General features: G+C 44.8%; 1 protein-coding gene across 2 annotated transcripts; it reads right to left on the reverse strand.

Moving 5' to 3' along the window:
- Positions 1 to 30,049: 30,049 nt before the first annotated feature.
- On the reverse strand, positions 30,050 to 97,929 carry PRKCQ (protein kinase C theta). 2 transcript variants are annotated; one of them, XM_076348815.1, is made up of 20 exons: positions 97,650 to 97,929; positions 77,018 to 77,172; positions 76,770 to 76,924; positions 75,496 to 75,621; positions 69,972 to 70,171; positions 68,071 to 68,131; positions 66,185 to 66,347; positions 65,563 to 65,594; positions 65,382 to 65,467; positions 64,179 to 64,308; positions 63,385 to 63,494; positions 61,572 to 61,695; positions 59,357 to 59,532; positions 56,727 to 56,900; positions 47,333 to 47,424; positions 44,910 to 44,972; positions 41,128 to 41,266; positions 36,327 to 36,515; positions 33,351 to 33,479; positions 30,050 to 32,041 (listed from the first exon to the last, which is right to left on the reverse strand). In XM_076348815.1, exons 4-20 carry the CDS (start codon positions 75,611 to 75,613, stop codon positions 31,886 to 31,888), a joined length of 2,142 nt encoding a protein of 713 aa, XP_076204930.1. In that variant the 5' UTR covers positions 75,614 to 75,621; positions 76,770 to 76,924; positions 77,018 to 77,172; positions 97,650 to 97,929; the 3' UTR covers positions 30,050 to 31,885. The 2 variants fall into 2 exon arrangements, with proteins under 2 accessions (XP_076204930.1, XP_076205007.1); XM_076348892.1 differs by lacking the exons at positions 76,770 to 76,924; positions 77,018 to 77,172; positions 97,650 to 97,929 and having other exon boundaries at positions 75,496 to 76,155.
- Positions 97,930 to 144,179: the final 46,250 nt, after the last annotated feature.

A 144,179-nucleotide genomic window follows, 5' to 3' on the forward strand; every position in this document is an offset into this window, starting at 1 on the left:
TTTTTATGCAGAAGACATCTATGGGTGGTTGGTTTGATGAGTTCCATCACAGTGAGAAGGGTGACAACTCAGCCTCTATAGAGCAAGCAGTCTCTACTGCATGACTTTGACAAATGTACAGAAGGACAGATGACAGACAGATAGATGCTTGTCCCACTCTTCAGATTATGATAGCAAGAGGTTCATCTTCATTCTGAGTCATTCCCCGCCAGCCCAATGTTTCTATGTGTTACTTAGATAATAAGCGATAAATATCTCCAGTTTTCTCACCTTCCTCCAAATCCAGGAAAAAAATGGGTTTTGAACATCCCCAGGGAATATTTTCAAGAGATGAAGTGAGTTTGAGCAGGGAAGTCTTCACTGCCAGTGTTGTCATTTTCAGGGAGTTTTATGAATTCTTGTAGTTTGTGTTTATTTCCAGAGGAAGATATTAAGGCACTGACCTGTTCCAACATGAGTAAGACCCAGGTCCTGTAGACACAGGGGACACTGTGCAGTACCCTTCATGATTTGCCCTGAAGCCCTGGTCACCACCAACACACCTTTGCTGCCTGCTGGGACATGGGGCTTCCAGGCAGCTTCAGTGTGATACCGAGAGCACGAGACCATGGCCTGGACAACTGGAGGACCAGGACTGTGGAGCACACAGCCCATCCCTACAGCATCAACACAGCCAGGGATCCTTCCCAGACCTTCTCATGACCATCTTAAACGACCCACAGTCCTTCCCAGCCAGAGGGAGCTTTGTGGGCACAAGCTGGATAGTTGGGGAAACCCAAAAGGGAGAATGACTGCTTGGAAGGAAACACCTTGCTGGCCCACCAGCCACATTTTTGGCTCTTGTGTTTACAAGCTTAAAACTGAAGGCAAGCCAGCAGCATGAACCCTACAGAAACCCCTCCTAACAGGGAGTGCATTGGTGAAGAACACCTAAGGGCAGGAGAAAGCCTCAGCTACAGACAGGAGTGCCAATAAGGGTTCATGTGGGACAAGCCCTTGTCAATCATTTTCCATCAACCTTTTCTGCACTGGAAGCATTTTAGACTGAAGGTTTCATTAATTGCAGTGTACTCTGTGTTCGGAGCTGAACGCGGGAATTCATTTTGCTTTGGGGCCACGGCTCAGCTTGAGAATAAATTGCTTTTGGGTAGACACAGGAAGGGAGCAGGGTACATCGTGTCCTTCTGAGTTACCCCTCGGCTTCTAGGTCAGTCTCAGGCAAGAACAATAAACAAGACCAAGCCCCGGTGCCCCTCCTGCCTGAATTCCCATGGCACGTGATGCTCTCACGCAGCTCCTACCTGAGACCAGAGAGCTTCGGAGTCAGTTACAATAGCTTTAGTCAGTGCCTCCCTTCTGTCCTGCGCTGCTTGATCTTATCTGACTGCAAGAACGACGACGGAAAATGTTTTCTTGAAAAGGGGAAAACATCAGAGATGTTATGAAATGTGTTCCCGGCGCTTCCCCTGCCCTCCGCGGTGGGTGGAATGATTTAAAAACACAAGCGCTTTCCCTCTCTTACCTGGCTCCTCTCTTCACAAGGATCCTAAGCCTCGCTGGAGGGGATTGAAAAGTCTCCGAGCTGGAAATGCCTGAGTGTCTTGCAGACTCGTGGCTCCTTCGAAATTGTCTCCGTGCTTGGGCCCTGTCCCTACTCATCTGTCAACAGGGCAAAACACGTCTGCCAGCTTTTCCCATGAGCGCAGTGAAGCTCGCTTCCCTCTGCCTGGCTCCAACATGTTTCAGGTCATATTAAAAGCTACATAAGCCTCATGTTGCCTTTTTAATGCATAGATGTGGGCTGATTACCAGGGAGCAATTACTTTGCCTCTGCTTTCTTGGCAGGGGATAAGGAAAGAGAGGGAGGAATACACTGGAGAGGGGCAATCAGCTCTGCAAGCATCTCTCTATCCACAAATTAGGAGCATCTCAGATAGGCAGGGTGAATGAGAGACTGAGGCAAGAGTTGCAATTAATGTCACAGGAAATCTAACTTTTTCTTGGACTTTGTGAGGCCAGTGACACTGACACATTCATGGGAACAGCCTCATTTTTGAAGCATGCCAAAATCCCAGGTTTTGCCAGCTCCATCCCTAGTTTCTGGCTGTCAGGATGCTGGATAGCTGAGGTGAGTCCTTCCACCCCAATAGCTTTGGGATGCTGCAGACTGTTTAAACTGAACTTGGCAGGGAGGTAAAGGCTGCAAAAGTACTAATTCCAAGGAGTTTAATAAAAATAGGTAGTCAGAACGAAGACAGAGAACATAGTAATGTCCCCACTGAGGGAAGGACTCTGCTGTGAACTCAGTCCTTACAAAGCACTAAAGAATTTAAATTAAAAACTGAAGTAGAGAAAAAGCCCCACTGGAGCTCACAGACACTGAAAGTGCAACCATCAGCTTCAAATCAACAAATCCAGGCAGGTTCTGTCATCCAGGAACAGCTTGTTTAGCCCTGATTAGAATAAAATGGATTTAGAAATAATAAATAAACTTTCCCTTCTACCACACCCATCTTAGGATCTGCTAGAGGCTGAGATGGTCTTACATTTTCATAGATGCCCTTCACAATGATCTAAAGAATTTGGGCTGCAGCTGCTCAGTCTTGAGGAAACGTTGCTCTTGCATTTGTGATGGTAAACACGGTATTATTAAAATGGCTTTCTGTGATTTGCCTACCCATAAATAATAAGGTGGTGTGCTTACACAAGGATTCATTTTTAGACCACTTCAAGGAAGTAATATTCAAAATTATGGCTTCTGCAAGTGGGGGGAGATGAAGAAGTCTCTCTCTGTTCTCCTTTTGGAGAGAATGCAGGAAAACTTGCTAGTAGCAGGTCTGGAAGAGTATGCTGAAGGAATTTATGGAGTCCTGAAGATGAAGCGAGATCATATTCCAGAGGAGGTTTTAGCCCATATAATTAAAAAAAATCTCCAGGATTTCACCAGTTGCATGGGAAAGGAGAAGAAGCAAAACAGCTCAGGGACCATGGCAGGAGAAAGGACGGTCTTCCAGATCTGGACACCGAAGCTGCAGGCTAGTACAGTCATTTAACAGGCAATTATACAAGGAATCCCTGGAATTTAATGAAGAACCTCAGCTATCCCATTGAAAAGGAGAGAGTAAAACAACTCTTGGAGAAGACTGGTGGTCTCAGAGCTTGATGCAGCCATGCTATGGAGAGGTGCAAACATCCATATGTTCAGCCGTGAGTCCCCATGTTACATCATATGGTGTGAAAGGGGATTACAGCTCCCTTAGTAAATGTCGGGTAAATAAAGTCTTTGGAGAAGTGGACAATGCTCCCAGTCCTGGCATTTATTTCATTCTTTCCACCCTTGCTTATTCATCTCCTTTGTCCACTTAGTCCCCTTCTGGATGAGGCTACTGTGAGAAGAAGCACAACCATCAAACGCTTCTCTGGGCTTGCCTGCCTGGAAGGGGACATTGCTGAGGATGTAGCTCCATCTACTGCCATAAAGGGAAATGTCAGTCCTCCACTATCGTCTGTCTTGAGCCCTTTTGCTGATGCATTAAACAAATTGAATTCGGCATAGAAATGACTCTTAAAAGAAAAAAAAAAAAAGAAACAAAAATAATAAGGAGCCAATTATGTTTTCTGGACATTCAAAATTCCAGTGAAAAAATTTCTAGGAAAGTAGAAAATAATACACAAACTTTTTTTGGTGCCCAGATCTCCAACTCACTCTAGAAAAGCCATTTTACCTGCCATAATTATCCAAAATTGAAGAAAGTTCTGGAAAATCTGTCCCAAAGCACTGTAGCTTAACCTTACAGAAGAAATAAGATACGTGGTTTGGTCATGGTCAGTGGGATGGGTTAGATTTCAGTGGGTTAGTTGTCACCTGGGTTCCGTCACTGAAAAGGTAAGGACTTAGTGTAAAATACTGCTTTGGTTCTCCTTGTAGCCAATATGGAGGAGAAGACAACTCCAGAGGGCAATTCGTCCTCCTGCTCTTGGATGCCTGGCTCAGAGTTTCATGGCTGTCCCTCTCTCCAAAGAGACACAGTGGGTGGAAGCAGGAGGAGGAGATATCTAGGGATGGAAACAAGACCTTTTCTTTTTAACTGTGATAGTGGAAACAACTCACATGGGACAGTGCCATTGGAAAGGAAATATGGATTGGGTCTCTTCCCCTTAAATACGCAGTCTTTTGGACCTGAGTATAAGGAAAGAGCTCTTGGCTGAGCCAAGTAGAGCTATGCGGGTCTGGAGAAGGGCAAAAGCCACAGGCAGCAGGTCATGAGCAATGGGGCAGTGCTGGTGGGCAGAGCATGCTGGATATAGATTGTCACAGCATCAATCTTGCCAAGAAAGCCAGCTCCATCTCTGAAGGCCCCAAATCCCCTGTGACAAGTCCCTGGTACCATGATACTGCCCTATATCTTGGTGCAAGTTCTCCATCACTTGAAGTCCTCCAGGAAAGGATCAGCAGACATAGACCAGTTGCAAGACTTGCAGGGTGAAGTTCTTTGGCCTTGGTTTTTGTTTTTGTTTTTTTTCCCCCAAATCTGAGAATCATTCTGATCTTTATCAAGGACTAATTAATATCAGTGATGTTATTAATGACTCAAAGACAGTGAGAGCAGAGGAGTTTCCAACAGTCCAGGAGAAAAATCTTGCTCAAAGATGTAACCCAGGGGATTTTGCTTTTAATGCTAAAACAGGTTCTTGGCTGGTTTAAAACAACTAGCTGATATTTGTTTGCCTGGCCCTTCATTTCCCAGCTCTTTTTTGCACTAGAAAAGGTGTTGCTATACCCCAACAGTGTTTTCACATCACACCAGGAGCAACTCCAGGACATACAAGGCAAGCTTTCAAAAAGGGTTATGCAGGGGTAGGACAAGGAGTATATGATCCAGGTGTGGTTGTAAGAAGTCCTTCTTCTGAGAGTAAAAGGCACCTACAAAATATTAAAGACCTTGCTGGAAATCTAAGCCTTTATCCTGCATCTTCTCAAATACGTGGAAAAAGGTGACCACAGATTTCAGCATCACTGGGACTCCTGAGGGACACATGTTATGGTCCCATTTGGATTCAGCAGTGGTCACTGGTAATACTTGTATTGATTACAACAAAAGCAGAAGCCTGTCTAATATTGCAGAATCCAGGGACAGTGCATTGGTCACCAGAGACAATGACAGCCTTTCTATTGACTTTACTGGGCTCGGGGTACAGCTATGAAAGCTGGTCTTGTGTTGCACAGAAAGGGAAGGGCTTTGGGACTGCATAGCTCCAGGGATTAGTAATAAACAAAGAGCCTTTAACTTCTAGGTCAATGCTCCGAACCCCTGCCAAGCTTCTGGTGAGTGAATGCTATTACCATTTGTACAGAGGCAGCTGATGAATGAGTTTGACAGTTATCGGCATGGTCCTGGACAGAAAATGTCCGTATCATTGCAAAGTCAGTCTTTTGTGCCTTCCTTTAAGAATCAAGGGGGATTTGTGAGATAGATCATTTTGCTGCTGGCAGTATTCCCAGATGTACGGTACCTGCTGGCAGGGAGCACAGCAGTGCTTGACCTTTGAGGAAAGATGCCTCAACTCCTTTGGCTGGCCATTGATGTGGCCGGGACAACATATTCCTGCTTAGCATCTGGCCCAAAGGCTTCAAGTGGTGATAAATCAGACTAAATGAGCAGCTGTAAGGACCTGAATTTCTGACCAATCCATGTTGACAGCTGTGTCTCCTCCTGGACAATCCTTATTGCTGTCTGTCTCTACCCCAACAAGTTTTGTTCAACCTGAGCTGTGCGTACATCCTTGCGGGGCTAGGTGAGTCCTGGCTCCCTAGGAGGCTAGGGAGCAGGCCAGCTCTGCAGCTGATGATCTTTGAGCTGGTATTCGTTTTTCCTTGCTCAGAGACATTGTGAACTTCCATGTTTTAGCCCTATTTCATAGGATCATCGGATAATTCCTTCGGGCTTATAGCCCGATCATTGGATAATTCGGGCTTGTAGCCCACTCATCCTTTTCACTGGGAAGGGTTGGACATAGTGATAGGACACGAAGTGCAAGCATGGTATCAAGAGGATTCACAGCCAGGCGATTAGCCTCCTAGTGAATTGCTTTTTGGCAACCGAAAGTTCAAATGAGTACTTTTGCCACCTCTTTTCCACTGGTTTCAATCCCATCCAGGATTTGCCGTTGCTGGTATCATCTGATCTGTGGCACTAATAAGTGAACGAGATGGGGCATGCATAGAAAGAGGCATGACTATGACAGCTTGGGACTCAAACATGCAGTGCCTTATCTGCATCACTATATAGCTTGAGGGTCTTAGCCTTCAGCATCAGCTTTCCTGTTAATTCCAGGACCTGACCCAAAATGCCATGATATGAGAGATTTCCAAAGCATATTTTGATTCCTTCCATCTGTCCCTGACAAGCTAAAGTTGTACCAGTAGGTAACCCAGAAAAGCAGATGCTTTCTCAGCCATCAGAAGTTCTCAGACTTTGTGTGATTTGTACCCCAGCAGCTTTCCTTGGTCTACCTTTTCCTTTCTAAAAGCTGGTCACCTGCTTAACAATCTTTAAAAAAACCCAGAGTTTAGGACTAGCAAGCTGTGTGGGTCTGCCTGTGAAGGACTTTTCTTACCGCATCCCCACGCATGCTATATTTATTTTAAAAGTATAGGATGTCACAGAAATAGGGACAGAAAGGAGGATGCTTGTGTGACAGTGGAAAAGTATCAGGTAATTGCAAGCAGCCTTTTCAGGAGGGGCAGGTCTCTCCAAACAAGCGACCATGAAGACAAACCAGTACAAAGAAGTAGGTTGGCTATTACCAAAAGTCAAGGTAATTGCAAGGAAGAGGTAGCTAAGTAGACATCTAAAGAAGGATGGGGATTTGACCATAGTATTCAAGGTCCACCCACTGAACTGGTGCACATCTGAGCCATACTGCAATTTTCTACAACTTGTATTTTTCAGTTCCAACCACTCAGATATTAACTTGGCACGCCGACACCTACCTGGACTGCAATTCAGATGCTACCAGCATGGCAACATGAGGCACCTTCACTGATCCACTGGCATGGCTGTGTGAGGGGGCAAACATTCAGGTTTTGATGGGAAAAAAAACACCTGAGAAAATGTCAGTCACATCTCTGCAAGCCACAGCCCCCTGTCCTGCCACAGCAAAGCCCCCATGAGGGTGGGAAAGACACAAATGATCTACTCTGCACTTGGAAGCCAAGAAATTAGGAGTGGGAAAGGGCTAATGCAGTGCTAGTCACTGTGAGCCTCAGAGTCCAAAAACACAGAGCAGCCCTCTCCCTCCTCGTGAAAAGGGCATCTGCATTATGCCTTTTAAGCTTGCCTCCCCAACGAGGAGAGAAATCTCCCTTTAGCCCCATTTCCTTCGGAAAGAGGCTTACGCAATGCTGCGTGTCGCACCAAGAACCATTGAACCAGTTGGCTGGTTTTAATCGTGCTCAGCAGAGCAGGGGACGTCTCCCAGGAACTTGCATTCCCATGGATTTTGCAAGCAAGTGGCTGGGTAGAAAGAAGAGTCTCTAAGGGCTTGTACGAGCCCCTAATGAGGAGAAGGCAAAGTCACTGGGCACAAAGAAACCCCATGCAAGAGACACAGTTGTGGGGTTCATAAATGTCTCAGTCACCTGCCCACAGGGTTCAGCCACGGAAGTCGGGTGAAGGAAGTTTTGGAGTCTGGGGGGAATTGGATTCCTGTATTCTCATTAAAGTTTATTAGTCTGGCACATCTTTTTCCTAGTGAGTCTCACATAATCACAAGACTCTGGGAGCAGTGAACTGCCGTCTGCTCCATCTCTCTGGTGGGTCACATCTCTTTACCCTGTGCTCTTTTGTTGGCTCAGCTTTGTCCAGTGGCTCAAGTCTCATATACATCAGTCATTAGCTTTTCCTTAGAAAGGGGCAAAGAGCTGGCCTGGGAATTTGCATTGCATCTGCAGTGGATTGAGAAGTCTTTCCCAAACGCTGACTGCGGTGGGAACACTGCAGACACAGCAGATCTGAATTTGGTTACAGTATAATCCTGGACAGTGCATTTTTTGTTGCTAGTTTTTGCTCAGCTTGTATTGCATTTGCCATCTGGCACTTTCTGCCTGGACTAATGAGGATTTTGCTGGGCATCGTGGCATTAACGCAGCTCATCTAGGCAAGAGATGGTAGGTATCATCTCCTACAGAGACTCCTGCGGTCTCATCACAAGAAATAACTGTGGTGGTTATTGTCCCTTGGGGAATTTTCTCTCCTGGATGAGAGTTAAGATGAGTCCTTGAGAAATATATCACGGCATCTTTACTTGCAGCTCTCGTGCAATATGGGTTTAACCCTGCTCGTTTGAGCCAGGCTGCCAGAGAGAGGTTTTAGCTTGTCCTTCTCAGTATCCCAGAGACTTCTTGGCAAGCTTCATCAACAGAGGATCCAAAGGGGGTTTGTTTTAAACACCCTGAGAAGCAGAAACAGTGTAAAGCTACATGTAAGGCTGGCTGTCAGTGGATGGCAGCACCATCTTGTGTTCACTTCTGGAGAGGGGACGGAGACTGTTTTCATCACTGAACAGGCTACAGATTCTCAATCTCTTTGGCAGCTCTCCTGAGAAAAATAATAACTATTGGCAAATGCTGGATCAACACAAGGCAGAGGCATAAAGTCTAGGCCAGGCTCCAAGCCTCCGTCACACCCAGGGTCTCCAGCCAGTACTTTTCTTTTGTTTGCACATCAGAATTGATTAAAGGTATGGGCCAGTCGTATCCCAGGAGGTGCTTCAGTTTCGTGGTCATTCCTACCACATATGCCCCAGCAAGTCACTAGATCCACCCTTTAATATCAGGCATCGGAGAATTTTTCCCACTCTGTAAATTTTCAATGCATAGAAACTTTGCATTATCTAGTCTGATGGGCTATATCTGGACTTGATTATCACGTTATTAAATCCAACCAGCAATTCCCTCCCAGAAACAGCTCTTGGAACAATTAAAGACAGTTTTGCCCTGTTTTAAAAGAGCCTTTGTACACAAAAGCTTTTACCCCAGGCCATTGATATGGTACAATGAGGTTAATTAATGACTCCTTATTATTTCACATTTGCATATTTGAATAGATCTCCCATCTCTCTTCCCCCAAGTTTGTAACCTCAGTGTATCTCTTGCCTCCAGGTTCCGCATAGGTAGGATCAAGTCTCAATCATTTATAGAGCAGCACCAAGACGCATCAGTTTTGATGCACCAGATCATGTTATAGGCATCTCGATATGATGATGGACGGGTGCAGAGAAAGGGAGGGACTGAGATGCTGCAAGTGTGCAGGAAAACAGGGGAACACAAGGAGGGAGCAAAGAGAGCAAGTACCTCCTTGGGTTGTGAGATTTCACCTATCTGGTCAAGAGGTTCGCAACATCACCTAAGTGTTTTGATCACCAGGCTGTCAGAGAAAAGGAATTAGGGAAAATGGTGGTAGGACAGATGGACTCACCTTCAACACGGGAAAAAAGTGCATAATTTTCTGGGTGCCCAGAAAAAATCTGCAAGAGAGCAGATGTGCAAAGCGCTTTTAGGTCCGGCCACCTAAGTATGTACCAGCAGGCCAGAAAAGTGGGGCACTTGCCCAGTGAACCCATATGTATGAAAAAGGTGCTCCTAGCAAATTTTGTACATATCATTCTACATAATTTCTACCATGCTGTCACCTAGATGCCCAGTTTTGGACCTAGACCTGTACTAGATATTTGCAAGAGAAACCAGGTGACATTTGGCCAGATTTGAAGCAATGACAGATTTGCTGCTGGTTACAAAATATGTATGTCAGAACTGTTGTTTGTGAAAACCGTGAAATTAGAGACCAAGATTTTGAAACCGCGATAAGATTGACCATATACTATTACTGTGTTTGTCATGTCATCTGTTTTGAGGCGTAACTAAGCATTCCCACTGTGGACCAGGTCCCCGTGGACATACCTACAACAGGATAGATACACACTCCATGTACAGCTATGTAGATAAAAACTGGTCAAGTGTGCTGGGAACATTGTTGGCCACTGTCCATGTTTGTGAAATGTCAGAACATTCCCTTGCGCAAATTTGGCCTATTTCTACTAAGAGTTACCCCCAAACCATTCCCACATTTGGCAATTAGTCCAGTCCGGGGACCATTCCCAGCCGGCAGCTGGCTCACAGCCTTGCTTTGGTGGCTGGCAGGTCAGTAGCACAGAGCCAAGCCACGACATGCAAGGTGGTCCCAGTACATCCCCTGGCGTACTTAGATTATTAGCATGGACGATTTTCACTCCAGGGCGTTGGAAAGATGGGAAGTTTTGTAATCCAGATAGAAGAAGGAGAGGAGAGGTTGATACAGCAACAGGGAAAATGCAAAAAGTAGCAGCCCTGTTTTGGGAAAGGCCTTGTATCCATCCTCCTTTCTTCTTTGCATTTGCAGAGATAATTTCAGGCTCTCTAACCTGTCTCATTCTTATCCTATGGGAAACCTGTGATAAAACTGATTGTCATGGTTTAATCTCAGTCGGCAACTGAGCACCACGCAGCCGCTCGCTCACTCCCCCCCGATGGGATGGGGAAGAGAATCGGAAGGGTAAAAGTGAGAAAACTCATGGGTTGAGATAAAGACAGTTTAACAGGTAAAGCAAAAGCCACGCGCGCAAGCAAAGCAAAACAAGGAATTCATTCACTCCTTCCCATGGGCAGGCAGGTGTTCAGCCATCTCCAGGACAGCAGGGCTCCATCACGCGTAACGGTGACTTGGGAAGACAAACGCCATCACTCCAAATGTCCCCCCCTTCCTTCTTCTTCCCCCAGCTTTATATACTGAGCATGACGTCCCATGGTATGGAATGTCCCTGTGGCCAGTTGGGGTCAGCTGTCCTGGCTGTGCCCCCTCCCAGCTCCTTGTGCCCCTCCAGCCTTCTCAGTCGGTAGAGCATGGGGAGCTGAAAAGTCCTTGACTAGTGTAAGCACTGCTCAGCAACAACTAAAACATGGGTGTGTTATCAACATTGTTCTCACCCTAAATCCAAAACACAGCACTGTACCAGCTACTAGGAAGGAAAATAACTCTATCCCTGCCGAAACCAGGACACTGATCCATTTTCCTAATCAACCTTTTTTGGTGCAAACTGGTTTCACCACTGCATCTGCAGGCAGCTTTGCTCATTGCAACCAGGCAGAGTTTTGCCCTGCCTGCAGGCACCTTATGCTGCAGGATAGCGCTGGGAAACCCTGCTCGCTTCTGCAGAGCACGCCCAGCAAGCAGCGAGGCAAAAATCCCCTCTGATGAGCGGGAAGGAGGTTTTGCACTGATGTTACCAGCCCTGTCGCCCACCAGGCCATGCCAGTGTGGGGGGAAGATAAGGCAGCTGGAGAGCATTTGTAAAAGCCTCCCCTTTCGTTCCCAGGCACACAGTTTGGGCACTGCATTGGAATGACCCTCAATTATTTCTAACCTAAGGACAGAGCAGATTGCAATTACACCTCTTTAAAAGGAAATAAATCTCTCCGATGGTTTTGCTTCAGATGAGATTTTTCCAACCAGCATTGCTGAAGAGCTGCCACCAAATTCCCGGGACAGAATTAGTAACAACTGTTACTGGATGGGTTTGGGCTTAATGAGGGAATTCAGGGGTGGAGGCTGGGGCTGAACAGATATATCCGTGAGGACAATCTATCAATCTGTGGCAAGGAGACAATTTCCATCAATGAAGGCATTTGATGCCACAGGGGCCTCAAGGAGAGGGATAAAGGGGTCTGGAAAGACTTTGAGGGTAAGGCTGTGAGAATTGGGGATGAGCAGAAAGGGTACTGGCTGCTGGAAGACAAGGGTGCATCCAACCACCTAATGCTGATAGGGGCTGGGACCCCTCTTAGGGCAGGATAGCAAAACTTGAAGGTTTTGCTTCCAACCTGCCCAGTGTCCCTCATTTATCGTGAGTCTTACCACTGACTTCTGCTGAAGCCAGGCTTTCCTAGTCATTTTAAGCCTGCAGGACAGAGATGACAGCCTTTTCCCGTGCTGTGACCCCTGGTGTCATGCTCACCTGTGATATTAGCAACTAGGGAAAAGGAGGAAGAGACAGTGTTTTATGGTCCAGGAGCGTGTGGTGTTATTAGATAGGGTTGTAATATACATAAATTATAGTATTCCCCAGCCATGCAGCTCTTGCACAGGCAGCACAGAGGAGGCCCAGGGGGGGAAAATAGTCAATTGTGGCCTTCCTGTATTAGAGTGCATCATCATGTAATAGTTCAGAGGGGTGTGAGCACCCTGTTGTCCTGCTCTGAGCAGGGGTGGCAGCTCTTGCTCCCCCTGAGCTCAGAGAGGACCTGGGAGGATGCGTGATTTCCACGCTATGGGACTGAGGTGTGATCACCCTCACTCATCCAGCTTCAGGCTTCTCTGCAGGGAATGATGTCAGGGTTGGCAATTATCGGTATGGCCTCTCAGCAGCAGGAAATTAGCTATGATTGCCAGATCATTTTATTTAAATAAAAAAATGGGTGTCAGATGGAAATGACTTTCTTTCATGCCCAACCTCAGCTGGATTCAGCATCTGTACAAGTGAAGTGGATGTATATAGCAGACTCAGACACCTTCAGTACTCAGGAATCATGGTTCTAGGCATAAAAATACCCCAGATTTAATACTTCATGGCAATTACTGTCAAATAAGTACGGTGGATATTAATTCTAATTTCAAGACGCACTCACAATTGATATTCTTTTGCATTTACCTTCCATGTTTATTTTAGCAAATAAGTTTGCTGGCAGAAAATTCCACTCAAATAGCTAATTAAAGCAACTCATTAGGAAAGCAGGTTTCAAATCTGCAAGCACAAAATACATCATGCTGGAAGTATGCTCTAAGTGCAACAGTCACCCAGGTGGGCGCAATAAAAAATGCTGTGACCTACCTCAATTGGACTCACAGTCTCAGAAGGATGGCCAGCCAGCAATCACAAATCAGCAGGCTTGGTCACCCGGAATAACAAAATATCCCCTTAACGTCCTCGTTTTCTCAGCAAAAAACTTTGCTGAAAAGCTTTATTGGAATATCATTAAGTTAACGGTATTTCCAACCAAATGGCATCAGATCACAATTCACGTGATCTACACCTACAGTCAGCCCGAGTTTGTGACAGTCGGAAAGCGTTGCTTGTGGAAGAACTACAAATGATTCAAGGGAATTAGGCAATAACTGAGCACCGGCTTGGATTCCAGTTTGAAGAAAAATCCCCATCTGCTGATCCCAAGAACACAGAAAAACAGGGAAAGAAGCCACCTGAGAAGATTACTGGTCACATGTTCTCTGCGTAGCTAGTGCTGCCCTCCACATTAGAGCAATTTGGTAAGGAACAGCTTCTTTCAGAAAAGCTCTCATCTTCCCTCTTCAGTATTCTGTGAACCTTTGAGGCTCTCATTGGCCAAAAGCAGAGATATGGAGTAATCTGGCAACACAAATATGCTTACTGACTTCCCAGCCCATATTTTCTAACCGTCCAGTTGGTTGCTGCAAAGCAAAACGTGCAATACCTGAGCTCTTACTGCCTTTGTCATGAGTGGGCACATTTCGTCATGTCTGTGTGGCTGTGTCCACACTAAGAAATTAAACAGCAAAAGACCTTCCTGGGCACTGGACTGCAATGGTTCAGTTACTAGAATGTTTATTTTTTTATTATTATTTTTATTTTTTAAGCCCTTGCTGCCTGGCATTCTTCCAGACATCTTTCATCATCCAAAAATTAGCGTGGGTCAATGGGAAATTCAAAAGTCAGTTTTGATGGGACCTTTCTTGAGGGTCGAGCTTGATGGAGATGGGCAAATTGTTGCATGGGACCTCAGGACCATAGGAAGGGCCCTGACCGTTGTGACTTTCCTTATAGGCACTCTCTTCCTTCCGTCTATTAATTTTGTTTTAAATAGGCCCAGAAGTTGAATGGAGCACAAAGAAAGAGTTAAGGAGAGAAGAAATCAGGGAACAGGATTGTAAACCTTATTTAGCTAGAAAAGGAGGAGGAAAATGAAGACTGAAACCCTTCCTTTGCTCAAATTGGTTTCAATATGGTATCTGGGGTGCTAATTTTATGGGCACATTCCATTTCATGAAGTCTGCTGAACATTTCTGCAAAACCATCCTGTTGAATCTGAGGAGTCCTTAAGTCTGGGCTACATCCTGACTTCAGCTCAGGTGCCTGAACCTTAATCACTATTTTTCTCTTGTCTGTACAGGATGGCAGAGTCTGTCAGACTTGTGTTTTAGGTGGCCTTCATCACTTATCAGTGCTTTCACACTGACAGTATAGTAGTCAAGTTGATAGAGTTAGATCACAGTGTTTGACTTTAGGAGATTTGTAATTAACCAAGTGACTGAAGTTAAGCTTGGGATCAGGGTGCTGTGCTGAACTGGAGTCATAGTCCCTGCAAGTCATCATGGCTTTAAGTCACATGTCTAGCTGGGATTTTTCCTGTTTCTCTCTGCCTTGCATGGGAGCTGCTATGGGTTGTGCTAGAAGGAGGGAGTAAAAACAATAACTTGTCAAAGCATCGTCTTGCAGTTTTATTCTGATAAAGAAGAAAAATAATTCTTGAAATAAACTGAAAACAGCAAAAAAAAAAAAAAAGACTCCCTCCCCCTTGTGAGTCAGAGAGCAACAGCCTTGAGGGAAAGGGCATGAAATGTTTCCCGGGGGAGGTGTGACAGGAGCGCAAAGTAAAAGGTGACAAATTGAGTCAAGACGTGCTCTTTTTCTGTGGGTGAACCGCCAGGATCTGCTGGACTTGGCCTGTCTCCTCACATCCTTTTAAGCACATGTATTGCCTTCTCATCAAAGGACTCTATGTGGACATCCCAACCTTATGTGTTAGTTGTAACCACACCAATGACCAAGGAGCTCCTTCTTCCTGAAATAGATGGTTTTGTCAAACCCTCTGGGATTGGAGAGGTGCGATCACAATGGTGTTATACTGGAATTAGTCTAATTTGACATCATGGGCAAAGATCACCCACCACCCCTGTCCTGGCCGCTATCTGTTGGCCCCTTCTTTCCTTAGTCAGGAGGGCACTGACACAGCAGTGTTTTGAGGAGAAGAAGACGACAGTAGATGGGTATTGCTGAATCTGTCCTTTTCTATGCAAAGAGGTTAAGGAGGGAGTAATTTAGAGCCCGTACAGTAGCACCAAATATGGTTGAGATTAGATTAGTGTCCTTGAAGGCTTTCTCTGAAATTGTGCTGGAAATGGATTGATTATGAGTCAACTCGGTCTTGGAGAGCCTTCTTTCATGCCATTGTTTGGTTTTGAACTTGTCTGTTGTTCTTTTTGAATCTGACTCAGCTACACACAAGAGTGATTGACTTGCAATGCGTTTTGTGTTTTTCTGTTTCAGAGAAAAAGTATCTCTGTACTATAAAAAAAAAAAAGGCTGGTACCGTTGCCAGGTGAATAAGTAGTTGTAGTTACAAGGAAGAGGAGTTCTGAGAAGAGAGGACATTTCTGTGGCACACAAGAACTAGAAAGTTCATAAGAAGTTATCCGCAAGACCAGACTTCAAAGCTGCAGGAACCTTCCCCTGTTTACAAGGTCAGACTGACAATGAGAAAATCTCTGCAGTCTTAGCTTGTTTAATACTTCTTTTGGTTTCATTCTGTTCTCAAGAATGAGAACAACTTCAGGAGAGACAAAATCCATAGACAAAAGTACACCTGTACCAAGTCTCAAACCACCGTCCGCCAGAATACTATGGGGAGGCTTAGAGTGGACATGAATCTCGGATTTAGGTTTACCTCTGTGCTCAGGCAAGGCTGTAAATGAAACCATTTTTAATAGCCAAACACTGGGAATTCATTATATGACGATATAGTACATACTTATTCCTGTAAATAGAGTGTCCCCTTTAACCAGAAGAGTTGTTAGTTCAAGTTGTTGGCCAAATAAGGATGCTTAGAAGCGAAGTGTGTTACGGACCCAGAACCAGTGGATGAAGGGAAGATTTACAGTGAGCCCATCACCCAACCAGGTGAATAAAGTGCGAATGAAGATAGCTGTTGCAAAAGATTAGGCTACAAAGATAAACGATGAGACGGCTGCACAAAGCACTCCTCAAATAACTGTGACTGACAAATGAGTTGGTGACAATTAAAAGTCTGTGCACAAACAATTCTTGAACTGAAGATGCTGTGGTTTTTTTCCCCTCCCCAGTATTTTGACTTTTTAGCTGGCTCCAGAGCTCCAACAACCAGATGCTGGACATGCAGCTTTGGAGCTTCTGTCCTTGCATATATTAGTTACCATGTGGGGAAAAGTGAAAAGCATTATTTCTTAAGCTCCAATTATGTCTAGGGAGTCCATCCAAGACTCTTGAGTTTTGCTAGATGTACAGATATAGGGAGACTAGATCTGTGCCAGAGAGCTTAGGGTAATCACATTTTGCCATATCATCTAAGGTGTCTTCGTGTTTCCAGCTTCCACTTAAAGGAAGTTAAGCATCTCAATACCCCAAAAAAACAAGGCACTGACTTACAGTCTGATGCCAGAATTCTACTTAATTCCATGAAACTAGTCTTTCTGACCGGATAGCATCTCTGAAGGCTTTGAAACACCACTGGGAAACACTAGACACATGGGCTGAGGAGGACTTTAAGCTAATTCTGGCTTGAGTGACTTCGATCCTGTTTTTACCTGGGGGCCTGGGTATCTAGAGGATTCAGTGATGGGTTTTGTGGGTCACAGGCTCTCCCATTGTCTAAGCACTGCTGGAAACACAACTGCAACAAGCCAGCCATGCACGGGGAAGGCAAGAGACACATGAGAAGGGACGTGGTTCACAAGAAGTCAGATGGCATTTTGAGCCCTCATGTATGTTTCCTTGGTTGGGTTAAAATCTGGCTGTGCTCTTTTGTGCATCCATAAGGTGTCTGTCCTGTTGCTTTTCCATCACTGCACATGCTTTTTGCTAGTCTTTGATTTTCTCTGCATCTTCAGAATTTGTTTACAGACATCCACATTTAATGAGATTAAAAGAAAATACTGAATAATTCATTTGAACGAATAATTGAACTGCAGTGACCTTTATGTTAATAAAAGTGCCCCTTTCCTCTGTGCAAACACTTTAGCCTTTGCAAAGCAGGGAATTCACTGCATCTGTTGAATTCACAAGTGGCTTTTTTTGTTTCTGTTTGTTTTGTTTTAAATAACTGCCTAATAGCTGGAACCGGCATTGTGTTCCTCCTGCTGACTCACTGGTTTCCAAAAGCTCTGCAATGAGTGTGACATCTTTAAACACCACAGAATATACTGTTTCCTTTCAACTGGACATAATCTGCAATGATTCAACTCACGTAAAAGAACCATGTGGGTAGAAGTATCGCAACTGACTACGTCAGCCTCCATACCTCCAGCCTCTGTGCCTCGCACCTGATGTGCTATGCCATTCAAATACTATTTACTATGGCAATCCATAAAAAGACTTTGCCTTTGTTTCAAAAATCACGTAATGAACGTGGAATTTGGCAGAGGCAAAGTAGTCCATGCTCATTAAAGTGAGCAATTCCAATTCTTGCCTCTACCAGGTTATGAAGTGTATTGACACTAACTATGAAGTAATTATATAGGGTACCCTGTATAGGGTAGCACGTTGCTTGGAGTTATGGAAGAGTATAAGGCCAAAAATCCATACACTAAAAAATCCCTAAATCACTGCCTGGTAAAAAGTATCTAGATCTGAACGTCGTGCAAGGATGGGAATTCAGAGAGAGTGGAGGTTAATTCTGTGATACTGCCATTTGCTATGTAATCTAGGGCAAGCCTCTCCATTGTGGTCAACATCAGTTCCTCGTCTGTAAAATGAGGACAGTATCATGTCACTTTTTTGTGCACTTCGACCAAGCTCTTCAGTAATTTTTCATCTGTGCATCTAAAGAGTCGAACACAAGAGGGCTTTTCTTCTGGGTGAGATTTCTAGAGAGTGCTGCAAAATAAATAATCTGTGAGCGTTCTTGTCTTTACGTGCAAAACCTTTTTATTTGCTTTTTTGAGACTGTTTGAGTGTTTACTTGTAAGAATGTCTGCAGAAAGTTAAGTTGTCAGAAGAACCGGGGAGAATAAATATTCATGAGAATACTCTCGCTGCAAATGCTTTTGTGGCCATCTGTAAAAGCTTTTTTATTATTCAAACAATGCTGAGCTTTTTGCAGATAATTTGCCAACAAAAAAAAAAGGAAAGGTTTTTTTTTTCCCCTCTTTTTTCTTAAGAGAGAGCTGATGCTGTACTGGCAGTCGTCATCACTGGTGTGTGATTTAATATCCAACATGTGGCACAAATAGCCAGGAAGGAGTAAGGAGAACACTACTGCCCTGCTATCAGAGAGACAAAAATATGTTTACACCAACTATTTTCAATAAAGAACAAATTAGTAAAACTACCACCTGTTTGTGAATAATTAAGGCAAAGAAACAAAAGGTTCTCAGTTTATCAAATAACTTGTTTATAGCAGCAATTCCCTTTAATGTTGGTGTGATGCCTCAGTGTTGTTACACAGCATCCTTCTGCTCAAAAGGAAAATTCTTCATTGTGGGGATTTCCCTCTTTTTTGATGTGAATCAGGATTAATGTGACTTAACTTTTCCTTTATTGGTCTGTTCATCTAGACGTCTGTGTTTTTCATCACTGTATTAGCAGAGCATGTCCAAAGAGTTATGGCTCTATACTTACACCACCTCCTTTTTAAAGAAGACTTGTCATCTCTGTTTTATAGGAAGGGAAATAAGGTGCAGAGATAATATTTGCCCTTTGTTAACATCACCCCAGAAATCTCTGGCAAATCTGGAAAAGAGAATTTTACCCAAATCCCTCCTGAATTGCCATCGTCACAAAACCATCTTTTCTATTGATCATTCTATTCCTTTTTTACTTTATGCTTTGGAGATGAAAGGGAGGAAAAATTGGGAGGTTCTTAGTTTTTGGACTTTTTCCCTGTGCAAGGACTTCTCACCATGGTTGGAGAGATGTTTGTGCACCACGAGGGCTATAGATCTGACCCAGCTATGAGTTGTCTCATTATTTTTTTTCCTATTCCACAAGTGTTTCACCAAAAATGAGTAAAACATTCAGTGTGATGTTAAACTCCTTACTTCAGCAGCAAGTTCCACAAGTCAGTTATCCATTGCATGCAAAGTTATTTCAAATTTTTAATTGATTTTTTTTTTTCCTCATGAGAGTGTGTAGGAATTTTTGCTTCACTGCACTGATCTGTATTCCAGCCTGTCCATATCTCAGATTCCTAGGTTGTGGCTTCTACTTAAAGTCCTGGGGCCAGATATTTACCTCTGCATTGAAAGGATAAATCTGCTCGAAAAGGCAGTCTTTGGGATCTCTTTTACTTTTTCTTTAGATGGGGATTTTTCCAAAATACCTTGAATCATTAAGAAATTTCTTAATGATTGAAAATGTCTTGACAGAATCTGTTTATGGTGTTTCAGCTTCTCTGAAACCAGCCGTTGAAAGCTTTCAAAATGTCATCGGGGCAAAGGAGAGAGTTTCCTCCTAGCTCCTTGCATCAGGGTGGGAAGAAACAGGGGGCTTCTTCACGGTGCCCAACCCCACATCGTAGATGAAAAGCAGGGCTCAGGACAAATGGCTCAGATCGCTCAGCAATTAGGGGAGCCCCGTATGCTTTGAATCCCTGCTCTGTTCAGGCAGTTGTCTCTGGGGAGATGGAGGCAGTATGATCCCAGCGTATCTCCTTCTGCAGCAGCAGCGATGAACACTTGAGGGAAGCAATGTCCTTCTGGAGAATGCATCTCCAGCATTACAGGGGAAAGGGCCAGCCCTGCCATCCGTGTGGGTGCACGGGTGCATCTGCACGGGTGCGTGTCCTTGTGCGCCTGCTTGAGCGTCTGTGAACGTGGCTGTGCTGCTGAACCGACTCTTGGTTATTGGTTGAGCTGGAGCTAAAATAGGTCAATGTGAAAACAACAGGGAATCCGTCCCCAGGAAAATTCTGTCTTCTCCCAGATGAATAGTTTGCAAGACCCCTTTTTTGTAAAAATATCCTGTTCCCCAGCTTGAGCCATTTTTATCATTTTGAACAGTCCTCATGCACTGGCTCAGTCTCTGCGGCAGACTTTGTCCTGCTTCTGACTGATCGGCGTAGGCATAAATCAGGAAAGCATTTTACACCACTGGTAATAGCAGCCCAAGCTCAAAATCATTTTTCTTTCTCCAAATCTCCTCTTTGTTGCCTAACCTTAAAATTTTAATCTATCTTTCTACCTAACACGACCAGTCGGACTCATGACCATTCGGAGTAGCCGGGTACTGTGCAGTTTAGCGGATGGAGGGACAGATGGATTTTGAGCATGGACTTCACAATGCTCTCAGTTCAGAAGGACTTTATACATATCAGACATGAACCAAAATCAATAAGGATACATTTCATGCATGGCTTTATACCACGACCTGCCTTAGACCCCAATTTGAATGTCACACACAACAGAGTGAGTTTGGGCCCAGACTCTGAATTTATGATGAAAAATAAATTTCCCTCTCTTCTCTGAACAAAACTGGCTTGCACTCTGCAGCTTCTGTCCTCCTGCTCTCTCTCCCTCATCAGTTCCCTTTTCCCTTTCACACATCAGCTGCAAACATCTCATTTGGCTGGGATGTTGAAGGCAGGCTCATCTCTAGCAGTTCCAGACTGTTAATTCAATCAGCTCTTACATCAGCACTAACATAAGTAAGTGAAAAAGGCTCTTGAATTTCATCACCTTGTTAAAAACTCGGATAGATTTCTGGAAGGATTATTTGATTTGCTTCACTGGGTTTTATAAAGGTTTGTACACAGCATTTAAACTATTATTATTTACTTTTAACAAGCTATTTATGTCCTACTCTCAACTGCATAATCAATACAGCTCTCCCATCTGTTCAGAGATCCTGACATAAGCAAATTTCATTTCTCTGCTGACTGAGTAAAAAGGAAGGAATAATTTAAACACAGTGAGTGAATGAGAGAAAAAGAGCCCAAAAGAGACTGATATGAACTAAATCTCCATGTCCAAAGACAGCCAGACATTCAGGAATTGTGGATCCAAGTCCTGAACTTGCTGAGGACATCGCTGAGAGCATTGAAGGAAGATGCTATGCCTGGGAGTAGATTAAAGTGACTTCTGTCTCTGACAAGAGGAATATTTTGATAGCCATTAAAGCTGCTTGAATGACTATTATTAAAAATTAATTTATTGAGACTTCTGGAGGTTTTTTGACTTTGCCCTGGAGCAGACCAAGGGGCCTCACCTGGGCATTTCCATCCCCTCCGCTGCATGGCTGGTGCAGGTTAACTTCTGAAACCGTTTTGGCTAGATGAAATCACCCCTCTGTATGGTGAAAGGTGAGAGGAGGATGAACGTCTGCATGTGCAGAGGGATGCAGAAGCGCAGATGGTCGATACAAAGGGAAGAGGTCCCAGTCCACTGTTGCCTTGCCATTGTCAAGGCCTCAGGAGATACCTGAAATGATGGGGGCCAAAGGATTCTGGTTTAATTTACAGTGCCGTAAGTCTGGAACAACAGCACTGAAGTTTTTGGATGAGGTCACTTCAGGATGGGCTGATTTCTCCTTATTCAGAGATTGCAGGCCTAGGAAGTGACGGATTGGGGTGTTATCTTCAGCCTGTTGGCATTATCACCAGAAACTTAGCCAAAGATAGCACAGAGATCACAGCAGCTGGGTTTACTTCGCAGCATTTTTGGTGGTTGCTATCTAGCTAATAAATAATTAGCACTCTAGGGGGAGGCTTAGTCAGTCTACATGGACTGTAAAGTCCATACAACCACTCTGCTGCCTCTGCAGCTTACAGTTTAATTAGTGCAGGTTGTGATCTTCTTGTTCTGATCTCACCTGGAAGGGGATTCATCTCTCCTAGCTCGAAGTGACTTGGCTTTAGGCACGCGCCTACATGGGAGACAGCTCTCCTGGTCCTGTGATAGTCAATGGAGACATCGTCAAAACAGCTGGTGAAGTTTAGGGTAAAAATTATGTGGGTATCTACTTAAAGATGAATTGACTTGTGTTATAAGTTTCTCTGACAGTAATAATTAGTCCCTACAGAGGGAGCTGAGGTTGTACTTGTTCAGGTACAAACATCTATACTATATACTCTTGTACATATATAAATCACAGATCTGATTTCTATGGCACTTCTTTTCATGTTACCTCGACTGCAAGTGTGTCACAGACACAGACAGTCTTGCCTAACTTTTGGTGTTTGAAAGGCTTCTAGGACCTGTTAGTCTAACAGGCATCTGGAGAGTCTTTCATTCAACTTGTTTGTTGAGCCCCCATTTGGGATGGGATAAACCTCCCTCTACGTGTGCCTCCACTGACCACGTGGGGAACCTACCTGACTTGCTAGACTAGACCCTAACATCCCGATAGCTAAAGTCAGATGAGAGAAATATGGCTTGTGCTATCATGGAAAATGGATTCTAAGGACCTAACATTAAACTCAGGTCCGCAGACCCTTAAGAAAAGGGATTATCACCATATTAAGCAAGATTTTCATTGCCTGCAGAGCCATACTCAAATAAAAACACTTTCCAGACTGCTCTTCCACCATTCTGTTTTAGTGTCTGGCCAAGGTCATTCTGTAGCAGTAGTCTCAACTAAAGAAGCACTAGGTTAATCCAAAACCTCTAATCAAAGGAATAGGCAGATGTTTGGGTCCGATTCCCTGGTATAAATTGGGCATCATACTAGGGACACTAAGAGTTATAGCCATGGTAAGACATGGTAGAAAGCTGCCTCCATGTGAATGCTTAGTGATTTCTTCCAAGACTGAAGAGCTTGATACTAGCTTCACCACAAGCCTTCTGTGTCAGGGTCAGTGTTTTACTGAGCACTGACAGCAAGGAAGAAATGTGTATTTCAGAGAGCTACACCATAGGGATCAGAGTTTGTTATTTCTCCATACCAAGAACAAATGCATCTTTCCTCTTGCAGTGGTCCTCTGCAGCCCCAGCCTGTACCTTGAACTTTTCTAGTCACCTTCTCAGCTATGTCTGGACTCAAAATTTTGGCAGACTTTGCGTGCAGGAGATCTTATTCTCCCGTATGCTCCTGTGCTGACAGAGGCAGTTCCCAAGAGGTCCACTGAAGACCGTCCATTTGGAAAATGAGAGCTGCTTCAAAGTGGTTGCTGCTGCTAAAAATAGTGGCTTGAGCTGATACAGCTCTCTCCCTTTAGTGGTTAGTCCACATAAGTGCGTGAAAGTGTTGCTGCTTTTCAACCAAGGCATTTAATTGAAATCTTAAGGCAATGGCTTATATTAGCAGGTTCAAGCCCTCCTTTTGGCACAAAGATGGCTGTTTTTCAGCCAAGTCTTTTGTGGAAACTTTCTATTTATTCCTTTATTTTTTGTCCACCCAAAGAAAGAGAAGCAAATGTATGATTTGATGTGGAGACAGCCCAGCACAAAGAAACAGCTAATGTTCCTCTTCCCATCTGAATTCCAGTGTCACCAGATCTCCTGAAGAACTAAAATTCATTATTAAGTTTTAACATCATCCTTTTCAAGAAAGGTCACTTTGTGTCACTGCTGACTCCTACCTCACGATCTCAAAAATGCCACTGTGGTCTGGGATTTATTATCCTTATGATAACAGCATTCTCTGTTTTCCCCATTTTGTCAGTTTTTTTACCCTTTTCATTATGCCTAGTATAACCAAAATGGAGTTCATTTGCTGCGTGGATTATTGTTTCTTTTGAATGAGGGTTGCTATTTTGTCCCCTTTTCTCCACTACTTTGGCCCCATGACATTTTGGGGGGGAAGGAGGGAGGCAACGAGAGGTTATATCTTGACGAATTTCACCCTGGTGGAAAATACCAATGATTTAAAATAAATATACTCTCTGAGATATCACATTTCCCTGCCGAGCTCATGTACAGCAGAGATAAAATGGCTTTTTTAGAACTGATTTTTCTGTCCCCACCAGCTGAATGGAATATCAAAGTACACAATTTAAAGTAACTGTTAGAAAAAAGGTTATACACAATGCTATCAACAGAAAGGAGCTGAAAATTAAATGGAAATGATTACCGGAGAACTCATTTCCTTTGCTACTGGGAGGCTAACAACAATAATAAAAAAGAATTTAGAAGTGAAAGCTGAGATTCTCCCTTTGATGTCTGAATATTTTCTGTTTATGTTCCTTTAAAATAAAGGGCCACATCATAAATTAAATATAATGCTTAATTTTTATTTTCTCTCCACTCAAACAGCATGTTTTCCTCTAGGCGATTATTAAAATAATGGTTCACCTCTCCAGCTGCTGTATACTGGCAGGTTTTTGTTTAGGCAGCGGAGCAGCCCAGGTTGAGTGATAGCTGGGTCCCAGACAGATAGATCCCAGTTGCCTCTTGGAACAGAGATTAAGGGGGTTTTTATTTAACATGTGAAAATGTAGAATGAGAAAGAGCTTGTGCCCTCAAGCATTCCTCTAGGTTCTTCTTAACTGAGCATCTTCTGTGATACTCAAATTATTTAACCAAGCTTTCAACCCGCTTGAGCTTTAGAGGCAACATCATTGCTTGAGAAATCTCAGGCGAAGTGATTGACCGTACACCAGGGTGCTACATATCAGTTACACTAGGGTCCTGGATGGCTTCAAAGACCAGCGCACCACTCACTACCCACAGTCACCCTTGGGTGGAGTTGCAGGTTGAGCTGCACTGAAGCTGGAGAGCCCAAGCACACCCACCGTGTTAGCACGGACCCAGGCTCTGTTCAGGCAAGGCACAATGTGGGCAGCGTCCTGCTAGATCCCAACCTACCAGTGGCTGTCCCAGGACCTTACCAAGTACTCCTAAAAGGGCTTCAGCTTCTTTACGGGAATGGACTGTGGGAAATTTCTGTGGCTTAGTAGCTGGGGCTTTCTAAGCTAAGCTGCAGACAGGCTACTACTGGGCTATATCCAGCCATACAGACAGACATGCAGGAGCTGTTTGTTTTGATGTGATTAAGCCCTATAATGTGACCCTGCTCTTCAACTGGAGTGCAGAGTAGAAGAAAGCAAATGTCACTCCTATCTTCAGGAAGGGCAAGAAGGAGGCTAAGGGGTCTACAGGCTGGTTAGCCTCACCTCCATCCCTGAGAAGCTAATGGAGAAAATCCTCTGGGAAGCAATTTCCAACTTAAGGACAAGAAGGTGATTAGGAGGGCCACGAAAATGATCAGGGGGATGGAACACCTCTCCTATGAAGAAAGGCTGAGGGAGTTGGGGCTGTTCAGCCTAGGGAAGAGAAGGCTTCGGGGAGACCTTGCAGCCTATCAGTACTTAAAGGGGGCTTATAAAAAAGATGGCGGCAAACTTTTTAGCAGGGCCTGTTGCGACAGGAGAAGGGGGAATGGCTTTAAACTAAAGGGGGGTAGATTTAGACTAGAGATAAGGAAGACATTTTTTACGCTGAGGGTGGTGAGACACTGGCCCAGGTTGCCCAGAGAGGTGGTGGATGCCCCATCCCTGGAAACATTCCAGGTCAGGCTGGACGGGGCTCTGAGCAACCTGATTTAGTTGAAGATGTCCCTGCCCACGGCAGGGGGGTTGGACTAGGTGACCTTTAGAGGTCCCTTCCAACCCAAACTATTCTATGATTCTATGAGTAGTTAGTATGGATGAAGGAGTAATCACATCTGACCAGCCTGCATAAAAGCCTTCAACAATGAAATAATAAGATTGGTGAAAGAGGGGAGAGCAGTTGATGCTGTTTATCTTGAGTTTAGCAAGGCTTTCAACACAGTCTTACAGACAAACTGATGAAGTCTAGACTACCTAGGTGGATGGTGAGGTGGACCAGCTCCTAGTTCTAGTCACCAAACCAGGGTGTCACAACAGAGACCTGGGTACCATGACACTCCCAGCATATTCATTCAGCACCAGTCTTGGGAGAACCAAGCCTCATTCACAGCCAGGTGAGGCATTTTTATATTCTCCGCATTTACTCAATGGCACTACTATATCTGCCTGAGAGTAAGGCCCCACTGAACCCCAAAGTGATGCACAAGGTGATGCACAGGTACACACAGGGTAGGACTTGCCTGCTTTTCTAGAAAGTTAAGGGAGAGAAAGTTCAGTGGACTCTCGTTAGTTGAGCTTGAATCCCATTCCAAGAGCCTCTGCTCTGAACAACTTAGAGCAACAGAGTGTGAACTATGTCCATACAGAGGAAGAAAAGTCAAAGCCTAGCAAGATAGCTTGCACCAGGTCACAGGAGATACATATAGCAGAACTTGGAAATAAATCTAGGTCTACAAAGACTCAGTAGCACCTTAACCACAGGATTATCTTTCCCCTATGTCTCTTTGCAAAGTTGTGTTGAATATTGTTAGTTCAGTTTTGCTCCAACTTAACCCTACTGAACGATCAGCTAGGCCTTGTTGACCTTTTGAGGAAATCTCAAAAAGCGTTAAGGGTTTGCAATGCACTTCTGCACGATTTTAATGGAGGTAGGCAAAGATTTCTGGCAGAGCTTAACTTTGAATTTTTGACTCACCACATCCTCAGATTCAAAATGAAACTGAGTGTCCTTGTGGAGATTGACAGCAAAGACAGTTCTCAAAAGCCCATAAACACTGAGCTTTGTGCCTCTCTGGTTGTCACTGCTTTAGTGTGGGAGGAGGGAAGATGCTTGTCCATGGGAATAGGAATGCAGTGTCCTCTGGTCCCCCTTAATAAGGATGTACCAGGAGGATCTAGAATTTCCTTCATGAAATTTCTTTAGCAACTACAGAGAACATGTGGATGACTAATTTTTGACGTCTCTTCTTGCAAGGCTCTTCATTGACAGGGTTAAAACATGATGACCAGCCTCTAGGTCAGGCTGTTTCAGTAGCTCAGTGCCAGAAAATGTCCCACAAGCAGCTACTGCACGCATGTAGACCCAGTCTGCCTCCCACGGGGCTCACACTGCTGCCAGCCGCTGCAGATTTCCTCTGGCTGGGAGGCTGGTGAGCACCATGGCAAAGCCATATTTGTTTCAGGACATGAGTCAAGGAGATGGTATTTTTGCAACCCGGTGGCAAAAGCAAAAAAAAAAAAACCCACCCCAAAACAATCATATGTGTTGAGCTGTGACTTGCTGTCCCCGCCACAAGGAGTGACTCGGCTGGTTGAGTGCAGGTGCCTGCTGTAGGGTGAACTCAATCACCGGGCTTGATTCAGCTGCTTACGCAGCGGTGTCCACTGCTATTGGGGGTGCTCTGGGGCAATAGGGCTGTGGGATATGCCACAGGTCGTAGGAGAGACCCGTGTTCAGCGGAAGTCCTCTGGGATACCCCAGGGTGTCTCAGTGATGCTAGATGACTAAAGGTGAGCAGTTAAACTGCATTCCTATGCCACAGACAGCTGAATGCAATTATTTGAATTGGGACCTGAATCCAGATTCAGGACAGAAGTGCTTGGATTTCTGGGGGAGGTGCCAGGGTAGGAGTGGCTGCTCTGTGTTACCCGGGCGGCCAGATTAGAGCCATTCATCTGTTCTTGTCTCAGGCTGTCCCATCCTCTGAAATCTCTGAAAATCCTGTGCTTCAGCTACAAAAGCAGCTCTGGGATGGTACTGGTGGCTTTGAAGAAAAACAGCAGAGTTGTAATTGAAACCATTGAATGAAGGGAAGTGTTGCATAAGATTATACCAACCTGTATCCCTCCTTTCTTCCCTACTTTCCTTTTCTATGCTTGTTTCATCTTCGACAACTCAATGATGTTTTTCCTTTGTTTCACTTTCTTTTTATTTTTCAATTATTTCACATCCTTGTGTATATCAACATTAAGGTAATATAGAGGATAAAGGACTCCATCGCGCCCGTTACCGAACAGTAGAATGGACCCCACCATGTCAGGTACAGTCACTGAGCTGTACCAGGACCACTGGCTTGCAACCAGTCCCAGTTACAGAAGAGCCAGAAATACATTAATTCCTGTATTTTACCAGCTCTGCATGCGCTGTCTTGGCTGCTGTGATACAGCAAAGATAAAACTTCTTTGTAAGCAGGGAAGGTAGAAAAGCTTCCTGTGGTCTGCACTGAGACCTCCGCTGGCTTCACAGCGCCGCAAGGCATGCTTTGGGCCACGTATTGATTATGATCTTAGCTGCTGTAGGTGATATGCTAGCTGAGATGGCATGTCTTGGAGTGAGAGAGCAGTTTAGGTCTCAGCTGTGATCTCTCGCTTGGGTTTTAAGCGTCTAAGGTACAAATACAATAGTAAAGGGAGGGACATACCTGCTTGCAGTACCCACTATTTGGAGCTGTACTGGCAGACAGGGACTTTTTGTGATACCTCTCCACTGCGAGATGTGCCTGGTAACCACTGGGCAAAGTTGCCTTTCCTTTCTGCATGGGCAGCAAAGGGCATGGTGGGGTGCAGGATGCAGCTTGGTGTTCCCTGTGGGAGAGGCAACCATACCCCTGGGCTGCACGCTGAGGAGCTGTCAGACCAACCAGCCTCCTCTGGAAAGCAACCCGGAGGTCTTTGCAGGAGGGCTGAAATCGGGGCTGTCGCTCACTGGTGACTCCCACTCGTCCTGACCTGTTTATCAGCCTGAGGTTTGGTTTGGTGAATGCCAACAAGTAGGAATTTGTGCATCTGTCGAGTGAAGCAGCAAGACTGGGGAAGGAGCAGTTGGGTGGTGAGGACTTCCAAAACTTGAGCTGAAGCAGGTGGTGCTGGAGGTCAGACCCTGATGTTTGCAGGTACCATGCACCTACAGCAGTGCTGTGATCCCATGGGGCTCCAGAACAGGATTGGGCCTTCAGCGAATGAATAACCAAACCTGGCAAGCCCCATATACTATGCTATAAAATGAACATTTTATGGAGGAGGGGAAAGAAAAAAAAAAAAAAAGAAAGAAGACAAGACAAGATGGGTATGGAGGTGCCAGGTTTACTCAAGGTAAAGGAGCATCTCTGTCAGTACCTGGGCTCCTGCTCATTTCCGTGCGAGTGTTTGGCTTTCAGCCCTCACCAGCTCCTATCTCTCAATCGCTGCCACCACAGGAAAACGCTTGCTGCTTACCACGTCACTCTTCGCACACCACAGGCACAGCTGGGAGGGTTTTCAGGCTGCGGCACTGGTAAGACACACAGCACGCACGTTCGTGGTGGCTCGTACCCACCTCTCCCCATCTCCCTCCCCCCATCCTCAATGGGTTCATTTGGTTTTTAAGCTGAAGACACCGTGCAGAGAGAAGCAGGCACTTCTTCTTGTGGTTTGCATCAAAAGCCCTATAGTAAGCCTAACACCGTGTCTGCTCCAGCTGTTACTCAAACACGCTCCTTTACAAGTCACTCTTATGTTTGGCTGCTTTAACTATACGGGACCACAGCTGGAGTGCAGAGAGCCCTGCCTTTGGTCAGAGAGGTGTTAAACCCTGTTGCTCTTCAGTTACTTAACCGCAAGAGGTGATTCAGCACCCTCCTTCCTTAGTCTATGCTTGGGGTGTCCCTTCATCGGTGTCAAGCACAAATCACTGTGCCATTGCAAAGAAAACATCCCTAACAGTCATTTAGAGTGGGCTACCGCCAATCTTCAAATGCTTAGAAATGCAGTCTCTAGTCTGGATCAGGCCATCCAGACTCCACCCATAGCATGTGGACAGAGTCAGGCCCTCCCAGGACTTGGCTGATCCAGCCTCATTCAGGTGACAAAGGAAGATGACCTGAATCGCCCTCTAATAGTAATGACCTCTGCACATCTGGCTCTGCAACCCCTTTGAGATACCAGACCCCATTTGTAGCCGTGTCACCTTCTGGTAGTGAAAAGGAACATTTTACTCTCTTCTTGGATACCTTTGCACAGCGCCAAAAATCCTGTTTTAGATGCTGATCTGTGGAGTAGTTACAGTTGTTCAAATGCTTGCTGATCGATCCTGTGTATTTATGGGTTGAAATTCCCCCTGGGGAACATCCCCCAGAAAGTACAGAGCCATTTTAATGGCTTTTCTAAGCACCTCTGTTCTTTGTCCCTATTTAATCACTTCAATGCCCATTTTCCAATTGTACACAACATTTTATTAAACTGTACAAACAGCACTGGCATTTAAAAAATTCATGTTAACTGTTCTAATTAAACGTGATGACCAGCTGCACAAACCGTGAGCACAGATGCCCCCTGCGTTTCATACAGCACAAACAAGGATTTCATGAGAGTCACTGGACTGAAACCCTTTTCAGGGCTCTCTGCTTTTCTTGTTGATGTTAGGCGCTTCTGGTCTTGGTCCTGCAGGATTCAGTGCCTGCAGTCACTGCCAGCAGTATCCCAGCACTGCCTGCAAGGCTGCATTCTTTCTATCGGGAGGTCCAAGTTGACAGCCTGGTCCAGCAGAGCCAGAAAGGCACCTCTGAAGGGAATCTGATTTTGGGGTGACGCACCTTCTAGAGCTTCTCTTTCTCCATGGACTGGAGGGGTTCATGCAACAAAGCTCCAAATGTATACACTTCAATTAGAGCCTAACACCAGCTGGGGTGACTGCCTAAGTCTAAGCTATTACAGAATCCTCTATTTGGGCTTTGACTTAGTTTTGACCCGGTATTTAACTGGTGTCTCAGTGACAAGCAGTAACTGGGCGGTTCTGCACTCTCCAACCTCAGAAAACAGTGCGTCTTTATTTAAAGGATCCCATGATGAAAGGATCACAGAAAAGATTTTTTTTTTTTAACCCATCCACAGACTGCAAAGGGACAGAACACACAGCAAAATGTCACGAGATTAAGGAGAGGACCACCCTCACCCGACGTGCTGTCCTGCCCTGTGACCGTTGGGTGCAGCTTGTTGACCTATGCCTGCAGTGCATGCCAAAGAGCTGGGACACCATTTAGAGCAACAGAAAGTATATCAGCCTTTGCAAGGACTGATTACTACCTTTCAAGTAAAATATGCCAATGCTGTGACTAGAAGGCCAGTTTTATGACGCTTAAACAATGGTTTGAGGAAACCTCTTCCACCTTTCTCACGCAGTTTTAGGATAAAACTCCAGAAAGCCCAGTCCAGATTTTGCTCTGAGCCTGGCGTGTGTGAGGACAGTTAAAGCTTTAGAACAGGGGTTCTCGAGGCTTTCTGCTGGACTGCGGCTTCCTACCCTTCCTGCTCAAGTACTAAGTGTAAACCACTGGTATTCTGTACTGATCTTGACACTTGCCATGGCAACGATCCTTCTTCGGGGTTGAGTCCTTAGCTCCAGGGCCTCTGATTGAGATGTACGAATGCTGGAATGGGCACCTGCAAAGTCTCTTTGTCCCAGTGGAGCAAAACTGAATCCTAATACCTGTGAACATGACTTTTAAAGTGTGTAGGGAGTAAAATTGCTTCTTCAAAACTCCTGTGCACACATGCACAGTTCTGCACATGTACAAGTGGAGGTTACCAAAGCACCCAGCCTGAAGTCTTCCCAGATGCCCTCAGGCCTTGAGCAAATCACTTATCCTTCAGAAGGAGGTGGGCCGAGGTGAGGATTGCAGAAATGGGCACTGACATCACCAGAACCTCAAATATACTTGTTTTTTCTTATAGAGAAACCCATTGACTGCGTGTACAAGTAGTGGGGAACAGGTTTTGTCACTTCCTCATTTTCAGGTGCTCTCAACTTCAAGAACATTGGGAAAAGAGAGAAGAGAGACCAAAAGGTACCACAAAGAAACTTCATCATTAGTGAAGAGTGGCTGGCATCTGCTATGGACTGGAATAAGCTGGAAGCCTCCAGGCATGGTACAAACTTTCACTGAGGTGTTTTTCTGGTGAGTTCTTGATAAAAATAACCATGCACAGTCTTCAGTTGACAAAGTGTTACTCAAACCATTACAGAGAACCCCTTCAGTAAGGCAGACCTCAGGAAAATATTTTCTCCATTTTAGGGTTCACGAAAGAAAAGTTGCTGAACATATTTTGGTCCATGCTGTTAATCAGTGCTCTGTCAGCACAGGACAGTCTAGGTTTTTCATTTAGAAATTCCTTGTCGAAGTTGCTACAGTCACTCGGAGATTTCTTCAAGAAAAGGAAAAAAAAACTGATGTCAAACCACTAATATTCAGATCTTCATTACAATGGTACTGGCTCTATCAGGCTGCTTCCTATGGGCTCAGCTCAGCTAGCTGGGAGCAAGCTCAGCTCAGCCCGGGAACCCGCAATGCATTTTCTCTTGGCCTTTTGCACAATGATTAGTTACTCCAGCCCAAACGATGCACAGTAACATGTCAAACTGCAGTGAACTTCTGTCTGAGCTCTTAATATCCAGCAACCAGTGCTAATCACTTGCTTATTACCATCCTATTGAAGTAGAAATGGGAATAAGTATTATACAGGAGGCACTGAGCCTGTGATCCATTAATTCTGGCGGGCAGGGATGTTACAGCTTTGTAACACAGCAGGCTGGACCCATCAATTAAATAACACTTGTGAAGGACTGTAAAATGAAAGTATGATGCACTTGTCAAATTAAATTATATTGTTGTTATTAATAGGACTTTAAGAGTTTATTAGGACTAGTTATTAATAGCCAGGACTATCCTGACTTAGCCGACCACCTGGTTACCTGAACTGCTTTTCCTTCTTTACCTTCTGCAGTGCAGTGAAAGATAATCCCTACAGAATGGGTTGCACTTATGTGGTTAAGGGAAGGTGTTTTAAGTGGTATCCAGACCCCTGCTATGGTAATTGAGAAAGTGATGAGTAATTTATGTTTTCTCAGGTGTGGGCATGCCAGACCTGGGCTTATAGCCATCAGAAAGTAGTAGTCATGATGATCAGGTCAGGCAGCCCAGCCAACAGACGTAGGCTGTGACAGATCCAAATTGTAGATGGTTTCAGCTGCTTGTATCTGATGTACACAACACACCAGACATTAAATTGTGAACAATTTAATCTGCATTTAGACATTTAAGTAAGAGTCAACACTTTCCATTCTGACTGGCCAAGGCCAAGGTCCTCCATCTACTTTTAGACAGAGAGGTTGCATGTGCAGAGCAACTCCAGAAGATATCCCTGAAAGTTTGAGGGCATTTTGAAAGCCTGAACTTGGTGCCTTAAACTATTAGTTCCAGTGTGAAGCAGACATGTATCCACCTTTAAAATGCTCACTCCGTGAATCTAAATAGGGTTTGAGGTCTCTGACATTAAAGACCCATGTCTGAAGATTTTGGACAATGCCCCTAAATAAATGGGTTTATAACATTACTGGGGGTCCTGGCTTCAGTTTATTGCTAGCATGTGCTGGAGGGCTTAAATATTTGGGGAATGAATCATTCAGGAAAGAAAGACATGAGATGGGTGGAATTGAAAGAAGATGCATTCTTACCACTCTTGGTTTGAAAGGAGGCTCCATCCTTCTTTCTTCTAAAGCCTCCCAGTTTATTTCCCGGAAAAAGGCATGCTGGCGGATGTTCCCTCTTGCTCCCAGTCTCCTCTCAGGTTCTCTCACAAAAAGCTAGAATGTTGAAGAAAGAGAAATACCTCAGTCTTTTATCAATAACAGCGTATTCATTAGGACAGTCCTACCAGGACAGGGCCTCAGACTTCAGACTCAAGCATGGTTGGTGAGAGTGTGAAGACTCTTCTAACCTACTAAATTTCTGATTGGGGAACCAGTTCGGATTCTTAGCCTAACATGCCAAAACTGAGAGACCTTGGTCATATTTTTCCTTTGCAGGTGAGAGAGGACAAATTTGCTACAGCGGCAACAACATGTGTGTCTGATCATGCAAATATGCTACTACACAGGTGAAATATCTGGATCGCACTTGCAAGCTTTTGTCTGGACAATTTCTTGCTATCAGGAAAATTTTTAGGGCTGAAATATAAGCATAATATGTGAAAATACTAGTCTGGCCTATGTGGGGTTGCATTCATCTCCTATACCTTGGGACACTTGGAGTGTCACTATTTGACCCTTTATAATTAACAGAGAAAAACAGTCATCTTAGGTGCAAATCATCTGACCTTCTTCACACACTAAAAGATGAGATAAAAGACACCCTGGAAGTGCTTGCTTCTCTCCACCGACTAGCTCAGATGCTGACAACCATCTACTTTGTCAAAAGACTCCCAATTCAGATAGCTTGTGTTTGCTGCACACTGCAGGCTACAAGTCCTGGGGATGACTAATTCTGCTGAAGGTAGGAAAAAGCTCGAACTGGGGGCCTATCTTTTCACCATCAGCTACATGCAGGTCTAAGCCCACTCTTCAGTTTAGTGTAAACACAGCCTGTTTTGCCACAGATGTTTTTATGGTGGTGCAGGAGCCATTTGGCTCTGGAAGCAGCTGAAGTGTTTCTGGGAGAGAGTTTCAGGAGTGCTAAACGCTTCAGAGCTCCTCTCAATGTTCGTGAGCAGGATGTAGTGCTGAAATATTGCTGTAAAGGTGGGTGTGAATAGTTTAAAATTTATCTTTACATCTGCAGTAAAATGTCTGGGGCCTCCAGGCCAGCTAGCCCATACAGAGCCAGATCCTAGATCCCTCTAAAGTCAACGGAGAGGAATAGTGGCAACACTTGATAGCAGGTGACCTGAGTACAGCCAATGTCCTACTTCAGAGGTAAGGGCAAATTTTCAAAAGCACTTTACTGTTGGAGGTCATCTCAAAATGGACTTGGGTTACATATGGTCAAGTTTCTTGCTACTCTATTTGGTCAACAGCGAGCATACGATTGATACCACTCCGCAAAGAATAAATACAAGTATCTATTTGGCCAACAGCGAGCACACAATAGATACCACTCAGAAAAGAACAAGTATAAATACCTAACACCAGAAATGGCGGCAAAAGAATCTGATGTATGGACCATTGAGGGCCTGTTTGAAAAAACTCCAGGCATTGGGTTTTGGTGAACACTGTGGGCAAAGCCTCAACAAAACTGAAGTGTCCTACAGGCAACTGATTACACAGCAGTGCAGATTCCATAGGTTAAATTCTGTGCTGATAATACAGGCATTAAGCAGGGTGGAATATGTAATTATCCAGAGTAAGTGGCGATGAGAGTAGCCCATAACGGAGAAAACGTTTTTTTTCCTAAGCAAGGAAGTTTATTGATTGGTATAAAGTTGATTACCATCTCTAATCCCGACAGAAGTACAGGCTGGTTGTGCAGAAAGATAGCAGCGTATGTCCAGAAACAGACGTTCAAAATCTCAGTCTGCTATGGTATGTCTTCCTGAACAACTGCTTTTGAATGTTTTCATTATTATCATTTTATAGTGATACCTAAACATCTGAGCCCAGCGCAGATGCTAAAATAATCTCCTGTTCTCCATTTTTTTTTGTAGTGGAATGCTCTATGTTGCCCTGTCGCTTTGTAAATGCAAAAGTAAAGGTAGGGACTGTAGGTCAAATATGACCAAAATCTAGTGATGAACAAGTTACATCACATCAGCTGAGCCATTATAACCCTTTGTACGTGCTCTCTCACCATCTATCTTGAGGTAAAATGTCTTAGCTTAGATCATGTTCAACGTCAGTCCAAAGCCCGACTGAGGGGAGGTAACTTATTAGACTAGCTGTGAATTCATTGCATTTTTATCCTGCAACTCTGGAATGCTTGCATCCCAAGCCAGAAAGGCTACAATACTAAATGCCATGGAGCTGAGAAGGAGGCAATGAAAAAATCAGTGTATTAATGGAAGAGAACCTAAAAGATGAGGAGGACGCCCATTAGAGGGAAACAGAAGAGTGCTCCACTCAGAAAGGACGCTATGCATTGCTGTGTAGGAGATTCAAAGGGCCAAAACCCCAGATGCCACGGTGCTACTAGCTTGAGTAGCTCCGCCACTTCAGGACACAGCTCAGGCTTTGTTTTCCTGCTCTTTAGCTCAGTGCAAAGATGCAAAATATTCTCTACTGAAAATCAAGCTGAACACCAAAGCAATCTACCCTAGTTGTCCTCATATCTCTGAGGCACAAGAACTGCTTCAACGCCATAATTTTCAAGGAAGTCACTCTAACCCTTAGTTTGAAGCCTGGCAGAATATCTTTTCCAGGAGTTAACGTGCCTTGCACCTTAGGGATTGCTCTGCAAAGAAACTGATCTCTGCTGGTATCTGATACCCTGTGATCCTACTTACTGGATGTGAGAAGCCATCATCACAACTCAGGAGAAAGAAGACACAAAGATGGCCTTACGACTTAGGTCAGGTGTGCTTTGAGGTCCACAGACAAGAAAGGGACTCTCTCTGGTCCTATCACACTGAACTTGTTTCTCTGAACAACAGCTGAAGATGCACAAATCAAAAATGACGGTTCTGGCAAAAAGACTTTCGTTCAATGTGTGTTAATTCTTACCTTCACCAAAATGTCCTTTGCATCCTTGTCAAGCCAGCGAGGGTAGAACGGGTTATCCATACGGATAGACTGGAAAAGCTCCTCTTCATCTTGGCCATGGAAAGGAGATTGGCCAATAAGCATCTCATACAGGAGGACGCCAAAGGACCACCAGTCAACGGAGGTGTTGTACTTCTGCCCCAGCAATATCTGCCCAAAGAGAGGAGTGACAAAGACGGACACAAAACGTCTTACGTCAGTATTTCAACTTCAGAAGGGTGGCCAGACCCTGACCTTTCAACAGCCACTTTGCACTGAGTGGGGTAGCAGAGGTTCTTCCCCCTGCCTGAAGCATGAGCCAGAGCATCTGCCAGTGGTGCAGAGGCGGCGGCTGAGGGAGCTCCAAATCGCAGCTACACCTGGGTGCCAAAACAGTCCTTTGCACTACAGATAACAGGTTGCATGTTTTTCTAGTTACTCTTAAGTTACTTGAACAAATCCTTGGCTACCAGAGAGATCTGAAAAAAAGTGAGGCAAGTCATCTTTTGCCTGCTCTCCAAGTTATCCCAAGGGTTCAAATCAGGCTTGTGAACTCCAAGAAGACAAATGGTTAGGTATTAGCATTTTGGGACTGATTTAACTCACACAAGCTGTATTTTAAAATTACAAGTTTGACAGTGTAAGGGTGCATTAGGACTATCAGTCAGTGGAAACGGTGTGAATCTATCCCAGCAAAATCTGCCCCAGGAAAAACACGAGAAAGCGGTTGCTGATCTGTCCTCTTGAGACCAACTGAGTTGTAGGTAGAGGAATGGGAATTTGTCCTCAGTCAGTCCATTGGTTTGTGCCTTTCTGTGTCAGCTATAAAGTGAAGGCTACATTCAGTATGTGGGGGTCAGGGAGGGTTGGCTGGAGTGACGACCTCCCCTAAGAAGGGATGTGGCATTTTCTTCCCGTACAAACCTGGCCAGACACTACCAAGTTCTTAAATTTCCCCTCTGGGGAAGCAAAATTAATCTCACCTGCCTTTAGACATCTGTTATGGAGATACCTAGAGCTGAGCCAGTTATCATTAGCTCCTTTTATAGTCAAGGAAGAGAATTAGTCCAATTTTAGACATCCAGCTAAGTATCTACCTGCTGTAAAATACAACCCCCTATTTGTCTCCTTTGGTTATCAAGGAGCCTAGACAACTTGCTCATATATAGGTATTTACATTGCAGATGTCTAAAGGTACATGTGATGACTATGATGTCTAGGATCGTTATCAGGATTTTAGAGCTGGAGAGGGGAATAGTTCATTTTAAGGCACAATATTCACTCTTGAGCCCACGGCCTGGTTGCACATGTGATCCCCTATACTATAGCTACGGTGTAGGTACCAATGACAAGCCATGGAGATGGCTTAATACCAGTGAAAGCAACTATCCAGATCAGTACGTATGGAACTGCTGATAGTTGAAAAATGATGATTTAGAGAGGTGATCTTTACTGCTGGCTCTGAGGTACAGTGGAAGTAGGTGAGTAGTTTCTTCACTGTTTTCATACCTTGTCTGCATTGTCTGTAAATTGCCACTTGGGCTCAGATTAACCTTATTGCCTAAAAGTTATGTGTTTTATTAATTTAGTTATCCAGAGTCTCTGCACCAGGGGAGGTTTAGGCTGGACATTAGGAAGCATTTCTTTACCGAGAGGGTGGTCAAAGACTGGAACAGCCTTCCTAGGGAGGTGGTCGATGCCCCAAGCCTGTCAGTGTTTAAGAAGCATTTGGACAATGCCCTTAACAACACACTTAAACTTAGTCAGCCCTGAATTGGTCAGGCAGTTGGACTAGATGATTGTTATAGGTCCCTTCCAACTGAAATAGTCTATTCTATTCTATTCTATTCTATTCTATTCTATTCTATTCTATTCTATTCTATTCTATTCTATTCTATTCCATTCTAATGGAGGAAAAACGGTGATTTAACTAACTTACACACCTAAGGTAGGAAGGGATTACTTGTCTTCTGGGATGTTTGCCCTTCTGCAACACTATAAAGTGCCATCAGGTGCTTCACTTTTAGATGAATTTTCTCACATTAGGTGAGAAGTATCCCCCTCTAATGTACCTGTGGCATCTAGAAAAGCAGGACCTTAATATCAGAAGTCTAAACCCAAACTGATGTAGAGTGTTCATGACTAACACCTCTGTCTCCAAAAATGCCAAAAGAGGAGATGCAAAAAGGACAAAACCCCTATTTGAATATAAGAGGCAATGTGTTTCACTCACAGTCAAAAAAAAGGAAAGAGCAAGACTCCCAAATATATTTATTCTGAGTCACTTATAAACATAATCACCCCAACCTTTCCTTCTGAAAAGACACATTGTTTTTATAAGGCTTTACCTTTTAAAGTAAAAAATGTCTGGAGAATGAAATTAAATGTTTTATGGCAGTCAAGGAAAGGATTTATTAGCTTTGCAATTCTCTGGAAAAAATAAACAAACTCAGAAATTTCATTTCAGGCTAAGTCTTTTTTTTTTTTTGTCAAATATTTTTTGAAATAAAAAATTGCTTGTCTACTGACCCAAAGTCCCCTTATTTGCACGGCTGTAGCCAAGGTGCTGGGTCTGTACAAATTACAGCGCTAGAAGCTGCATTGAAATACTGACAAAAAGTCCAGTGCTCCAGCCTCTGGTGGGAGAGATGATCCATAAACTCTAGCAGTGCTTTCAATTTAGAGGTAAAATGTTTTATATGCACTTGTTGAATCTCTAAAATAAATGATGGTGCAGAAATAAAACTCTGAGCTATTTTAGTCTTTGTCTTTTCTATGAAGTAAAATCACAGATAATGGATTATCACTTGGCTCTCTTTTTTTTAGGATCAGAAAATACCTTGGTTTTTTTTTTTAATAAAAGCATATTGAAGTGGAATAAAAGACAATTGCAGCTTGATTGCAGAGCACACTTACACCTGCTCTTAGGAAATACAAATCCAATTGATTTGAAGAGACCAGCCCTTGTGTCAGCAGTGGTGTAACCCAGATCAGAATCAAGCCCTTGGTGCACAGTAAAAGATCAATGAATTATAGTGGCCGGGAAAAAACCAAAAGCTTTAAAAGCTATTTCTAAAGTACCAATATCCATCATGAAAACACTAAAATCAGGAAATGGGATCTTGAAAGGCAAATAAATGGATTTCAGAGTGATGTCAGACATGATGCATGGATGACTCGTAGGTTCTTCTCTGAGCTGAAAGATGTTTTCTTTGGCCTCAGTTTGGCACCTAATTAGTCAAAGCCTCTCCATAGTAAGATCTATCATTGTGTGAAGTCACCAGGTTAAGGGAACTTTCTCTTTTCTGGAGGGATGTAGTCCAAAATATCTAGATTTACTAGGGGGGGAAAAAAAAAGAACAAGTTTCTGTCTGGGAAAAAATGGAAAGAAATAAGGGGAAAGGGCAAAGGATCTCGCTATGGGCAAGCCGGAGTCTGGTGTCTGTGACCACCCAGTTTTATTGCATGTGCACATGGAGGCCAGGTTCAGCTTTTCTCCACCGAGTATCAGTAGATATCAGCTGTAGAAGGAGAAGAGGAACTGTTGGTATGTTTTTGCACGGAGCTTGGAGATTGTCTCCGTGCAAGCCCCAGCCTTCCTGAGTCAAGGGGACAGAGCAGGACCTTAACACAAGCTACAAGCTCTGCCTTGCCCTCGTTAGCTCAAGCACAGCCTGACCCTGATACAACTCCATCATCTCTAGTTTTAGAGCCTCCTTCACCAGAAGGAAACTTGTGGAGGCCTGTCCTCCAGGGATGGTTTCATGCAGTGACATGAGGTGCTGTGGCACTGTGCGCAGCCAAAACAGAGAAGCAGGTAGTTCAGAGCCCAGAGTCAGCAGGTCAGGTCCCAGCTGTCCTCCAGATAGCAACGCCTATCCTCTGACTGCTGGCATTCGGAGGGGAAAAATCAGGATGTATGACCACTCTCATGTTTATGTCTCCAAGCATCTCAGTCCCTTTTACAAGCAGCTGTTGGTTGTTTTTTATCTAGACAGTCCTTCAAGCTTGTGCTCAGTTTTAAAGTTATGCCTCTGATGGCAGAGCCTTTTCAGAGCATATAGTGCCTTATTCAGCTCTGGGAGGATGCTTGTGATGCAGGCTGTGTTTGCAGCCAGCTAAGAACCTCTCTGAGTAAGAGAGAAGTCCAATCTTATGGGTGCCATCCCTATTCAAGCATCAGAGCATATCCCAGAGGGAAGGTGAACCCCAATCTCTTCTTTATCGTGGACCCAGCCTCTTTTCTCTATCTAAAAGGTGGTTAATCAATGAGGAGGGAGAATCAGCTCCAGGCGGGCATTTTGTCCTACCTTTCTCTATTTTCTCTCTTAGGTTGTGATGAACATCATCCCTTAGAAGTGCCCGTAGCTCCCTACTAGCTATCAAGGAGCTTGTACAGCCATGGAAGCCTACTGTTAGCTAGCTCGGGAACATGCTTCCCATTCCTCGTGCTGTTTCTGTCCCTGAACTGCAGGACCTACCTCTTCAAGCTTCTTCTGCCATAGCCCAAACTGGATTTCCATTAAGCACTCTGTTTCTTGGTTAAGCCAAGCACCACTTGCTTCCCAGGCCCATTTGCACAAAAAATGAATTAGCCACAAAAATACGCAATGCAAGACAGCAACGCAGACTCTGAGTCAAACTGAAATCCAGTTTCTAGCTTGGAACCGCTCAAAAGCAGGTTATTACTCTTTGCACCCTCCACCACTGACTGACAGTCACGTCTTAAGACACGTTCTCTGTCCCACAGCAGCTTGCTGACTTCCCTGGACCCCACACCTACCTCAGGAGCGATATAATCAGGAGTCCCACAGAAAGTACTTGTCTTCGCATCTCCAAACATGTTCTCCTTGCACATCCCAAAGTCAGCAATTTTGATGTGTCCCTCATTGTCCAAGAGGACGTTGTCTAGCTTCAAGTCTCTGTGGAAGAAGAGAAGGAAACCCCTCCTTTAAAGTGTTACAGAGCCACACAAGTTATTTTAGCAGGTTACACTTATTAACTTGCTATCTGCCTCTACGTAGTGCCTACACATTGCAATTACAAAGGATGGCTGAGGGCCAAATGACGAGCTGCTCTCTTGGACCTCAATATCCCTCTTCCTCATTCCTCCTGTCCCAGCACTGATTCGTTTGCTGGAGAAGACTTTACCCAAGACATCTTCTAAAAGCTGCCTCCTTTGAGAATGCAGAATAGCGACGCTAAAAAGGGCTTTGTGCCAGCTGGTGCTTCTGCCCTAACACAGCCTGGAGAAGGTGAGCAGGAAGGGACCGGCTAACGCTCACTTTCTCCTTCCCTGGGAGTCTCAGTGCTCTCTCTGAAGCTGCTGCCAGCTCTCCCTCCCAGTGCAGGCTTGACAAATGTTGGAAGAGGTAAGGACCCACAAGCCCCGCATGGCTTGCAGAGGGTCAGAATAACCCCAGACATCAGCAGAACACCCACCATCTTTTCACTGCCAGGCTGCATTATTATCTGAGCCCCGGGGATTTACAAAGCCCTTCACACATAGCTGCCAAGCTGTTGTCAGAGGTTTCAGGCTCTGAGCTACTGTGGGAAGCAAAGAGCCCAGAGAGAGAAAAAAAAAAAGACATGCACAGAGAAGGAAATAAAAGCAAGCGAGCTGATGAATCATGGCCATTGACAGAGAACAAAGAGGTCCCCATGCAGGAACAACCTCTGAAAGGAGAGAAAAGCATGTCAAGAAAGCAAAGAAAAAGGCAGAAAGAAAGGAAGGCTGGCATGGCTTCTATGTTAAATTTTTTATATCTTACCTAAACGTTTTGCTTTTCATTGAAATAATGACTCAGGGAGATGTTTGGATCAGTGATTCTGCACCTCACCTGGGATGTAGGTAGAATTTGGGTTACCTGGTCTCGGAGCACCCACGCTCCTGCACTGCCTACCCTGTGCTATCAATCACTGCTCCTTCTCAGGGCTCCCAGAGCACCCAGACGCAACATTTGCTTGTGCCTACAGCTGAGGAGACAATCGGTCTTTTTCAACCTCTGCTGATTCACAGCCTACACACATTTTCCACATCTCAGGCAAGAGTCCTAACCACCAGGCTGCTATATAGCTACCTTCCCAGCGACAACTGTTTTATGATGTGTTTTTTTCAGAAATGGCTTTGACTCCCTCAAAGAAGGTAATTTCTAATGCATGATGCTCCTGAGATGATCGCCTACAATTGCAGGAAAGATGGCTGTTCAGCCTCTCTCTGTGCAAAGCTCCTCATCTCGCTTCAGCCAGGTCCCAATCAGGGTGGGAGACCTGCTAGTGTCCACACACTAAATTTTTGTCATGGGGCAATTGTTCGTTGCTGCTAGAATATGGCCCAAGAAAAAGTGGGAGTCATCAATCAAAAAGAAATATAGAGACAACCGAGACATTTGCCTTCCAAGTGGCAGACACTCATGTTGTCACAATTTCCAGCTGGAATGACTTATTTTAGTTACACATTGAGATCAATCTCTGGCTGCCAGCACTGCTTTTATTCATCTGGTAGATCGAAGCAAAACAAAAAACCCATCACCTACAGTTCTCTTTCATTATTTTGATAAGTCTGAAACTCATTGGCTCCAGGGATTGGAGTTTCTGCCAAAAATGCCTCGGCTCATTCATTAAAATTTAAGCCAACATTTCCAAACGTGGGTGCATGAGACAGAACAGCTGGATTCATTATTCTTACTATATCGCAAGTGATGTAGTTTCAAAAATGATTTCTATTCACTTTCCTAAGTGCTTAGTTAGCTCTGACTGAGATACTGATGGCTGTGTGTTCTCAACTGACCTCGTTGTCATTGTCTTCGATGAAAAAAGGAAAAAGGAGTAGGACTGGTTAAATCTTTTCTCTCAAAGCTTGATACCCAAAGCAATGCTGCGCTGACTCCTGTGAATGAGCTATTTCTTCCTATCACCATGCTACCCAATGTCTAGCTATCCCAATTTGCCCACATTTCCCAGTGCTCCAGACTCTAAATATCTCTCTCCTTTCGCGAGGAAATGGGTCTCAAACCCCGACACACCGCTGGTGTAGCAATTCCAAATAAAAATGTGAATTATAAACAAAATGTCAGCATTAACAGCCCTGCCACAAACTCACAATGTCCTGCAGATATTTTTAATCAACTTTTCTGAGAAGTCTGAGTAAAAATGACAGACGTGGCTAAGTGATTTGGGCACTTCAGAAAATGTTTCCCTTCAGTCATCCAGAACAATAATTAGAGCCAGAAACTTGCTGAGACCCCAGAGACCATCTTAGCTTAATGCCATCGATATGGATCTCATGTTTATGCAATCACCATCATTGGTCAATAAAGACTATAAATGCCTCCCACATGAGTACTAATAATGAATAATAAGGTGAGTTTATACGAATCAAAGCTTGCATTTTAATGGGAGAGTGGATTGTAAACAAGCCATTCACATTTAGCATTTGTTCTAATGTTCACACCACATGACAAACATTGAAATAAGCTCATTTTGGTTCCAGCAAACATCATTGCTTTAGTGAGCTTTCTCATTTGTTTGTGACAAGCTATTTGCTTCCTGCTTTTACAGAAGGCTGCAATGTAGCAACTAACTTTTGCCATGAAGATGAGCTGGACTAGAGCTCCCTAGAAATTCAGTTCCTCCTTTCGGCCGCAGGAAAGCAGACTGTGGCCTGATTTCTGCAGCCCTTCTTGCTCCCATCTTGTCTCTGTCCTTTTATATACGTCTGAAGCACAACACTTGTGCATTAAATCAAAGCATCCGTGCATAACTTTGAAGCTCCTAGGGAAGTCAAGCAGAAGCTGGAATGGGCAGTTTTGTAGTAGCGGACTTCTCCTCCTCAGAATTTGATAGACTGATGCATTGTGGACTAAGTTCGTACCAGTAACTTTGGGAGAGGACTCTTCTACCTGAGTGCAGCTGCCTGCAGTGTCCCACCTAGTCCCCGTCGGCTCCTTGTAGAGCCCGCTGGTAGAAATGGGCACTTCTCATACACATTCTAACACAGGTTTGATGAACCTAGAAAAGCCCACTCCTCTCTGCTTACTACAAGAAGAGCTTGGGCGGCTAGTTCAGATTCATGATGGTAGGTGAGATGAATCCCATCTCCCCGTGGAACTGTGCACAGCAGACCTGTTAATAACCCCAAAATTAAGGGATATCACTGTCTCCCTGCTGTTGTTACTTGAGCTGAGCTTGTCACCACTGTCCCAGGGTAACCAGCACAGCAGATATACTAAATTTCTCATGGTTAGCTTGACCTTACATGCCTTCATACATGGAAAGCTTAAACTGGGTGCCTACCCTGGGTGCTATATGAATGACGCAGTGTAAATGCATGAAAGGGCTTGTTTTAATGTTAACTGAAATAGGACTGGATTCTCAAAAAGGGCTTAAAAATGCCTTTTCTATACTATCTCTTCAAAATAAAACAGCCAGACTCTGTAAAGAGGAAATCTGCATAGAAATGCAATACCAGTAAGTACATCCAAGCAACAGTCTCTCAGTTACCATTAGTGCTTGCAGGGAAAGCAGAAAAGATTTAGCATGTTAGGCACTAAAGAGTAAAATTACCTGTATATTATGCCCTTGGAATGGAGGAACTGGAGCCCGCATATGATTTCAGCAGCATAAAACCTGAGTGACAGAAGGCACAAGTTAGAATGGATGCTTCCCAACAGGCGCTTTCAACTAGAACCAAAAAGATGGAAACTTTGTCTCCACAGGACCCAAAATCTCATTAAGTTCCCAGAAGCCTTGGGGTAACTGGGTTTTACAGGTAACTGATGGATGACGTGAGATTCCCAAAAGCATGCCACACGGCTAGCAGCCCAACTCCCACTGAAACCACTTTGTGAAATGGTAGGGATTTGGAGCCTACTCATCGTCAGGGATTTGGAAGCCACACTGCATGGCTGGCTGCATTTTTTTTATATGTGACTGACTCTGAGGACACGTCCTTCAGTGCCCAAGGATGTCTCCAGATCAGCCGTAGAGAAAAAAAACACCACCCAGCTCCTACTGCCTACCCTGTCTCGCCTCAAGATATGGTCCCTGTCGCAAGGAAGGCAGACTGGGTGGTGTCTGTGCCTCTCATTTACAGATTTAAAGTAAATCAATGAGTTACAGTGATGCACCAGACTGCAAACTGCAAATTACAGTTAATGCCTCAGACCTCAAACGAGCAGCTGTAATTTGCCATGTTCAGTAGCTGCTGCAGAAACAGTGGAATGGTCCCAGCAATGGGACAGGCAGGTGGGCATCTGGGTGTGGGGACCACAGACAGTCTCCTTGGCTTATCAAACAGACCTCTTCACTGCTCAGATTTATGACCTGCTTTTGAAATTTTATCCAAGATACGAACTAGCTAGCAGCTTGCTGGCCTTCCTCTGGAGTCTTTTCGAGTTTGAGATCTTCGTTCTCAACACATTTCTGCCTAAAGGACACCACCACGTCCTGCTGCAAAGAGGCAGCATAAGGCTGAAGCACCATTGCACCGTGAAAGTGCTCTCCCAGAAGGGAATGTAACCGCAGGGTCGTATGCCCCTCCAGTGTTGTACAGCGCTGCTCCCTCAGTCTTCAATGCATTGGCCCTTAATTCTGAACATTCAAATGCTTTTGAAAAAATCATCAAATTAAACACTGATTTAAATGATGGGGTTTTTTAATTATTAAATAAAAATTAATTCCTATAGTGGTTTCAATATTGACTTTTAAAATACCTTTTGCTCACAGAAGGATTAAAAGCACCTTTCATTTATTCTAATTTTTCTATTTACTTTAATCAAAGTGAAATAAATTTTTAACTCCCTGTTGGTGTATTAGTTTTTTTATTTAAATTTACCTTTTGCATTTTTGATAGGTTTTATCTCTCCCCCCCCGCCCCCCGCCCTTGAACCTTAAAAAGAAAAAGGGAAAATCTTATTACTTCTAACAAACAACAGCTTCACCTCTGATCACTGGACTGGGAACCTCAGCTTAAGCAGGTCCTGCAGCTTGGCTACAGGCCACCCAGTGTTGTATAGAACAAGATATTTGGTTCCACAGATGGCTGAAAATGCATCTGTGGGATTTCTTTGATGGTGGTAAATCTGGAGCGGAGGTTGGGTCCACGATGTCATTACTGGGGCCTCCAATCATGGGCTGAGCAAGAACTCAATGAGTACAACAAAGAGCAACCCCAGGGCTGCTGAAATTCACAGCAGACACCTGTAGGTTGCTTTAAAATGACCCTCATCCATGGGCCATGTAAACAAGGTCTTAGGCATGCTTGGGGATGTTTCTAAACAGTGGAAGTACTTCCAGACATAAGATCTCAGGTGGATTGGATGGTCCCTGTGGAGCCCCTCTCTGTTTGGGGGACTGCAGTCCTGGGAAGGGGACTGATCCGGCAAGCAGGGCAGCCTAAGGGACAGCTTCTATCCAGCTCAGCTCTCGGCTCTGAACAAATGTTTGTGGGACTATGCTGCGGTTAGCGCAAAATATGGGAGCCAGATCACAGGCTGGAAGGAGGTCCCTGGTTTGCAGGCTAAAGGATAAGCCTGCAGGCAGATGCAATGCTGACGAGGGTGTAGCAGCATCTGTAACGCTTCCAGACAGAAATAGCTTCCCTGGTTGACCAAGAATGCAAAGCGAGGTCACGTCTGACTGAAATCAGCTGTGTGGATGGCCTCTAAAAAGCCTTCTGTGGGAGGGGAAAGAGGACAGGGAGGGGAAGTGACTTGCTCCAAGTCCATCATCAGGGTGATGACCTGCATGTCTGGTTTGTTCAGTTTGGAGAGAGCTGGGATAGAGAGTGATTCTGCTTCCAGCACAAGCATTATCCCCACTTTGCAGCTGGGTAAGGTGCAGAGAGGTCAAATGATTTGCCCAAGGTTTCCTCTACAGGTCAGTAGCAGAGCTGGGAATAAAATTAAGATCCTTGGTGTCTCCAGCTGCTGCCTTCGCTTCTACCATGTGTGTGACCTGCAAGCCAAAAGGTAATAATAACATCTTACGTTGCTCTGGGAAGGTCGAACTTATGACAACTCTGGATATGGAACATGAGGTCTCCTCCGTTGAGGTATTCCATCACAAAAAAGAGGTTTTCCTAGAGAATGAGACAAGATGACAATAAGGGGTGGGGAAGAGTGAGATAAAATTGAAAAAAAACCCACCCAGAAAGCACTCAAAAAGAGGAAGGAAAAGATTACAGCAAGGGTTTTGGAAAGAAAGCAGTTTCTTTTTCAGATTCCTCACTTCTCCTTTGTTCTCTAAGCCCGTACTCACCCTCTCTGCTCTGGTTTGTATAAACAGCATTAGCAAACATTGCAAATCCACTTAATAACCAGCTGGTGCCATTGATTTTTACCAGTAGACCTCAAGGCTCACTAGAAGGGGATGAGTGACTCTACAGTGCCTGTATAACGGAAGGAGAGATGGATTTACTTCTGCCTCTTCCACCGGTCCCCCAGAAAGCTATCACTTCACTGGATGGATAATGCACTGGGCTGGGGACCAGAAGAGGCATCTCAAGCTGGTGTTACCCGCATTCCTGCACATCTTTTGTGGAGGCACATGGGTCTGACCTTTTCAAGGTATCAGAGACACTGGCCAGATGCTGCAACCTGTTTTAAGCACACGCTTGATTTTAAGCCTGGGAGCTGCTCTATTAAATAAGGCAAGACGTAACTTGCTAGTGGGAAGATTCATGAATTAATCATATTTCTAGATGCCCATTGAGTGCTTGCATGTCAGAGGAGACTGGAAAAAGATCCGGTCCTTGTCCCCAGTTGCATGCAACCATCAGCCGTTCTACCAGGGCAGTGGAAAACTCTCCTCCTGGTACACAGGAAGGATGGGGCGAATCTCTGTATTGAATAAAGAGCAGAACAGATCATCAAGGTTTCCTTTCCAATCCTTGATGTACACCACATTGATCCCCTTGCTGCTTCATGAGCCATAACTTCACCACCAGGCCCCCACAGAAGCTGCAGGCTGATTCAGACTAATGCCTTCCACATTGAATTGCACCTACGAAGCAGGAGGGGTGCCTTTTTCTGGAAGAAGAGTATCTGTGCAGTAAGTTACGCTCCCAGTTTCAACTTCTGTTTCAGAAATCTCAGCTTTTGTGCATAAATGCCTGGATAAAATAAAATGGATGCAGTATTTTTTTTTTTTTTCTCAAAAGCCTCTCTCTGTTCTGTACACATCTGAAGTTAGTCATCTCCAGGCTATGTTAAAGTTCATGAGTATCTTCCCTTTATTGCGTATTGCCCATCACAATTTTTTTCGGGGGGAAATAGGGTTCTCTTCACTTATATTTCTAACAGTCAAAGGAGTATTTTTGTCCACAAGATCTAATGTAAGCATCTCTGGCAGCGAGCCAAGATCTAGCTGTTTAAAAAAACAACAGTGTTTGTTCCTTTCAAATAACAGCTGTCTGCTCTAATTTGTGCAATTTCTTTAGCCAGATCCTTTTAATTACAGTACTCTTATTTAAATGGATGTCTGGCTGGAAACCCCCACCTGTCATCCAACAAGCACAGGGCCAGATCTGGCCTCCCAGGGAAAGAATACAAATTTGGCCAATAAACCAAATGGGTGCAGGTTTTCAGTTTGAAGGTCTTGCATCTATAGAGCTCTGTGCACATAAGACAGTTTAAGCAAGTAAGAAGGCCAAATGGAGATGGGCAATTTAGTACAGAAATGCATAAATCTTGGAAGCAATGTGAGCTCAGGAGCCCGTTCAGGGAAACACTTGAACAGATGCTCTTTGTGAAGGTACACAGGGATGTGATGAGGTTTAGCTAACAACAGACCAGCAGCCGCATGTATCACACTGGGACAGAAGAAACCTCATGGGTCTTCAAATGGGCCAGACTCAGCTTCAGCGGACTGAGAAGAAGAAAACCCCTGGGTTTCCCTGGAAAGTCCACTGAGTTTGGCTACACCTTATCACACATCTTGAAGCATAACTTGAAGTCCACGTTTATTCAGCAGTCGTGCTCTGCTTGCTCATGGATTTGAGCCACCATCTGATGCACCTATTTAACTGAACTGGGGACTCTTAACTTGGAACTGGGGACTTTGGCAACATCCTTCTGCCATCCAAGGAAAGAAAAGGTGGACAACCTCTCAGATTAATTGGCATCCAAAGATCGTTATATGAACTCAGTTCCTCAACCGTCTAAAGCTATGAAGCTGTAGACTATAAACTTGACTTAGGGATGATTAATACTGAAGTTCATGGTCTACCAGGTGCTACAGAGTGGTACATAAACGCTGTTCAAAAGAAAGACAGCATCACTCTGAGTTTTCTGATCTGAGACTTGGAAGTTCCCCTCGCTTCTTGTAAGGTCAGTTGTCTGGAACAGCGCATGGAGAAAAATTGCTTGAGATCAGCCCTCAGTACATCATTATGAGCAGCAAGATGTAACCAAGCAGTGCAAGCTGCAACAAATTATTGGAGACAGCTTCCTAAGCCTGAGATCTACAGAGCAGTAGAACACGTTAAAAGTGGCAAGTGGCAAAACCCATGCCTGAAACCGCTGAAAATTCAACAGTGTGCTAGAAGTTAAAGGGTTAGAACAGCACGGGGGACATGTTTGCAGACAGGCTCTGACCTACACCTCCTCTTATCCTAGGAAAGTTATCTGATGGCTCCTATCCGCTACTGCCAGGGTCTGAAGTCTGTCAGCACCTGGAGTAGGCGAGAGTGGGTTAAGTGGGTACTTCTCAAGACATGGCAGCTAGGATGGCATGACTTTATCATGCCCTTATCCCCTACAACGGTCCTAACTCAGGGATGCTAAGCAAACAGGAATGCTGTTCCTCAGCGATGAGGCCTACACAGCTCTGAAGGAGGCTTGGGAAGAGCCCCTCACCTTCGCCCTACCTGTCTGCCTTGCAGATAGATGACTTGCTGACCCCCTGTGAGAGCACCCTTGGGTAGCAAACACTCAAGTCAAACTTCTGGTCATGGTTCCAGACTCGCACAATAGAACAGAACAAGTCTGGTCTCTCGGCAGAGTTTGGGGCCATCTTTTACAACCACAGAGCTCAAGGAGGACTGTAAAGGCATTTCCTGCACTAGCGATGGACACTGCCCCAGGATAGTTGGCACTAGTTGTCTTGTGGACATCCATATATCAGCCATTCCCTACTTCTAGGTCATCTTCCAGGGGCCTTCTCCATTACAGCAGAGGGAACGTGACAAACCCCTCTGTGGGAAGACGAAGCGCTGCTCCTACAGCAGACAGAACTGTACAACATGATGTACAACACACAGTTAGACACATACAGGTGTACATTCTGCACACAAACCAACATGGTTCCCTAGTCGACTCAATCCTGCCAGGTGCTGAAGAACTTGATTACTGCAAGAACTCAATTTCTTGCCCTGTCAGTCCCTCAGTGCCTGTGCTGAGCTGAGCTCCCCTCTGCAGAGCCACCCGCTCCCTCTGCCTCTCCAGGACATGGCAGGGATGGAGTTAAACCAACCTGCTTCTGTTCTGCACGCAACTGCTGTGAGGATGAATAGTCACTATCAGAGATGCTTTCAGCTTTATAAACAATGAGTATAAAGCAGACAGCATTCAAATTGATCTTTTTTGAAGGTACATCCTATAACAGGCTCTTAAAATACTCAAACCAGCTGGAAGCCCTCCAGAGCACTTTTCTGCAGAGATTTTCAGATTTTGTTTTCTTTGCATTTGAAAGCACTTGCATACATACAAATACACAATTTAACACCATTTACTGAAGAGTAAAAATTCTTCTTCCCGGGGCTTCCAGGAGGATGAATATCGGAATAATTAATGCTGCAGGACAGTGTGGCTTTACCCTTATTTAAAGCAGTTACCCTAGCAAATGGCTCCATGTGGAGAAGGCTCCACAATGCATACTAAGTGACCTAACCCCACCGCATGCCCGTTGAATTAGGGTGGCCCTTGCCAAGAGAAAGGTTTGACACCATGCAATTCCTGCAGCTGATTCTTGTCTCACATTTTCATGCAGCTCAGCCCAGCCCAGCCTGGGTGCTCATCCATGCTTCGGATCTATTTTATTTCATGGGCTAGATGGGAGCCAAAGGCCTCTCAGTCCTTCTTCACCACCCCACCCAGTGAGTCCCATCACAGCATCCCATCCAGTGGGAAAGCAAGCAATGCACGCGCTCCTCACCGTGTCTACTCCCATGAGGAACAGCTAACGCAGGGTCACTCCTTGCTAGTAGGTGACCACAGGAGGTATTAACATTGCCATTTGCACCACGTGGGGATGAGCAAAGCCCATTTGTTACAGGTTAAAGCAACCCCAGGTTTAATTTTGTTCTCTGGTTTAAAGACTTTTTTTCCCCCTCTTGTGTAATATCAGTCTATCTTCTGGAGATGGCAGCATTTCTTACAGCTGTCAAATAATTCAGTCCAGTCCCTGATCTCACGGTTTATTTTTTGTTCTAATCTTTGCACTGTCAGCATTTTTGACGGCATGTTAAACTGCTCATTTGGGATGCTTAGCTTTGTGTGCCCATCTACTTGGTACAAAGCATATGAATATATTTATACACATATATTAAAAAACATATGTATACATAAAGGTGCAGACATGGCTGGCAATAGCTCCTTTAACTTGAGTTCTGAGATCCCAGGACCCTTCCTCACAGCTCAGAGCAGGCAGATTACATCACTCACAGCAGTAAACTATGTTTGTCAGCGGTAAACTGAGTTACTATCAGCCCTGTCTTGCAAGAGAAAGTGGTTTTCCCTATCAGTATTGGGTGGGATCTTGGAAAGAGACTAATTTTCTCAAGTCTAGAAAAAAATTTCTGGGAAAATTTGGGGATTAAAAAAATCACCAGACCAAAAACTAAACAAAAAGTAGTCAAATTTAGGAAACGTAAATATTTTATCAGCTGAAAAATAGGGGGAAAAAAGTAAGGTTTTTTTTTTAAGAAGTCAACTTTTTTCCAGGACAAAGAGCAGCTACACTGCAGACTTTCAGAAATCTCAGGCAAAGCTGAGTGCATTTTGGGCTGATTTTCCTCAGAACTGGACAACAGGAAGGCAATTAGAATATGTATGTTTAATATGTCGATCATCTATCACTTAAAAAAACTATGCTTGTGAGCTGGCCCCCTCTTTTCCTTGCCAATACACTCCACCTGTCCATACCGCATGGGCTGACACCACCTAGAAGGGTCTTGTAAAGACTTCATATTTTTGATGTTATAATTACAGCTGCTCACACCTTCTCTGGCAGAACCTTGTTGAAATCCCAAAAGCTCTGCTGAGACGCTGCTATTTCTACTGAACCATGTTGAAATTTTGGCCAGGATTGAACGAGACCTTGCCAGTTTTCCTGCCTGCTGGTTGCAAGAGGTAAAATCCCCAAAGCCTCCTTAAACTTTCCAGTTCTTCCCCAGCTTTCCCATCAGCTAGCTCAGATTTGGCCAACTAGACGTTTCCAAGCTGACTTATCCCCCACAAAATACTAGGAGGATGGAGACCTAGAAACTTTGAAGCTTCAAGATCGTGTCTCCCAAACGGCTGAACACCAAGGCATGGGATGGTTTGTGCAAGGGAAATATCACTGTGTTGCCCTGTACTCTCCTCCTTACCCTTCCTTCCTGGTCAATGCCAAAAACTGGATGCTGGCTAGGAAGATATCTGGTCTGACCTCATCCTGTGACCAAGATTTTTGTTGTGCTTTTAGTTTAGCCCGTCCAATATTTTGTTGTGCTTCAGTGGTTCAGCAGTGCTGGAAGTCAAGGCTTGCAACGTCACCTCCCTGCAGGATGACTTCTCCTGCAATCAGCATCCTGCAGCCATGCTGTGGTCAGTGAGGATCCTGCATTGCCTGGGGAGGGCATGTGGGCCTGATCCAGGGCTGCTCAGAAGGTCCTTGGCACAGCCAGGCAATGGAGCTGAACATCGAACGGGTGTGAAACATACATGTGCCAACCTACACGCTCTGACACAGGTCAAATAATTCAGCCCTGTCCCTCTAACGGCAAGACAAAGATGGAATGAAACTGAAATTGCCCTTGGAAAATTTTGCAGGAATTGCAATTTCCTCCAAGGAGATATTTTAATGAGAAATGTCCTGAAAATACTAATGGAAAACACTTCAGAGCCTAAGAATTTTTAAACTACGATCACACTCCTTATTTACAATCCTTTTCTCCTTCCTGCCAATGTAAGAGATTTTAAAGTCAGTATTAAGCACATTAAAACAACAGAGCATGTGAAAATGGCTCACCACCAGGACTTTGAAAAGCTATAATAGATTAGTAAAGCAGAAAAGAAATGCTTCTGCAACATTTCCTTTTAAATTGCAATAAAGATTACTTCTCTTTTGGGTTGAGGTAGTCTTCTGTGTTGCTATTTTGTGCTACAAGCCAAAATGCCTAAGGACTTAATTTGCATTAGGTAAAGGGTGTGAATAAAAACTTGGTCAATGAAGTAAAGAAACAGTTAGAAACAAAAGTGACTTTCAGAAAGGGAAAGCCTATTTTTATCACAGAAGATCAGTGAAATGCAAAAAGAAGAATAAAACACAAGCACTGGGAGGCTAGTCACTGTTTTGGCATTACCAATTTTGGGATTTCACAGAATTATAAACATGTTTTTCCGCCTCTTTAACATAACAGTGTCCCTTTAAATCTAATACAACAGAAGAGCTCTCTGAGCTTGCTGTTAAAATTCACACCATATAATTATGTCAGCTGAATATCTGGATGCAGAGATTACTGCAGTAAAATAAAATAGTCAAGTTCAAAAACAGATCAGGAAAAAAAACCCCATGTGTTTGAATTTATTCTCATGTAGCAAAACATGACAAGTATTCTGAGTTTTGAAAGCACTGATCATTCAGCCTCCGCAGGAATAAAAAGGAGCATTAGGTGCCTGGTGCCTACAAAAACCTGTCTGAAGGGCTGTCAAGCTTTATATATTTCAGCATTCACTGATTACCTGGGTTGAGGCCAGGAAGAAACTCATCCCAGAGCTCAGAGAACTGTCAACAGATTATATGACTTTTTTTCCCTCTGGAGACATGGGGACTACTGAGGTTCTTGTTTCAGCGTAGGAATATTCCTGTTTTTACTGTCCTTTGCAGAGGCACTCAGTACCTGAAGCAGCTCAGAAACCTTGTGAGTCAAAGCATTAGAGATTCAGAACGGCATTGACGCATGCATTTCTGTTTGAAAATACTTATCTACCCAGTGAAACCTTAAAAAAAAAAAAAAATCAATTTTTCAACTGAAAATTCAAGTTTTCAATTTTAAAGTCCAGAGAGGGACTACACCGCAGTGCCCTGGCTTCTAAAATGATTGCTCTAAAAGATATTACAACTGAACCATGCTGTCCTTTGAGCCGTGAAAGACTGTCCATGGCTTGTCACAGCTCTCCTGTTCTGAAAGACTTTCACGCGTTGAGCGATCGCCGCTTGGCTTGCAAAGGTCAGAGGAGAAAAACATAAGCTAGAAATCAATCACAGCCCAGAGAGGCTTTGGCCTGGGCAGCCACATTCCAGCTTCCGTATCTGTGAACTTGAGGGCAAAATGGAGAGATCAAATAACTTTAAAGTGGCAATGTTGACTTGGGATGAGATGGCTGGAGGTTCTTTCTATATGTCAAGAGGGCAATATTGTGATGCTGCCCATAAGACAGTGTAGGAGAAGATCACTTGGGTTTTTGAGCCTGGCACCCATGAATCTTTCAGGCACTCATTGCCTTTCCATCCCGCAGGTTTTCCTTGCCTCAACCACAGCTGGAAGCACAGTCCACCCCCTTAAATGGTCAGTAAATCCCATCCGGCTCCTGGCATGACTCCGTTTGGTCTCTCATCTTTTTTGCTGTGGTCTCATAAGGAAAGTGGACACTTGCATGCATGCACTGCCTGAAACCAGAGCTGCAGACTGCCACTGCTGCATCCATCCTGAACCTGACCTCCGGCTTCCAGACCAGGGTTGGACCAGGCTGGACCACAGACAACATGGTTCTGCTGCTGCATGCAAGTCAGCCACTGGTGTTAGTCGACCTCTCCTTGGACACCTGGAGTTACAGGCAGCACAAGCAGCTCTCCCTGGAGTATAAGCTCCCTCGTAGAGCTGTGACTGCTGTGAATATTTTGTCTTTTCAATTAAGTCTTGATTTTCTTTGCTTTTGGAGTTGGGTCATTTATATTTTCCTCTGAAATCTAGCCCCCAAAAAAGGGAATTAATTCCTTTCCTCTCCAGGCAAGGATCCATTCCCAGGACATGCTGTCCTCACTGACAGTCCTGAAGGGGTTAAACATGAATGCCTGGGCTTAGTGTCACATCGCCTATGGCAGTTCGCAGACGTTCCCTGTTATAAATTTAATCTGTCTTTAAACAGGTGCCGCATCCCACGGGTGACTGGGATATACTGCAGAGGTTAAATTTGCTTCTCCTGACCCTGCAGAAGCAGCAAGCCTCTTGCTGAGCAGGTCCTAACCTCACACCGAGCAGGATTTTGTATCACTAAATCCTGGGACTGCGCGGGGACTGGGAGCATCCTAACAAAACCCTGAACAAGCAGCCTTAAGAGAGTGATGTTCCTCTGAATTTGAGCTTTGGGATAGCAAACACCCCTCAGGAGTGGTTTGGGTAGGTTGGACAGACAAGACAATCTCTCAAATTTCCTTCCATCGTCTTTTTTCTATGCCTTGTGTGTACTTTAGTGTTAAGACAATTGGTTGTGGCTGTAGAAAAGGCTCTGGAAAGCTAATCAGTTGGTGGTTTGTTGCCATGTAAGGCCATGAAGGTATCTACATTACTTAAATGTCACTTCAATTTTGTTTGGAGTCCTAAGCAGGATTTCAGATGAAGATGCTTTCTGCTGCCCCTCTGAACTGCAGTCTTCACCACCAGTGGTCCTGCACGAATTAGGAGGAGTCTGATGCAATTTAACAGTAACTAGGGGCAAAGAAGATTCCCAAAGTGAAGAACAGCAGGTTTATTCTCCATAACCAGAGTTTCTTGAGTTAGCTCTGATCCAGGCTAGTCGCTGCAGCATACCGCTTCATGGTCCAAGAGGTTCAGGTAACACCAGCGTGGGCACATCTGCATCCTGGCTGTGGATGTGGCCTTTGCACATCCTCAGCCCAGCGTACCAGGACGCAGATTTTAATAGCGGGTCTCTGCTTAGCCACCTCAATCAGTTTTGGATGTCATAATCCTCAAATGCACCCCCCAGGTTAATGCGAGGAAGGCAGATGAAATTTCTAGAGCCATTTCCCAAGTAGTTAACCTGAAGGTCCCTTCCCTTAGCACCACCTCATGTCCAAGCTATTCCCTAACATCTAGGAGACCGAAGCACTTCACCAAGTATCTGTATCTCAGCAAAGGATCCTCAGCCTGTGGAGGCAGATGACAGATCCTTGTCTTACCTTGGTCTGGAATGTACAGAAGACATGAGTCAGGAATGGGTGCTCCCAAGCTAAGGAGAGGACTCTCTTCTCCACCATCGTACATTCAACGTCATCATCCATCAGCACCACATCTTTCTTCAGGGCTTTCACGGCGAAATACTGGTCTGTGCTCTTCAGCTCGGCGAGGAACACCTAGGGTGGAAACAGCTGCTCAGAAAGAGCGATGCTCTTCTCTCAGAGCTGGCAACACAGCCATGTGAGGATGGGAGCTGAGCTCTGGGGAATTCACTAGGGTAGGCCTTAAAAAAGCTGATGTTTAAGACCCAATTCTGTCATTAAGACTTTGTAGACTTTGAGCTTGTTCCCCACACCCAGAATAGTATTATGAAGTTGAACCCCAGGGAAGGACCAGAAGGTCTTGGTGATTACAAGAGCAGGGGCTACATGCCCGTATGGACAGGACATGTCGAGAGCCAAACGCTTCTGATAACAGAAACCATCTTTAGGCAAATGCTCATGAGATACATTTCCTGTTTTCTGACTTCAAATAACAAACATAGAATATTGCTTTGTCAACATGTGAAATGCAAATGTCCTGCACCAGATCCTCAGCAGGTGTAAAGTGATGTCCACCAGTAGTTAGACTGATCTATATCAGGTGTGACTTTCTCCCCTTCCTCCCAGTCAGCAGGAGGCCTGAGCAAACAGGCTGGGTCCCCCGTGCTTCTGCAGGACTTCTTCTCTGAGAAGAGCAAAACACATCCCAGAGGAGTTAGGACCTCTATCTATTTTTATGGGCAAGGAAAATGAGACACGGAGAAGCAGAGAAGGGTCTAGAGACCACAAGGCAAAGAAGTCTCTGCTGGAAGGCAGTGCCAGTCCTGATCTTTACGCTAACAGCCTGTCGATACTCTTTCCCATAGACTGAATAAATATGTAAGATTCATCAAAGAGGTCTTTGAAGTTCTCTACCAGACACTACTTACTGAGTAAGCTCAGACATGTCTTAGCCCTGACAAAAGTTTTATTTACCCTTTTGGCTACTGCTGCATTTCACTTTGTAGCACCAGACAGAGAGTAGAGCCTAGAGCCTCCCTCTGCCTCTGCAATGAATGACCAGAAATGCTAACAGTGCTGATGCTGCAGGCACCCTTTTTACCCCTGTTTTTGTGCAGGGCACTGCTCTCCTGGGGAAACTGGGGAACGCAGTACATTTGTGACTTGTGCTGTGACTTCCAAGGTGCAGGTAGGCCATGCTAGACCTCATGCAGAGGGTGCTTCCTCACGGGCCTGGCCCTCAACCTCCCTGGTCCATGCAGAGCTGGAGAGACCCCTCAGACACTGAGATATGCACACCTTGTCCCCTCTATGGGGAAGTGAATCTTGCTCTAAGCAAATAAGGGCTCCAGGAGCAACACCTACACAGGAAACTTGTGGCATGAAATAGCCCATCCTCTCCACACCCACATGGTGCTCTGCAGAGAGATGCAGATGCTTGCAGACTTGGAGAGTCCATGTTAACACAGGGGGCTGAAGCAAGGTACAGAATCTGCTTCAATGGAGGTATTAAAGACTTGACTAGATAAACCCCTGATTAGACCTGTTTTGAGCAGCAGGTTGGATTAGATGACCTCCAGAGGTCCCTTCCTTTCAACGTAAATGTTTCTATGACATCTATGCTCTTGAGTCCAGGTTAGTCTGGGCTGTGGATTTTGGGGTATTCTGGCTTAGCTGTAACTGAGATGCCTCAGCTCTGCTTCCCATGCAAACTGTAGACATGCCAAGTATTTTCAAGTATGGAAAGCCAACACAGCAAATATTTCATCAGTTTAAGAATTGGCTGCAGCAATTGCTCCAGCTCACTTAGCAGGCAAAAAGCAGCCCTTCTTTAAGGCACAGTTTCCGCCTTGGAAAGATGTGGGATCTGAACAACGCGATACATAATGATACTCATTCTCCGTGTTGGCTGTGAAAATACAATGGTGAGTTCCTCTGAAATTGCTTCATGCAGCTCTGCGCTGGCACTGAATAACATGAGTCCCCTTCCAGAGGACGTCTGCAAGAAGGAGGAACAATCCACAATTCATCAAGATTAATGAATCTGCTGAAAACAGGTGGTTCTTGTTTCAAAAGAACAAATTCTTGGCTGTTGCAAAATTTGCTTTACACACCAGCACAGATCGGAGCTGGGAAAGAGCAGTTAGCGTTCCCAGCTGGGGACCTGCTGCTCTGGAGAGGGGAGGTGATCCACACTCAACTTTTCAACTAATGCTTCTGCCTCCCTCCAAGCTTGCTCGGCTAAGTTGGCAGGAGTAGCCGCATGAAGGGGGACAGCACAGAGCCCTCTGTGGATGCCCAGGCCCTGTCAACCTGCACAGAAAGGGAAGTTGCAGCTTTACTTGGCTGCTTTCCTCGCCTGTCACGGGCACCCATGAGACAGCAAACTAACGGGGCAGAGGGAAGGGCAAGGAAGATCTTTGTCTTAGGCGAGGAGAAGGCCGAGTTAAAGACTCAGCCATGCCAGAGCAAGGGTTCTTTGAGGGCTTGGAGATGTTTTTTCCTAAGTGGCCTTCAAACCATATGCTAGTTAGTGCCATAATAAGCAATATGCAGACCTGTGCGGTGGCTTCTTGTCCCCTGATGCTTACCTTGCCAAAACTGCCCTTCCCCAGCATCTTGTGCAGGACAAAATCTTCGATGGTTAGTTTTAGCTGCACTTGGTAATCTTCCTGCTCCTGGGGCTGTTCTTTCAAGTCTGACTCTATTAGAGATTCCCCCTTCACTGTGCCCTCCACCGGAGTCTCCCAGGAGATGCCCTGTGGCTCTGCAACACATATCAAAGCATTCAAATAAACCCCTGGAAATGAGCAGAAAATCCCCCAAACACTTACAGGTATTGTGGTTAGAGTTTTAAAAGGGTATTTTAAATAAATGGAAACGTGGTGGCCACATCTACTAAGTAGATTGGCTCTGCTCCCACATTGCTTTTTCTCTGTAGGAAATTTTACTCCAGTGTAACTCCACCTTCTTCAGTGGCATTACTCCCACTTTCCAAACTCCTTCATCTGTCTTTCTGTTTTATGGCAGCAAAACATGACCAACCCCTTCATTTCTGGCCACCTGTGTTCTTCATTCCTTCTTGCTGGTTGCCGTTATGATGTGGTCCCATTTTTTCGAGGCCTTTTCAAGACCCTTGGCAAAGCTAGCATGTGAAAAGATGGGACAGCATTTTCATATTGGGTCCCTGCTCTGGATGTGAAGCTCTGATCAAGCACTCCAGCTGTCCTGGAGTGGGACCACTCAGAGTTTCTTCAATACTCCATTCACTTGGACGTACGTGAACTTCTAAGAGATTCTGTCCCTTACTGGATTTATCTATCTCGTGTACTCAAGTGCGCATTTGCTGTACCATCCTAAATTGCTGAACAGCAAGAATACTACTCAGCAGACAAACAGACCCACAGGTAAACCAGATTTGAAACCATCTGGGGCTTTGCTGAGTCACATCAGCATAGCAAGTTCTATTTGTAGAAAAGAAAGAAAATAAGCACAGATGGGCACATAATTTATTTCCCCTTGGGGGCCAAAAGGCACTGTCCCCTTAGCTCAGATGGTACCAAAACCAGCCTCTGAAGCTCAGTAGCCTGGTGCTGCACAGTATCAAGCCCAGAGCACTGATAGAATGTTGCTCTGCCGTGCTTTAACCGGTGCCTTCTGACATTGTGCTCTAGGTCCAGCTTCCAGGATATTATCTCCACACAGGGCAGTATTAACTTGCATTGAGAAAGTGGATGATGGTGGGGCCTGGGCTCTCAGCTTGACCTTTGGTTAGGGTTGAAGCTGAGGACCCACTGCCCCAGTTCCTGCTGGGTTTAAGTATTGATTCACTTGTACTCTTCTTTTTTCCCCTCCCCTTTCTGGTAGATGCATTTTAGAGCTTGTGGAAGGCAGAAAAGCATTGTGTCAGTGCCATCATAGGTCTGCTGCAGTTACAGTACATTTCTTGGAGGGGGACCATGAACCATGAAGCCGGAGGGGTCCTGTAAATGGTCTTTTACATGGACCACATGGGTCTAATGAAAGATAGTGAATTTTTTGCTCCTAACATCCAGAGTTCTGTGACTCAAGCACAAAGCAGGCAAACAAGGGATCTCCCCAGGAGGCTGTAAATTTTGTTTTAGTCCACTGAGCCCCCAGTAGCTTTGTCCAAGGTCTGTTAATCAATGCTTTTCCCCAATCTCTCATTCACCCTCCTAAATGTCTGCTTTTGTAGCACAGAGGGCCGTGACACCTAGATCAGCTCCTGGGTGAATGAAGTGGGGATCTGTCAACGGTTTTCAAAGGTACTGGATGTCAACCCTCACCCAAAAATATGAAATCAGAGAGAGAATTGGCCATGGTGATCAGAAGGACTCCCAATCTCCTGTTTAGAGCTGGGTTTCTCTTTAAAGTTCTCAGATTTTACAGTCTACAAGTCCCAAGAAGGGAATAAACACATTATTGCCATTGGAGGTATGAGACGTGCTCAAGTACAGGGTCAGAAAGAGAGTTTAGGGGTTAGCTGAATGAGTGGTGGTTGGTGTCTCATGTCACCAGAGGTTGGGATGGCATGGGGGAAGTGCAGGTTTATAGAAAGGAAAGGAACGAGGTTGAGATCTAGGGTATCTGCCATGCCCAAGTGATGCGTCTGGGAAGAGCTGTTGATATCCTGGGATGAGAAAGGATGTGTCTTGCTCTAGGCTGGAAAGATGCATGAAAGATTCAATGGCTAATAAATTCCCCATCCTTGTCACCTCCACCTAACCGTGTACAAACCAAAAAAATTAACAAAGCCTGCTGTCCCATATCACTAGGGGAAACTACCTTTTTTTCCTGTTGTAGATGCTGGCAATGCCTGAAGCGGTGTTACCTCCTTCACAGGAACTGGGAAGCCAATTTCAAGAGGTCCATCCCTGGAGATCTGTTCAGTGTCACGCTGACAGCGAGCCTGGATTACAGAAAACAACAAATGACTTTTGAGCCAAATGTCATGTTCTGAGCTTATGGACACTGTGGCTTCTTGAGTGTGACTGTCACAGAAGCCAAGATCTAGAAGAGGTCTTTGCTTATGAGAAGAGCATCTCTGTACCTAATGTTTAGGGATTTGGTAACCTAGAGGAACCCACAGCCTGCTGTGAGATGTGTGTGGGTGTTAACAGGTCTTTGTACTGCCAATATAGAGATCCCCTATTTTGCACAGGGGTCTGAGTCCCTGGCTATCCACACAAAGGGCATTTTAATTAACAGCTTCCTTCCCAATAGTCCTCTTTGAAGAGAAATCTGGAAAAACACTAGAGGCTGGAACATGCTGCAGCCTCATCCCTATACAGTGTCTGGATGTCACTCTGAAGAACTCCTTGCACCAGGATGTTGCAGAAGGTAAGAGTTTGTCTGGATTCAAGGGTGATTAGACAAAAGCATGAAAGATAAATCCTCTGAGGGCTACTAAACACTAAGACTTCACCTATGGCTCAAGAAGTCCCCAAAGCCTAAATTTCTGGAGATTAGAAGAGTATTTTTGGGAAAGTATCTAGTGTTTGCCCTCTTCACCTCTCAATGGTGACTCCAAGTGTACAGTACAAGGAGCTGTAGAGAGACATCAGGTAGGAAATAGAGAAGCAAGAGCAGAAAACACTCCTCTTTGGAGGTTTGGCAGCACTACCTATCACATAAAGGTGAGAAATATGCAGAGCTAAACCTGGTAGATAGCCCCTCAGGAAGGTAGATGGAAAAACACCTGCTTTATGGATGAAGATGTTGCCTTGGGATACTTGAGTAACGTAAATATGGAGGACTAGGTATCTACGGATTTTGTCCCTCTCTGAGGTTACTCAAGAGCTGAGAGGCATCCTAACAATCCTGATTTTGAACTAGAATCTCTAAATTCTTTTATGGTTTTGGGCTTGCGACAAGCTATTTTTCCTTCTTTTAATTCAATTTCCTGTGTTCATACAGTGCTGTTTATATGAGAGGAGTATCTAGATCCTCTCCACAAGGCCCAGGTCTCTTCATGAGAGTCCACGCTCTGGGGAGTTTCATTCCAAACAGATCACAGAGTCACAGGACAAATTGCTAAGTCACAAGCACGGAGTAAAGTAGTGACAGCAAAAGGACCCAAACCAAGTTCCTCTCACTCTGCCTTGGACCCTGTCACACAACCTCAGTTACAAACATAATGTAACTACAACGGTACTAAATCAGAGCAAGAGTCAATCCAGGTCATGTCCTGTCTGCAACACGGGTCAAGCACACACGAGGTAAAGATATAAGAAGAGTGCAGGCACGTGAAGTCATGTCCTCAGAATATTCTCCCTATATCCAGAGTTATGCGGCTCAGAGATTTCCCGATACAAAGGCAGTGTTTTTCTATTAACAGAATTAATCATTCTATTATTCCCAAATGAATTTCTCTTCTATGTACACTGGAGATTGTCACCTGAACCCATGAAAACTTTTGGCCACCACAAAGTGTTGAGATGAGCTTAACTACCTATTCCATGAAGGACCCATTTCCTAGTCTTTACTTTGAACTTGCTACTCACAGTGCTCCACTCAATGCCCTTATTTCTTGCACTGAAACAAACATTGAAGAATTGATCCTCCTTTCTCCAGGTCACTCAAGGCTTAAAGTATTTACCTGCTGGGTGCTCTCTATCATTGCCAGAGCTTCAGCCATTAGTTTCTGGTTAACTCCACAAAGGTTTGCTACTTTTGTCTGGCACTTGTGATGGACGTTCATGCCACATGCTGAAAGAAAGAACAAGAGGCGTCAGGACAACAAAGGGTAGCTAGGCTGTAAAGGGTTTGACATCAGGTCGGGCAGGAACATGTGCTGCTGTTGGCCAAGGGCAGAGATCAGCCACATAAACAGCTCAAAGCCTGGGCACCATTTATGTCTCATGAGACAGCACTCAGGTCATTTTTTGGTTCTCTATGGAGACAAAGTTTTTTTATATCTTATTCTGGGCAAAAGTTTGCATTTCCACATCCATCAGCCTTTGCAGCTACAGGCTACCAAAACTTTACACTCTATCTGCTCAGAGATAAACCATAATCTCCCCATTGATACAGGGTTATGAAGATGGTGAAGTGTCTTGGGTCTGTCTGATAGTGGAAATAGAGCATGCAAGTTGATACTAGGAGTGATTTTGGAAGATCAGCAGTGTCACTGAGATGTTCTTTGCCTCTCTGGGAAGCGACTCTTCAGCCTTGTGGACCACATGTCTTTCTGTATATTGACAGTTGTCACCCTCCTTGAAGAATGATCCTCCTTGAAGGATGGCCCTCTTGACCACTCCTTCACCACCCTGGATGCCATCTCATACAGGTCTTGTAGAGAAGCGTGATTTGGCTCTTCAGGTTGCAACCCTCTAAAGACAACAGCCCACTCCCATGCTCAGCTCATGCCACATAGATCAGGGACTGACTCACCATCACACTTCAGTCCTTGCCGTGCAAGGCCCCAGAGGAGCGTGCCGCAGTGCTCACAGAAAGTCGGGCTCTTGTAGTTGTAGACTTTGAAGCGGTGAGGCATGTCGATCTTGAACCGCTCTTTATGGAACTGCAAGAGAAAAGCCGCGTTGGCAATTCGCTCCTCTCCACCTCAGCTCTGTATGGAAAACCGACAGCCCCCAGGCTTGTACCACAGAATTTGGGATGTCTACTGCCCCTTTATCCTTGAGTATGACCACCAAGAAGAAATGATCTATAACTATCATTCAGATATAGAGAGCTAAATTTTGAGACATAATATCTGTACAATTCAGTGGGAACTGGGTAATTTAATCCCTGGGCTTGATTTATCTGACGAGATAACTTGCATCGCAGCTACACACCCAGAGTCCCTTAATGCTCAATGGAAAAACAGCGGTACTTCTAAAAATTATTCATCCCATCTTAAATGGATGTCTACATTTGTTGTCATGAATCACTCTTTGGAAAAGCCTATTTTTCTTCTTTTAATTTATAGGGCGTTGAAGGTGATGACAAAGTTGGATACATCTACCCTGGAGATGTCAGAAGACAGGTGAGATGAATCTCATTTCTAAAGACTGTAAAAAGAGAACAGGAGCCAGGGTAGGACTGGAAGCAAACAGAAGCTGTGGGACACAATTAAGAAAAAGGGAATAGCCCTATCAAGAGTTTAAGTTACATTCCACTTTTGCCCACCAAAAAAGAAGGTATATTACAAACTGAAATGAGAAAAATAAAATAAATAATAGTGGAGATGCTAGATCTTCCACTGACTTTGGAAATCTCAGATAACACAGAGTGGGATGTTAAAGTACTGCTCTGAAAATTCAGTGTGACGTCCTGCCTAACATCATATAGTGAAGAATTTCCTCCAGTAAATCTCCACCTCATGTCCACCACTTCCCTCTGAGCTGTACTTCATGCATTAGAAAAACGTCAGTCCTGATTCAGCAACTGCTTATTCAGTGGCTGCATTTGAGTAAATCAGAAGTTGGAGGTAATGAAACCACCGGGAACATAAAAAACAAAGGGCACAGATCAAATCACACAGCCTTTAATTCAGTAGCACCTTTTGCTTCATCAGAAGTTGTTTTGCAGCAATGTAGGAGAGATCTGAATGACGCCCAAGTTTTTTAAAAGCAGCCAAATAATAATACATACCATTGTTTCTCTGCTATTGATTGCTGATCCTGTACACTTGGCTATTACTTTATCAATGCACTTCTTATGAATGGCAGCATTACATTCTGAAAGAACAAGTGTGTCAGGGTGTTAAAAAAAAAAATCCTTAAGTAAGGATCAAGTAAATAATGATAGTAACAAAACCAAAAAAGTTTCTTACGTCTGCATTGATAGCCTTGTTTATTCAGACCCCTGAAATAAACAGAGAAATGGTTAACTCTGAATTTTCTGAAAGCCTCGACAGAAGAAAGGAGAGCAACATTTATGAAAGAAACAGAATAAAACAGCTTTGCTTTTTATCAGTCTTTATAGAGCTACTCTAATCTAAATATCTTCTTTCAATCCAACTGTGGAGTGATTCTCTGTGGTTTTCACAGCCTTTTCAGCACATGTTCACATTCTGAATTTCATGATATTGAAATAGCAAACTGGGCTGATGAGACTTGTCTGTGCATTTGGCCAAAGACAAAAATATTTGTAAAAAATAAACTAAAAAATGAAGGGAATTTTCACAGTTGGAATTACAACTGTGAACCACATCCTTGAAGTGATGCAATAACTCTACAAGTAAGATGCCAAGGGTCCAGTCCTGCTGCCTTTACTGACAGCAGGAGCACAGATATTCGCCAGAGAATCATAGAATCACTTATGTTGGAAATGAGTCCAACCGTAAACCTAACACTGCCAAGTCCACACTAAACCATGTCCCTAAGCACCACGGCTACACAAGAACTGGTCCCTAGGGTTAAAAGGGGAAAACGCATAGATCTATTTTCATTTACCATACAAACTCATGACAGACAGAGCAGAAGGTGGGTTGTGGAAAGAAGGTGGCTGTGAACTCGTGACACTTGACGTTATGGATTTTGGCCTGTTTGATGGCTCCCCTGCGCTGGTGCAAGGAGAAAAAGCCTTCAGTCTCACAGTCAGCCAGGTCCTTTGCATCTGGGGGGAAAGGAAACAGAAGATTTATTAGGGTACCCTGTCCTGATCAGGCACCTTGAGAAAATGCAGCTGCCAAAATACTGAGTGACTGAAGCTAATGATTCACTCATGGAAATGAATATTTTTAAGAAATACCATTTTCTGAAACCCACACAAGCCTTGTTTGGATGGTTTTTTATCTACCATTCCTACAAGGACAATAAAATGACTTTAAACTTGGGACTCTGAGCTCCCTTGAATATTCGTAATGCTGCTTTTGAAATGTAGACCAGAAATTTTCCAAGTTAAACATAAAATTCTGACTTATAGCACTGAAGAACCATGCCCTAATAAAGATGAAATTATATAAAAATTAATAATTACCTATATATGCACACAAACACACACGTGTGTATATATATGGGTATTTAACTGAATCCTTTATGTGTGCATGCACGTGTGTGTGAGTAAGCACGTAAGTATTTTCCTAGGATATTCTTTTTCTTGTTGTTTTTCCATGCCAACAATTGCTTTACTGTTTGCTGTGCCCGTGCCACTAGTCATAGTTCACATTTAAAATTTTTAGAACAGCAAAGAAATCAATTTTGACTACACATGCATATATACATGTGCACTTATATATGTGCTTATGTCTACAAATCTGGACATGCACACAATATCTCACTCTCAATCTCTGTCTTGTTTTACTCATGCATTACACAGCAAGTTACACAGATATTCTGTGGAACTGGCCCCCTGTACGATCTGATGCTGGTCTTGCTATTTGTAATACAAACACAACTTGCATTTTCTATGCTTTGGCCTCTCTGATATCTTATAACATACAAGGAGGCAACAATAGTCTATTCTATATTAAAGGTAGGAATGGATGAAGAAAATATCAGTATGGACATGCTATTAGCTGCTTTCACTACTTCTATGTTTCTATAAATGGAAGATCCTTCTAGATATCTACACCTTACAACTTCACGCCACATTTGTGAAAGGCAGTGAGAACTTTGGCGTCAAAGACAGGAGAATAAGACCGAGCATTTGGATTGCAACCCACTTTCTTCAACAAAGCAAAATGCATTTCACATGTACATCGAACTCTGCAGGTGGGATATGGTTCCCAGTGAAGACACGTAAATGACGGTGTGTCCCCTGCCCAGGGTGACTAAGCTGCTGCCACGTCCCTGGAGGTCTAGCTGGAGCAGGCAATGGAGCCCGGTGAATGACTCAGCTCACCTTGCAGCAGAAACCTGCATCTGATCAGATGAATCGCTCTCTAGGTTCTTTTCCTGTTTTGCCTAGATTGCTCTTGATCTTAAAAGCCCAACTAACACGTATACTTAGGTGTTGACGACCGTAAATTGTATCTCAACCTTTACATCTGCACTATAATGCACACCACGGCACACGTTACATGCGTACATACAAGCAGAATGATTTCAGAGGAAGCTGGCTCCTTATGTATCTATTCTGTCTTACTTAGCGTAATGAGAAAATCTGCCATTTTAGTGGTAAAACGGCCAAAAATCTGCCTTGCAAATCACAGAGGAACAGTCAATCTTCGTCCCCACCATACAATAAAAATTGCTTTTCTGGAGTGTTCACTTCAAACTGTTATGATAGTTCCTATGAATAAATCAGTAATAACATAGGCACTGCTTTCAGTGAAGACACCATGTCTGCCCCACATAACCAGAAATTACATCTATCAATTAACAACAAAATCACTTGCCGCTTATTTCCAGGAAGTATCTTGCATTCATCAGCATTCGGCCTTGAGGTTTCAGTTCTAGCTGATTGAGATAAGTGAAAAACAAGAAAAAAAGACCGGTGCAGTCATTAAACAGTCATTCAAAGTAGCAACAATCATTTCAGATGACTCAAGCTATCTCCTTTTCCCAGTGGGAATTGCTGAATGCCAGTGAACGCTAATTTTTGGGTTGTTCGTACCCATGTGGGGCAACAAGGCAGGGTAGGAGCAACTATAGAGAGAGGAGGCTAGATCACCTCTTATCAAACTCTTAGAGTGGCATGATAGAAGAGATAAATGTGACTAAACCGCAGAAGCTGTAGGCAGGTTTTTAGACACCAGCTCAGGACCAGCACTATCTATAGAGAAAACTTGTCGTTCCCAGTGGATCGTGCAAGGGGGAAGTGGGAGCACCTCAAAAAAACCAGCCAACTTCAGACAGGTACTTAAAAGATGCTGAAATCTTTCAGACGCTTGGTTCTGCAAGTCTGACTTCCATTACAGTCAGTGTGAGTGATGCTACAAGCTTACTGAGGCATTTTTTAGGCCTTCCCACTGGACCTGGAAATTCCCACCTATCTGAACCTCCGTCCATAGGTGCTTTTGTAAATCTGGATCCACTTGCCTGGGAATAAGAAGACCTACATTCAGGGATTTCTTCAACCTGAGAACCACAACAGTGCCTTCCCCACCCACCTCCAGCACAGCCTGAGCGAGGTTACCTCTCTACCTTCCAGGTGAAACAGTGCCCTTGCACAGAAAAGTGAGAAAAATGCTATTCTCTCTCCTCATGACCCTTGCAGGATGAGATATCTGGGACCACCCTCCCCAGGTTGTAACTTGTATCAGGGAGTGAGTGGAGAGAAGATCTCAGGAGCTGCTACCGGGCTGGGACACAACAGGACCAGGGTCTCCCAACTCCACTTGACCTTGGGTCTGTTACCCTTGCTGCAAGCAAGCAGCACCCCAGACTACGTGCCCCCCTCTCCTCCTCAGCAGGCTACTGCCTCCCATGGCTTTGAAGCCTGGGGTTGGAGTCATGCTGAGCAGAGCCTTTTGGTTTTCAATTCCACCCCTAAGTATCTCAATTCCTTCCAAGTTATGTGTTAAATGTGCGAATCTCTACCAAGTCTTGCTCCTAGGTCTGTTAAGTGATCAAGGCCTTTTTGACTTTTCTACTCTCTGCTTCACCCAAGCAGCTTAGCCTGAGAACTGGCATGAAAAATAAAACAACAAAAAAAATTCCAGGAAATCAGTTTCTCTCCAAATGTCTTTCCACTTTATTGTTATTCATAACATGGCTACTGAATACTACATATTAAAGACTATCATCAAGAACCTTCTTGCTTGGACTACCAGGGAACACAACCTTACATTTAGCATCCTTATGAAGACTGTTACTTCAAATTTACTCCGCTGTAACTCCAGTGATTTTAAAGGAGTTCCTCTGACTTAACTCTGAAGTCAGGCAGCTGTGAATCAGTTACTTGATATTAGATTAAATTTTTAAAGCTGTTTCCCCAGAGCACATAAAATAATTCACATTTAGCCACTCATATTACCATTTGTCCCCGGTGGGTTTTCTAAGTGAAGATTAATACGTAGGCACGGCTCACCTGAACCAGAATCCTTGCTAACAGAGGGTATATGTTTCAATATAACAGCAGCAGGTAATATAAATGTGCCATGCTCTTTTTTTCTGATATGCATAGAAGTCTTTCCTTCAAGTCATACCCAAGTAGACTCAAAACATTATTCCTTGGATGGCAGCCAGTTCCTGCTGCCCTGCTGGTTAGAGTCACAGCATGGCATGGACACAAGGCGTTCCCCTACCCCACAGCAGCTCCCCATCACATCCTGCAAGAGGAGATAACGATGCTCACCCATATCTCTGTCTTCCCATTGCTCTTTTTGCACCTCTCCGCCAGCACCTTGAGTTCCACCGTGGTCTCTGAAACCATTTCAGCACTTTTGTCCTTGACGACGATGTGCATGACCCTGCCGTTGTTGATGTGGGCATCGAAAGTGCTGTTCCAGGGTGGGTACATGGTGGGCTTCTTCTGAACATACACTTGGCCATTTTCTGTCAACAAGAAGTGGTTTGGATTGACTGGACTTGCTTCTGATCTGCACTACGGCTACCACTTTACAGTCCCTGAGACAGATCTGTGTTATTTACCCACTTTAAGGTCTCTCTCCAGGCAGGGTGTGTAATGGATCATGTTAGAGTGTCTTACAAGGTTACTGTGTGAAGTGAAACCTAGGATGGGATCCATCTTACTTAACTTTAGGTGTCAACAATGTGTATGCCCATATCTGAGCTGTCTGAACATTCGGTCCATTCAGAGCCAGTGAAGAGAATATAATCAATATAAATCAATGGAGATAGGGTGTGTTCATTTGACCAAGTGCAGACATCTACCTTAGAAAAGATAATTTCCACCCTTGACTCCATTAACTCTATTGAGTAGACCTCAAATGTAGACTCTGACACCATAGATACCCACTTCTAATCAGGTGAATCTCATCACAGATAACCAGCTACATGTGTCATCTGTCCAATGGCAATGCAAAATGAAACAGGTTTGCTTCAATCCCCCCAAAAACTGAATGCACTTTATGATTAAGGTTCAGCTGGAGCGCATGTCCAGTCAGTTGCTACATCTCAGCTAACTCAGGGATGTTAATATATGAACTGTCTTGCAGACCTGCAACCACATCCACAGCGGTGTAGAGTTTTCAACCTAGCAAACTTTTCCTGCACCTCTTCCTCATGCATTAATTCCTCTTCCTTCACAGCAGACACATCTTAAAATGGTGAAGGGTATCTCTGAGGCTTAGCATTAGCTTGCAGAGAGTTCTCTCTCGTTAGTTCTCTCTGAAAAGAGTCTCAGCCAGCTTTATTTATTTCAGACAGCCCATTTTATTTCATACAGCCCTGTAAAAGGCTTGGACACTTACTCAAGGTAAATTCTATTTCACAGTTACCCTCTGCAAATTTTCAACCCATCAAATGCCGAAGCTGGTGGAATAAGAGAATAAAAAGCAGTCGTGTGAGCAGCAGACCTGTGACTCCTGTCTCCTAAAGACCCTGCTCCTATTTCCAATAATCCCAGCCTTTCCCTCATCCCATCCAGCTGGAAAAACACATGCAGCTGATAGCCTGGAACATGGCACGTGCTGGAGAAAATCTTTCCGTAGATGGGAGGACTAATTCCTCTGCTCAGCTTTCATTTACGCACCTTCAGGATGGATTAAAACTGGTAAGCAAGCTCCAAAGTTATTGGAGGCAGGAGAGAAGGAGAAGAAAGGAAACAGTGACTCTTGATTGTGTAATATTCAGCTCCAGAAATGAAAGAATGTTTATTGGGGAGAAAACAAATATCGGGGCTGTGAGATTATAACAAAAATCTCCCTTCACCACCCCATACACTGGTTTCCTGCGAAAGGAGAAACAACTGCCAGAGCCACTAGATAGACCTAGCTTGAGAACGCTTCCTGAGGAGAGGCATGCAGGACCCTGCAACCAATACCGACTTGCTGAAATTTCACTCCACGACCCAACACCCGGCTCTCACAAAGCGGTTTTGCGCTTGGTTCGATCACATAAACTTGATTCGAGTTGCAGTCCACTCTGACCATCAGCACTGGTCTGCATCGCAAAACTGAGCGGAGATCATTCCTGCAGCGTAAAATCTCTTCTCACACTTGCCCTGCCCGGTATGACAAGCGGCTGTGCAGCTAAATCTTAGGTTCAAATTCAGTTTCCCCAAAGTTTAGAGCACCTCAATCTAAGGTGAATCCACCTCTATCAGTTAAGTGAGGTTGACTTTTCACATGTGCAGATTTAGGCCATCATATACTGAGCTCATTGTCTGCAGGCTTAATTCAGTCCCATCAAGCTTGCAAATATATATTCAACGCACTCTTTCAACAAAAGCAGACAAAATGAGACATAAAAGTGAGACATAAAAGTGAGACATAAACTTCCCAGTGTCACAGAGAACAGAATTCTTAGTAAGAACCGTTATTCCTTTGCTACATCAGTGAAACTCCATGGATGTGAAACAGAGAGCACTTGCAAAGCAAGTGCTTTTGTTTGCATTGCACTCCAAAACATATGGCTTAAATAAACAAACCCTGGAATGTGAATGCACTGGCCAATATATGGGATGAGACAGTCACCCCCGGCGCATCCCCGCTGATGTCTGTGGAATTCTGACAGAGATTAGTCTGACCCTGAGTTCCTGAAAAATGAAATGGCGTCTGTCTTTCCCGGGCAGCAGCTTCCACTGCAGCTGGGAGCACTTTTCCTGGAGGCTTGCTGAGTTCAAACATGGAGCAGGATCTTTCACGAAGCAAATGTCATCAAGACAGGTGGTGAAATGGCAGCGGGCTGGGTGGCTTGTGAAGGCAGAAGCCATTTTTAAAGGGCAGATTTTTTTATACCTCAAAGGCGCCTATGATCTCTGAAATGGTTTGTCTTCAGTAAGAAATTGCTATAACACTTCTAACTACATGGAGGCTTTTTTTTTTTAAAGATTATATCATAAAATACCAGCATCCCTTTTACAAAATGAACAAGTGGGGAAAAAAAAAAAGGCTGCCCAATATCTTTCCCAAGCTTCTGAAATTTCTTAGGGTGGCCTTGTTGTGACACCCTTGTGTCCACAGATGATGTGCATTACTCCCAGACCCTGGGGGTCCTCTGTCCCAATGACTTATTCATCACGGCTGGTCAACAAGGGACAGCCTTTGGTGTGACCCCAAAGATAGACTCAAGCTCCCTTTTTGGGGGAATGAAGCACATCTATCACCTACCAATGCTCTGTTCGCAAAAAAAGAAACACCACCCCCCCCAAAAAAAAAAAAACAACCCACTCCTCATGCTTTGCTAAAGCTACACATGGTATATATCCAATCCATAATAGGACATCGCAAAAGTTGGAGCAGAGTCATCTACCAAAACGCTTCCAGCACAGAACTTGCAGGGATTTGGGACTGGACCTATCCTAGATTCAGCTCTGGGTTTAGGCACGTCCTGCCCTGCGTTCTGCACTCACCGCTATATAGCAATCATTTGCCCTGAAGAAATCTTAATGGCCATGTGTCAGAGCACAAGGCTGGGAGTCAGGATTGTTTGCATCTCTTACCAGCTTTGCAGCTGATTCACTCCTGCTCCTTGGACATGCCACTTTAGCCAAAATTTGCATATCAGGGTATCAATATAATTTTTTTTTGAATCCCACTACCATTGAGTAGCAAGTGCTTTGTGAAACCAGGGAGCTGGAGAGCAAACTATGATCAAAAAAATCACAAAGCAGGGATGCCGTTTCAAATATACTCAGCTAATGTTTGTCCTGAAACCTTCATGCCTTTTGCCTTCTCTAATCCTGTTTGAGCGTGACAGCGCCTCGGGATGGTCATCTTGAGAGCATTTCTGGCATTTAGAGTCAGGCTCATCTCACTGAACGTCAGACGTGTACCTCTGAGTGGACTGTCTAAACTGCCCTCGGAGCCAGTGGAGAGCACCGGGCTTTTCTAGGGTGTGATTCATCAGACCCATTATGGATGTCTTCTTCAAGATAAGATGAATCCCACCATGGAAATCCCTGTTTGTTCCCCTGGGCTGTAATGCAAACTTAGCTGACTTGCTCGGATATCAACATCCTTGCAGAAGACTGGAATTGTAGGGGAGATGGATCCCACTGTGGCCTCACCTTGTCTCAGCCACCTTAAGGTAAGGTTAGCCATCTACACATTTAAAGACCCTCCACCAGCAGCAGATTAACACCTCCCAAGGGTGATTCAACCTACCCTAAGAAAGGAGTCTGGGATGAATCAATCTCGGGAGTTTCCTGCTGCTATCACTGACACGACAAGAGGTCCCTCTGGCTGCCCCACCGTGCTCTGAGCAACGGCTAGGTGAGTGCAATGACACCCCAGCAAACAGAAATCTCCTAACAGAAGGACATCATTTTTCCTATATTCAGTCCTCACTAATGGAGAAAAGTTCCCCCAAACACACTTTTTTATTTCTTGTTGGTAGAGGTGCTATTATTATTATTATTATTATTATTATTATTATTATTATTATTATATCTCAGGAGCACAAAAAATATATCCTTTAGTTAGTACATTTTTGTTTGTTAGATGCCAGAAAACACTTTCAGCTCTGTGTAAGAAAAATAAATACAGGTCTGTGCCGACCAAATTGATTTTATTCACTTTTGAACTGCCAAGAGACTTCAATTTGAGTTATGGCTTTCAAAGGCCTCATTAAAGCAAACAGCCAAGCCCTGCACAGAGCTGAAATAGGACATATTTTCAGTAAGAAGTGAGATCTTAAGGCTATCTTGTCATGCACTATTTTCTTTCCTTTTGAATTTACCAGTCACCACATCTTCCAGAATCATTTAAGCCAAGACAAAGTTCAATGTGATAAATGCTCTTTTTTTTAAAAAAAACCAAACAAATAAACAGGCAAACAAAAAGTGAAATAATTAATTATTTTAAAATTCTAAAATTTCTTTTTTTAAACTACTTTAACATCCTCTAGAGGTTAGAGTAACGGGGTTTCTCGAGGTATAAACAGGGATTTTTGAGTTGACTTAATTTTTAAAAGAATCACAGCAGTCAAGTTAGGAATTTATCCAAGATTTAAGATAAATAACAGCCAATATGAGGAATTCCCTAACACTGAAGGTCTTGATCTTCATGATTCTTGAAAAGCAGAACTGAAGAACTTTTCCTCCTCTCACTGGGACTATTTTCATGCATAAGACATACAAGAAATGTTTTCCCAATGAGGACTCATCAGCGTTGTTCAATCAGGAAAAGTGTGCAACAATCCATATAACCAGACACAGAAAACAGCTTAGCAGGAGGTTTCACTTTCAAACATTTTACATAGTACAGCAAGTACACAGAGAAATTAACTCTCTCTGCAAAGACTGGGGCTGTTTGAGAGCTTTTTTTTTAACATGGGGGAAGTTGCTGGACCTGTCAGTTCCTCAAAAAAATGTGATAAACAGAGACAGCCCTCCCAGGATATTTCTAGGACACCCAGATTTCATCTGTCTGGAGTCCCACTGACAAACCAACAACTGCTCATATAAAAGTGAAACCGAACATAGCTCACCTCATCTGCTCTGTCACATGATGGGACCTGTAATTCAGTTGATAATAACCCCAAATTGTAGACATAGACTTGTTAGGCGTCATCTTAAAATCAGATTGTCTTGCAGGCCATGCCAAACCCAAACTCGCACTGTGCTGAGGCACAAAAGGCCCTTCACAAACCCGTATAAAGATTTACCAGTGTGCTCCCTACACTCCAGTAATGACACAGTAAGGCGCCCACGTCTTATAAAAGCTCGCATGCATATTTAACACCTCCCCACTTACCTGACTCCACGGCTTCTTTAACCATCACAGCACAGTAAGGGTTAATCACCTCCCCCTGGGATGGCAGGTAAGGGCCACTGTCATAGTTGGATAAACCAATACGCAGAAAGGGAGACATGACAAGTCCTGTGTCAAACAAAAGACAGGCGATATTTGGGAAGAGTCTAAAAATTCCCTTGATTTTAACCAGCCTCTTATCTCTGTCGGGCAGGGGTACGCCGGCCGTTAGTTATCCATCCAACTGGAGACTCTCTGACTTCCTCCACTGTCTAGTAAGATGATGGACTGACTGAGCGCCGCTTAACGTGCATAAGGTAGCGTAACTTAGCTGTCAGCTTAACCGTGTAGCTGAACTCATCGCAGGGCTGGAAAGACCCGCAACAGCAGCTTTGAGTACTAGTGACTTGATGCCGGCCTTCAGGAACAAGAACGACAATACACAGAAGCCAAATCGGGACTTTCTTGGCTGGGATAACCTCTGCTGTAATTTATGTTGAGTCACGTGTTCAAGAACCCGAACGCTATGAGAATAGAAAGGCTTTCGGGAATACAAGGCTGTTGGAAGCCTGCAAGCTGAACATGAAACTGCGAAATAACTGCGTACTATTTATATACAGCATGGAAATGATCACGGGCATTCAACTGCCTGGGTGCTGACCCATATTCATAAGTGAATCTATAAAGAGAAAAATTCAGCTCATATGAACCACACTGTGTAGAGAGTGGAGAAAAAAAAAAAGGATCTCGAGATAATTTTAAGCAGCTGAAAACAGAAACATATAAAATCAAGATGCCAGGAAAAACAACAACAAAGCCTTTGGGTTGGTCTTCTCTGTAGGCTCTTTCAGAGCTTCCAGAGAGAAGATTTAGTGAAGCCAGAAATTATTAACTGCTGTAGCTGGTGCCCATCATTGTGCCATCTGGGCCCAAGGACTGGGCTTACCACCCAACTTTTGTGTCAACTTCTGAGCTTGTCCTTCCTGGCTCCCCTTCTAGCCAATGGACAGCAAGAGGCACTTTGAACTCAGCTGCAGATGTCTATGTCTTGGATCACCAAAGTTAAAAGACAGGAGTCCTATCACCAGCTGTTACCTGTCAAATATATTGACAACAATATATTGTTCAACTACAACAGCAAAAAGTTGAATGTGGTGGGGGTTGCAACCCAAGCCTCTTCTCCTTTTTACACATAAAATGCTCTATCCCAAGGGCAGCTTCTGTAGCGTCACACAGAAGAAGATCCAGATTCTTTGCTGGGAATGGCATTTTCTTACCTGTAAATGGTATTTTCCTGACAGACAAGTTCAGTCTCTGGCAAGATGGGCTTCTCTTTTCATCACAGCTGTGGACACCATGGAAAGGATTTTTCTCAGCTAAAGAATGAGGATAACTGCTTCTCTGGTTGGGCTGACTTTAAAACTTGGAATCTCTGTTCAAGGAGACAGGAGGCAAGACCATCAAGAAGAGAGGAAAACTTGAGGAACCAAGACATAGCCCTTTGCTTGAGTGTCTTCTCTCTTACCCAGCAGTGTGGAGCGATGAGTTTCCATCAGCCCCCTGTGCAAAAGTCTAGGGTGACTGTAAAACTCAGAACAACTGTTTGTTAGTGCGTGGCCAGGTCATAGCAGGCGCTTGTTTTGCTTGTGTCCTGGATATGGTGAGATCTTCTCCTTCTTCCTGTTTTATAAAATGAAGACAAACAGCTACAGTTAGCACTGGGACTGAAACACCAACTATTCTGGCCCAAATATTCACAAGTACTGAGCACTCACACTACAACACTTTCTGACACACTGGCAAACAGATGGCCCACGCAGCCAACCGCAGCTGTTCTCTGATAGAGCTTTCGGTAGGGAAGGCTTCTCAGGAGGTTTCCCTAAATTTGTTACCCTACATAAGGCCAATCTATACAATGGACAGTATAGGAAGACTCTCCTTCCCATTTGAGCTCCTGGGTAGGTTAGCTAACAACTGGGCTGAATTTTCAGGAAAACAGCAAAGACTCATCAACGAGGGAGGTGATTCTGCCCCTCTGCTCTGCTCTGGTGAGACCCCACCTGCAGCACTGCGTCCAGCTCTGGAGCCCTCAGCATAAGAAAGACACGGACCTGTTGGAGCGGGTCCAGAGGAGGCCACGAAAATGGTCAGGGGGATGGAACACCTCTGCTGTGAAGAAAGGCTGAGAGAGTTGGGGTTGTTCAGCCTAGGGAAGAGAAGGCTTCGGGGAGACCTTCTTGCAGCCTGTCAGTACTTAAAGGGGGCTTATAAAAAAGACGGCGGCAAACTTTTTAGCAGGGCCTGTAGCGACAGAACAAGGGGGAACGGCTTTAAACTAAAGGGGGGTAGATTTAGACTAGAGATAAGGAAGACATTTTTTACACTGAGGGTGGTGAAACACTGGCACAGGTTGCCCAGAGAGGTGGTGGCTGCCCCATCCCTGGAAACATTCCAGGTCAGGTTGGACGGGGCTCTGAGCAGCCTGCTCTAGTTGAAGATGTCCCTGCCCACGGCAGGGGGGTTGGACTAGATGACCTTCAAAGGTCCCTTCCAACCCAAACTACTCTATGATTCTATTCTATGATTCTATGATAACCCTCTTGGATACTGTGCTTAAAAGAGAATAAAACCATCAGGTTTCTGGGGAAGACAGGATAGGACAGAAAGAGAGAAAAAAATCCTGTGAATCATGTCTACTGTGTATCCCTAGGAATGCACAGATCAGGGGCCACCAGCAGCTATCAGACCTCCTCTGAAGACTCTGCAAGGACCTCTGCATGTGGCATTGCCCTCACCTGGGAAAACATCAGCACTTTTGCAATTTTACACAAGTTAGTGGGAAAGGCAAAGCACCACCTGGGGCTGGGTGCAGGAGATTAGCATGATCCTGTTCTCCTCTGGATGAGGGCAGCATCTCTCTGAAGGGTGGTTCAGTAACACATTAGCCAAGTGCCTGATGAACTTGCTCTGGAAAGCCACTTGCATTTAGATATTCAAGCACAGGTAGCTCTGTAAGGAGGGGCATTTGTGGCACTGCACAATAGTACAGTGAATTGTTTATGAGTGGTCCATGGCACAAAAAGGCTAAAATTTCTGCCTGGACTGACAGGAGCAGAGAAATCTGATCAAATTAAGTAGGACAAAATCTCTTTAACAGGAAGAAATATATGTATATGTATTTCCCCCCTCTGTTTGATGCAATTATTTAGCCATTTCCTTTGTCTCAAAAAATAAGAAGCCTACTCAGTCTAAAGACAAAAGGAAAAACAAATCAAAGGGTCTCTGGCAGCAGAAGGGAAATCCAAGTAGTTGCATGTTCTGTCTGCGCAATGTAGCATCAGTGTGGAAAGCTAACAAAAGCCAAAGACTAAGGCCAACAGTCAAAACATCTGTATCATGCCTCTCTGTGTGAACAGAGATGTATTCTCTCTGCCTCTACCATACTCCACTAATACTTCTGGTGACTGCTGGGCAAGAGAAGATTATGTATCCTCTTCCAAATCCCCAATTCCCACACCTTTGGCTTTAAAAACCTATTGCTCCATGGACGGGAGCAGGAAGAAATGCAGGGAGGGCTGTATGCGCTCCCTTACCAGCACTTTCAAAACTCACCTTTAAAAACTCGGAGCGCTAGCCAGAATTACTAGTCCACATGTTGGACATCGAAGAACATGAGTGTTGCTAAAGGAAGCCAAAGGTTTTTTGATGGCTCCTCAGCACTAAAATGTGGCAACACTATTGGCTTAAGTACTAAAGAAACAAAATTAGGGCTAAAAGTGTGAGCCTGGCATTCATCACATTTCAATGAAATCAATGTAGTTACAACATAGTTAAAACTGTGAAAGCATCTTGTCCTGCTAAATACCCACATCACTGCTCCAAAAATCACTGGTTGGATGTGCTACAAGATACTTGTTCAGATCTGTGGATCTGCTCCCTAAACAGTGACATTTAAAACTTTTCTTAGTCTTAAATGCTGGACACCCCCTCCCTCCCCTCCAGTGCAATACTTCATTTTGGCTCTGTGCAATCAAGCACTTCATGATCAGGTTTCCCAGAGAGGTTGTGGAGTCTCTGTCCTTGGAGATATTCAAAAGCCATCTGGACATGGTCCTGGGCAACTGACTCCAGGTGGCCCTGCCTGAGCAGGAGAGTTGGACAAGATGAACTCCAGAGGTCCCTGCCAAGCTCAACTAGCCTGTGATTCTGTGAAAACATGTGTGGGACAGATCTCACCTAATCCTAGATGTCTACAGCATCTGCGTCTCCATGTGAGACAGTTACCTGGGCTCCTGAGAGAGGAACAGAGTGAAACGGGCACCCTCAGATTATGAGCTGGACCCATTTTAGACCCCTCCATTAGCATGTGATGAACCCATTTCTCTCCTTTGAGAAGGAGAGGGGGGAATGCCTGGGGATGATCCGTTCACACGGAGCACCTCCACTGTGGAGATATGTTTTTGATCATATTCCTCAAGCCATCAAATTTCAGAAAATGCCCTGCATTGTATCTGATCTAAAAGACTTATGCTGGGACCTCACATAAACCACTCTATTCTGTGAGATGTTCTGCAGCCACCAGCAAACAGGCAAGAATTTTCTACCCAGCTGCAAAGCATGTAGGTTTGGCACACCTTGTGTTAGCACTAGCGAATCAACAGCTGCCCATATAAACCTTGCAAAGGCTGGCTAAAAGCTACCTACAAATCAGAGTTTACTGTTGTACCAGCCTCGTGTGAGCACTCCACCCTGGGGTGAATTTCTTCCACCCTGTCCAATAAATCAGACAGATAACTGGTTTCCTGCTTCTCTCTCACTGTCTTTCCTGAAACCACCTTGGCTTTGGCCCAAACATCTGTTTTCTGGGTCATATCTCCAGCGTTTGCCACTACAGGACTGCTACTTGGCTCGCATTCACAGCCATAAACAATTAAGGAACAACACAACTCAGCTCCAGCAATGGCTCGCTGTAATAGCAGCAGTTTAATTTAACACCAGAAGCAGCTGCAATGGATATGGAGAGTGTCTGCTTAATTTCCCAGTGGAAAGGATACTATAAGGTATCTGAAAACTGAAGATGAAATGCATCTTTCCATAAAGGGCCACCTGTGACCTCTCCTCCCATAACACTAAATACAGCGTCACCGGGGTTCAGCAATACTGCACCCTGCTTCACCGGCACAGGGGAGCTTTGCCCACTCCGGAGAATAATGCAACATATGGAAATAACTCCCAGGTGATATTAGGAAGTAATAAACTCCTTAATATCCTTAATCAATTGTGGTTAAGGAGAGAGGAAGAAATGAGCTCCTGCTCCTAGTCAGTGGCAGAACTGCGTTGAGGACAGCTGTCTTTAGTGGGATTTATGCTTTTGTGTTTTGCTGGATGAAAATGGGTGCATGCATGATGCAGTAACGATGGCAATTTACTGAATGAGGGCCAACTGAGAGGGGAGGGGAAGTATTTCTGGATTTGAGACGCTGCTCTCCTAATGTCATCAAACTCTAATTTTCTAGAGGTCGGAGGGAATATTTCCAGCTCTCTCCCCTTTTTGAGGCAAAACTGTGTGTGCAAAATGAGTTCATAATCTGAGGATCAGCGTCACCAAGAGGGAAAGGAACCAGGAGTTGTAGCTGAAGGGTATGAACTTTCCTTCACCCACTGAAAGGCATCTCCCAGCCAAAAAGGTGGGTCCTGACCCTGCAAAGATCTGTTTATATAGCTGGTGGAGACCTGCACATGAGCATAACTCAACGCACCTCAGGGTCTTCCTGCAGATTTCAAGAGCAATACTGAACACCAACAGTGATGGCTGGAGTCCCTATCTCTGCCCCCTGACTCCTCATATGCCACAGACCATACAGCAGGGAACAGGGATCTAAATAACTCCCTTGAGTGACTTTAATTTTGGGTGCCCGTATCACCTGTTATTTCAGTGGAGATCAAACCAGCCTGTTCATAAAGGAGGAAGTCCAGAACCCCCTGGGTGCCACCCAACATTTCTCACATTTTCCTTTTACAAGGGTGTGGATGAGAGGAGGAGGAGGAAAAGGAGGGAATTTGCATAGCCATTTAATTTTCCCTCTCTCCATAGTCAGTCATTCCATCTGCAGCATCTCACAAAGGCAGTGGAGGGAGAGGGCAAGGAGAGGCAGGACCAGCAGTATCTGATGGGATTCGTTCAATACCAAATTCCATGCAACTAAAGAGCCTCCCAAAACTTCATGGAATGACTTGATTTCAAAACATAGGTGATGCTCTCTATGCAAACCCTTCCCCATTGCTTGCAGACACAGCGGAGCCAGGCAAAGCATTTCTTCTGTCATGTAGAAATGAGGCTTGCAGACTTTTCCAGGGTCCATGGCAGGCACAGGAATGGGAATTTCTCTTTAAAAGTCTCTGGGCCATCTTGTGATGCCGTGTTTACAGCCTGTTACCGTATATCGGTAACAGGACCTGGTCTGTTATATATAGCCTACAAACACGGCTGTTTGGACTCTGCTAAATTCACGTGGTTTCTTCCTGTTGCATTTGTTGTGCACAAGACAAGGCCAGAGCCTCAGGTTTATTTTCAGATCTTATACATTATTTAGCTACAGCGGAGTTAACGCAGGTGAACAGATTTACAGCTGTGAAAGCGTTGGTATTCATCCCACTGGGGAAATTGCAGAACACTGCTGCTGGGAATGCCAGTGGTCATTGCATACATCCATGGACTCTAGGATGGGATCTACAACCATTCTAGCAGATACATGTATAGCTGGGAACTATACATGTAAAAAAGGGAATTCATGCTTTGCTATCCTTAGGTCTCCACATAGCAATTGCTTTAACCTGACCTAAATGCAGGCTATGTCCAAAGACATGGCTCAGCTTTCCACCCCATCTCACACTGCAGGTTCTCAACCTCTTCCAGGAGTTTGGTGTCTGTGTATAGTACGGGATCAGGCAACAGATTTCTCGAAAAGCAACCCTTCTTCTTTTCTTTACTTGAGAAGCAAATTTGCAGCTGCATCCCTTCCCTGATCTGACCGACACGGCACGGATGCAGGGGCCTGCACTAAGCAGGAATGATGACATGGGGGATGGTCTGCAGCAACTGCATTTTGGTTGGGATAAAGAGACTGAGAAACCGTGGTCTTGCTGTTGGTGAAGAAATTAAGGGTGGATCCACATGAATATATGCAGACAACTGCAGTGCACATATGAGCTGTCACCCCAGCTCCCATCATACACAGTAAGGAGATATAAGTACTTGTAGGGGTGCATCACCCCATCCTAAAGAAGACACTTAGAATAGGTTAATCCAACCCCATCCTGGAATTGCTATTTCCCCACTATGATTATGTCTACCCCCAAGATGCCCAAAATTGGGTAAGTCCTACTAATGATGTTCTGATGTAATCATTGTGGTGAATGGAGTTCAATCCAGTTGGTGGCCGGTCACGAGCGGTGTTCCCCAGGGCTCAGTTTTGGGGCCAGTCTTGTTCAATATCTTTATCGATGATCTGGATGAGGGGATCGAGTGCACCCTCAGTCAGTTTGCAGACGACCCCAAGTTGGGCGGGAGTGTTGATCTGCTCGGGGGTAGGAAGGCTCTTCAGAGGGACCTGGACAGGCTGGATGGATGGGCCCAGGCCAACTGTATGAGATTCAACAAGGCCAAGTGCCGGGTCCTGCACTTCGGCCACAACAACCCCATGCAACGCTACAGGTTTGGGGAAGAGTGGCTGTCAGAAAAGGACCTGGGGGTGCTGGTCGACAGCCGGCTGGACATGAGCCGGCAGTGTGCCCAGGTGGCCAAGAAGGCCAATGGCATCCTGGCCTGTGTCAGAAATAGTGTGGCCAGCAGGAGTAGGGAAGTGATCGTGCCCCTGTACTCGGCCCTGGTGAGGCCGCACCTCGAATACTGTGTTCAGTTTTGGGCCCCTCACTACAAGAAGGACGTCGAGGTGCTGGAGCATGTCCAGAGAAGGGCAACGAGGCTGGTGAGGGGTCTGGAGAACAAGTCTGATGAGGAGCGGCTGAGGGAACTGGGGTTGTTTAGCCTGGAGAAAAGGAGGCTGAGGGGAGACCTCATCGCTCTCTACAACTACCTGAAAGGAGGTTGTAGCGAGGTGGGGGTCGGTCTCTTCTCCCAAGTAACAAGTGATAGGACGAGAGGAAACGGCCTCAAGTTGCACCAGGGGAGGTTTAGACTGGACGTGAAGAAAAATGTCTTTACTGAAAGAGTGGTTAAAGATTGGAACAGGCTGCCCAGGGAAGTGGTGGAGTCCCCATCCCTGGAGGTATTTAAAAGACGTGTAGATGAGGCGCTGAGGGACATGGTTTAGTGGACATGGTGGTGTTGGGTTGACGGTTGGACTTGATGATCTTAGAGGTCTTTTCCAACCTTAATGATTCTATGATTCTATGATGTCCAGTGAAAAGGACCCAGATTTTAGGGTTTGATGCAGGAGCAGATGCATTCATGTCTAATAGTTACGATAGCTTGAAAAGACCGTGAAATCAGCTGGGTGGGGACACAACACGTCCTGCCTGTCCAGGGCCATCTGCTCTGAAAGTCGCTCTAGAAATGGAAAGAGGGTCTAGTGCCCAGGGACACTCCTTGACACTTCTTAATTTGCTCATATAGAAGGAGCCAAAGTCTCCCATCAAAAGGAGAATCTTTCAGATATGCCTTTTGTTTTCCAGTAGACAACGTGAATTTATCTCCTCCTGGAGAGGCAAAATTTCTCAAGCTAAAACCCTTGTTATTTCTGCAAACTGGAAAGAGAAGCAGAGCAGACCCACCAAATCTCTATTGGGAATAAACCTCTCCAGGTCCTGTCCCTGAAGCTAGGTCATAACCCTTTTTAGCTAGGTCATAACCCTTTTTTTCCTCACATTTAATGAACATTTGTCACGTGTGGTCCTGAAACGAAGCAAACTTGCACCCTCACCTGTCCCACCTGAAACATGCACAACTATTCAGTTTACTCTCCTTTGTAAATCTTTTTTGTGCATTTTTTTCCCTTTGGGTTCAGATTATTAAAAGCAACTTGTTGGTTTTGCTTTCTTATTTGCCTAGAGAGCTTCTAGTTAATTTAATTCCCTGTATCACTCCATTTGTGCAACACTTGGGCCACACAATCTCAAAAGAAATGTTTTCAAAATAATTATCCCCATTGTATTTATTTATAACTTTTAGTACTGACTTCTCTTTTCAGGTTTTAGTTGCCTTCTAACAAACACAGGACAAACTTGAAGCAACAGCGCCCAGTTTTTCAAACACTGCACACAAAAAAGTTTTCAAACAGCTTTTCAGTGTAACGAGGGAAATAAAAATAACTTGAACTGAGATGTAGCTACAATATCTCCTTTCCTTTGGCCTCTTGTTCGTTAGCCCAGCAGTTCCTGTATTTCTGTAAGATTTTGGCACTGGTTCACAGACGACTTTTTTTTTTTGTTGTTTTGGTGGGTTTTTTTAAAATGACACAAGTGGAGTTTGCCTCAAATACTTCACCATCTTATATCAGGACGGTCGTTAATGCACTGAACTTCCTGCCAGTGCCAGCATCTGCACCTGTTTTTTACTTTCTTTCCCTGAAAAAAAAGAAAAATTCCAAACGAGGGGGGCAGGACCATAATGGGACATAATAACATCCTTCCTTCTGCAGGCACAGTTTCATGCCTGTAGTTAACCTTGTTCAGCAGTAGAGGTATTTCATGTCTTTATTTAATCTGGATATCTGCTAAAGGTATTTGGACCCAGAATCACGGAAATGTTGGGCTGGAAAAGAGAGTTTTTCTTATCCCTCTGTGTCCTGGCAGACTACGTCTACATCATCCTTGATGTATCTGTCTAGCCATCTCTCAGGAATGAAGCTTCTTGTGTGCTTGGTGTTACCACATACTCCTCAAAAACATGGACAAATTTGTTACAGAGGAGCCTCAGATTGTAACTGAAGTCCACATTGGACATCCACACCTTACTTCCATGTGACACAAAGGAGATGTATTTTAGGAAACCAATTTTGACCTAGGCTTGTCCTGTGTTTCTCCAGAGCTTGCCCTATTATTTAAAGAGAATTAGTGTTTTCTCTTTGCTCCTTTCCAGCACTGTGCATTTCCTATTAATTAGGCACAGCAGATAGGAACTGCAAAAAGACACCTGACTGCCAGATAACTTCATTTTAGGCACGCCAACAGCACAAGCCCAGCTCTGGTCCACAGCCCTCAGCTGCCTTCTCCTTCCCCTGCAGTCCTCCCAGTAAGTCTGCAGGAATCTCTACCCCTGTAAGTGCCTGGCCCAGCTCACGCTTTACGATGAACACCACCATGAATATTTCAGATAATTGAGCCTTCTCCACACCCTTGCAGTTTCATGTTTATTCTTAAACGCCTTAAAAGCAGAAATACTTCTTTTGCACGGCAGAAGCTGGCAGATGTGCAGCTTCTGCCTTCATTCTCTGCTCCATCAGTCTTTGCTTCCATGGCTTCACCAAAATGACCCTCAATGAGGTTTTTCTTTATATCCATCAATCTCAGGGCTCCCTTCTGCAGATGCCACACCTGCGCCCTCTCTTGTCAACACCATCACAACACCAACCTCTATGTCTTTCCCGTTCTCAATGCCTTTGGACTCCAGCCACCTCTTTAAATAAACTCTGACATATCATTCCCTCTTCCGCCGTCAGACCAGAGCTCAATTTAAAACTATACTTCTATTTAAATAAGGAAGCTCTAGCTCCAGCTAGGCTGAAAGCCCTCTTCCCACTTATAGTTTGGTGTCCTATTCTCAGCATTAGAGCCTCAGGAGGGTTCCTGAGAGACCGTCCATGTCTGTCTCTTCATATCTTTCCACCCCACTTACCATTTAGCTCACACCAACTCTCTGAGAGGTCATTTGTCCACCAGTTTCTTTCTGTGATTCTGCCCTTAGTTAACTCCCTGACTGGGTGGATATAGAACACACAGTGGGTGGAAGAATGTAATATGAAACACGGTCAAAAATAATTTTAGCCCAAAGAATCAGGTTTTTGTTTTGGGTTTTTTTGTTGTTTTGGTTTCTTTTTTTTTTTTTCTCCTTTCTTTTCATATCACCTCCCGGCTGCTTAAGCAAACCTTCATGGGTTCACCTTCACACTGTATGAAGAGTTAAATCATGATCATGCAGACAATATGTCTCCCTTCTCCCCAAAACTCACACTGTTTTCCCTACTGACCAGCCCTGGCTCATGCTGTCCCCTGAGCTCAGGAGGCAGCACAGAGCCTCGCATAATGCAAATGAATGTTCAGTCCATCCTACACGAGCTATCTCGGTATTACTGTGGCTCACGATCCCGAAGAACCACGGAGGGTTCACCTCAGCATCACTCTCCTAGCTCAGCTAAGCAATGCAGAGCACAAGCAAGATGTGCTGTCCCTCCTGCACGCACCACTGGCCAGAGAAAAGCTCAGCTGCACACTCAGATATCCAGGTGCAATAGTACAGGTAGTCCCGGTGCACTCACAAAATCCCAAACAGGTACTAGCTCAAAAGCCGTGTCACCTCTGTACAGTCGTATGAGTTACAGCCATAGCAGCATTTGCAAAGATGCAACAGATGATTGTTTATTTTAGACAAATGAGGTCATTTTCACTATGATCAGAAAAGGAAGAAGGATTGACCAAAGAAGTCAAGGCGGCGCTTTGCTCTAGAGATGACAAAGGTTATAATCAATTACCGCCCCTTCCTCACCACTCCCAAAAGGAAGAAAGTCCCTTTCTCTGAGGTGATAGCATAGCTGTGGTCTAACATAGAACTGCAGAGCCAGCGGGGCTGTGCAAGTGGGAGCTGTACCATGAAGAGGCGTAATGGTGGGTACTAGGACTAGGACTTCAGCAAGCACATATGGCATTCCCTGAAAGGACTGAATTCAGAGGCTCACATCAGTACTGTGGTCCAAAGCTCATTCAATTAACACCACGTCCTCCTTGTCTACCATGCCACTGCCCTCTGCTCACTCCTCACCCACCACCATGGCCTCCCTCTGTGTGATTAGCAGGAGACGTCCATAACCAGATGGGGCTGTAGCTGGTGATGCTTCTACTACCGGGGTCCTCTGCCCAAAAGGCATCAGAGTCCCCGGGAACCACACTACGGCAACTTCTCCCACAGAGATATGGGTCCATCTATTGATCCTGACACACTGGAGGTCCCCTTCCCTCCCTTCTTTGCCCAAACAAACCTATGTACGGCTGGGATTCCTGACACCTAGCTTTAGAAATCCACTCTACTACCTACTCCGTATACATCTGCACATGGACTATTCACCCCAGGCTCCCTTCATAAATGACAGAAAGAAAGAGACCTGCTGGGTTTTCAATTTCCATTATCTCCATCTAGCTGACTAAAATGGGTCAAATGCCTGGTGACCTCAAATGCCTCTTTCTCCCCACAGCCGACAGAGACCAGGCGGCTGGTTCAGATGGAGATGTCTGTCTGGCATTTAGGCTTCTGAGGCAAGAGGGGATGTCTCCCAGCCGTGGTGTCTCACCTGCCAGCAGTTAAGAAAATTCAGAGATCAGCTTATGGGTCTTTGTCTGCGTTGAGACCCAAATGAACTAACACATGTTTTGCAGAGAGAGACGAATAAGCTGAGGACACAATGATGGCTTTGCGCAAGTGCAACAGACTCTGAACCAAAACTCACTGAAACCTTTATTTAACTTTCTATGGGGTTTGAATCTGGTCTATAAATAAGACAGAAGGACAATGTTAATAACTATGAACTGGAAAAACTGACATAAGCTGTATAACTGAATTTTCTAATGATGAGATTTGGTAAAAGCACCATCCTTTCCAATTTCACTACAAAATACATTACAGAGAAACACCTTGCTTTGATAGCAGGGGACAGGGAGACACAAAGCCGTTTTCAAGAGACCTTCTCTATCTAATTTGCTCAAATGTTTTAATAACAACATCTGTAGTTGCCCTGACAAACACCCTCCCCTTGTACGAGGGGGAGGAGGGGACAGGGGAGCTGAAAACGGAAGCTGGAGGATGCATGTTCTTTATAACTTTTTCACCAATGTTATAAATCAAAACATAAATAGCAAGTGTTACTGCAAGGGTGGGAGGGGAAAACCTGGGTAAATTCAGCTCTCAACATGCGCACAGTCCTTCAAGACAAATAACAGTGACTCCGACATTTGCATTTGTCTCCCTGGTTTCCGTGGATAAGTAGGGTACGACCTTGTCTAAATCCCATTCACAAGCCAGAACAAATCTCTATAAGCCTCAGCTGCGCTTCCTGTTCTCAAGATATCAGGCCCAAAATCCCTCCTCTTTCACTCAGACTGATTCTTCCCCCACCGCAGCTATTCCCGACTTGTACTGCTGATTTACATCAGAAGAGGAGCCGGCTCACCAGCGCACAGAAACTCCACAGCAAAATCAAATGACCACATCAAAAACCTCCTCAGAAGAAAAGGCTTGAATCCAAGTGAAAAATTAATCATATGCAAGTTTAGTTTTGAAACAAAATAGAAGTTAAGTTTCTGCTCCCAGTGCACTTGCAGAAGTCCGGAGCGAGGTTCATGGGGTTTTACGGCGCTAGATGACCCCAAAACTTGGCCTCTTCATTCATGTGACAGCCATCCTGTTGCTGGCTGCGGAGTCCCTGAGTATCCTCGTAGATTGTTATCTGCTATTTACAAAACCATGGGGTCATTAAAAGACCAAGCTGAATTAGTACTTCACTTGTGCCAAGGCAAAGCTGCGACAAGCCTGCGTGTTTCAGGAAAGTTACTCCAGCCTTACAAGTGTGTGCTTGCAGATAATCCTGCTGCCACTAGCATTTATCTCTCTTTTTTTTTTTAATTAAAAAATAAAATTAAGGCCACATACCTGGGCAGTTTATTTAGGTTACAGGTTAAATTTGGCCTCTCAGACAGAGACATTTAGCTCACAGTGAGGCTACTGCTGCTGCATGTTTGGTCCCGAGGACAGAACTGGGTCCCAAGCGCTGAGTTACTGCATCAGTGAGGACAGACAGGGACAAAGTATACACCTACCAAACCCAAGAAAACCTTACTGTCAGTCCAAAGTTATGAGTACATTTGTTAGAGGCGTTCTTCTCCCACAAAACACCAGAATAACTTCACAAAACAATGAGTCAGCCAAAGCCCTACAGCCTTGAGAACACATCCTCTTTCACTCTTGATCCCTGCATCCCCGAGATGAGCTACATTAAATCCACACTCTCAGCGAATGCGTGCATTTGTAGTGGTGCGACAGCCCTTCTGCTTATTGGGATGGACTGGGTTTATTTGCTTTTCCAGAAAACGTGGTGCAATGGCATATGAGGGAGGAATTGCACTTCCTGGCCTGGTGGGAGGTGGCTGCTCTGCAGTGAAATATCCAGATGTGACGACAGAAGAGGAATCTGTGTTTGACTTAAAGCTATTTTTTGGGTTATAAGTTGTGTGCTGTACTGTTACTGGATCTTTCAAACGCTTCATACTTATCAAGGTAAGAAACAGAGGAGTCCAGAGGAGTCTATGCCCTCATAGATGACTTTTTAGGGCTGTGATTTAGTCCACAACACTTGGCCCAGACACAGCAGTGAGGAGCAGGTCCATGTTGGTGACCAGGGAGAGCCATTTCTTCTCACCTTCTCTGCTGAGGTCCAAAACTTTCTGTATGCATCACGCAAGGACAATTATGTAGGTTCATTACCCCCTTCTGGCTGCATCCCTTCCTGAGGGCAAGGGTATGTCTCCTTTCTGTCCTGTGACTGGCACATATGCTGTAAGTGATAGGTCATGAAGGTCATTTTGGGTTTAGAACCCAAACTAGGCATTTTGATCTTGTGAAGTGAAGCCAATACTGTTGGGATCAGCAGTGCATGGGCACACATATCCCACACAAGTGGACCAAGAAACCTTCTCTGGTCCCAAGAGCAAAAGCACATCCATCCCTTAAGTATATCTCCCTTCTTTGAAAGACCCTCATCCATCCTGCCTACAGGGAAGAGTCCCTATCATACGCTGTCGCTCAAAGCGTGCCTGCCAGAGCGTTGCTCAAACGGGCCACAACCAGATGTGGGACTGTGCTGTCACTTAAATGGTCTTGCTGACTGCAGCACAGTGCTCAGCCCTGTTATTTTATTAGCATAGCCAGTAACTCCGGATACGCAATAAAGAACGGGACACGCTTGCTCTCAGAAGCACATCCAGTGGCTCACACCAGCTATCAGGTGGAGCTGTGCATTTGGCCCAGCAGGAAAGAGTGGGTAGCAGGTCACAATCCTTTGCTTAACACCAAAGATGTGCCAGCGAGGAAAAGAAATACCACTGCGGGAACGTGACCAGGCATCGTTGCTTTAGTTTGGACTGGGACTTGTTTTGGGCTACATAAGATGAACATTTGGGTTCACTAAGTTGACCTGCTTCTCTTGAGACCTCACCTTCCACCCTGAAAGTAAACAGTGGCTCCAGGTCCAGACTGACATGCAGGTCAGGTCCTTGACAGCTTAGTGTGTCAGTCAAACACTTGCAGGTTAAAACACTTGGCCATGGAGGAAAAGCCCATGCCCACAAGGTGGGAGTTTGAGGAAAAGGCACGCTTGCATTATTGCAGAGTCCAAGTGAGTCTGCTCTGGTTCTGGGGCTACATGGCCTTCTTTCCATAAAGAAGCAACAGGTAGAAAGATCTTATGCCTTGGATATCACCTAACAGGAGGTAATTAGCTCAGTCTGTCCCAGGCACATTTTCTGGAGGTGTATCTCTCTTTCTTACAAGGAGCAAGGAACAAGGATGCTCTTGTCTTAGCTGTTCTGGCGAGGTGTGTAAGCATGAATCCTCATGCCCAGGAATGAGGTTAACGAAGCCGAGGAAAGAGCCAAAGCTTCAAGAAAACTGAAGAGCACTTCTGTGCAATGTGCTAGGCCTAAACACAGGTGAATCTCTAGCTTAAATCTTCACCCTTCTGCGGCAGCGAGGAACGTACCAGCTGCACCCAGCCCCACACCCACCTCTCACCATATACCTATCTATCTTATACCCACCTCATTGTAACCAGCGCCTTCTTCTCAGGCTGTCTGTCTGTCTATACAGGGTTTTTCCTCTCCCAGATTGCTGTCGTGATGAGTCTGAAGTCTACCCTACCACCTCCACTCAGTGATCCACTTCTGCAGGCACGCTCACATCTTCTCCCACGTTACCCCCAGCACCCGGAATGACCTTTTCAAACCAGTTTCAAAGGTCATTTTCCTGTCTTTTTAAATAAACCCCTCCATGAGCAGCAGGTGGTAAGCTGGTGTTGTCTGTTGCCATAGAAAATTCTGTCAAACATATTTGACACAGAATGACTTTTTCAACTAAAAAAAAAAATATTTTCTGATGAAAAGTTGGGCTTTTACTCTAGGACACTGAGGTGAAAAGTCTGAAATGTTTTGATTCAACCAACCTATCATAATGTCTCATGGAAACTATAGATAAGGTTCCCCCATACCGTCATTCTTTCTGTCAACCAGGTTTATCCACAGGACCACATCTTCCATGAACACTATTGTCAGGGACACTGAGGATGGAGCCAACACCTTTCTGCACCACATAAAGACGTCATGGTGCATCTTGGAAGCTCCAGGAAATCAACTGAATGGAAAAGTGCGCACCATCTCTAACTAAATTCCTATGACACAAAATAACAGCATTCAGAATAAAAACATTTTTGTTGTGGACCAAAATATTTCCACTAAAGAACTAAAAAAAACCTGAACATTTTCTGTGTTTTGGAAAGGAAAACACCTTTATTTCTCTTGTCCTCTAAAACCAACTGAATCTGTAACCCTGAAGCTTCCAGCTTAGATCCTGCTCTTCTAACACCTCACCTGGGAGCGTGTCACTATGCCCATGGAGAGCTGTGATCTTGCAACCTGTAAGGTTGCAAGACTTCCTCTTTCCTTCCATCTCCTTCTTTCACCATTTCTACTTCCATATGTACCATGCTTTTGCTACCTTTGCTATAACTCATTCCTACGTACATTGTAAGCTCCTTAGGATCAACTTTTTTTATGTGTTCATGCACTATCTCATCCTCAGCTCCTGGTCAGGGCAGTAGTAATTATGGAGACAGTCCTCCTACTGTCATGTTTGCTGATGATTATAATGTGCTAAGTACAGAAAGGTTTTTATTGCCATCTTTGAATTCCTTTACATATCATGGAAGATGTTCCAACCATCTCCTATAGGCACTCTTTGATGTCACATCAAATTCTTTCCTTTAACGGTTCATGGTCTGGTAACCCTGGATGAAAGCTGTCTGAATTTTTCATCGTTGTAGGTGCCTTGTCTATGCTAGGATATTTCAACGCATTTCAATGCAGCAATACTTTGGTAAACTAATACATATTTCTCATGAAAAAATTGACACTTCTTGTAATTGCTTTTTCTGTTTTTCTAGTTCATAATCAGTGGGGATAAGATGCAGGGCTTTTTTCTTTTTCTAAATTCAATTATTCAGCAGGCATCACTGATGAGACAGATACAAATAAAAAAATTACGCCATGAAAGATACAGTTTCTCCATAAAGAGTCTCTTCTGCCCCTGGAGAAGTGGCGTCATCTTTTGATGGAAGGGCAAGAGTGTCCTGGCCTTGGGCGAGAGAATGGGACAGAATAGGGCAGAATGATCTTTTCTGCCCTGTTTCGTTTGAAGTCTACACACAGCCCCACTGTGTGGGGCTTCAGTGAAGTGAAGTTCAGCAGTGAACTTCACTGCTCAGTGAAGTTCATACCCTGGTTTGTGGATATCCTGAGGTTTTTCACATCGTTCTGCTGGCTGAGATGCCTCTTTTTGTCTGCAAGCACCTCCCAGGCAGTTCAGAGCTACTTTCTCCATAATCTTTATACAAAGCGTGGAGGTTTTACGCCTGTTTTATAGCCAGGTCCAGACTGACATGCAGGTCAGGTCCTTGACAGCTTAGTGACAGAGTGTCAGTCAAACACTTGCAGGCTAAAACACTTGGCCATGCAGGAAAAGCATTGCAGAGGACAGAGCACGAAGTGCTCACGTGATGAGCTGCACCCACCAGCCCCTCCCTCCCCATTGACCTGGCAGGGTGAGATGCCCTAAACTGGTCTCAGCATTAAGACTCGCTTCACGTCCCTGATGAAATGGCAAGTTCAGTAGACGTAACAGAAGTCACAGGAGCAACAGAATCAGACTGAGTGTGATACACAGATGGCCACAAGATTCATGATGTCCCCGCGCTCAGTCCTTTATCAACTGGAAATTTTTTTGTCTTTTAGGGTTGGTATTTCCTATGCATACGCTCTGACTATATTGTTGTATCTCCCGCAGATAGGTGGGACATTTGTACTTGACAACGATAAGGAAAAGGGGATACACGTCTTTTGAATGAATGCCAAGCAAATTAAAAGGCATAATAATTGGGGCAGATAATTACTGAGAAGCAAGCCAGCCCAAAACAGGTTGAACGTGATGTGGAAATGACCATTCACAAAAACCAGAAAAATGTTATGTAGAGCTTATCGTCTGTAAATCTCAGGGCTCTTTACGACTCAGATAAGTATCAAGAAATTCACTTCAGAGATAACCGAACCCTACATCCGCACCACACACATGGCACCGTGGTGAGAGAGACAAGGTACAGCTACGTGAAAGCTGCACCATTTTCTTTTCATCCTGCCCTGGGTACAGTCTAAACCATACACTTCTTCCATGCAGCATTTCTGTCCAAAAGGAGAAAACACGAGAAAGGATTCTTACACATAGGTGGAACTAAAAACATCCCAAAACGGGATGGCATAATTCTGCCCCAGCAAGCTGCTCCAAAGCAATGGTGTTGCTACAAGGTACGATACAAACCAGAGGAATTATCCGTTGCTAAAACAGCTCTGCGTAATTTGAAAAGCAATCTGGGTTCATTCCACATACATCGTTGAAGTTAGTAAACATTATCTTTACTGCTGGATGTGATCTGGTTGGCAGTAACAAATTAAAAATCTCCAACAGGCCTGATAAATCACAAAAGTAACACAAACAAGCTACGATACAAAAAGCACTTTGCAATTGGCTATAGAGAAGGGTTTGCAGTTTACGCTGCCTTTGCCAATGTTTTCCTTCCAGCCAGGCCTACAACCAGGAGTCAGATGCTCTGGTTAGGATGCAAGCGCAGGCAAACGGAGAGCACCACCACGGAATGGAAACAAACTGTCACGGTGAGCTTGCAGGCTAACACAGACTGCCTTCTGATGTCAATGACGAACACGATCCAGTGAACATTTCTATGTGAGAACAGGCAGATGGCACGTGAGTAACCCTGCAAGGGAGCTGTGCATGCACACTGAGCTGTAGGTACCTGTGATTACAGGATCAAGGCTCTGGTTAGTCCTATAGATGATTTCATGCATACAAGTTCTGGATGTTCGTACTACTGTATTGATTCTCTCTTCCTTTTCTATTTTGAGAATCACTTTTTCAAAGCTTAGGCAAAGAACAACATTCTGCTTACACAGATCCTGGCTACAGCAAAATGGGAAGCCACGGCAGAATTTGCAGCCAAGTGTTTTAACTTAGATCCACAAACATATACGTAAAAAGCCAAGAGCAGCTCCAACAGAGCAGCCCTCCTGACAAAGCCCTGGTAGGTGGTTAGTACTTCACCTCCTTCCTAGGCTGCTGCAGAGCTCTTTGCAATTAAACCCCGACAGTAAGAGAAGAAACCAAAAAGTTGCCATCAGAAGTTATATTCACCATATCACCTTTTTCAGAACAAAGTGGCAGGATATACAGAGACTAACCTGGAAAAGATCCCAAGGAGGAAAAATAAAAACTTGTCATGCTGGGAAGCTAAGCTGCGGGTGCTCTCCTTCCCTCCATCCCTCCTTCCTCCTCTCTCCCTCTAAGCCTTTCCTTTGAGACCCTCTGCCTCTGACGTGACGGTGAGGCACACACTGTATCCGCGAGAAGCTCTGAGAGTCAACTGAGTGACTTTCTTTGAAAGGAAACGCACTTAAGGCAGAAAAAAAAAAATTAGTTAGCTCCACCCTGGCAGTGTAATAACCCTCTGCTCATAGCTCTCCTTGGTGTGAAAAAAAATGAAAAGTTTTACCCAGTGTAGCAGTGTGATTAGAAAAAGAGCCTGGGCACAGGGGGGCTGCTGAGATGCAGGATGGAGGTTCAGGAGGGGGATCTGAATCTTTGTTAAGGCTTTGAAAAAAATCCCAAAGGACATGTAGAAGTGGGGAGAAAGTCTAACTAAACTCTGCATTGCCTATACCAGTGCAACTGTGGCATCATCTTAAAGCAGGGCGTCTTTCAAGTCAGAAACCTCTGCACAGGCTGAGCATTACTTGCTTCATTCATCATGTGTCCTCACAGGAGTTGGCCAAAAAGTCACGCGAGGAAAATGGGGGGTTCAGCATGGCTCGGGGAGCTTTGGCAAGTGAAGGCTGGTGGACGTCAAAGTCTCACGCCCAGCCTGGACACCAAAAAAAGAGACAGAGGCAACAACCCGGAGCCCACACTGGGATCCAGATTCAACTCCGACGGCAGGCGTTCAGCCTGTGGCAGCTCGGCGGGGCTGTGAGCTCCAGGAAAGCATCTGATCCCTCCAGCTGAATGCAGCCCTGCTCCACCGCAACCAGGTGGGACAGGAACCTCCTTGGAGCGGGTGCTCCTTGCTGGTCCCTTGACTCGGCTCCTAAAGCACATTTCCCAGAAACTCAAAAATGCCTGGCGGCCTCAACGGGGATGTGGAGTCCTTTTCTTCAGTCAAAAAGAAGGATAAAAAAAGAAATATAAAAAAACACAGGTCCAGGACCTCAAGGATTTGGCTGTCAGAACATTGCCCTATTCACCGCAAATAGTTCTGCTTCTCCCTCCCCCCCAGCCTTTTTTTTTTTAATAGCAAGTTCAGTGAAACTTTATCTCTTCCTGCCCTAGTAACCCTACTAAATAATCTGCTATTAGCATGACTCAATTGAGTGGCTTTCAGCTGCTGAAGTCATTTTCTTTGCTACTGTTGTGTCATTGGTGGAAATTAAAAAAAGAGCCCGCAAAAAGCTTTCCGCCCCTGCAAAGTATCACACTACTGGAAATTAGGGAAAAGTACAGCCGAGAAGTTAGTTAGTTGCGTTGTAGTTACAATTAAAAAGGATCCGATTACACCCAAGGGTTTAACTTCATTAGCATTCAACGTGCATGCGGGGAACATAACCCAGGTCTCAAGACCCAGCAGCCAGGCTGGGTTTTCGAGTCCCCTCCTTCAAAAGGAAATGCAGCTCACAACGCTACGCAGCGGAGGAGGGATGGAGACAGTTCATGTCTCTTTACCGCTCAAATCTGCTTTCAAACTTATCACAGTGCTAGTCTGTAGAATATTACAGACTCGATCCGAAAATGATATACCCAGCTACAGAGATACAACGTCGCCTCTAAAACTAGACTTCCATCTGGCTGTCTTGTTACACACTGCTGTAACCAAGAAACACCTACAAAACATCACAGAACCTAGTGGGGGAAAGTATTTTCCCTCTATATTTTCCCCAGTTTGTTTACCGTGTTGAATAACACTTTGGTTATAGTCGGTTTTCATTGTTTTTCTCATTTTCCCCTCTTCTTTGTATTGCCTTCGCACATGGGAGAAAACAACAGTTTTTTAAAGGCAGGAAAATGTGATTATGAAACCACAAACACTCACAAAAGACATCAGGTGTAGAACCTAAAAGTAGTTTAAACACTTCTTTAAGGAAAAAAAGAACACAAAACCCAACAACTCTGGCTAAATGTCAAGTTGACAGCTTTAAAACCCCGTCACAGGACCAGAACCGATAGCTGAAGCAGAGCGTCCTGAGCAGCGTCCCAGGTAAAACGAAATGCCAACAGCACCAAATAGTGCCCCAAACTTCCTCGCTGTTGCTGCCCCGCTGGGCACAGGTTCCCCCTCCTGCCCGCACACAGCTTGCGCGCACCGCGCTGCCCTGCGCACCGCCTGCGCGCACCGCGCTGCCCTGCGCACCGCCTGCGCCCGGGGGCCTCGCCCGCTCCCCCCCCAGCCCCCGGCACATCGCCCCGCAGAGGGACGCCCTGCCCGGCCCTGCCCGCGCAACCCCCGCCGCCCTCCGCTCCGCACCGCTCCGCACCGCTCCGCAGGCGGTACCTGCTGCCCGCGCAGCGCCGCGCAGCTCGGCTCAGCTCGGTTCGGCTTGGCTTGGATTAGCTAGCCCGGTTCGGCTCCGTTCAGCTCGGCTAAACTCGGCTCGGCACAGCCTGGTTCAGTTGAACTCGGCTCGGTTGGGCGCAGCCTGGTTCAGTTCAGCTCGGCTCGGCTCGGCTCAGCGTAGCCTGGGTCAGTTCGGCTCGGCTCGGCGCAGCCTGGTTCAGCTCGGCACGGCTCAGCTCGGCTTTGGCACGGCTTGAGCCCAGCTGAGCCCGGCTCTGCCGGGCTCCGCCCGATACAGCCCGGCTCGCCTCAGCCCGGCTCGGCACAGCGCAGCGCTGCCCGCCGCAGCCGCCCCCGCCCCGCCGCCGCGGCCCGCGGGGGAAGCGCACGCCGGGCCGCCCGCCGCCACCGCCGGGGCTGTCCTCGCAGCCTCTTCCTCCTCCTCCTCCTCCTCCTCCTCGGCGCCACCCCGCTCCGCGCCCCCGCCGCGTCCCCCTCTCCGCCCCCGGGTGCCCCCGGGCTCCTCTCCTGTTTGCCCCCAAAAAGGGCCCGACCCCCCCAGGGCCTGGTGCTGGCTGGGAGGTGAGCATCATGTCCAGCCCTGCAAGGGACCCCGCGTTGGGGCTGTGCGCGCAGAACCCCCTTTTGCAGACAGGGAAACCATGGCTGCAAAGAAATGCTCACCAAAAAGAATGAAACAATTAGGACAACCTGAATTTTTTCAGGCTGCAGAGCCTTGTCGTGGCTAGGAGGGGGGGTTTGCTGAGGGGTGCAGAGGGGAAGTCAACAGGGATGTCTTTCCTCATTCATCTGTCCCATCGTGTTACGTTCTTGGCCATGAGTGTCTGAAACATCTCTCTTCCAGGCAGGCCCAACCTTGGGCCAAGTTGTTGTATGAAAGAAGGCCAGGTGGTACCTGCTTGGTGCACCCCTTTCAGAGCTTGAGGGTGTCAGAGGTGGGTTTTGCCCGGTACACCCCCTGGGAGACCTTCGCAGCTCCACTGGTCCTGCGGCTTCCTCCTGTGCTGTAAGATGAGGTGTGATGCTGGGGGTTGTGGACAGGCGGATCTGGAGGGGGAAACTGGCCTGGGAACCTGGGAGAGGAGTAACAAGAAGGAAAGGAAACCCCAGAAATTTGGGGGACAAAGGGTTTTGGAGAAGACCATGCAGAATCCCCACATCCTGCAGGAGCACACCAGCCCTGTGAGACTAGTGGGTTTTGCTGCTGCTAACAGTCAAACAAATAGGATTATAGCTATAGCAAGGAGACCTACAGATGTCCTTCATACCCCTGACGCACCCATAGAAGACATGAGGCCATGTTCAGGTAACTTCTGTGGGTCCTAATGCTCTGGTGAAGAATCTCAAATGGTGTTTCCCTAAGAGGTCAATGCACCATTAGAGGTGCAGAACATGCCACCTGGCGGACCTGTAAAAGAGATGTTTTCTTTGGCATCATCCAAATGAGGTGTTTAGAAATTTTAAGACCTGTAAGTGTTCACTTTGAACAGGCTGGGATGGCTCTTTGAATACCGTTGTGATTACTTTTCCCTTGCTGCTGATTCCTAAAATGTAAAACTATGCATTAAAATAAAGAAAGGGGAGGCAAGGCAAGGCAAAGGGAAAGGCTGCTGGGCTTTTGGAAATCAGGGGCAATGAATTGCTTTCAAAGAGTGGTTCTCTCCTATTTTCTGGTATGATTTGAGCCGAGTATAATACCTATTCCTGTTACCAGCAGGAGAGAAAAAGACATTTCATGAGGCAGATGATTTTGCATCTTAATTGCTCACACACCATTAACTTATGTATCATCCTTCCTGTCTGCATCGGAGTGCATTATATTGGGGAGGCACAGGGTGTGGTGTCGGTACTAGAAGCATGCAGAAGAGGTTCTTTCACCCCAAGTGAAGGTGAGCTGCAGATAATTAAAATCCCATGTATTTCCATCCCAAGCTTAAGTTTTCAGCTCCACTGGTTGCTGATGTTGTTGCTACAGTTCTGCACAGGAACGTGATGGTTGGAGGACCATCGTATCCACCTGCACTTAGACTGGATGAGTGCCAGCTTAGGCATCATAGTGGCGTATCCCCAGCTGCGATGCAGCCCCATGGCCTCTCCCCCGTTCGCTGACCCCATTGATATTGCCTCCCCACATATACCAGATCCCACCCAGGGGACAGAGTGTGACACAGCAGCGGTTACATGAGGATCACTTTGCCTATAGGAAATGTTGCAGATCTGCAAATATTTAGGCTCAGGATTAGTTTCTGGATATCACACACAAAACAGCGCATCGGGTCACTTAGCTCCAACTTCGGGGCAGAGAAAGGCTTCAGCTTGCGTCCTCTCCCAGCAAAACATTTGGCTGTGCAATGACGAGGTCTCAGAGCAGGAAAAATCCTTGGCAGGACATCTTCCAGACACTGCCCCAAGGAAAAACCAATATGCACCCTTTCTAAGGGGGAATTCACTCATCTTGTCCCTCCAGACCTCTGGTGACAGCTCCACGCCTGCCCGCCACAGTCTGTCCCAAAGCTGTCCTTCACTGCTGGAAAGCATTCCCTTAATGTGTGATCTAAACCTTCCTTGCTGTGATTTAAACCCACTTGTTAGAATCATAGCATGGTTTGGGTTGGAAGGGATCTTTAAAGGTCGCCTAGTCCAACCCGCCCTGCAAGGAGCAGGGTCATCTTCAGCTAGATCCTATCCACCAGGGACACGGAGAACAGATTTTCCCCTTCTTTTTCTCAGCAGCTTTTTGCATATTTAAAACCGACAGCGCTGTCATCTGGGAGGCAGCTGCTATATTAATTACCCAGCTGACACAAAGCTTCCACTGAAACACACATCAACTGCTGTATATTATTATTGTCATTTAACTTGACTTGTACAACTAATCAGGCATTGCCTTCTACAACAGAGGAGGCCACTCCTGTGGGTGTAGGTATTTGGAAACCAAAAGCCCTTAAAGCTGCATCTTTCTGGTGGAAAATATCACCACAAGCCATCGTGTTTTCTTTCCTGTATTTGAAAACCACCCACATTTTCAGTAAGAAAAAAAAAATCAAACTGATTGAGCGTTTTGCCTGGGCAATGGGCCTTTCTGAAGAGTTTCATTCTCAAAATAGTTGGTCTCTGTTGTTTGGGTTTTAAGGATGATTATTTGCAGTTTATTGTTAATTTAAAGGAGCTGTGGGGAAAAAATAACTAGGGAACACATTTAATAACTGCTGCGAAAGAAGGTAGAATATTCCTCTTTGTCTTTGCTTTGAATTAATTGAAACTCAGTTAATAAGTCAATGCGCTTGAAAAATAAAGAAGAAAATATAGCAGGTTACGTCATTTTCAATGTTAAAATAACACTAAAACTGGGCTTTTTTTTTTCTTTTCCTCCCTAAGGGTTTCCATTTCTGCTCAAAGTGTGCACTGCATGTTAACACGAGATTTACATTTCAGTCTCTTCTAGCAGTCATAAAAAAAGGGCTTGGAAAGGACCAGAGAGGTCACTTCATCGCTTCTACTGTACGGTGGGTCCAACACTCCCCAAACCACCCGGTCCCAAGAGAGGTCTGTCCGCCCGGCTGTTACACACTTCCAGCTCGGGAGCTCCCCGGCCTCTGCAGAAGAGGACAGGAAATGCAGCGAGCAAATCAAACCACTTGCAAAATACTGTGTGATGTTGCGTATCTCCCAGGCTTCACCAGAAAAGGTTGAGTAATTATGGGAGAATCTTTCTACAGGGTCCAGTATGATTTTACTTCCTTGGAACTCCTTGACTGGAGATAAGTATCGTCCCTTTCAAGCTATAAAGAGAAATAAATCAACTGTGATGCTGGTCTTATCACTGGTGGTGTTGCAGTACCCTCCAAGGGTTGTCAGTCTCATACCAAGGACCGACCAAACATACGACGCAAAACGTGTTCCCAGTCCATAAAGTTTCCTCAGCTGTGATTTTATAAAGGTTCAAAGCTTTTTCTCAGTCCCTATTCAGTCATTTTGGTCTTGATACTATGGTTTGTCAGCAGCCATGAGCTGGTGGCATTCAAAATAATAAATTTAAGCAGATGCATAAAATGCATTTTAGGGCACAGGTTGAGGGAGGCAAAGCTGCTGCCTGCCCTCACCTGCTGGTTCCCACACTCTGCCTCCCTCCTGCCTGTGTCCTGCCTCCCCACCCCTGGTTATGGCTTCCTCACTTTGCTGACTCAGCTGATCGCCTCACTGTGCCCTCAGCCAGAGCAGCAAAATGGTCTGGATTTAAGAAAAAACAAGCAAAGCAAAACCGGAAAAAAAAGAAGAGGTGTTGCCCTTTGCCTGTAATGGGCATCATTTTCGCAGGGCATGGCCATGTGAAGGGCTGAGTGAACACAGTGGTAGTGGGGAAGAGGCGGGGTAGGTGTCAGATGGATGGGAGTGGGTGAAAACCTCCCCAGCCAGCTCTATAGCCAAGAGGTTCATGGTGTGTCACCACAGGCTCTAGCTGACACTGCATGAGAGGTGTGGTGCTTTGAAACCGCTAGAAAAATACAAAGTCATTTGTGAGCAAAAGGTCCTCTCCTTTCCTGGAGGATAGTCCCCCATTGCTTGTGTGAAAGCAATACTCCTTCACTGACTTCTGCACAAAGACACCATCTCTAGTAAGTCTCCCTGAAATGGGGATCATTGAAAGCCGACTCCAAGCTTGGTTTGTTCTTATGCCTGGGCATTAGCTGTTGACCACCCTTGGTGACAAACTGCCCGGTTTGGGGGTTGCAGGACTGCTGGCACACATATTCTACCATTCCTAGCTCCTTTGATAACATTAATTGATTGCATGGGGAAATCTGAAGCAAAATTAACAGTAGTCATCTCTGAAATCACAGAGTCGCAGGATGGTTGAGGTTGGAAGGGACCTCCAGAGATCATCTTGTCCAACCTCCTCGCTCAAGCAAGGCCACATAGAGCTGGTTGCCCAGGACCATGTCCAAGCAGCTTTTCAGTATGTCCAAGGATGGAGACTCCATGACCTCTTTGGGTAACCAAATGACATTGGGCTCATTTTGTAATGTATTTATATACTCTCTGTATTTACTGTCTTCCCAGTTAAAAGACCTTTAGTTTAAATTCAGTTGGGATTAGCAGAAGTCATCGCCTAGGGAGGTCACAGAGCTTAAGAGATCAGCAGGATTTCGAGTGTGCTCCCATTTATCTTTGTAACTGCATTGGTATTCAGCACAGAAGTTTGCACCCCTCTAGAGGGTGCTCTAAAGACAAGATGTCTGGGAGGTTGATCAATCTTCTGCTGTTGCTGTGCTAACAATACAGGGCTTTTTGTTTTGAACATGAGATTTTTTCAGTTTTAGATCTGGATGTCTGCGTTTTGAGCCTTGCTGCAGACAACTCATACCATGGTGTCCGCCCATGACTGATGTCTATACCAAGATTTAAGCTGCAACATAGTTGAAATCTGAAATAAGCATCGTGGCTAGAAGATGCTTATGATGCTTGCTGAGGCGGGGCAGATGTTGTCCTTGGAGACATAGTCACATCCTTCAAACTGGTGGGCTCCAGCAGCCCAGCTAGTAAGGGCTCTTGCATTTGATCTAGTGATCATGCACTCATAACGGATTTGAACCCTCCTCCCAGGAATCCAGAAATGGTGGTGTTTTTTTTTTTTAATCTGTGCAGTTGCAGCAGACAGACAGTCACAGATTCCTATTTTTCAAATAAAATAGTTTGTCAGAAGGAGCAATAAGACACCATGATGTTAATACAAATGTGGATCTTGAATGCTGTCTCATGTAACGGTGAGGAGTTGAGAAGTTTTGCCTGCTAACTTTGATTCTGGGTTATACACTGCAGTAACTCCAAGCAGTTTATCACTAGTATTTCAGAAGAGCTGAGTGTCCGACACAGAAGGCCCTTGTGCTGGGTGCTGTGCGAAGTCCTAAAGGGGACCAAGTCCTAGCAGCAAATAGCCTCCTTTACGCAGGGCAGTCTGGAGGAGGAAAGCCCAACAGAACAGGTTGTCTAAGGCAGGACCAAAGTCTCTCATGTCCAGTATATTAGTACCTCCTAGTTTTTAATGTATTTATCCTTATTGTGCCCTAAAAAGGAACAGCTTTCCCTCTTTTATAGAGAGGGGACTGAAGCCTAGGGACACAGAAGGGCAACGTCTAGCTCTTGAGTAACCAGTCACACATCCCTACACTATAAGTCCCCAAACATCTTGTCTCAAGGTGTCTTTTGCACTTGGACCTGTCTGGAAGGCATGTGGTGAGAACTGACAAGTCAGGCCTGGCAGGGGAGAAGGTGGAGACTCGTCCCATTGGAGTCTTTCCTGAGGCATGGCATAAATTAATGCCAGAAGCAGCTCCAGGTGGTGAAGACTTAGCCAAAGGAAGAGCGGATTTAGCATGGGAAAGACTCCAGGAGCTGCGGTATCTGGTAGATGTGCACACAGCCACCGGTGGAGATGTAAGCACCAAGCAGACTCTTTCACCAAAGGCATATGCAGATGCGCATTAGTGGTCTTCACGATCTCAGTAGTGCTTTTTCCAAGAAAGGCTTTGAGAGAAGTCGTCAGTGGTTTAGCAAACAGGGCTGTGAAACTGAGACATAGCTCGAAAGGCGTGGGGGGCTAAGCCTGCTAAACCCTGACTCAGTCCACTCTTCTTCCCTCCCAACCTAACGCAGGGATGCTGAGCAGCCCCTCACTCCGCTGCCATCCTACTACTCCACTGTGTGCTGAGACCATGCCTTCACCTTCTTGGTAACGCAAAACGAGCGCTGATCTACCTCCTGCGCTTGGTTTGCACCAGTGCCACCTCCTAGCTGGGAGCAGCCAGCCAAAAACCAGCCCTTTCTGTACTTTTTACCTCTCCTCTGTAACCTATCCATGAGCAGGCATGAGCCAAAGATGACCTGTGAAGCTCTTTGTTTTATTTCTTTGAATTCTCTCTGTGTTTCTCATGTGACCTGGCCTGCTAATTATTTTGAATTGGCCTATTCACAAGAAACAAGGACGCTAGCAGACAGTGTTGTTTCCCAGTGAAATTTTGCTAATAATGAGTTATTCAGTTGGGTGCTGTGGTGTGCACGCTCCTTCTAAATTTCCCAGAAATCTGTCTTCTCCACTGCAGAGTTAAGGTAATCTGGGGTGAGCAGAGGTTACTGACAGTAACATTTCAGACCTGACCTCCTTGTGATGAATATTTTGGGTGAGGAGTGGGTTTGCTGGCTTGCTTTCTTTTAGTGGTTAAGGTGAAAGGTCAAAACTTTTTCTTCTCGGTGCTATGAAAATGTCTGATGTGAGTGCATTTACCATCAGTGCTGGCTGGTGGAAACATATCAGGCTCTGGTTAAGGGAACCATTGTCACATCCTTTCTATTACAGCCACAAAATTCTCAAAATGATGACTTTCCACAATAGCCTCTCTTCACTGGAGGATGCTGGGTGTCCAGGATGCTTTTTCCATCAATGACCTCAGCTTTGGGACACCCAGCAAGAGACATGATGGGTTCAATTTTCAGCAGCATGGAAGAGAACAAGATTAGATGGCATTAAACGTGTCAGCCTCCCTCTGAAAACCAAGTGCCCTCAGGCCAGCTCTGGCAGCCAGGAGAGCTGGTCCTCAGAGGTAGATGCTACAGAGATCTCAGCTAGCATCAGGAGGAGGTACTTAGAGCAACGTCCTGAGCAATTGCAACATTAGGAAGGTACCTGAAGGTAAGGTAAGCAATGATCCTCTCTTTCTGTCACTGGCCACAGTCAACGGGTTATAACCCGCTTAGGTACCCAAGCATCTGCAGCACTGCTAGCAGGAGTAGAAATGGGATTTCAGTGAGGGAAGAAATAAAAGGGAGATCCCCAGGCATTTCATGGCTGTGGCTTGGCTGTGTGCTCACTGTTCATTACTACTTTCCTATGAATGACTGAAAGCCACTCCATCAACCCCTTGGAAACATAACTCTCTGCTTTGTGTGATCCTCATGTCCGCTGTGGTCAAGGGGTCTGGCAGGGTAGAGAGAAGCACCAAAAACTCCACACTCGTGTTAAAAAAGAGAAAGAAATTAAGGGCAGATTAGTGCTGTAGGTGACCTTCAGTACCCTCTCTAAGCCATGAAGTGTAGGAAGATGAGAGGGCTGTGATGGAGGGACAGAAAGAGCACACGTACAGCGTGGTGGTGGTGGTTCGGGGCAGCACACAACGAGGACACTTGCTTTGGGTAGGTGTGAACACAGAGGATGTTGCCTCACTTGGGTTGGTTTCGGGGATGCCGGTGCTGCTGCCTGCCTTGCAGTACAGTGCGGAAATACCTGAGCTCATTTGAAACAAGCTCTTGTAGCTATTTCAAGGAGTTGCTCTGTAACAACACAGATGTGGGGGAGGAAGGGCTGATTGATCATATCAAGAAGTCGATATCTGTGCGTTAGGTCACAGTCTTCTTCGTAGATTGTCCTTGTCACTACAGCAGTGAAAATGCAACTTGGGATAACCTAGCAACTGTCTGCAAGTCCTCTGGACCCCTGGCATGCAATAAAGCCTGGACTGGTGTGTCTTCAGTGCTCTTGTTGTGTGTTGGTAAACAGATGAAAGCCATGGCACTACTTCATGATCTAGTCACATCTCTGCTTAGAGAAGGTCAGGATCTGAAGGGTGAAAAGGCTATGGAGCATCCTTTCCCGTAGGATATCTCCTAGCCATGCTCCAGGGGCCTTACACATTTACCCCACCCACCCAGTTCTGAAGTGTTCACTTATTATTGAAAGTAGGTCATCACGGTAGCAGCTCAGGCTATTTTGTCTCTGGCGGATTTGGTTTGAACGCTTTGCTTTCCAGCCAACGATAAACATGACTGTATATGAATCATTTTTTACCTCTGGCTTCATTTGGTTCTTAGAGAGAGCTCTTAGAAAGGATTAGATTACTGGAAGCCTGCTTGGTAGTGCCTGCAAATGAGAGGAAAAACAAAAGATGGAAAGGAAAAACAAAACTACAATCACTTTTCTGCTGTCTGATCCGAAGTGGTTTATCCAGGCCTGTGATTTCCTTCAGGATATATGAGAGAAAGCTCAAACATACCCTGAAATTAAATGACTGTATCATAGAAGGTCCCCCATGCAGGAGGCAAGTGCAGCCCTCTAGTTGTACTTGAAGTCTATTTTGAAGGCTTAAGGGGGACTTAGGTAATAAGTAGGCTTTGTGTTTTATCTTTCAGTACAGCCTTGCAGATTTGGACTTAATCTGCATATTGTGTAAGGCATCAAGGTGCTATAACGCTAAATGCCTCAAAAGCAACAGTTGAAACCTGCAATTCTTTTCATTTCTGCCTCTGGTTTGTACTCAAATGCTCTTATAATTGCTGCGCACTCTTCCATGCACGGTAGCATTAGTCAAAAGTCCTTTTCCAAGTGAGAGAATCCAGGGCTCCACTATTAGCAACAGAAGAGACTTAATTCTCTTGAAGTCCCAGAACGAGTAAGGCTGAAGAACCAGAGGAACCATGCAGTGCCAAAAATGATTTTAAAAGGTCACCGCACATAACCGAGAAAGGAAAGTCAGGTCCTACACACCAACCCTAGGAAATGCAGGGGCTTGTTTAATATTCATTGTGGGCTTTCCCTAAAAGTCAGTGCATGTTTAAAAATGTCACTGCACAAACTCTCAATTCATGTTATTTCTTAGGCCATTGCATGTTCAGTAATGGGGAATCAGCTCCATGTTGCAATTGGGAGGTCATACGGTACACAGGGCCCTGATTTTTTGTAGTGTCGATACACTTAGCATTGAAGACTATGCAACTGGTTTTGTAATTTCATTCTAGCAGTGTACTCCTCTTCCCCCAGTTCTTTTTGATTTGAATCTTCAAGCTCTCTGGGACTGCAATTGTCACTTCTACAGGTCTGGACAAGTTCTAGCATGATAGCTTTTCACCATGGCTGATATCAAGATGCTAGTGAAATATGAATGCTAAATAATAACTGTGATGATAAGGCAGTGTGTTTTCCCTTTAGGAATTATATCTTTGGCTTCTGAAATTCATCTAGAATTTCACTTTCATGAAGAACTGCCGGTCTAATTCAGATCCAACTTGTCAAGATCGTAAAGTCAAAGATACAGCTCCTTGTAAATCAGAAAAAGTTCATTGACTTGAGCAGGGTTGTACTCATTTAAACTACAGTAGGCACACCTCCAATAATTTTAGAAGTCTGGATCAATAGAAATACTTGCATGATTTTAGTTCAGTGTCAGTGAAAAGTATTGGTCCTTCTGAGTCTCTGGGGACAGGAGGAATGTGCTTGTGGCAGAAAGCGAGGTGGTGAAATGGCTGTAATCAGAAGTTAAATTGACTGATTTGTGTTTGGGGTTTACTAAGAGAGTAACGTAAGACGCAGGCTAAGAGCTTAGTTGAAGAGGAAAAAACACACTTTTTAAGAGCCAGAAAACGTTGAATAGTGAAACCATTGTGCATTAATCTAAAGGCATACAAACAACAGAAGGCAAGATATTCATGCATACAAACCCGTATTCGTACATATCCATGTGTAATCTGCAGAAATGTTTAGATGCAGGGCTGTAGCAAGGGCATCATCTACATAGGATGTCAAAAGAGCCTACGTATATGTACAACACCCCCAGACACCCCAGGATATCGCCACAGGTGTCGGCATCTAAGACCAAGGAGAGGGCCTCATCATCTGCAGCAGCAGGGCAAACAGGAGGTGGCAGCAGCTTAGAGATACAAAAAGATGCCCAGATGACAAAGGAGAGCTGCAGTAACAGAACAGTCTCGTGTCCCATCTGCCTATGTGAGTATTTATACGTGTGTGTATTTGTATTCTCCACCAGTCTCACCATCGGTTTTGCAAATATTCTTATTGCACTTGTCCAGATATTGGAAGAGAGGGGACATACTTTTCAATACCAACAACATGACTGAGCCAGGGAAGCTGTTTCAGGCTGTTATACCTGTACAGCCATTTTTCCCTCTCTAATGTGAAAGAAGTGTGGAAGTAGACAGACTGACTCTTCCATGCTTAAACCTTTAATCCATGTTTCAGCGCCTCAGTACTGTGTCTGAGTCACCATCAGTCCCTCAGCTGAGAAGACTTACGGACACAAGGGAAAATGAGAAAAAATGCAGAGATGGGCATAGGTATGTGCAGCTAGAGACAATGTAGGAGAGTTTTCAGAAGGTGCATGTCTGTATTTGGGGATATAATCTAGAATATGGGGAGCAGGAGGTGAAGAAGATTGGGAACTACAGCACCGGCCCAGGCTGATGTTGCACAGCCATTTGCTTGCCGCTTAAACAGAGTTGATGCAATTTTGCTTTTGCTGTTTCTGCCGAGGACTGTGGGGCTGTGGAGGAGGTGGCTGCTCCTGTCTAACCTGCCCAAGTGTCTCCAAAGATCACATCTTGTTTTCCAGGTTCCTTGCAGTAGAGACGGCACTAACTCTCCGGCTGACCAACCAGAGGGCTCTCACCTACGTGTTGGAGGAGTTGTACCACTGTCTAACTTACACTGCCAGTCCACCCACTAACCACGTCCTGGATCTGGCCTTCCTCCTGCAACCTGAACTCGGGGTTATCACTTTCATTATTGCACAGGTCTACTTGCCTGTTCTTCGTCAGGCTGCTCTGCTGAGCCCATTAGCAAGCATTTGTACCCCTTGCTCAAATAACGTGCTTTCCCGCCCTGCGACCAGTTTGTTCAGTTTGGGTAGGGACTGGTTTTCTGTTTGTGCAATACTCTGCAGCGTAAAGGGAGAAAGGGGAAGCAATCACTTGTGACCGGGCACTGGGGACTATAATAAGCAGAGGGTGACGATATATGTGAGGCAGTAAGGAAGGCAGGAAATGCTCGTTCGTACATGAGTAGGTTTAATTCTAATTCATGTGACATATGACCACGTTAGTCTGGGGTCAGCCGGTGGCATCCTAGAGTGGTGAGCGGACTGAAGGCCACAGCAGAATAGAGATGGATAACCATGATATCTCCGTCCAGCCTGCCAGAGATGCAGTCAGGTGTCAATCAGTCTTCCAAGGCAGTTCGGTGATCAAACTGTAGACCACAGAAAAACCAAAGGGATCATTTTCATATATGTGTGTGTGCGACTTTCGCTTTGAATCCTTCTGCGCTCAATTTGACACAAAGAGAAGAACAGAGCAACCACTGCTCAACCCAGCGGGGCAGATGGAGTGAAAAGTCAAGGTCTTTACCTGCAAATTAAAAGTGATTTAATGATTGCCTCCTAGTGGAGAGTGTATAAGCCAACTCTTTCATGGGTATTTTTGGAGTGCCACCCAACAACATAACATGGGACATGCTTGCTTCTGGTAGGTGCCTCAGATTTTATAATAATTCAGGCAACATCCTTGACATTAGTAAGAACTAGCTATCATGCAGGGAGTTTCAGTTTCACTGTGATTACCTTATCTGAATACAAATCTGAACCCTCCGCACATTGTCAGACATAGCTTAGGACACGAAAATACCTAGCATGCTGTTTATTGCTGTACCACCTAATCATGTTTTTCTAAGATATTTTTTCACTGGCAGATTGTTGTTTTACTGCTTTCTAGGGTAGAAGAACAGTGATTTGGATTTGCCCTTTGCTCTCATGGATTTGAGTGTCAACATAGTCATCAGTCACTGGGACATGTGAACAGTCCCCAGTACTGTTCACATGTTCACTCCATTCCAAGGAGGAATCTCAGACATCCTAAAAGAGCTTTTTCATGCTCTCAGCTGCTGTAAACAGAAAATAGCAATGCTATGCTTCGTCCTGGGTGAGGCTTCTTCTTTAAAGATCATAAGCATTTCATTAGTGATGTGCTCCTCATTGTGGATTAGGAATCCATTGTGCCTGGTGCTGTGAGTTATGAGAAATTTCTGACTCCAAAATTTGAACGTCAGATGTCTAACTCCAGCTAATCACCTACGCTCAGTGGAGACAGACGGGTGCACTGTGAGTGGTCTCACATATAGTATGGGTTTGCAACTCGAAATCTTCTCTCTTTATGTTAAAAAGACCTTCACGTCTTTCCATAGCTGTTGATCCGAAGTGTACAATTCAGAACAGAGATCCTGCAAGGTGGATGTTAGTTGAAAACAGCTGGAAAGTGGCAGCTGCATCACAAACTGGAAAGCTGGCAGCTGCTGAGGCTGAACGTGCAAACCCACAAGTTTCCTGGAAGCAGACTGGATCTGGAAATATTAATGCAATCACAGCACTAGTAACCTGGGCTTGGTCGCTCCCAGCAGCAGGTTAGCCTGCTGATGAAAAGAAATTATCGTCCCCAAACTCTTTCTACTGGATATAGTGGCATATGAACAGTTCCAGAAGGAGTTCCCTGTTACAGGTGAAGTTGAGCTCCGGTATGGAGTGAGCTCCTCCCAGTAGGTGCAGAGGTGAAGCTGAAGAATTCAGATGATGGAAAATTTATTGGCAGATTTTTGATCAAACTCTTGTTGTAAAACCCTCACGCTCCCACCCCCTACAAACTTTGAGCAAATGAGCCGTCTCTTCTTTGAGCATGGAAAAGCCAACATTCCCAATGGCAATTTGTTACTGGAGTTTGTGGGCAGTTTTTTGTTTTTATTCCCCCAGGATGGAAAAAAATAACAGTATAAAGCTATTGACTTTTAAAGTAATCCTTTCTGTCAATATAGGCCAAGCAGGTTTTGACTTCAAACAATTCATAGAGATTTGCACACCTCATTTCAAGTGTCATGCCACGATCTTGACTCCATGGTGCAAGTTGTTTAATTAGCCACATTAATCCACTAAATGATGGCAAAATGTTTAGTAATGGTATTTAACTGGGGCATTGCAAGGGAACTTTGTTGTTTAATTAGGAGATAATTGATGATAGTGCAGAGACTACCAGGTTATAAAAGGTTTTTGCATGTCAGTTGGGCTTGTGCTGAGCTCAATACAATAGCTTTTAAATGGCCTGTTCAAATTAATTGCCTTTATTATGGTACATAGATTTAAGAGGGGCCATTATTCACGAAAAATTTTATTTTAGCATTCCTTTAGATCTAGCTAATTAGACGTAGGGATAATGAAAGGTACCTGGAAGGAATGGAGAGGTGGTGAATTAACCATCTGACACGGAATTAGCCATAGTGGTTGCACTGACTGAGGAATCAGCTCCATGAGGGACCTTGGACATGGAACTGTTGAGGCTTCATCTTTCTACTGCTTTTAATGTAGCTGTGATTTAGGAGCCCAAATACTCATGTGGATCTGGGCTGTGGAATCCAGGTAGGTCCTTGGTGCTGATGGATGGTTGTGTCTTGGCTGAGATGGTGATGCCTGTCAAAGTCAAGGTCCTCTTTCAGTAATTTCCACCATGGAAGTAATTTTGGGTGAGCTAAGCCCTCCCAAAGTCCGTGGCTGTCCCTTCATGGACTTTGAGGGCTTCTGGCTTGGGGCCTAAGGAAGGCCAGAAGGGCAAAACTCAAACAGAAAAGGTACTGAAGACAACTGGGAGAGGAGGAGGCAAGTTGTGGATCCCTCATGTCCCTGGAGGTTTGGGACAGGAGGGAGCATCCTGGTGGGCAGAGACACAGCATTAGACTGTCAGTATCTGTTACAGGGCTCTGCTGAGCACAAGGAAACTCAAGTGATGCTATCCTTTCCTACCACAGTTCAGTGTCTTGGCTTCACTTCTACTTCATGACCTCGCAGAGCACAGCCACTGTTTGCAGCTTCACTACACAATTTGCAAAGTCAGAAGAATATATGGGAGTTGAACTGGTGTTATGTGTGCTTGGCATCAAAGAACATGCAGGAACAGCAAGTATTTGAAGGCAATAACTCAAATCGTTGTCACGGCGTTTCAGTAGCTTCTAGTGATTGCTACAGTTTTGCTAAAGATGGAAGTTTGGCAGTCCTGCTTTGCCTGGGTTGACTCAAATGGGTGGGATTCTTGTCCTCTAACTTTAGTTATCTCCCTGTGAGGAGGCTGCTAAGGCTCCATGGTTGTCATTGGAGATCTAGTCAATAGTCAGTGGAATTTAAAGTGCAATTTAACTGACTGAACGTGGACATTTACTTCAGAGTGGGATAAACTGCACCATGAACATCATTGATCGTCTGCCTTCTTGACACATATCCAATCAAGCTTAATCCTCTTACCATACAATCTATTTCAGCGTCTCATTCTCTTTACCACTAGGAAGATGATTTTTCATTAACATCCAACCCAAATACATCACAATAAAGTTGAAGCCTCTGACTTCTTAACCTGTGGTATGACACAGACCTGTAAAATCATGAGTACCGTTGAGACAACATGTAAGAGACGATTGCCCACAGTCTTTTCTAGTACAAGAACATCAAATTATCATCAAATTATATGAAAGAAATAGGTTCAAGCAAACATGCAGATGTAGTTCTTCACGCAGTATGCAAGACCTGTAATTAAGTTATGAAACCTCTCACTGGAGGGTGTTGTGACCACTGAAAGCTTAGGCAGGTTCAAAAAGCACTTAGACAAATACACAGATAAAAATCCCTTGAGGATTATTAAATTCCAGTAGACCTTCTCTGGCTTAGGAAGTCCTGGAAATACAAGTTGCTGGAGGCTGAGGATATCAAAGGAAGTATTACTGTGTGTTTGGCCTGTTATAATTTTCCTTAGTTCATTTACCATTAGTAACTCTCAGAGACTGGGTGCCCTCTTGCTTGCACTGAATTTGTCTTCTCTTAATGGTAAATTGCTCCAATTCAGTCTACTTTTCCTTGTAGGTGATGTTTTCTTAGCCTCCAAGGTCTTTCTTGCCATCCTCTTCTGTTCCACACCTTTCTTGAAGAGCGGGTTCCAGGCTGGACCTCATCCTCGATGGGTACCAACCCGACACCACACACAACAGGTTTACCTCACCTTTTTTTTTTTGCAGTCTGTGCTGTCATTTCTACACCCCAAAATGCTGTTTCGTTCGGGTATAAATATCTCTCGTGAACGGACGCAGGCTGGTGCAAACCTATGGTATGCAAATCAATGTGATATAAGAACATCTGCTCTGCCAGCACACCAATGGGGGAAGGAAAGGGAAGGATTTGAAGTCCTGTGAACTTTCTAGGTAAATCCATTCCCGTGAAGATGTGGCTATCCACCTCTAGTTGTCCTCAGCACATACCACCCGGTCCCTGGGAAATGTGGCTGGTATGCTGAACAGCCGGGACAGAAATTTCAGTTATACGGTTAAAGGACCAGTGGACGGTTATAGTACATCTGCATTTAATTCTTGTAGCTGCCACAGACTTGATGTATGATCTGCCTCTCCCGATCGCTGAATTTATCTGATGCCTGTGCCTCCACACCTGACTTGCCTGTTGGGCTCGTCAGAGGCCCTGGGTGCTGGGACCTCTCTGTGCTGCTGTTAGTCTTATTTCTAATTTGTTTCTGATGTTTTATTCAGCAAGATCCCAAGCCTGGAGCTCTTGACACTTCATGAGGTGTAAGATCTAGATCCAGACTCGAACTTTTAGGCTTGGGGCCATTTTCCAGTTATGAGACAGATGTTATTTGCATATACTTTCTTGCTTCAAAATGATATGATCCTCTGAATTAACATAGGTCTAATGAAGAATATTTATTTCAAGATACTTTCTAATAATTCCCCGCTACACTTTATAGCAGATATATTCTAACAAATACGCTCTATAGAAGCATTGCCTTCCAGTGCTTCTGAAATCCTTTAGTGGGTGGAATATGATTATAAGGAAAAAATATGTAAAATATGCAAAGGTTAAAGCAGACAGTTGTTGTGAGGTATTTTCAGATCTGAACATCTTGATCTTTGTGATAATTTGTATTCAGACATGCTATGTTTGCTAAAGAAAAGCTTAAAATAAAAGTTAGGAAAATACTTCACTTCGGGGACGAGCTGGTTGGCTGTGAAGTGCCAGATTGCTCTTTAACTTTTCTCGGCATTTACAGGCTTATCACTTGCTGGATTGCACTTAAATGTCACATTCTCGGCAGAAAATGGAGCTGATTTTGTAGCAGGGTGCCTGGACTTCGAGGGTGCCAGACAGTTGCTCTGTCATAGGTGTCTAGTGCCATTTTAGATGTGTCAGAGTATCATGCTATCACGCTCAGCTTCTAGCCACACATCCAGAAAGGCACAGGTCCTACGTAGCCAGCCTTTTCTGAATGTCTCAGATACCCCGGGCATCTCACATGGCCCCGGGCATCTATGTTTATGTAAGTGAAACAAGCCCTGACTCATTCTCACGGGAATTCAATTGATTAATGATGATTTAGGAGCATTCCACTGAAATACAGAAATAAAGAAGGCAATTAAAACATGATCCATGTTCTTCATTGAAATGTTCATCTCCAGGTGTTTCCCCACACTTTTTGATTCTAGCCTGCAGTACCCTGTCATCATTAGTTTTCAGAGTTGACAGCCTATGGAAGGGAATCATACAAACTCCCTCACTCAAAGGCTTCTGATGCTCATTGAAAGTGCAGGATATGGCTTGGGTTCATATGTCCCTCTCCCACTTTCCAATCTTATACCTGCAGTTAGAAACAAGATTCTTTTCTCAGGTATAAACCGAAATCCTGCAGCATGATTCTCCCGGAAGGCAAAAAATTCATTGACCAATTCTCTGACGGCCAAACAATGCTCTTAATCATGTCTGGTGGAGATAACATCCTGTCTTCTTTTGTGTTTTCACTGATGATTTCTACCATGATCTTTCATGATTAGCCACCTCCCACGTTCAAGTCAAGTACACTGGTTTCCTCCTCTCCGCAAAACATCGACTGGCCTCCCTCCCCCTCAAGGAAATGAATATTTGATGTTGGTGGGGGGAATTGTTTTAGACTGGGGAAACTGTGGGCTGTCCAGGTGCTGGCAGACTACACGAGAGCTGCTGAAAGGGATTTTTTGGGCTCTTTCTCTGTAACCACCCCCTGCAGCCACTGTCCCATGAAAGCAGAGCTGGCAATTGTACGGCTGAAATTGTTGCACGGCGGAGTGATGTGGGGGATAAAGCACCCAGCTCAGGAAATTTGGGGTCTTCTTCCCTTTGACAGCACAGAGCAAATTCCCTGCCTCAGTTTCCCCTTTTCCCACAGGAGAATGCAGTGCTGGGGTGGGTTATTTCCAAGCTGACAGTTTAAGGAAGAAAGAAGTCATTCCATGAATTACCTGTGGATTTCCTGCAGGGGACTGGTTTCTTTCACCCACTTGCAGGGCCCAAGCAACAGCACAGAGGTTTCTCCTGTGTGGATTCTCCAAGGTCTAATAAGGGTGGTGTTTACAACTGCAGCCTTTGTAGGTAGGGATGGGTCTCCATCTTCTACCGTCTGCCTTTTTCTGTGAAATGTGAAATACTCGGAGCTCTGCATGCCATGTCTTTTGTTCCCACGGTCCTGAGACCGTTTTGTTATCTGCATTGTCTTTATTATCTGCACACCTTTATTATCTTGTTTTCAGGTCAAGGTCACAACTAGAAGGCTGCAGAGGAGCCTGCTAGAGTTGTGCTTCATAGCAGGAACCTGACAGCAAATGTTTTATACCTTTGAATGTGGCATGAGGATATATTGGTGGGTGTGAAGCCTGCAGGCAGCAGCCTACCCCTTGAGCTTATTCCCTGTCCCTCTTTCATTTTACAGCATCTGCAGAGCCAGGAGAGCCGCTACGGGAATGCTCCTTGCAGTCTGTCAGTTTGATGTCAAAGAACAGAAAACCATTTAGGAGAGGGATAGAAGTGTGATAGACCTTTCTCATACTCCCTCAGCCACCTCTTCAGCCTGGAAATGAGTCCAAGGTTATTCAGTTGTTCCTCCTCGGGCTGCTATTCCACACTTTTTTATCATCTTTGTCATCCTTCTCTGCTCCTTTCTCTTGAGCTGTAAAGCAAAGCTCTCTCTTTCATGTTTTTTTTACAAGTAAGTACACACAAGACATGAAAGACATGTTTAGAGAGAAATCCTCCTTAATGTATTATTCATTTGACTTTTTAATAGGAATGTTTCTGTAGCCCTGATGTCCTGAGGATATAAGTAACACAAGGTTTGTAGAGAGAGGTAAAGTTTTTATTAGAGCAATGGATAGATTTAGGGAGGGAAAAAAAAAGACCAAGTTGTGGACATAGAAGCCTAGCTTAAAAGTCTTTTGGAGAAAGATTTTTGTAAGTAGAAACTTATCTATGTTCCGGCTGGTATCTGGAGTCATACAAGATTTGACATCTTTCCCCAACATTCCTTTTTCTTTTTTAAGAGAGAAAAGAACATGACTGAGAAGCTCAATGCAAGGGTTAAAAGATGTGCAATGCTGTTGACTACCAATCAGCTAATCAACCTAATACAGTCTTGTCAGTACAAATTGCTGGGAAGATGCATTTCTTTCATTGACAGGCTGATATATTTTGGTTTGCCTTTAACCTGCTTTCATGGACTTTACAGGAGAAGATTACCCGCATCAAAATAAGAGCGTCCATTTGAAAATTGATACTAGTTTTACTCTGTTGATTCCACTTTGCACCTTCAACAGTATCATAGTGGCATCCTCATGCTGACAAACTTCAGGCCTGTGGATCTGAATTATAAACATTTCACAAGTTAACAATTCTGGCTGGTTTTACCACCCTCCCACAGCTGACCAGTGGCTTTCACTACAGAAATTGCTAGAACAGTTTAAAGCAGTGCAGAGGACTGATTTCATGGGATCAGGACCAGTCATGCCGTTCATTCTGCCAACTCTGCTCCAGGGATGGGAGTATCTGGTGGAAACAGAGCAACAGGCAGGAAGAGACGGCAAGATGTGAAACACAGCAGAACACACAGCTTGATGCTTTGTGCAGCTTCCAGGGCTGATGCAGCAAATAAATTCGGGTGGCTGCAATCCCCTTGGGTTCCTGTGAGTTTCTGAATCATCCTGAGATACTAAATTCAACAAAACAAAACAGGGGAACAGGAACTGAAGAGGAAACCAAAGTATTAGGGAAATGCTTTCAACCAAGTCTTTGTTGCTTGAACAGTAAAAATACAGTCAGACTGGATGCAATGGTCAAGTCCCTTTGAGCACAGACTCCATGTGAAGGCAAAAGCTGCTGTTTTAGTGCAGCCTGGGACGCCTGTATTTAAAGGCTGGACCATCTAGAGGTCATCTTCTCTTTGACTGCAGTGGGTGCCAGGTGGGCTCCAAGGTTATTTGAGGAGGAGGCCAGAGGATGGTAACAAGGATCATGGTGTAGGGAACATGGCCATGGCAAAAGATGGAAGCCATTGAGGATGTTTAGATCAAGAGAAGGGAGCAGCAAAGCAGGATATGCCAACAGCTTTGAAATAAGCCAATAGTGGCAAAGAAAGAAGTGTATCTCTGCTCTGTTTGCTGAGGACATTTTGGCCTGCAATTGCAGGAAGGGCTGGTTGCATTAGACATTTGGGTGTACTTTCTAATCCCTCTCTGAATCAGTGCTTTTTAAGAAAGATATGCCCAGTGGCTTCCTGGGCTGACCTTGCCTTTGGCTGTGTGGGGTGTCCCAAGAAGATCGGATTGGTTCGGTTTGGCTGATGGCTGTGGTTTGACTGATAGCTTTGACTGATGGTTTGAACTGATGGCTTGCTTCAGTTTTGTACTGACCCTAACTGAGATCTTCAGATTGCACTGCAATTGAAATAATCCTAGTAACATAATAATAAAAAAAATTGATACTTTGGTGAGAATATTTATAGAGAAACATCTGTAGAGTTTGTGACTGAGAAATCATATTGAACTTTTCATCTTGTATTATTACTTTAGACACTGAAAGAGCTTTTTAATGCTGGGACTAGTGATTATTGGAATAGCTTTCATGGGGAAGGGATGGGAACTCCAATATTTCTTTCTCTTCTCAAAATAACTTAGACAAACATTTACTGAGAAGGTCTTGGGTAGTGATCTTGCCTTGTGATAGAGAGATGGAGAGGATAATCTATTAGGCTCCTGTCAACTCCGTCTCTTGTAAAGGTGCCTCCTCTTTCCAGCCTTTTGGATACCATACTCATTTTAATGAGAGTCAGCCGCCTTTTGGGACTGCTAAAATGAAACTAAAGGTCCGTGCATATTTTGGTTTGTGTTCTTGGGTAGCAATTTCCTGTGTCTGCTGTGTAATGTATCTGAACTGAAATGAGGTGGAAGGGCTGCAGCTGGCCAGCCCCAGCTCCCTCAGCTCCCCCATCTCCTTGGCTCAGCTTGAATGCTCGTCCTGGGAGTGAGCTCCTGAGGAGCACCAAGCCTTGGCTTCACAACTGCCAGACGTATGTGTCACAAGGTTGTCAAAAGGTTTTTAAATTTTGTCCACCAGTTAAGCCTGACTTGCAGTTCTGGATGTGCTCAGGCCTCATTCCAGGTCGTCTTTCCACTTTCTTTTTGCAACTAGTATCAGCTGGTCCATGTATGTTGAGGTGATGATATTGATGTGGTCCATGGGTGGAGTGTGATGGGTAACTGAGAATAGACTGAAAGATGATAGAGCCATCATGACGCCAATAAAACCAACACAATATGAGTGCTAAAAGGGTCTTTAGAAGTACACAGCAAAGGTTTGTGCAATACCTGTCCTCCCTGAGTTACCCTTATGTGGTGCTGCATACGGTCCACGCAGTGGGCATATCTCAGCCACATAAGAAAAGCCTTAAATGATGCAGGCATGTAACTGGAGGAAGGTGACAGTGGTCATTTTGGGGACTGCTAATGTACAACGTAACAACACGGTGCTCAGAGTGAGCTGAGCCCTGGATATCTGCTGGTACCTTGGGCTGCCATGGGCTGCATTGGATCCAACAGGCTGGATAGACCAGAGCTGGGCTTATGCAAAAGCCATGTAGATACGGCTCCCAGATCCTGCAGGATATGGGGCTGACGAGGCCATAAAATTGGTCGTATGAGTGAACAGCCACGGATGCTTGCAGAAAATGCAAATCATTCACTTTAATTTATTTGTTTTTTCATGCCTCGGGTGATAAGGTTAGGTCAATGTTGCTTGTATTCCCTGTCACACAAAACACAATCAAGTTGAAAACCAACCTCGGATCAATAACTCTTGTAAGAATTCTTTGAGGAACGCATTTTCTGTGAGAGAGTCAAGGGTTACAGATGCTACAAAGGAAGAAGGAAGCCTGACTTTCAAAAAAGTAGAGGAGTTTTTATAGCAGCTTCAAGTTACACCATATGAAGTTAAAAAAAAATGGTGTTCCCAGATGAAAAGCCTAGGAATAAATGAAACTAAAATAAACCTCTTCAGCTTCATACACAGAGGGATATTATTCTTCTCTCAGTTGCTCTACTTTCATGCTGGTGTAACTCCAGATAATTCATTTGGGTTACTTCTGTTTGTGCCAGCTTTGGGAGGAGAGATTCAGGCCCAAGCACTGGGTTAGTGATTGACTCATCTTTTCCATTACAGAGAGAAAAACAGTGAATAGAGTTTTTATGGCTGAATCTGGCTTTCAGACTGCAAAAATTATATGCATATATATACACACATTTATGTGTGTATGCATATATATGTATGTGCACATTCTTTTGAACTTCACTAGAACCCATTGGACCCTGGGGGTTTTTTTGACAGGCTCCTGAAATGCACCACTTAAAGAGAATTTATGTTTGAGGCAGATCTCAAATGTGAAATTTTTGAAGACTGTTTGACAGCACGACACACCAAAACAAAACTGATGATGCAATCTCTAAAATTGCCTGGACAATGGCACATTCTGGTAACCTATTACTCATGTAGGTTTTCGAGTAAGTATGAATATTCTTCTTAGGTTTTTCATGCAAAGTTCAAGGGAAGGCTGTTTTCCAGTATATTTATACAGAAATACGAGGATCAATTCAGACTTCAGCTGTTTGGGCTTATAAATCAGGCCTGGAGCCCATGAACATCCCATAATCTTTACAAAAGAAGAAAGGTGTTTCTGTGAATGAACGTTGCCAATATTTATGTGTCCACCAGCTTACTGGAATAAAATTGTTAAAGTGTTTGCAGGATAGAGCTATTAATTAAATAAGAAGTAATATGGGGTGGTGTACAGTACGCTACCTTGCTGTCTTTCAGAGTTCTGGCATTCTTGGAGTATCACTTTCTCTCTCCTCCCTTTCCCTTTTTGATATGGGGAAAAATTGGTGCCTTATTATATATTCTCCTTTTGTAAAAAATGATCCACAGTGAAGGCAATTATAATCCTAAAATACTGAAGGGCATTTGCTGTGATATGTGTTCACTGGCTCCAATGATAGGAACAGGACTGGCAATAATGGGTTTAAACTGCAACGAGGGGGGATTAGAGCAGACACTGGGGACAATGCTTCCTCGGCTGTGACTGAGAAGCTCTGCTGCAGGTGTGTTGCAGAGGCTCCATCATTTGAGGTTTTAAGAACAAGTCAGGTGGACTTGCACATGTACAAAAACTTGTGGGAGATTTTAATGAGGAATTAAGCAAACATATAGAGAACTGAAATAGGTAGGGCTGATCCCACCCTGGGGCAGATGAGGAGGTGGTCTTCGAGATCCTCTTTTACTGTGATTCTATGATTTCTCTGAACACACGCTTACACCACCTATGAGTCTAGCTTTATAATTTTCTGTAAATATTTTTGTACAGCACAAATAAGAGCAATTACCGTAGATGAGAAACACGGTGCATTTCAGTGGGCTATGCAAGGTTTCAACCCACATTGCATTTAATGGAAATTATGCATCTGAGTCACAGACCAAACAACGGCATAGAAAACAAAGGGTGTTAGAAGACTGTCTGTACATTTGGACGTTGTAGAAAAAAAGTTTTAATTATGGCTATCTTAGCAAAAGTTTGCTGTTAGCCTGTGAGAGGTTAATCCTGAGTTCAAAATCCTAAGACTGGTTACAATATGCATTTGCAACAGTGAAATGGGAAAAAGAGGCAGTGCATGAAAAATCTCTTTCAGCGTGTAAACAACCCATTGCTTACTGAACTTTATAAAGTTTCTCTCCTGATGATAAGAGTTTCTCTGTTTTGATCTTAATATCATGGGTGATTTTCTATTTCAGAAAGATGGACACTAGAGAGGAAGTAGCAACATTAAATAGACATGGTCACCAGCACTGAGGTCGTATTTAAATTGACATTGAAAGAGATTGGCCATGAAATGTCAGAGACATGCTCACCTGAAGTCAAACTAATTCATGCTGAACATGTCTGGAGAATCAGAGTTCAAACCCTGGAAATTCAAGACAAGAAGAAGGAAACCCAAGCAGTCCTCTTAGGACAGGACTTCCAGAAATCCTTTGGAGCTGCTGATGGGCTTTTGTGCCCATGTGGAAAGTGCATGATAGGGACAGACTTCATGGAAGGCTGCGTGCCATCCCCCGAAAGTGCGGTTTTATTAAGATACTTGTGCTGAGTACCAAATGGGGTGGGTTGACCTTGGCTGGATGCCAGGTGCCCACCAAAGCTGCTCTATCATTCCCCTCCTTACCCGGACAGGGGAGAGAAAATATAACAAAAGCCTCATGGGTCGAGATAAGGACAGGGAGATCACTCAGCAATTACTGTCACGGGCAAAACAGACTTGACTTGGGGAAAAATTAATTTAATTTATTACCAATCAAATCAGAGTAGGATAATGAGAAATAAAATGGAATCTTAAAACACCTTCACCCCACCCCTCCCTTCTTCCCGGCATTAACTTTATTCCCCATTTTCTCTACCTCCTCCCCCGCAGCGGTGCAGGGGGACGGGGAATGGGGGTTGTGGTCAGTTCATCACACGTTGTCTCTGCCGCTCCTTCCTCCTCAGGGGAGGACTCCTCACACTCTTCCCCTGCTCCAGCGTGGGGTCCCTCCCACAGGAGACAGTCCTCCATGAACCTCTCCAACGTGAGTCCTTCCCATGGGCTGCAGTTCTTCATGAACTGCTCCAGCGTGGGTCCCTTCCACGGGGCGCAGTCCTTCAGGAACAGACTGCTCCAGCCTGGGTCCCCCACGGGGTCACAAGTCCTGCCAGCAAACCTGCTCCAGCGTGGGCTCCTCTCTCCACGGGGCCACAGGTCCTGCCAGGAGCCTGCTCCAGCGTGGGCTTCCCACGGGGTCACAGCCTCCTTTGGGCATCCACCTGCTCCGGCGTGGGGTCCTCCACGGGCTGCAGGTAGGTATCTGCTCCACCGTGGACCTCCATGGGCTGCAGGGGGACAGCCTGCCTTGCCATGGCCTTCACCACGGGCTGCAGGGGAATCTCTGCTCTGGCGCCTGGGTCACCTCCTTCCCCTTCTTCACTGACCTTGGTGTCTGCAGAGTTGTTTCTCTCACATAGTCTCACTCCTCTCTCCAGCTGCAATTGCTGTTGCGCAGCAACTTTTTCCCTTCTTAAATATGTTCTTCCAGAGGCGCTACCACCGTCGCTGATGGGCTCAGCCTTGGCCAGCGGCGGGTCCGCCTTGGAGCTGGCTGGCATTGGCTCTATCGGACATGAGGAGGCTTCTAGCAGCTTCTCACAGAAGCCACCCCTCTAGCCCCACCCCCCCAAAACCTTGTCACGCAAACCCAATACATTACAAATGAAGCTTCCCAAAACACTGGCAGCTTATCAGATCTTGGGCAATGTGCTGGAGATGAATCCTTGTGAAGATTAACTCCGCAGGGACTGAGGAACTGGAAGATGTCTGAAGGAATGAAACTTTCTCCTCAGCTTTGCAAACTTTCTAGAGCCTTTCAGGCCTTGATTATTGGCGGACAGGACTGGCAGGCAGCTTAAACTTTATTCCAGCAGCAATCTCATGTACATGTGTATTATACATAGCAAGAGAAGTCAGGTCATGAATCTCATTTCAGAAAACAGTAACAAGCCAATCAATACGCCAACTGACTTTTACACATTTTTTCACCAACAATGGGAGCCATTATCCTGGAAGCAATATTCTTTGCATACTAGGATGAACACAGAGATGTAGCACATCACATTCACTGAAAACCACCAGGTATGAGCAAGACACCTCAGGTAGCATTGGTTAGCTTACCCCTAAATAAAGGGAATAAACAGCTTTACATTTGGCAAGCTCTTGTATGGCAAGCTACCACGAACTGAAAAACATAGAAACACAGACAATTAATCAGGAGCAGCTAATGTATGATAACACGCTACTGCACAGTAATTCTCATGTGTGAAAGTACCCTAGTTGCACAATGTGAAATAATTGAAACTCAGACCCTGAAGAAAGTGGGGCTCTGGCACACTGCTTGGGAGTGATTAAAGAGCGTTTCACGCTATAAGGAGTAAAGTAAACCAATGAAAAGTAGTAATACACTGCCTGGAAGATGAGCCCGGTTATAAACCCTAAATGAACTGCACCTTTAGGGAAAGAGGAGAGCCACTGCTTCATATTGTATCATCACGTTAAACATGCCACAGAAAGGAAAACAGTCAGAAGGTTGCTTTATTTCTGACAGCAGCTGGCTGTAAAACACTTTATGCTTTTAATGTTTTTCAGCTAACTCAGGCAGAGGAAGTTAACTATGAAAGTGTGCAGCAGGAATGGAAGGAGTACTACACTCCACATCAAGATGAGACATGTGAGAGTGATGCTTTAAAACAGCTATTATCAAAAGGAGCTGAAAACATAGAAGACTTTATGACCGATTTAAGATTGAAGAGAAATTCTTGCTTTGTGGGAGGCTAGATCCCTTGATAAGAGATCAGAGTGTGATGGTAATCAGGAACTAAAAAGTCAGAAAGAGAAAGTATTGGCACATTAAGAATTAATCCTTGACAATGTGGTTAAGATGCATTAAGGAAAAACTGGGAGACAATTGCCTCAGAGCACAGCCAGAACTGCAACACCTGAACTTGACATCATGAAGCCCCATGCACAGCTGAGGATGTAGTATGGGGCGTCTAGTGTCATCAACACCAGTGGCAAGTGATGTTTCCATCCCTGCCTGCAGATTTGGGTTGTCTATGGGGCCAAGTACTACCTAGAAGCATCCCATGTAAATGTACCACAGAGTTTATGTGGATGGCTGTTTGATTTTAAGAGTAGAACACATGCCTACATAAGTCCTGTGGAACAATAATATTAGATTAGGTGAACACCTCTGAAAAATAAGTGTGTCGGTAAATCACCTCATTCTCAAGGCCATATCCAAATGTCTCCACAAACATGATCTGGCAGCTGGAATAACCAACTGGAGTGTAACCCTGTAATGGTATCTAACCAACATGGGATACAAGCCTTCGCAAAACTTTTCAGAAGCTGAAAAGATTCATTATAGAGTCCCAGTATTACCTATCCAGAAGTAATACAGATAAGAGGCCCATAAATACTTCCAAGAAGGTGCATGAGAACAAGAGTTCAAGTCAAACCAGTAGTAGGTCAGAGCAAGACTTGCTGGTCATAGACTTCCTGTAGTTGTGGCTTTATATTCAATACCTCTTCATGGATTTTTCTTCCACCAGTTTATCTGGTTGCTTTTTTCATACCAGTAACCTTTCAATATTCACCACATCCCTCGAGAAGAACTACGTGCACTAGCCTCCTGCAATACAAGTATTTACCAATCTCACCACCAACAACAGTGCAGTTTTTGCATGGGAAATTTGAAAGGTCAGTGACTCCAGAATCTCACTGAACTGTTTAACCAAACCTCAATAGTTAATAAATACTTCTCGTCATTTAAAGTTCTGCTTTCTGTTAGTGTTGACTATCGTTACTGTTGTCACTCTACTATTGTTATTATGGACATATGGGTCTGGGAAAGGAATATGTTCAGAACTATGTTTCCACAAGGTTTTGTTATGAGCCTGGTGGATCCAGGAGTACAGTTGTAACCAGGACCTTTGCTGGATTACTTAGCTCTGAGTCACTACTGAACAAATGTCTTCCAAGGACCTCTCAAAGCTGTTTTGTCCCTGGCTCCTTCTAACTGCCATAGATAAGTCATATCTCTTTTGTACAAAGACTGGTTTCCAAAGTCATGTCCTTTGCCAAAGCATCCTGGACTAACTCTGTGACCCTCCGAAGCATCTCCTCATCGCACGTCTTGTGGTGACATGGTGCAACAGTGAGGAGCAGGGCCCTGTACCACACTGAATGAAACCACAACCAACCTCAGCCCTCCCTGCACCCGTAGAAGTGGGATACCATGCTGGCGGTGCTGGGGGCTGCTCCCCTGTCCGCTCTCTCCAAGAACCAAGGCTTGGGTGCAGGAGGGCATTCACCTCCCAGCTGCTTTCCTGCCTCTCCAGCAGCAAAGAAAAGGAGCTCAAGTTGAGTTAAGATGTGGACAGAGCTGGGACAGTCATTAAATTCTGGCCTCAGTAGCTGAAATTAATAAAATAAAAATATGGGAGGGGAGTGAGAGAGGATTTCAGAGGAGGAAGGTGTTGAGGGGCGTTCTCTGGAAATCAACAAAAACCACCCAGAAGAGGTCCCTTTAAGTCAGGCTGAAATGTTTTGTTCCTCCCCAGGTTCAGCGGTTTCTTTTATTTCCCCTGTATTTAACCCCCTGTCTGTTAGTGTTTGCAGCTAGCTCCACTTTTCAGAGGAAACAGGCTGATTGAAGTCCCAATGTTTCATTTTGGAAAAGCAGAAATACAACATCTTAACATTTTTTATTCCTCTTTTTTGGGGGGCTGAGTTTCTTTGTTGAATTCTGCCTAAGTTGCTGAGTACTTCTGGCCATCCCAATTTTTCCTGTCATTCCCTTCCTTGCACGTTCCCACTCATCAGCCAGAGCCCATCTCTCTGTCTTCTGCTAACCCACCCCACCAGCCTTGGTCACCACTTCTCATCCTACTCAGCATTAGGCTGAACCAGCACCACCCGGCATGGTAGCTGCAAAGGTCTGGAGGGACCTGGGCCTGGGACTGAGAGTCAATGTCCCTCCTGTGATGGTGACCTCTCATTTCTACTCTGCAAGACTCCCCTGAGAGCATGATTCCCAGAGCCAAATGAAATATCTGATGTCTGTGCAAGGAGCAAGCAAGAGCTGGTTGCGTGATATAGCCATAGCTGATTTGGGCATGACAGCTTGAGTCCTTGCAAGCAGTAAATGATCTGGGCTGCTTTGATAGCTGCTTTGCTTCTCTCTGTGGAAGAGTTTGAGATGGGATGCTGCGCTGCGGTCCAGCATCAGCTGCAGGGGCATGAAGGCATCCTCCCCCTCTTCCCGTACGTTGTTTGTAGCCTAATGGGGCAGTGCCTCTCCTGGACATCTGGAGCAATAGATTTGAAGGTCCTCAGGTCTGAGGAAAGCTCTGAATCACAGACATTTCCATGGGGTTGAAATCCTCTGACCAGGCCTCCATGAGGGTGGTTCTTCTTTAGCTTCCTCATAAACAAGTACCATAATCTTTGATTTTCCTTCTAGGAAAAGCAAAAGATCATGAATCACAAAGTGCATTGGTTATGAGAGCAGCTCTGTTTCACCTTTCACTCTGGGTGCCTCAGAACAGCCCTTTGACGCCTATTTCCTGTGGCAAGTAAAAAAAAAGAATAGATGTATGGGTACACATTTTTATTGTTTTTCTTTTACCCTGTTTTTGATGATTCAGTAGCACCTGTCAGACCCCAATATCCACCCCCGTTCTGCATTACCTTTCCCTGGGGAGAAGGCATGGGAGGGAAGATGGGAACCAGTGGGTGGAGCCCAGCTGTGGGTTCAATGGGACTTGGGGCAGCTGTGCCTGGGAAAACTGCAGAGCCCCATGGACCGAGGCCCCATGATGTAGCTGGGACTGGTTGGGAGACCACAGACTAACTGCTCAGGTGGTTTCTGCTCTAGTTTATTTTCCTGTTGCCCAGGCATCTCTGAGGGTGAATGAGTCAGGGGAGGTGAGGGAAGAGTGAGAAACCCTCCAGTCTCTGCCTCCCCACGGAGCCCAGAGGAAGAAGATATTGTCTCTGTGGTTAGAAAACCAGACACATGTCAAACGTTTGCATTCGAGTCTTCAGAAGAAAAAATTGTCACACGAGCTGTATCACAGCTTGCGGCAAAGCTTTATCTGCTGGGCCCACCAAGAGTTGGTTTGAGGTGGAAAAATGTGACACCCAAATGCAGCTATTTGCCTCCTGCAGAAGGACACTTGCAAGCTTTTCCATCTTGGGGGATTCAGGGGTCTCCCCTTGATCATGGCAGAGCAGGGGCTGAGCATCAACCCTCTCAGATGTGTGGCCTGCAGCTCTGGAGGAGAAACAGATGACAAAAGCAAAGCAACTCCCCAAAAATCAGAGTTTCTGTTTGTGCCTTTAAGAAAAAGAAGTGTTCAGTCTTTTGGGTTGGTTTTTTTTTGCATGGGTGCAATTCTGCTCCTTGATAAACCTCAATGTGCTGGCTCTGTGCTGATAAATAAGCGCGGTCTGGCATACAGTCACTTTTCATCATGGGGAAGAGGCACACAGCCATGGTCTCTCTGCAATTATTTCAACACATAGACTAGAAGAGCATCCTTCCCACCACGGTCCCTAACCACCAGCTCTGTGTTGACCTGTTCAGCGTCCCAAATGCACCTTCTCCATGCTGGCTTAGCACACGAGAGGTTGGTCTGTCTTTGTGTGTATTCCTTGGCTTAAACACCAGAGAAGCCATGCCAATGGGCTTGGGGACAGAGAAGGTGTCCTGACCCACTTAACTCACTGCTACAGGTATAGCTTTGCATGTCTTCTTGGCTTTCTAGGGCCTCTTTTAGGTCATTCCATGTGCTTGGTTCCCTTACTGGGACTCTACATGACCCAGGACACAGAGGGGACAGTCCCTATCCTCAAAGTTTTCTTTAGACGGCAAATGGTGGTAACTGGTTGAGATGCCTGATACGCAGACAAGGTTTGCTCCTAAATATGTCAATGAAAACAAAATTAGCACTTTTTCAAAAATTATTTCCACCCAGACTTACTGTTGGCTCTCTGAAACAAAAACTGCAGGACGGAGCGCGCAGTGTTTGAAGTGGGCACAAATCGTCATGTTTTGCCTCAGCAGATGGTTCCTTTACAGGAAGCAGCCACAATTTTTGTTCTGTAGCTGAATAGATCATGAAAACCCTCCCGCTGCCACCTCACTCATCCACGTCAGTAAGCAAAGTTAAAGGAACCATTTTCTTCAGCCCTTTGGGGGCTTGACAATTCGGCAGGGACCATTTTGTAAGCCCCTGTTGCATTTCCCCCTTTCTCGTGCAGCGCGCTTGCACATTGTGGAGCCAACGGCAAACGCACCTGAGATACGAGTATTTGTGATGTTGGGGGTTGGCACTGGCAGTGCGGGACACAGCAAAGCAGCAAATCCATTCTGGCCATTTGTGTGGGAAACATCAACTTTTTAGTGGCTGGGCAGTTACTGACTGTCTAAGTCACTGAGTCACTTTACAAGTTATTTTATTTTCCTTTGGTGGAAATGACACCAGATGTGCAAGCCATCTGGTTAGTTTTATATCATCTTTCTACCAAACTGTGGTTGTCACAACATCACGGTGTGAGACTTAGGCTGCAAGGCTGAGCAGTGATGGTTGGAGGATATTAGTGGTTTCTTTTATTTTTCCTCTATCAGGGAATTAATCTGAATTGTTCTTTGGTAACAGCTGCTTGAATAGAAAATGTTATATAAAATCGAATGACTGCAACAGCTCAGACCATAGGACCAGACCAGGCAATTGCTTCCCACAGGTCAATAACTTGTGTTTATAGGGAAGGAAGCGGGTCACCATGTAGAGATTTCCAGGCTCGGGCCAGCCTGGATGTGTGCAGCACACAGCATGGCTCAGCACGGCACTGCTGATGTGGGACGCAATGACTGCTTCTCCAATCCAGCATCCCACATCCAACTCAGACAGACCCTTTCTGTGGCTTCTTGGGAAGTCTAGGATGCCAATTCTGGTTCTGTTTGAGATTTTCTTCTGAGCTTTACCAGACAGGAATAACTGAAGTGCAAATGTTAATATGAACCACCTTGAACTTTTGGCAACAGCCCAGAGCAATCTAAAACCTGTGATGGACTTGTCATCTTAGTTTAACAAATAGGATCAAACACAGATAAAGGAATATTATACGACTTTTAAGTGACTGGTATTGTGGTCAGAGTGTAGCAGGTTAACCATTATCAAGATAATGTAAGTGAAATCAGCATTTCTCAAACATATGAATCTCTTCAAGACCACCCATAATAGAAGATAATGTAGGAGTGGAATGTGCTTTGCTTACAGATGTTCCAGATGTGGCTCCATCAGAGCTGATAGACACTGCTGAAAGAGTTAGACACTTACTGAAGTTAATGGCAAACCTAAGCATTCCGTAAATGGCCACCAAGATAGCTTAGAGATAAGCAAGAGGAATTTTTTTTCCTCCAAATAAAAAATTTCTATGGAAACTTTTGTTAAATGTCAGTCTTATGATTATACAGATGTCTGAAGAACCCATGCTGATTCAAGTGTGCAGGTTAAATGCATGTGTTGGATCTGTTGATAAGCCTAAATTATAAACAAAAATGTGATCGGGCATGGGATCATCATTTCTATCTGGTCATCAGTTAGAAGAAGGGAGCATGTGCAAAAGAAACACAAAATCTGATCAAGTCACTGTCAAGCTGAGGAGAGACACTTGGATGTTTGTGGAAATAAATTAACATATGTTATGTGTGAAGGGTGCAGTCATTCTTTAAAAGACCTGGTGACAAAAAGCTAATCAAATGACAGTTATAATGACTTGAGCCCGAAGGGAGCTGTTATAATAATTATACAACATGAAGAGGATTGTAATAGCAGGGCCTCACCAGAAGATGAAAGGGTCGTGTCAAATGGAAGCATTTGAATCCTAAAAGATGTTATGAAGGCACAAAGAGAAGAGCAGAGGGAAGCTGCATCAGGAATCAATTTACTTTAAGTAGTTTTGGCCCCGGGGCTGCATAGCTTAAGCTGTTACTGGAGTTGAACGTGGGTTGCTTGGTGCAGTGTGTGGACAGGAAAAGCAGCTCCAGCCTCAGACCAAAAGTACTTGTGGAGGGTGATCCAGGTCTGCAGCTGGTGTGGCTGGTGGTCTGAGTCACCACCTCTGATCTTCAGGGTAGAAGATTTCAGTTTCTTAGAACATTATTCAGTGAATAACATCTCCTTTTATCCTCACATACATCATCTTTGTCTTGCCTAAGGTGGTACTTGCAATGTCCCTGAGTGATGTTCCCAAAGAAAAGGAGGCTTGAAGTGCACAGTGGAGTGTGGAACTGATCTGAACATTAGCATAAAGAGTTTTTTTCCTAACATAATGCTTGTCTCTTAACTTAAGACATCCCTCTTGATTTTTCTCCATCTGTTCAACTCTGTTGCATGAACTCACTCTTGCAGCAAAAAATAGGTGTTGTGGCAAGACAGCATATTCCCTGATGCACAGTCATGTTCTCTTACATAAATGGAAGGAGAAGGAGGTAGCATGAGCTAGGGATCCATGTGCTTCAGGCAAGGCCTGTGATAAGTTTAAAGGTGCCCCTTGTATTGCCACATATTTAATTACAATATGAACAAGCCTATGGAGTGTTAGTGATCATCATATAAAACGAGAACTTTGTAGGGAAAACTGTACCACGAATCTGATGTGCTGCATTTCATAGGTTGAAAAATTCTACTGTCAAAATCTGAAGTCACCTACTCTTCAAATTGGGAAAAAGAGAACACGTTCTTCCTAGGCGCTGTCTGATTTTCTTAAAAACATGTTAGCTTTATTTTTCTTTAATTGACTACTAATAATATGTGTGGTTTGCTTTTCCTTAAAGACTGATTTTCCTGGTAGCCGATAGAAACACTTTATTCCAAAGCTTTTGATCCTTTAGGCTATCATCTTCATCTTAATCTGGATGATCCTTCCTAACAGCTGGGGCTCTCAGCGTTATTCCTAGATTTCTAAGAAGAAATGAAATAGCTGACGGAGAGCCAACAGATAATGGAAATAAGTTTGAGATGTGGACTTGAAGCTTCAGCAAGATGGAGAAGGACAATTTCATACTGGAACGTCAGTGATGCTGGAGCCAGAACCACATGTTGGATCTGTGTATTGATTAAGATCAAGATCTAGCCAAGTCAGTTTTATTAAGCTTTCAACTGAGGCGGTATTGTGCATTCACAACGGTGCACAATAAGGGCAGAATCTGGCCTAGTGGTTCTGTCCATTTGGGGCTGGTGGCCATGCATAATAAATTAGTACTGGTAACCTGATCCACAGTCACCGTAAGTGTACATGCTCTTATTCCATTGTCCTCCATGGTAAATCTGTGGTAGTTTAGCCCACTTCTCTGAGTAGTGCATTTGTTTTTCCCTCTGTAGCTCACAGTTCTTGAAATACCTTTGTACTGAAAGGGTCTGACTCACTCCTAACCAGTACTATGTCAGAACTAGCCTGCAGTATATATATGAGTGGATGAGTGGAAGTGGCTCAAGGCTGGCTCAGGGAGGGATTGATGTCAAGTTCTGCTTGGATTGGTTCTGGATTGCATATCCTACAGTGAAAAAAATTAGCTGAAAATACTGGCAAAATCTCAGTCTGCATTTTGTCTCTGTGGTTTCCTTTAACATTTCTTACTCTGAGCACTATTAATTCTGCTAATTTCCAGCTGTTGCTTTACGAGAAGCATGCACTACGATCAAGAAACAAATGTTTAATCTCTCTTGGCCATGGTACATAGGTATTAATGGATAGTTCCATTAATGCTCTACACCAAGGCTTTACCACTACTTGACATATGGTGTAATTTATCCCTGTTGACAAAAGGAACTGAAATCAGCACGTTCATTTTATAGCCTAATCCTGTACTTTGTATTAATGTGTCAACAGTGACACATGAGAATTTTACTGCGTGACATAAAACATACATCAGCATTGAGGGGATATGTCTGTGTGTTGGAGGGAAGCTTTTTTTTTGCTTCAGGGAAGACTGTTTTCTTCACATAGAAATCTTGATGAAATAAGATCAAACCACCTGCATTGGAAAAGCAAACAAATGTAATATGGAGAGCAAAAGGAGATAATGCATATCTTTTTTGGTACCCTGAGAGATGCAGATGTTCAGCTTTAGGGATCTAGAGGGCAATTGCCACCCTATGAGTTTGATGGATGCTCAGCATCCACCATAGTCCATGGAGATTTAGCGCAGGCAGTCAGCGGAGCCTAAAGAGTGACTCAACAGTGACCCAGGCAATAAGATAACCTAGAGTACTTGTGGCCTCTGCATTGGGATTCCTTCACACTTCTGGATCAGCAGCTGGAGTCCGGGTGTCCCACAGCTGAGCTGTGCCCCATATCCCTCTTATCGACAAAAGAAAGCTCGGCTACATAATGCATGCATGCACCTTCACATCTCTACAGTCTGGGAGGAATTCAGCTCCAGATTCAAGTACTTAGATTTGAGTGTCTGAAGTTGAATCTCCCCTGAATTTTTATAATTGTATGGTTATATAGGGCCTGCATCAAGGACTTGCTCATGAATCAGCTTGATTCTGGAGTAAAGACATGTAAGAGTCTTGTTATGATGACCATTTCTGGGGTAAATACTCTCAGTTCATATGCTGCAGAACTAATTGAACTAAATCAAGCATCCAAGAATCTTAGCATTAAGCCTAACTTAGAGCTGCCTGTAACTTGTATGGAAAAATCTGGACCAAACCTGGAATTTCTAGAGTCCATTTAGCCCATTAACAACTGAGCGTAGGCTCTGAATGGTACTTAGCTGTCTGAAACTTTGTGTAGATTTTGGCTTGGAGGAATGGGAAGATCTTTCTTCTTCTGCCTTGGTTCACATATGCTCTAAATTCTTGCCACCTGATTTAGCACAGATCCCCACCTTTCAGGCAACCCAAAGCTGCCTGAATGCTAGACACCACCATCTCTACAGGAAGAAAAAAGCACAGTGACCAAGTTACTTTGCCTTCTTCATCTTGAACCTAGACAACACTGAGCCATCTGCATACATCGGTAGGCTGACTGCTCCTGGAAAACAGTGTCAAATCCATCTAAGGCCTGGAGTCCTTAAAGCAACATAAAAGCAGATGAATTTCACCTGGTTTAATTTTTCTTGGGACTCTAGACACCATTTGGGAGGCTAACATGAATAGGGATGGTGGGCATGAAGGGTGGGATTTGTCTGATCAAATTTAGGTTTTTATTTTGAGAGAAACAGGCACTTCAGAACACATTCAACTCAGACTAACGTAAATGTGTAAAACAGGTCAGATGAATCACATCTTAAAAATGACCACATTTTCCTTTAATCACAAGTGGGGAAAGGAGGACTAACACCTACAGAGGTGATATTAGGTGGGATGAATCCTGCCCTCAATGTCTCTGAAAATGAAGCCATTTTAGCTGATGAGACAAAATGTCCATGTTCCAGATGTAAGGCATCATATGCTGTATGGGACTGTCTGAAAAATATGAGGCTTTCATGATTTACAAAATACAGAGAGCCACAGCATTACTGTCTCACGTATATCTGTGTCTAGGTATTGAAATGTGTCTTCTGAACTTCTAGTGCTTTGTTCTTCTGCATGATGTCTTGATTTTTTTCTCATGAAAAACTTTTTTTTTGGTTTTTTTTTTTAATTAAAAAGAGATTTCTTACTAGCTTTGGAAGGGAGGGAAGGCAGGCTCCAGAGCTGGGCTGGCCTGAGGACTTCTCTGCAACCTGAATTCTTGCTGTAGGAGGGAATGAGCCATCTGGCTCCCTGACTAGTGAGATCCATGGACAACCATAGACATCTGCCTACAAACTATGGCTCTCCTGCAAGGTCCTTGAGGGATGTGATAGGCGTCTTTTTGGCTCTCACCCATTTTGGTATAAAGCTTCATGGTCAAGAAAAGTGCCATCTGTGTTCTTTTATATAGCCTTTGTTAATATAACAATAACAGAAAACATCATTACACTACTATATAAATCTTTTCAGGGCCTTCAGCTGATGTTATTTATGTTGCTATCCTGTCTCCCCACCTGAGAGTGCAATATCCTGGGACTGGAAAAAGTGTGAGAGTGACAAAATGCTAAAATGTAGAATTGCTTCTCTATGATGAACAATTACATACAGTAGGACTTTTTGGTCTGGAAAAGAGGTACCGGAGAGGGCGTCTGATATAAATGAATGAGTGGCTTGCAGAGGGGGAACAGGAAACAACTTGTATCTAATTTTCCTAATACTAAAACCCAGGGGAGCATCAAACAGCATTACTGTCTGGTATTTCAGAAAAAAAAAAGACATATTTCTTCTAGCAGTCTGAAGTGCAGCTGTGAAACACTTTGCCAAAAGACAAGGGGATGCTAACACTTACATGCTTTCAAAAAGTGATAGAACATATTCAGGGAAGAAAAGTCCATTAAAGGCTTTACTTACAACATCATCCTGGTAGCTGCTGAAGGCCCAGAGCCGCAAGTTGTCAGGATGTTCTTGGTTTTCCTCTTCTCTATACATTTTCTGTTGGCCATTGCTGGAGACAGAACTTGACTAAGCAGACCTTTACTCTGATCTCATATAGCTTCATGCTACTTCGTCACATATACTCTGTACCCACAACAGCCATGTGCAGATGAGGTTTATGCACTCTGAAGCAATGGTGTCCACCAAGTGCTTTACCCTGACCTGCAGCACTAGCTGGGTAAGCTCTTTCACAACCACTGCATCTGATCCCCCAGAAGAAGGCTACATCGAGGAGACCATATCAAAGTCCTCAGTGATGCAAAACCCTAAAGGGCTTCAGGAAACATGATACTTTGTGTAGTCTGAGTGAGGCATTTATTAACAAAGTGCTCGTATGTGTTATTAGCTTTAAGTACACAGGGCATGTAAGAGGACCATTTGTGAGACTTCAACAAGCATTTAAGGATTAGCATGTTTGAAGAACAAAGCCCTGATTTTCCTGCATCTTTTATATCCTCTTTAGGAAGAGGAGGAGACACTTCTGTTCTCCTGGCACTGCTATCTACAAGACACTACTGTGAGGTTAAGAGTCTATACGTCCACAGGGTGCAGAAGATACCCCCCAGCCGAAGGTTCCCCTAAGTGGGGTTTATCAGCATCCCGCATTCAGCAGCTCTGTCCATGTTTGTGGCTTTGGACTCTTCCACATAATGAAGTCAGTGCCACCTAGTGTTGCTCTCCTTCAGCGCAAAGGAGCTGGACCTTCATGGACATTGAAGGGGACAGGAATAATTCTATCTCTGCTTAAGAATCGCTGTGTTGGGGCTGCCCACTTGGCCACGACCGAGCCCAGGAGAGCCCCATTTTGTTTTGCTGAGGGAGACTCTAATTGCGGACATATGAAGCATGTCACAGGTATGAAGCATGACACGTGTACAGCTTTATGGCTCTTGTGGCAACCTCACTGCTCTCCTTCTCCGTGACCTCCTGTGCCTGGCACCAAGACTCATCCTGACCCATCTGTCTCCAACCAGAATCACTGTATCCTTATGGTCATGCCACAGGAGAGAGTTCAGGGCACTGCGCTGCAGACAGCACTATGGTGGACGGTACCATGGGTGTAAGAAACTTTCTAGATATCCCCTGCTCAGCTGCTGTCTGGCACCATACTCCTTCCACTACCACAAGAGCTTTAAACCTGATGCATTGCCCTCATGGGGCCTTGAAAATTCAGCACTCAAGGTGAAATCACAGGTGAAATAGGCACTCAGCTGCTTTATCAGAGCATTGTCCTGCCTGTCCTGTGGGAGCTGGCTGCTTTTGAAAGCACAGAAACAAGAGCAGGAGCCCAGCCGTGCTGAGTTGATTTGGTTTTCAGCATGAAAAATGGCCTGGAAAAAAATCTAGATGTTTCTGGCTTGTGATTCCTTCCTTTCCTCCTCCCAGCCTCTTGTTTTGACAAACTGTTTAAATGTTTTCCATGTACAAGGAAAGCCTGGGGAGCAGAAATGTTTCTGACCAGGCAGCTAACTGAAGTGTTGAAAGTCTGAGGAATGAAAGTTTATGGTCCAGCAGGTCAGCTAACAGTGTGTCTCACAGAGAAACAAACTAGAGGCATTCAACTCCTTTAAGCTGTTTATTTCTGACAGAAATGTGGTTGAGAGCACATTCTGACTGTTAGAGTACAGATCTGCCGTTAGTCCATCCCTGCTAACGTCTGAGCCCATCGGCAAGGTGGACTGAAGCTTAACACCAGGATAGCAATCTCAGAGCTACTACCCACGAGCCCTGCAAGTGTTCATTGTTGGGGGCACAGAAGGTACCCAACAGACAGCGAGAAGAACCCAAGCCCTTTGGATTACCTGTTGTGATTACATCCCCAGACCAACACATTCACTCTCCACTGCCCACAGCTAAATAGCTGGTGGACATGAGGATAGCTGAGATATTTCAGAGCAAGGGCATTGTGATGCAGGAAGAAAATGAAGGTACCATAGGGTGGCCAAGAGACTTTTGCCAAGTGAGGCTTATAGAGGATTGGACAGAAAGCTGGAGTGACTGTGGAGGAGGAGTGTGTGAGGTCGATGACACAAAACTGTAAGAAATCAGATTTCATTAACCAGAATAATCATCCCTGAACGGCTCCTGATTGCTACTCTGTTACATGTCATATTTGCCTAGTAATTCAGGAACAAATAAGAACCCATGGGATACTTTTTCTCATTATATTTTCTTTAGCTAGGGGCAGTTTAGCACTGGTGTCCATCCCTGGCAAAACAACCTTCTCAAGTTCCTCCTTTCTTGATGTATGAGGCAATTGTCATGTGGTGGTCTCAACATATGTGCTAGAAGATGCTCTTGGTGTGTTCGGTGTAGCTCACCCATAGTGTTGGGTGGTCTCACTGGCTCTGGCAGACTAGCTCTGCCAGCCTGAAGGTTGGGACCGGGGTTTTATGAATTTGGGTCCCAATGTGTGACAACCTGTTTGGCTACAGCGCTGACCAGGCCAGCTGTGTCTTGCCACAAGAGAACAGCTGGATCAGAGATAAGGCCTGGCTGAGGCCAGAAAGGAACAGAGGGAAGCCCCATCAGATTAGCTCTGTCCTCAGCAAGTGAGACATGGTAGCCTTGCAAATGTGTGTGGCAGCCTGTTGAAAACCACACCAAAGGTTTAGCTGAAAATCACGTAAGAATAAGGTTGGTAGCTTTCACCCCACTACTATGAGGAAAGGTTTCCAGCTCAGGGTCCCTAGGCTCAACATTCCCACAGGCAGGGATGGTCAGCAGAGGAGCATCACAGGGGACAACCACAGTTGGGGCAGAGCATTAGCTGGGGAAGTAATGCAAGAAGGTGTCACAAAGGAGGACGACACAGACTGTGACAAGGAGGCTTTGCATACTCAGTAGAGAGGGGCAGATACCATAGAAGAATGATTTAAAGCACTTTTGGGAGGTAATTAGTACACCTTTGCCACAGAGTGATCTACAGGTGACTATGTTTGTAAGTTAACCATCCTGGTTATCTGACAAAAATTAGATAACTGTAGCCGTGCCCTTCTGGTTGAAAACTGGGTAGTGTAACCTTCCTTCTCTCAAACAAATTACCACGGCTGTTGGGACAAGCTGTTTAGTTACTGCTGTAATGCTGTCGCTTCTATTCCTGGACCATGTTCCTTCTATTGTTGGACCAGAAAGATCCAAAGTTCACCCCTGTCAAGCCCTGGCTCAGCAATATTAACGCAGCATCTGCCAGGCTGTTTTGAATAGCCACTAATATCTATGCTGCTTTAAGCTAAAAGAAAAGCCTTTTCAAGTGTTGCATACATTACCAGGAACAGTGGGGAAGGATGTTAATAATTCATTCATGCTTTCAGACTCCGGAGTGTGCTAGATCTTTCAACTTATAACAATAGACATCACCCTGCAGGCTGTCATGTCCTGCTTTTAACAAAGGAAAAGAAAAGAGAGGGGGTGAAAAGGAGGAAGATTTCCCGGGTGGAAAATCTGAAGCTTGATGAAGAATTAAAGCCTGTTAAATGTCTACTTGAGCCAGCCATTGAGCAATAAAACCTATTTGCAACCGGTTGTTAGAAGAAAGAGCTGCGTGTGTAGGAAAAAGCATTTGTTGAGAAGATGCTGGCATTGCTTTCCATCAGTTGTGGAATATATCACCCCCCTAGGGCTCCTGTTCAGCGAGTTTTTCTTATTCAGGCCAGAGCAGAGATAAAAGAGGAAGGAGTTACCCTGAGAAAACATATGTGTAGAATTGTTTTGATGTGACTGGCCCATCTCTCGAGTATCTGAATAGCCTTCAGCTACAGCTTACCCCCATAGGATGTTCCCAGTGGATGTGATACAGTCCCATACACCTATTTCCAGCTCTACCAGAAATAAAGGGAACCAGAAGTGACAAGTACTAAGAAGATTGGTTTGGGACATAGGGCAAAACAGGCAGGAAAGCAGCCACTGCTGAAGGCCCAGCCAGGATATTTGGGCTGGTGACCATTGCTGAAGTGTGGTCACCTCCAGCAGCAGTCACTGTGCCCATCACACAGGGAGACCGGCCACCCACTTCTTCAAGACTCATCCTGGGTCTTTATTGCTGCCTTTCCCTCTTCATTCTGCTTACATGAGTGGAACAACCTGGCCCATCCCTGCTCCATCATTCCCAAGGTGGTAAAATCCTACCTGTCATGTTGAGAAACCCCTCAGCAGTCCAAGTTGGGTCAAGGACTGTCCTTGTGTTGGTGGAAAAACATTTTTAAAGAGAAAGATTGAGGTTCTTTATGTGGTGGGTGCTAAACTACACCCAAAAATAACAAGAAGGTCCCTCCAGCAAAGAGTGGTCCATCTGAATGAGCAAGAGAGGGAGACAGAACTGAAAGATTTCCTTCTAGGGTAGGCAGGAGGTAAAGAAATAGGATTTAATCCCTCTGAGATTCAGTCAACTTCCTTATTTCTGTAGGCATGTCAACTGTTTTGAGCTATTTAGAGACTTTTCATGCGACTCCCCTCATTCCCATTCAGAATTATCCCAAATTTGATGACAAATGGAGAAGAGGGCTTAAGTCCTATCACCACTTCTAATGTCTTGGTGAAAACCCTAGTTTTTATTGCATGGGCTGGCCTGTTGAATACAGTATTTTATTCCCTGGAGTTCATTTGCTGCTATTTCCCAAGGAAGACTTCCCATGGATGTTTTTCTGTACTTGAGAGAAGAAAAGCAATGCTTTAAATCTTCCGTTGTACAAGTCTGCACATCAACCACAGAACAGTTTTCCTGCAGGACAGGTTCCCTCAAAGTAGAATTACAATTTGAGCACTGCTGTACATAAAAACAAATTGGAATTTTCAAGCTTGCTTCACTCTGTTGTACTCCAAGTTCAATACAGGCAGATTCCACTGGAAAGGTATTTATAGCTGTGTGCAAAGATGCTGGGCTCCTCTGAACAGAGGAGTGGGAACACCGATGCCTTGGAGAGAAAGCCAAGGGGAAAGCACTTCACAAGTCAGGGAGCAAGCATGGTAAGCGGTGTTATGTAAATAGCTTAGGCAAGCAGAGAGAAACATCAACAAAATTTTGCTGATGCATTTCTTTTTTTGTAGATATGAGTGGAAAATACATCTGGATGGCTTGCACCTCGCATGGTTGTAATTTGAGTTCTCCCTGTGGTTGGGACTGAGTTCAATTTTTGCTATTTCCACCATTCCAAATGCTCTTTTATGTTTCCTGCTCAGGCTGACACCCCTTTTAAGAGGGGTGGGTGCTGTTGTTCTTCCAGCATTTCATATCCATGGGAAAACTTCTCTCTTACTCTGTGAGCCAATGAAGAGACCTCAGAAGGTAGGGGTAAAGGCTGACAGAGTGAAGTAGTCTGCCAAAGATCACCCAGAAAGGGGATGGTAGGGCCAAGCTCACGTCCACCTCTCTGTATGTGCACTAAGGCTGTGGGAGGATGACCACAGGAATCGTGCCCCCGTCCCCATCCCAATTTTCCCTAGTTTTCATGCCTTTGTGCAGTGATGACGTACAAGACATAGAGTGACATACAAGAGACCGTAGAGTTGGGAATTCAGGTAAAGGGTTGTGATGCAGGAGTTTCTGAGGGACTGTGACCATAAGGAGAAGATAGCAGCTTGTCGCAATTTAACCTCAGTCGGCAACTGAGCACCACGCAGCCGCTCGCTCACTCCCCCCGCCCCCCGGTGGGATGGGGGAGAGAATTGGAAGAGCACAAGTGAGAAAAACTCGTGGGTTGAGATAAAAACAGTTTAATAATTGAAATAAAATTATAATAATAATAATATGATAATAATAATAATAATACACAAAGCAAGTGTTGCACAGTACAATTGCTCACCACCCGCCGACTGATGCCCAGCCAGTCCCCGAGCAGTGCCCCCCCCCCGGCCAGCTTTCCCCAGTTTATGTACTGAGCATGACGTCCCATGGTATGGAATGTCCCTGTGGCCAGTTGGGGTCAGCTGTCCTGGCTGTGCCCCCTCCCAGCTCCTTGTGCCCCTCCAGCCTTCTCAGTCGGTAGAGCATGGGGAGCTGAAAAGTCCTTGACCAGTGTAAGCACTGCTCAGCAACAACTAAAACATCGGTGTGTTATCAACATTGTTCTCACCCTAAATCCAAAACACAGCACTGTACCAGCTACTAGGAAGGAAATTAACTCTATCCCTGCCGAAACCAGGACACAGCTCAAACATGTCCTATCTTTGCCCTGTCCCCTCTCCATCTGCTACATGCTTCCAAAAAGGTCTTTCGCAACCTGGCAACCTGTAGACAACTCCAAGTTCAAAATCAAATGAGCCCTCTGAGGACACAAGGCCTCTCAATGGGCATTGTTCTGCTGGCTTCCACAGAAAAAGACTAATTTACACTATTTGTGTGCCTGTGGTACAATTATTTTTTGTTCATGCTACAAACAAAAGCTGCACCAGAACAACACTACCAGCTGGGTTCATCTCGTAGTGAAGGCAGTCCATCAGCTGGCAGCTGCTATTGAATTTTTTCTAAGAGACACTACTCACAGGGCTGGTTTGCAGCCAGGGATGAACTGTGTTACGAGTTCTACTATACATCAGAGCAGTTAGTGTTTTGCTCGGGCTTCTCTGATGAGGTGAAGGGGATTTTTACATGGACAGGGTTGCACAACATACAAATACGTTCTAATTTAAGGACATTGGGACCTCTAAGCTAAGATCTGTGCCAACAGTGGCCTGTGACAAGCATCATTTTGAAAGCTGGAAGGTGTGCAGCTAATGATTCCTCCAGTTTCTTCATCCACAAGTGTGTGAGACCACCTTGCATCCAGAGACGTATCAAGGAATCGATGGCAGGTCCCTAAGGCTGCCATACATGGTACATAGCAGAGCTTTCAGGCCACATGACAGGTCATGGAGCCGTGGCAGAAGGCAGAAGCTGGGCCTCCTTCTTGGTGCAATGCAACCCTTGCAACTACCAGCTCCCTGGCCTGCCATGTGAAGTGTCTGGTGGAGTGACAAAACGAGGAGAGAAGCTGTGGACTTCTGCCCCGGAGGAGGGCACCGGGGCTCAGGAGAGTGTAGGTGAGGTGACAGCCCCTTGGAGGAGCCTTCTAAGATGCTAGGCTTGGTCTTTCATAGCTGAAACCATCTTAGGAAGGATATGTCAGTTGTGGTGGGACCTCAGTTTGGCTGGAGCCATCAGCCCTGTAATTGTGTGTTCAACACAGACTTCCCAGGGAGCTTTAAATCAGTACTTGGGATTTATCTGTTTGACCTCTTGTCGGCCAGCCTCCCAAGCTCCCTAAAGCCCCTTTCACGGGGCAGAGGTCTTCTGAGGTAGAGGCGATCCCTGGACCGTTCTGAGCCCACTTCAGGCTTTTTCACAGCTCATCCTCACCCCCCAGCATGGACATGGAGATCTTGGAGAAGGAGATAGGCACTGCCATGCCTTCCCTCGGTCCCTCCATTCACCCATCTCCTCCCTGTCACCCTTGGCATCTCCTCTGCAGAGGTGCCAGTATGATGTGACAAGATTACAAATAGTCTTGGCACAAGAGTCCTGCTTTCTTTTTTCCTTCCCTCTGCAGGGACACACAGCCAAGAAAGTGTCGACTGCATAACTCTGCCCCAGCAGAGCCCTGCAACCCCCCCCCAGCCAAAGCAGCTGAATAGGAAATGTGATGGAGCTGGAAACTTGTTCTTGTCAGCTGGGTTCTCCATCCAACAACTCATAAAAAACCCGATGTGAAAGCAGCCGGGACCATTATATCTTAGTCCTATCTGAGAAATGGCATTCAATTCCCCGACTGTTTATTTAACTCTACACAACAGTTGTGTAACGTCATGCTGCTCTGTCCTGATCGAATTCCACAAAGTGACTTTTTGGCTAAGGAAATTCATGGGTCAAACTGCCAGATCTTGGTGTTTTGTAGAGCTCTGCCATGCAAGTGATCGTTTTAAAAAAGAAAGCCCTCTAACCCAGGGTTTTGGAGACCTGAAAAAAAAATAGTGCAGGTTAAGTTTTATTTTCATTTTACATACATTTATGATGAAACACTTGCATTGAGCCTAACCCTGCAGGAACAAGCAGGAAAACCTAGGCCCCCCAGGTGTAGTGGGTTTTTTACCAGTCATCCTTGTTAAGGTAATTTTGGGACTATTGAATCTTTGGACTGGACTATTCTTTTTCCCTGATTACACCTGTATGACTTGATTTCCTATTGAAATCACCCAGCTGAAGCCAAGGAGGATGGCACAGCCCAGAACAAGATTTGGTCTCACGCTCCCCAGACAGGACCTTGAGAACTAACGCTTCAAAACCTGCTCACTTTCCAAAGCTGAAACCATGCCGAAAGGAACTGGCTTGAATAAAATAAAGTCTCCGCGTGTTCGGTAAATGAAAGGGAAAAGCTTGATTCTCTACAAAGGATGGACAGAAGAGATTTGTTTTGCATACTGTACTGCAACATTTTTGTGTGTTTGTCCTCATTTTCCAGTTTTGTCAGAATGTAAGCAGGGAAAATTTAGAGCTAGGAGATTTGTTTGCATTGAGTTACAAGTACATCGATACAGAAATGTTCACTTGTTACCTGGAAAGTTTATAGCGACTTTATTCTGCTGTGCTCCAATATCTATTTCTTAGATTGTTTTTTGTCTAGCAAGAAGTTAATTTTTAACAAGAAACACAAGAAGCACAGATGTAGGTTTGATAAAAGCAACTTGCATAGCTACTGGGAGTCACATTTAAATGTAATAACTAATGTGATGAATAAATGCAGAAAGTGAATACGTAGCATAGATTAAATAAGGTCTAAAAGGTGTACATAAGGTTAGGTTTGGCATTTTCCCTTGCATAGTGTTTCTGGATGTCATGTTATCTTCTTACTGCCAAGCAGTGCTAAGGCGAATATGCCAAATGATTGCCGTAAAAACACTAACCCTACACCTTGATTTGTGCTTAGGTTAAGCATGCAGCTTTGTGCAATAATTCGCACAGTCAGAAATGAACACACAAAATATTCAGTTTTCATTTACTTGTGTTGCAGACAAAATCGTAGGCAAATCTGAGGGAACAGGGTTGAGGGTCAGCGATCCTCTAAACTGTCTGCTGCCCCAAGGGAGGATGAACTCCATTTAAGCAGTTCCTGAAAACATGAACTTACGGTGCTTTTAAAAAACACCTCC

Source organism: Aptenodytes patagonicus, chromosome 1, assembly GCF_965638725.1.
Source record: "Aptenodytes patagonicus chromosome 1, bAptPat1.pri.cur, whole genome shotgun sequence".
In the NCBI taxonomy this organism is placed as follows: Eukaryota; Metazoa; Chordata; class Aves; order Sphenisciformes; family Spheniscidae; genus Aptenodytes; species Aptenodytes patagonicus.

Bases quoted from the DNA above. Each gene is read 5' to 3' on its own strand.
- PRKCQ (XM_076348815.1), bottom strand. From the start codon at position 75,613: ATGTCTCCCTTTCTGCGTATTGGTTTATCCAACTATGACAGTGGCCCT. The intron at 70,172-75,495 runs GTAAGTGGGGAG...TCTTGTTGACAG, and splicing joins TAAAGAAGCCGTGGAGTCAG to AAAATGGCCAAGTGTATGTT. The intron at 47,425-56,726 runs GTAAGACAAGGA...CTCATTCTCTAG, and splicing joins TCTGTACATTCCAGACCAAG to GAAAACCTCTTTTTTGTGAT.